At 40.3% G+C, this 144,179-nt stretch overlaps 3 protein-coding genes and 1 long non-coding RNA gene across 13 annotated transcripts in view; 2 read left to right on the forward strand and 2 right to left on the reverse strand.

Moving 5' to 3' along the window:
- Window positions 1-13,160, reverse strand: part of EPC1 (enhancer of polycomb 1) — a 73,754-nt gene extending 60,594 nt beyond the window's left edge. The window contains exons 1-2 of one of the 2 annotated variants that reach the window (XM_087778250.1): window positions 8,747-13,160; window positions 7,868-7,971 (exon numbers count right to left, since the gene is read on the reverse strand). The gene's annotated coding sequence lies outside the window, so the exon portion shown is untranslated. Of the gene's footprint in view, window positions 1-7,867; window positions 8,052-8,746 lie in introns of those variants that run through there. The other variant, XM_087778255.1, reaches the window with a different exon arrangement.
- Window positions 1-26,968, forward strand: part of LOC148057670 (uncharacterized) — a 35,035-nt gene extending 8,067 nt beyond the window's left edge. The window contains exons 2-7 of one of the 7 annotated variants that reach the window (XR_015709143.1): window positions 2,935-4,021; window positions 4,724-4,841; window positions 13,507-13,608; window positions 14,343-14,472; window positions 19,999-20,136; window positions 24,890-26,959. This is a non-coding gene — a long non-coding RNA (uncharacterized LOC148057670). Of the gene's footprint in view, window positions 1-2,934; window positions 4,022-4,723; window positions 4,842-4,954; window positions 5,980-13,506; window positions 13,609-14,342; window positions 14,473-19,998 lie in introns of those variants that run through there. The other 6 variants (XR_015709147.1, XR_015709141.1, XR_015709144.1 and 3 more) reach the window with 6 other exon arrangements.
- Window positions 26,969-41,747: 14,779 nt separating this feature from the next.
- Window positions 41,748-65,753, forward strand: LOC148057671 (uncharacterized). Its single transcript, XM_087778337.1, has 6 exons — window positions 41,748-41,756; window positions 46,673-46,833; window positions 50,038-50,154; window positions 50,869-50,986; window positions 56,182-56,322; window positions 60,870-65,753. The coding sequence occupies exons 2-5, from the start codon at window positions 46,683-46,685 to the stop codon at window positions 56,198-56,200; spliced, it is 405 nt and encodes a 134-aa protein (XP_087634463.1). The 5' UTR covers window positions 41,748-41,756; window positions 46,673-46,682; the 3' UTR covers window positions 56,201-56,322; window positions 60,870-65,753.
- Window positions 58,415-104,623, reverse strand: ITGB1 (integrin subunit beta 1). 3 transcript variants are annotated; one of them, XM_087778324.1, is made up of 18 exons: window positions 104,353-104,476; window positions 102,893-103,088; window positions 83,920-83,989; window positions 83,587-83,672; window positions 81,793-82,015; window positions 79,754-79,924; window positions 79,213-79,451; window positions 77,695-77,850; window positions 76,620-76,715; window positions 75,605-75,694; window positions 74,726-74,866; window positions 74,390-74,592; window positions 72,184-72,422; window positions 70,484-70,706; window positions 69,018-69,250; window positions 66,704-66,870; window positions 65,771-65,851; window positions 58,415-59,643 (listed from the first exon to the last, which is right to left on the reverse strand). In XM_087778324.1, the coding sequence occupies exons 2-17, from the start codon at window positions 102,995-102,997 to the stop codon at window positions 65,777-65,779; spliced, it is 2,517 nt and encodes an 838-aa protein (XP_087634450.1). In that variant the 5' UTR covers window positions 102,998-103,088; window positions 104,353-104,476; the 3' UTR covers window positions 58,415-59,643; window positions 65,771-65,776. The 3 variants fall into 3 exon arrangements, with proteins under 3 accessions (XP_087634450.1, XP_087634431.1, XP_087634441.1); XM_087778305.1 differs by lacking the exon at window positions 102,893-103,088 and having other exon boundaries at window positions 104,353-104,623; XM_087778315.1 differs by lacking the exons at window positions 65,771-65,851; window positions 102,893-103,088 and having other exon boundaries at window positions 104,353-104,622.
- Between the last annotated feature and the right edge of the window lie 39,556 nt (window positions 104,624-144,179).

A 144,179-nucleotide genomic window follows, 5' to 3' on the forward strand; every position in this document is an offset into this window, starting at 1 on the left:
AGTATTTGCAGAACTTCAGAATTACATTGCTGGTGTTCAGTAATGTGGAGTTATAGTCTGATATCTACTCTATAATGTCAAATGCTTTAAACTGCAGTTCCTGAATCAGGATGAAAGTAGTATATCTGCTTGCCTCAGACAATTCAGGAAAACATTGATTTATACCTAGATAGGAATTAGCTAGGCTTCAGAAGTCTTTTGGTGCAGGAAAGTATACTTGCATCTTGGAAAGGAGAGGCATTTCCTAATGCATACGTTTAGATTGGAGCGGAGGTGGGGGGTCACCAACCTTTTTTTTTTTTTAAAAAAACATTAGTGGGATCTACCTACGTACCTACAGTATGACTAAACCCTCATGACTTCCACATCAAATTAATAGGATTGTGTTATTAAGTACCCAATACAGGCTATACCATCTTTACTGAAGATAAATGCATTTCTCCAAAGAAAGGAAAAAAACACAAATAACTCAGCTTTTGGATTTCAAAAGTCTGACATTATCAGTTTGTAAGAACACAAAAATTCTTTCAACCTCAGATGTGGATTCCTTTACACTACAGTAGTTTGATTTATACTTCTAAATTAAGCATGAGAGAACATTATAATGATATTGTTTGTCTTCTGGGATACAAACTACTCATCATCATATATATAACCAAACACTTAATATACACACTTCAGAAAGCTCAAATTACTAACACTGTATTAGTGAGAAAAGCTAATGAACTGAGTTGGAATATATATATCCAGCAGAGGAGGCTAGATCTGAATACAAAACTGATCTGATAAGACCGTTTTGATATAGATATATATATATTTAAATGATAGCATCAGAGGCATAAAATTTAAAAAAACTCTGATAGGATTAACCTCAAGAAAATACATTTTCAGTGGTTTTTCAACATTGAGAGAATGCAGAAAACTTGTGGGAGTTGGGCAGATGTTAAAGGGGAGCGTTTTGGTTTAGATGGAAAGAAGTTGTTGCCCGGAGAAGACAGACAGAGAAATGAGTTTATTTTCTCTACGTTGCTGATGTAGGTGGACTCGGAAAAGCCAAGCTGATGTGATATCATTGGCATTTTCTTCTCCCCCTGCAGTGAAATCCCCAAGTCTGCTGTAAGGGCAACCTGAGAAACACAGCCAAAGGGAAAGCAGTTTTCTCAAATCATTTAGAGTACAAGCAGTTAAGGCTTTCACCTCCTCACCCCTCTCGGATACAGACACTCCATTCTCATTGTCCTATTAAATAATGTGTTAGCTGGACAGATCAGCAGTGTCAAACAACCCTAAAAGAGAAGACGACAGACCACCGTCGTTAACACAGGGGCCTATGCACAAGCCAGCTACTGGTCACAAGCGCCAAGTCTGCTGAACTTCATCTGATTTGTAAGCAACTCAAGAAGGGTCTTAGCACAAAAAGGACATGACCTAATTAAAAAAAAATAAAATCAGGGGAGAATATAGAAGATAGGAAGGAAAACAGTTTCTCACATGAAAGTAGCTCATCTGAAAGTCTGCCTGACTAGAGCTTCCAAGTCCCACAGATTCCTGCTATACCCAATTTTTTAGCTTGGAAGTTGATTCAGAGATGACAAAAGAAATCAGAATACTTTCTTACAGAATCTTCATTCATCGTGTGATTATAAATGGATATGGGCCAAACAGAATGTGTGTATGTGGAGTCATCAGACCTAAGTTTTTTCCCCTCTGTTATCCACCATGGCTTCTCCTTAAAAGATGCTGATTGTGGCACTTTTCTTGAATTGTGAATGCACAATCACATTGTCTAAAGGCATCAAGATATTCTGTCTTGTATGGATACCTTTAAGGCCATCAGAAATAACATAACTGCTCTGCATTATAACATTTGAAATTAAATTTTAAATTTTTTTTAAGAAAAAACTCTCTGAATCAACTCATACATATAACATGCCCTGTCTATGCCTGGCATTATAGTTGAAAAGCTGTCAGGTAAAAGGATCCTTTGAAGAAATTATCCTTTTAGTCATCAGGTTATGGCAGCACCAAGATTCCTAGTAAACAGATACAGGACCTAAGGGATGCTTGTAATCCTGAAAGGCCCAGATTTGAGTCACTTGGTTTTTTTTAGCCTGTTTGAACAAACATGGAAAACTCTTTCTTATTTGTGTTAATGAATGTTCAAGATGCACACATCCGTGAGGCCAAGGAGGCCTTGCTTCCATTTACCAAGTTTCTTAAAGCTCTGAAGGGCAGAGAGGATTAAGAGCTAACTTTTCATTACCTAAATCATGCACAAGTCAGTATAAGGAAACACTGGGGCATGGGATTTATCTGATTAAGTGAGGACATTCACATCTGAGCTAGTCATACTGGGCAGATGGAGATCTGATCAGGACACTCAGTGAAGTTTAAAATATGGTTCATATCACAGCAGAAATCCAAAATTTGTGATTTTTTTTTTTTAGGTCTTTTTGTTGTTTGTTTTTTAAAGATGTGATTTACTCGACCCGTTTCTTTTCAATGACTAGGATTACAGATTTAACAATACCCATCTAAAGGCAGGTGGAGCAAGTTCTACATTAAGTGTTTACGATGCAGTGATTCCAATTTACTCTGAAGCATAGCTTACTGTTAATCCATTGAAGCACGAGTTAACACCACCTCACAGGCTCGTTACCTAGATCTCTAACCATACACTTGTAAGCAGAGGTCTCAGAGAAAAAACAAAATGGAACCTGACAAAAAGAGGACTGCTCTGGGAGGAACAAGTCCTTGGTTCTGCTTGCTGTTCCTGGGGCTTCCTACATTTTACATTTAAACATTTACATCGAGTAAAATCCATGACGCAGCCTTGGGAGCAGGGATGAGATCCAGCCCACCTCTTTCCCTCTTCCTCTGGGAATCCCAGCACTCACCACATTGTAAAATCTAACTCCTTTTCTCTTTCTCTAGCAAAAGTGATCCGGATTGTCTTCAACAACAGAAGATGGAGAGTCAGCGTCCCACCATTTGAAACCATTTGCTCCAGGTTTGAATTCCCATGGACTGCAGAAGGCCCAGCATTTAGAGCTCTCGCTTTTTTTGCTGGTGCTCAAACCAATAGACATTGGCATCCGTAACTATTGTTTTCTGTTGTGTGCCTCTGAGCAACTTTGCATTTACCCTCCGGGACCTCCGTAACAGCATCTCAACCCCCTGCACAACTAGTGAAGAACTCTCAAGTTATTTGGCAGTTCCCATCTCTCTCTCTTGTTTATACAGGGAGATAAGCAGAAAGAATAATTTTTAGCAAATGTACTTACTTTTTAAGCACTGCAATACCTCCTTTAAGGGTCAAATTCTGACCACCAGTTTTAGGCTCTGGCTATTATCAGTAGGGAATTTATGAACAAAACTTCCTATTAAGGAAATTTGTAGTAGTGGTATTATGTTGCTGCTGGGGCCAAAGGACAGTCCAGTGGTAACACGGTATACTGGAAACATGACTTAACTAAGAATCTAAAGAAGTCCCTGGGAGCTGAAGCCACTGGTATGTGGTCATAGGTGTCCAAGGCATACTTTGTTGCTCACAAAAGCAAGCCAGAGAAATTCTGTTTCAAACCACTGATATTTTGCTCCCCCTTGCTGTATATTTACTAAAGCATTTAAAATCCAGGAGTGTCTTAAGGATTTGGACCTCTTCACTACAGCATGAATTCACTTCTTGAGCTATTTGATAAAAAAGGAAGAATATGAAGAATGCTAAAAGGTGGAAGGATACGCTAGCTGTGGCAGTTTCCTCTGGCATATAGGAGGTAGAGCAGATTATTTCATAACACTGAAAAGCCATGCAACTACCAGTCTGGAAGAGACGTGGAGGGACCTAACTTTCTAGAAGATGAGAGTCTGAAGCAAGCAAGAAATATATCATCCTTTGTTCACAGCTGGGAAACAGGTGACCCTTGAAGCAAGTTTTTAAAAAAATTATTCATTGCTGTAACTTGATGCTGACATGTATGATGTGGAGTACTACAGATAGCAAAGTCATGAAATAAGAAAGGTGAGAAACAAGACTATGTCACAAGGTTTAGAACATACAAATACCTTTTCCCCCACTCCTGAAACCTTGTTGAGTGTTGAATCAAGGAAACAATGAATTGTTCCAAACCCTCAAAGGAGAACAGCCAGGAGTCCCAGCCCCCAAGGCATGTTATCACCCATATGAAAATAGAGAACACTGATATATGAGTGAATGAAGAAGGAGTTAGGGTTGTTATTTGAACCGAGTCCCAAATGATGTTCTTTTATACCACTAGCACACATCTGGGGAACTGTCTTCACGTTATTATTGGCTAACTTCGGAAGCTGGTTAAATCTGCCTGGGATCTACACATCTGCACTTCTATGACAATTTTAGACAGACAGCCATCTTCACCCTGTGCCTCTTACTTGAGTGTATAATGCTAGTAATCTTGGTAGGAGGAATGTCATGAAGGCACGCAGAACATTTTGGTCAGTCAGGATGAGTTAAGATCTTGGAAAAGATTATTTGTTTTATAGTAGGACGCTGTACTTCAAATAGTTCTAAGCCAGGAGAGCCAGATATCTTTGAAATGTGTATGGAGTCTATATAGAGTTTCTAGGTAAAAGGGAAACTGTATCAGGAGAAAAACATATTAGTTTTGCCATCTTAGAAAGGAAGGAATGTATAGGGGACAAAATTAAGAAATCCATCGAGAAAATATAATCTCTTATGTTTTAGGTCCTGGTATTCCACAGACAGGCGTTTCAGAAGGAGCAGTATGGGGAAAACACACAATCACGACAGAGCCACCCCTCAGTAATGACTCTTCCAGGCATTTCTACAGAAGATGCAGGAGGTAAGTTAGTTGCTATTTAGCTTTGAGAGGATGCTAGATCTTAATCAATTCTTATTCCTTATTGACAACACATCTGATGGGAACTATTTCTTGTTCAACAATGGCTCAAAAAGGAAGCAGGAGAGAAGTGAGGAAACCACTGAATTGCAAAACATCAGCATTTCACTCCTCTCACCTTATGACTTCTTGGTAGGAGTGAGAAGAGACACTTTCACCAGATGCAGCACCGAAGTTGCAAAACCATAACCAATGTTACAGAGTAGCCCCAGCTGAATGGGAGAAAGAAGAGCAAGTGTGAAGCAAGTTTCTATTCAGCATTCATGTTCTTGCTGACTTCACTGAGCTAGAAGCTGCCTCTGAGCAGCAAGAGCACTAGCAATCAGTTCATTCATGGCCTGTGTGCACAGGCCGCAGTCACAAGAAATCACCACTTTCATAGTCCAGGATGACAAGAGGAGCAGAAGCATGAAGTTACCTTCAGTAGTTTATCATTTGCTCAGTACTGTTGTCCATGGATGAGCAAACTGAACACTGGTCTATACAATGTGAAGACGAAAATGAAAGTCATATCAGAATTACTCAGATGTAAATGATCCAGTCATTCTCTAAGATTTATAATTATTGTAATAGATTCAACAACAATTGGCTCTACTTCCATTGGCATAACCCAGAATGCCAACCTTGTGACCTAGTGATCAGATTTCAGAGATGGAAGACGTCCAAAATCCACACTTTCTAAGAGGGTCCATATCTTGATACTTGTCCTCAAGACCTAAGAGTTGTACCAGGACACTGAAGATGCAATGGTCATATTGCACTGTCATAGGCCAACAGGACTCTATGCTCCGGCCAAGGCTTCATAAAAGCAGATCTTGTCTGACAGAGGAGAGATGATGAAAGCTGACTGCTCTCTTGGATATAGATGTCTCTTACTGGAAGAAGGTTATAAGATGTATTTACCTAAGTCAGAAGTAAATTTTACCTTCCTTAAAAAAAAAAGACAGACTGACCATTACAGAGATCTACTTGAATTTGTGTATCAGTTTCCATAAAACTAAATAACTTAATGAGCAAACTTTCTTTAAAAACAAAATCTAAATGCATTTTTGAAGATTAAAATGTTCATGAGAAGTTCAGAGACTGTGTCAAGCAGTCCAGTATTTTTCAAATTTATTCTCTGAAAATAATGAAGGCATTGAGATGTAAAAATAGACGCAAACGTCTCTAAAATTGTCAGCTTCATATCACTCCAAAATAATAGGCACATTGATTCCTTAAAAATGTATTAAATTTAATGTTAAATTTATTCCTGAACCTGTTGAGTTTTCTAATATATGCTCTGATCACAGGCTTGACTATGTCTTCCCACCCATCTTCTTAGAACATTAATCACTCCTGTTTTCTTAAACGCCTAATATGGATGTTAGCAGAAAGCTCTAAAATATTTGCACTTAGAACCGAGGTGATCTGTAGGTTGTAACAAAAGAAAAACAACATGCATTAATATATATCTATTTTTATAAATACATGTAAAACGCATGCTCCAGTTAGCAACAGGAAAGAAAAAACCCACCCACCTCAGGTGAATCCTGTTACAATCTGAAGGACTAGGGTAGGTTTTTCCTTCTTTGCAATCCCACCTTCATACACAATCCAAACTCCTACAGACCTCAACAAGAAATTTGCATATGCAAGCACACAAGCAAGAGGGACCTCACGGTTTAATAACCGGCAGTGAACACAATTTAACTTCACAACAAGCGAACAATGGACTAGTTGCACAATAAGTGTGTACCAAAGCCTTCCATATTGTATGTAAAAATCATTTTAAAACCTTTCATCTGCAGCCACTGTAAAATCATTTTGGGGGTGGGGCCGAAAATCTCATTACTGAAGAAAACTGGTCTCTAGGTACAGGATTGAGAAAAAAAAAAAAAAAAATCCGCTTCATTACACAAACCAGCGAAAAGGGTGAGGTCATGCCTGTTCCGGGCCGTAGTTCATGCAACATCACAATTTTTCAGCGACACAATTTAATCATCCTTTTAACTAATCTGTGGTTACTTTTGATACAGAAAAAAGGGAAAGATACAATAGATCAAACCGTGCCCCACCTTTCTCTCCCCCCCCCCCCCCCGGCCCCCCCGCCGAGCCGGGGACACGGATGGCTTCGGAGTGCCACAGCGCCGCCGGCACAGGCCAGGGCAAAACAAAAAAGATCTCCCACCGTGTGGAAAAAAAAAATGCGCCTAGAAAAATGCTAAAAATTACAAAATGTCTCCCAAATGTACCTTCTTGGAGGAAAAAGAACAAACCAGCCAACCACTCATCCCCATCCCCCCCCAAAAAAAACCCAGCAAGATATCTAAATGAAGTGGGGTGAAATAAGAACCTTTATATAACTAATGCTTTAAGCTAATTGCCACAAGAGCGCTAATTTGTAAATAAAAAGGTCACTGTTTAGTAAGAGACATAACTTAATATAAACCCTCTTATGTCAATCTCCACCTTCACCATACCAAGGGCAGTTTTCCCCCGTACTTTAGACCAAAGTAATCCATCAAGAGCCATCACAAATGGCATTGTAAACTCTTCCAGCCACGACCAGACCACATAGCAGCAACATAATATGCTTCTTTATACATTAGAGCTGCATTATATTTATAAAGACGGTCACATATTTGCTCCTGGATCCGTTTATTACTCGGTAAAGAAACCCCCCCAAACAAAAAGCCAGATCAAAAAAAACCAAGTCCATCTGGAAAATATCCGAGTTCTTATACTCTTAAATTGCACTTAAATTGCTGTTAAGCTTCGCGTGTATAAAATTTTAAAGAGGAAACAAAACTGACTTCAGTAATTGTCGCTATTAAGGAGACATCGCTGGGTGGGATACACATGAGATCAAAGCTAAGAAAAATACAAGGCTACGTTTTGTTCATCAACACAACGAAAGCCCTCCACAGCACTAAAGCACGCCAAAAAAACGCAGCAACGAATATTTTTGGTTAAAATCAGAAACTTACCTTCGGAGAAAGCAGTCCTTGCAAAACGGCTGTAACAATATGGACTGCACACTCGCTCTCCTACAACCAGCCACCTCCATGCTGCAAAGGGCTCCCCGAACATCCTTAAAATATTTCGCAAATGCAAAAAGTGAGACTTTTTTTTTTTTTTTTTTTTTTCCTTCCCCTCTCTTCCTTCCACCCCCCCTCCTCACCCCCGCCAGGATCTCCGGGTGAGGAAGGAGGCGGCTTCCCCGAGGGTCTGCGGGCGATGCCGGCGGGCGGGCGGGCGGCCGGCAGCCGGGGCGGGGGAGCCCCGCCGCCGCCGCCGGGGTCACAACTTTGCCGGGGCCGGCGGCGGCTGGATGGGCTCCGCGGGCAGCGGCCCCGCCGCCCCCCCGCTCCCCCCGCCGCCGCCGCCGCCGCCGCCACCGCCGCCTGGAAAAATGCAGTGTGCCATTTTACACCCGCCTTCGAACCACACAGGACCAAAGTCTAGCGCTGGTTTTCGGTGACACTGCAAAACTACTGCTCGCTCCACGCAACCCCCCGCCTCATCCCTCCCTGCAATGAGAGCAGCCGCCTCGGGAGAACTAATAAAGAAAGACAGCTGGAGAAAATAATTCCGAGACTTTGCCGTTTTCCCTCCCTCCCTCCCTCCCCCCGCCCCAGCCCCCACTCCTAAGCCTGGAGCAAGTTTCTGCCGATAAGCGCATCCCTTCGCCTCTCGCCGCGGCATCGGGCCGCCCCGCAGCCGGCACCCCAGCCCTGCCGTACTTCAGCCACCTCGCAGCATCTGAAAAAGCCAGTCATGCCTGAAACAAAATCCGTGATTCCTGGAAAGTGGGGAGGCTGGAATCCCAACAAACGCTCCGTTTACTTACAAATAGAAATACCTACCTTTGAAAGAACTAAATTAACACTTAATTCAACAGATACATCCGTTATGGCAGGAATAGTTTTTCCATAAATACTGTTTTAAAAACCCCTCCTCATACTGACTGACAGAATTCTACCATGCTGCCCACAAACAAAATGGCTGTGGCACCGAGTTTTTTGGTTCCTCCCACCGTGCCTCCCCCTGGCCTCCAGGAAGTGGTAGAAATCCAAAGTAAAATCCGCACGAAAAGTACAATGCAGCGCCTAAACTCCGCACGGCACCGCCAGACATCGCGGCCAGCAAAGCGCATTCACCCACCTCGCACTTTCTCGAGGATTTTTATTGTTTTTAAAAGGGCATCAATCACTGGGAATTTACATCACTGTGTAATTTGAACTTCCTGCTTTACATATTTATAAGGTCTTTCACCTATCTTGGCAGGCTTTCAAATTTAAGTGGGTTGGGAAATTTGATGCTGTGGCTCTAGTTTGTGAGCTGAGTCAGGTACTCCCTGCTGTAGCTGGGCTGTGAAAAGGCAGGCGAATTCTAACCCTTTCAATGTTCAGTGCAAGATAAAATTACCCCCCCAACGTATTATGGTCTCGTAAGTGAGCGTGTAGGCACAGAGAGGACACTGGAATGAGGATTCTCAGCGGTAACTGAAATTTAGGCCTCTCGCACATAAATACGCATTTTGTAATATTTATATTTTCTCATTTGTGGTTCACAGTAGTCTGCCTGAATGATGGTTTCTGTGGAAATAATCTTGGATTTTCTCTTACTATAACCCTGTGCAGTGTTGCAGCCCTTTAACTTTTTTGACATTCACCTTAAAAAGAAAATAAATAGCAAAATATGGCATACTTAAATCAGAGTTGATCACAGAAATGTCAATATGTTGTCCTCTATCTGAGCCGCCGATCTCGCCAGGCAAGAGCATAGCTCCTCTTGCACGCTGCCTCACGGGCTCCGTGGGGCCTGATTCATTTCCCATGAGAGTCCCTTGACTGCCTTTAGTAGGAGTTACAATGGAGACAGGCTGTCAGACCTGCTAAGCCTGATCCAGCGCTATATTAAAAGACTGGAATTAATATTCCCATCCACTACTATTCTAAACCTTTTTCAGAGGCACAGAAAAAAACAGTGAATTGGTGATTTTTTCCTGAACCACCTTGTATTTCTAGGTCTTAGATTTAAAAAAAAAAAAAATCTGCAAAGAACTTAGAGCAAATTTTGTCATTATTATTATTTGTTTGTATTATCATGCTACCTAGCAGCCTTAATCCTGGACTATGTTTACGATGATACACCGTATAGAAATATAGGGCAAAAAGACAATTTCTGCCCTGAAGAGCTCAAAAGTATAAGACAAAAGACAGCAGATGGCTACAGACAGATGAGGGAAACAATGAGACTGTATTGATCAGCTGGGAAGGCACAGTTTGCAACACACCATCAGCCTAACTCTTGTTTCTGTGTATACATCATGGCGAAGAAGACATAAGGTGGGATTTGATGAAGAAAATTAATTGATTTTGTGGCTGTTGAAAGAAAAGTTCTTCAACAAGAAGGACAGCATGGAAGAAAGCACAAAGATGTTTGTTTGAAAAAGCAGCAGATGAACTACAGAAGTCTAATCAAATTGGCATTAATTTTTTTTATAATGACAGAAAATAGATAACGGGGGAAGTAGGCTGTGAGAGCATTGAAAACACAGATGCGAAGCTTATGTTTGATATAGGAGAGGCAGCAAAAGGATCCAAAAGGCAGGGTGACATGGAAAAATGATAAACCAGGCCTGCTAGCACTTCACAAGTCCTAGGAAAAAAGGTGTACAGTAGTTCCACTTACATGGGCCTGAAGAGATGTAGCATGCATTTTATGGGAATAAAAGTGTTGTTCTTAACCATTAGTTTGAGGACTATGTGTCGATTATCTGAACCTCCCTCCTAACTTGTATTTAGTGAATTCATAAGTACTGCTCCTGGTGGTAGTGTTTATTATACGAACACCTGCTTAACACTTACTTACGGTCACCTCAAACTTGTTAATACAAGTAGATAAGCACACAGGTGGTTTTGGGACCACAGTGACCACGCACACAGGGAAGGTTCTTCCTCCTGCTACCTTTTTTTTGGGAACCCCTCATCTCGCTGCAGTGTCCCAGAGATTAAATATTCATCTCTCTCTGCCCTAAACTAGCAGAGGTCTGACACAGCCCTCATCTGAACAGTGGGGGAGGCGGAAAGGGCCGCGCGGCTCTGTTTTAGGGCACGGCTACATCCAGGAGAGCAACCCTGCTTTGGAGGAGGGGTATGGCCTGTAGGCTCGTACCCCTCTCGCTACTTTCTTTGTTATGTTGCTGTAGGTTTTTAAACTTTTTACTTTCTTTCCCGCATTTAGTAGCAGCGTTGCAGTAGTAGCAGCTGCTTATTTGCAAATTCTTTGTAATTCTTTTGCATGAAATACCTTAGATAAGATTGTATTTACTACAGCAACAATGTGACAAGCTCTTAAGCATGTTGGCTAGCCATGATATAACTTGGGGCTAAACACTGCAAAGTAAATAACCTCCTGTGAGCTAGACCTTGGTGAACTCTGTGGAAATATTATGGTGTGGCAAATGTGAAAGAATTTGACTGGATTCTTTTGTTACAGACTAAACGAAACTGAACTATCCCAAATTTCCTTCTGATTTAAAGCTTACTAATTCTGTAGATGAGCTGATGTATGGTAACTGTTTAAGCCAGGGTCATTTTCTCTCATGTTTGATCTCTTCATCGGTTTTAACTGAAAATAGTGTATATCAAGTGCTAAATGTGGAGAATTGAGATAGCGATTGAAATGCACGTTGTGGCTTTTTTTATCTGAATAAGTGTTCCAAGAAAAGCTGAACAATATGTTCTCATGCTTTAAGAACAATCCTCGCTTGACTTGATGTCAAATTTCCCCAAATTTCTAACTGTTCAGAGTAACTCCAAAGAGCACCACCATCCATTCTGCATTGGTTTTTTTTTTTAAAAGCTTTGTCCACTGCTTGGTGTGAATGTTTGTCTTGAGATTTTACTCAAAAGCAGGGAAATAGAATATCTGTATGGGAGCAAAGAAACAAGTTAGCTATATTTTAGGGTTTAGACTAACTCAAAAAAGTGGCTAAAAACTGATAGCATTCAAATAACAACTTCTTACTCAAATTAGTGAAACCACTTTTTACATTCTGCTTGCAGCATAATTGCTCTTATTATTCTTTATCTTTCATTTTCATTAATCTTTATCTTACCCATAAAGATTTAACTCTACTGCCATATTTTCCAAGTAGGTCTCTGTCTCCACACTTGTAATAAACAAATTACACTGATCTTCTTTTGACAGTCTTTTCTTGATGTCTTTAGGAAGTAAATTATCAGTCCTGTTTAGTCAGTAAATCATTAGGTAGATAGCAATAGCTGAAGGATATCAAAGTGCTTTTGCAACTGGTATGTAAATGATCATTTGTTTTCTTTTCATAAAAATGGCATTGAATGTTTTTCAGTTGAAAGATCACCAAATGCATAAATATTTTGCATTTTTATTCAATAGATAATGTTCACATAGCTGCACAATTGCTCTTGAAGAATCTAAAAATCTGATTTGCTGTAATTTGGAAAATTCATAAATTATAGCATAAGAATGGATCATTGATGCCTGACTGTATTATAAAGGAGGACATAGACTTCCCTAGCTTAATTCTTGTTTGACCTAGGTCAGATATTTTTAAAAAGCATCCAGTCTTGACTGAGAATGTATAGCGATAAAAAAATCCACCAAAATCTTCACTAAATTGTTTCAGTGATTACTTGACTTGCTTGAAATTTAACTTTAAATCACCGGCTTTGTAACTTATTAAACCTCCTCTTCCCATCTTTCTGTCCGAGGTCTGGTTTTGTTTGAGTATATAAGACTCACAAAATGTTACTCTCTGTTATGGATATTATGTGATTGTAGTGCTTCTCCAGTTCATCAGCAATCTTCATGCTTCACGAGTCATGGACATCAGAAACAGGTGCAATATGCCAACAGCAGTCACACAACTTGCCACATACTAAAGTAACGTAACTCCTGATATTTTTTCTGTATATCTCAAAATTTCATTTGCTTTCTTGCTGCATTACCATTACAGGTACCCTGTTCAGCAAACCATCCCATTAATTTCTGTATCCTTTGCAGTAACCCTTTTTCAGTCATATCTTCTCACTTTTTCTGTCAATAGGACTTAGCATTGCTCTCAGAATTTTGCTTTTGCCTGTACACAGATATACATACTGCTGTAGTTGTGCCCACCTTAATAAGCTGACCCAAGTTGCCTTTTACCACCAATAACCCATTCACCACTATTTTCCTCTCATTCAAACTCTGCAGTACTGTGAGCATCAGTAAGGATTTCTTTCCTCATTAATCTTACTTCAAGCAGTGTTTTTCTTTGTTTCAGACAGTGACGTTGCACTGCTGAATTTCTTTCCTTGTGCTGGGACCTCATCTTCAAATACTTTATGATTAGATCAAGTAGATTTAAATTCCAGTATTGTCACAGGTTGATATGTCATTCACCCTTTGCACAACAGAAGTCCTGCCAGTGACAGTTCAAATGGTTTTAGGATGATGTTCAGCGGCACAAGCTGTGGAAAAAGAGCCAAGTCAATATAAGTGGAAAAGCAATTTGTTACAAAAATGCATGGGAGTCTTCTGAAAATAAAAAAACAGAAATAAACCTCCAAAACATCTGTTGTTGTTGGTTGCCAAGGTATGCTGCACATCTCTGAGGACAGCTTTTTTCCCCCGTGATTTCTGTTGTATCCTTGTATGATGGTCTGAAAGTATCTACTCAGATCCACTGTACAGATTGGTAAGCTCATAACCTACATCTTTTTATTCATTAACAATCTTCATGAGTTTTGGAAAGTATCTTCTGTTGAATTGTTGTAGGAATCAAAATGTGCCGTCCTTTCAGAATTAAATCTATGTCCATATGAAAAGTCCTATATGGTAGTATACTTATTAAAAGAATACTTTAGCCACACCATGTTGGCACAGATGTATTTAAAAAAATTCTGGTCTTCTAGTTGTCTGTATTTAATTGGTTGAAGCTGGTGGGGAAATACCGGGTGTGATTTCAGAACAAAGTCAGAAAAAAAATATGAAAAAAAAAGCTCACTGTGAAACCTTTCTTTTAACTTTGCCAACTGCTTGATTGGGATTGTTCTGCATACTTTCCCTGTTATGTGCTGATATTTGAAAGAGAACCACATCAGCTTTGGTCCAGGTCTTAGAATTTCAGGTGGAAGTTTATTCAGTGCTTTTGAATCCAAGCACTGGATCCTCATCCTTGTATTAAAACTGATGCTGAATAAATATTCACTGAGATGTTTGCAAGCAGAAGTAGTAACTGTTAAAGCATCTTTTTCACTTGCTTGCATTCCTCTTTTATGTCCACAATGGTTCTTGTGCGAGTATTGTTCCCAAACTGTAGGATACAGCTGTTGCTACTGCTGTTGAATTGTTTACAGTGTGTTGTGCCAAAACAAGGGAACATGCAACTGATGCGTCTGCTTTATTAAATACGTTCTGTTGTTTTCTCAGATTTTCATCTTCTGACAATTAAGGGGATCCCTTATGGATTTTATTCGATGAACTACTATTGGAGACCATTTTCCCATATGATTTATTATACCTAGGAAATTTCAGCAGAAATGCCATGGATTCAGATAAGGTGAATAATGGCTGCAGTCCATCTGTGTTCCGCTGACTTGCCTGTTGACTGGTTTATGTGTTCAGCAGATGTTATCTGTTCTTTTCTGAATTCACATTTGTCATTAAGAATAAAGGGCCACTGTTGAAAACATCTCAGAACTGTTCAGAGTCACTCATGGTGTTCACTTTTACTGCTGCTGCAAACAAATGCACCATCTGTATGGCAAAGGCAATGCTGTCACGATTCAGTTTTCTTTTTTGAAATGTTCTGATGCTGGTGACATACTGAATGGAAGCCAGTTTAGTCAGCAAAAGCTTGATGAGCATGGGAAGAGTATATCAAGGGGAATTTAAGAAAAGCCTACAGTTGCATACAACTTTGAGGATATGCAGGTCTGAGACGACTGAACCAAAGTCCTTTACAATTCCAGATTCAGCAAGACTGTGAATTGCAGTCATAAAAGTTTTAATTTCTTCTCCTTGTTTCTTAAACTTCAACTATTAAGTTTAGCCTTTTTATAGATAACACTGTTTCAATTTGGGTACCTTTCGCTGATAACTAGAATCAGGTAGCATAAACTTTGGTCAGCAACTAATGCACTAATTGGTCAGCTCATCTGAAATTCCAGGATGCAAATGATAAGGCATTAATTATTTTAAGATATCAGAATACAGTGTCTGTTTTTTCATACCATTATTAATTGCTGTTGGAAAACAAAGTAGTTCATGTACATCTTCTGGTATTATTACATCGTCCATCATATTCTCAAATATGAAATTGCCTATTTGACATATCTGTTTTTCTGCATTATTATTATCAGCTGTAATATTTCAAACCACTCGGGGACAAATACAATACTTACGACCTATTTTTTACCTAATTTTTCTTACATTCCTTCTTGCATCCCTAATTTTGCTGATCAACTATTCTTTGCTTTTTCACATCCTTGTCAATTTTCTAGCGATTCTGACTTATAGTATATATTTTTTGGCAGTTTCCCTATTTTTAAGTTTAAACAATGTGTTTACTATTAGTCTTTTTATTAATGTTAGAAAAAGCTCTGAAGACTAAGCTGACCAAACTTAATTAGCTTGTTGATTATAAATGTAATCAATCAGTAAGAGAAAGGCTATATTAATAGACATACCATGTTGCAGGGATGCAGCCTTTTCGTGTAATGTCTTTATATCTTATGTTACACTGGTCCCAATTTTGCCCTCCCTATGTGTGCTGCAGAGACAACAGTTAACACTCATTCCTGCGCTGCTCATGCACAGTAAGAAATGTGCTCCTTGCCCTGCTGCTTCCACTCACAGGGACCTGATGGTAGCAGCATCTCTTAGCAAGGGATAAGAAGAGTCTTTCTCTTCTGTCAAAAAAATGCTCCATAGTTTCCACAAAGATAAGATATCAGACCAAAAGAAAATATTCTACAGGCTATATCTAGTACACATATGGCCAGCTCGACCACAATACCTTATTTACACAGTAAATTCCCAAGAAGCGTTGCCAGAGCCCTTTTGTTCTGAGCAAAGATGGAGAACATGCACAGCATCCAAGGCTAAGGCTGTTGTTACACAAAAATCTTAATGCAAATGTTTCTCAGTGGTTTGTAAATGGCACATCTGCACGTGATGAGCTACACTTGTAACATTGCTCATTAAACCTTACAGAAACGTGCTTCACTGTCTGGTATACGGCAGAAAAAAAACTTTAGTTTTGCCTTACCCACATAGGCCAACTTAAAATAGGTATGATATCAGTCCACAAATGGAAGAAAGGGGAACTTAATAGGTTATGAATATATTCTTTATTTTCATAGCTGCTTATTTCATCTCAGGTTCCTCTTAATTTTTAAAACTAGCATGGAATTTCTTTTGTGATGACAGAAGTTTAGCTTTTACCTTATAAATAGCCACTAGCATCTATCCTGATGCAACTTTCCCTAAAATTATTTAGCTTATAATTGATTAATTTTTGAGGATCAAAATGTGTATTTTTAAGAATACATATTTTCTGAAAACAGAGGCTAATTAGTTGTGATTGAACGCTATTGAAACCTGGAAGAGCTAGTAGTTCAGTTTGAAAAATTCTGTATTAGTCTCAATTGTTTATAGTTCAAAAGTTATTTGCAGCTGTATTTGCTGCTTTATGACTAGATTTTTTAAGGGGAGCAAGTGACAAGATACTGACTGTCACCAAAGGTGTGTCTGTTCTAGTACATGTTCATCAGAAACTGAAGCTCCTTGTATTAAAAACATTCCTATTTTTGTTATTGAACTCTTAAACTAAAATACTGAAATGTAAAATTTAAGTAGGTCCTCACTGCACCTGAATCTTTTATAGATGAGGCCTGAGCATCTGCTGAAATATATACCATGAGAAGGTCATGCAGGTGACTACTTTTGGCCAGGCAAAACCTGTAAGAGTCTACCTGCAGTCTGTCTCTTCAGTGACTGAGGGCCTAGCAAGCCCCATCAACAAGGAACTGGACAGTGATTTAACATTTCCCCCAATTTAGCATTAGGAAATAGCTGTCCTTCACTGTTCAATGTACTTCTGGGCTATGATGTACTCCTAAATTTTTATTTCTGCTCCTTGACAGGTCTGTCTATCCTGACCTGACATGAGTTAGCAGTGAGCCACTGCAGCAAGAAAGGCAAATCGGATCCTGGGCTGCATCCACAGGGACATTACTGGCAGAGATAGATACGTGATCATCCCACACTACTCAGCGCTTGTCAGGCCGTACCTGGAATACTGTGGCCAGTTCTGGTCGCCACAATTCAAGAACCACGTGGACAGACTGGAGAGGGTCCAAAGGAGGGCCACAAAGATGATCAAAGGGCTGGAGAACCTGTCCTATGAGGAAAGAGGAGTTAGATATTTTCTCCCATTACAGTATTCCAGTATTTAAAGGGCAGCTACAAAGAGGACAGAGGCTGTCTCTTCACAAGGAGCCACATGGAGAAGACAAGGGGAAATGGGTACAAGTTGCACCAGGAGAAGTTTCATTGTGATATAAGAAAGGAATTTTTTACAGTGAGAACAATCATTCACTGGAAAAACCTCTCCAGGGACATGGTAGTGTCCCCATCACCAGAGGTTTTCAAGATGTGATTGGATGGGGTGCCAGATAATCTCATCTAGGCTCCCTTTCCCATGAAAGGCTGGACCAGATGATCTTTCGAGGTCCCTTCCCACCTGGGCTATTCTATGATTCTATGACATGTTTCACTGCTGTACTTTATGCTAGGGACCCCTTTCCTTCCTGACTTGGTCTTGCCATAGACCACATTCTTATCTTGCTCTTCAGACTGGTTCATCCACTGGTTTTTAATCCTGGGTTACCTTTACTGTGATCCCGTCTCCATTCCTAACTCTAGCCTGGCAAAATTACGTGAAACTGGCCTGCCTCAGTCTGCTCAGTGGACATGCAGAGGACTGATTACATCTCTCCAGTCCTCACTCAGCTGAGTTCCATATTTATTTATCTCAGGAATCTTCCAGATCTTTTCCCATGCCAATGTACCCAGGCTCTTTGGTACTTACTCCTCTATTTGTTATCCATCAGAGAATGCAGATGTCCCTTATCTCTCCAACAGTGCCTAACATCCTTCTGTTGCCAGCCAGATTCTCTTTGTGTTCTCAGTCCTTCTCAGGGCTGCTGTGTGCCCTGCCTGCTCTTGTGTGAAGCTTTGCTGTTCTTTTCATCTTTTGCATGACTCTTTATTTTACTTTTCCTGTCGTGACCTTCATTGCTCTTTTTCTCCCCATTCCACAGGCACTGTGGGTGTTCTCTTCTTTCCCCATAAGAGTTTTCTGTTTCTTGCCATTTGCAACACTACGCTTGTACGTTTTTTTGTCTTTTTCTTCTGTTGAAAAGATAAGACTTGTAGCCTACTAGAATTTTAAAACTGTATTTAGCACATCGGCAGACCTAAAGTGTAGGATAATGTAATGTTCAGAGCTTCAAGTTATGGGGTGGAGGGTGGTGGAAATAGTAATGTCCTATTTCAGTCTAACTCTGAAGGATTCTCATTTGTTCTTGAGTACGGAAATTACAGCTCCCAAACAGTAACTAATGATGTTCCCTAAATCGGCAACATATTTTTGGGCCAGTCTTGGTCCCATCTCCTTTGTGTAACGCAAGAGTAGGAGGAAGAAAAGCAGATGTGACTGCTGCCTAAAGTTATCCTTGAAATAAAAGTAGTTGAGGCTCATACAAAATAGAACCATGATTTTTCAGGCCTTGAATTTGTTGGAGCATGCCCCTGGATGTTGCACTCTCGTGATCCCTAGATGGCACAACAGCATAATAGCAACCTTCACCGAACAGCTAGAGCAGCCCTGAAGCTACTTTAACTTACTCCTTTGTCTGAATTGGGCCTTAGCGGTCGCATCCCCCCTTCAGCTTAAGTCTTGCTTTGAGAGCTCAGAAATAACTGAATTTTAACATCTTTAGTTTGGAACCTCTGTCTATTATTTTACATGTTGTAGGTTTCCTCTGAGCTTGTGTAAAAGGCCAAGTCTTGTAACTCTTTTAAGTGCTGTTTTTCCATAGCTGCACCAAAACTTGAAGGAAAATCAGTTTATCTAAGGGACAAAATTTTCTTTGTGATTACTAGGTTTAATGGAAAGAAAGAACAAACACCAAAATAAGCCTGATAAAGCTTTTTGTGCAACTCAGATCAAAGCGGTGAGGAATAATGCTGGCAATCTAAGGAAGGGCCAAAGAACAGCAGCTTCTAAAATATCAAGACAAAAATCAAAATCAAAGTTATTTTGCAGCACTATGTTTTGTGGTTTATTTTGTTTTAAAAAGTCTCCAACTAAAACTTGGTCATCTGATCACAGGAGACTGAAAAATAGCACTGAAAATGGATACGACATTATATATCTGTTCATTCTGCTACAGACTCTTTAAATCAATAGCCCTGGGAAAAATAAGCTAAAAATTCTTCCACGTCTGTAGGCATGCACAAATGTACAAAACAATCTCAAGAATCTACCCAGAGACTTTTTGCCAAAGTGTATCTCAGTAACCTTTGGATTTAACCCAATGATTCTTTTTAAACGATAAGTAAGGCGTTACATATGTTTTAGGCTATTTTGTTGCCTAATAGCTTTAAAGTCATTCTTCAGTTCTACATATGGTTTCACATTGTCAAGGACTGGCTCTAGATAGTGGAGTAGTATCTGGTACAAAGTCTTTTTAATATCTGTCTTGTAAAAAATTATGAAAAGCATATCTACTTTACTGTAATTATATCACGTCTTATTAACCCAAAATACCAATGAAACCTGCAATTGCTGAGGATCTTCTAACCTGTAATATAGTATTTTCTGGCCCCAATGCATCCTTGGTGTAATTAATAGATTTCACACAGTAAAACTCCTTTGACGAAATTATTAAAAATACCCTAATTTTCCAGTCTTTTCTTACAGCTAGCCATAACAAAAGGACCCTGTAAGCTCAAGAATAAGAACTCTGGCTTTAGGTTATGTCCCACTTTTTGTCACATTTCTTTTTTCCTCTTCTAGGTTCTTGCCCATCCATGCAGTACTGGCTTGGCACCAATACTAACTACAGCTGCTGAAGAACAGTTCGATGTCTAGGACAATTAGTGACTGAGAGAATGGCTGGAGCATTAGGACGTGGTCTTATTTCATAAGGAACTGGTATGCCATCAGTCACAAAAAACTGATTTCTGACTCAGATTGTAATGAAATCATATACCAGACCTTTTAATTCCAGCATTGACTGGTGAAATACTCTCTTCTGTGTTCATTTCTGTACTCTTCTGACATAGTAACTGTAGATTTACTGAAGGTGCTAGGAGTGCTGCAGCCCATCTCCTGTGCAAATATTGCCTGGTGCAATATGGGTGAAGCACACGTATTGATCATGGGTAACAGCTTTGAAACTTCCATTCCTCATCCCTGTTTCCACAGTGGTTGCTTTAATCCCTGCACCAAAGAACTGACCACTGAGTTGTAACTGGACTGGAGCTTTCTCATCCCCTCAGATTCTAATGTGAGCCCTGATGTCCACTCTCCTGTATTTAGCAGGACATAGTGGCACTATTTCAAATGTGAATGATAAAGAAAACTTTCATATGAGAGCCTTGCAGCTGTGTGGAAGTGGATGATGGTACCCAGGTGCATACCATAGTTACTTGGTTTGAAAACAAAACGTTAAAAAACAGTGAAGTATCTTCTGTGTATTTGCCACATGAGATACCTAGCACTAACTAATGCCAGAACACTTAGGTAGAGAGTGATAACTTCTGTGTGGTTAGGAGAAGTAGTGAGAATCAGCAGTAAGGCGTTAGCGACTACTGTTAGCCAACAAGTTATGTGAACTGATGCAAGTAGAGAGGCAGCAGTTTTTGTTTAGGCATGAAGCAATAATGATGATGAAGCTGTGCACAAAAATATTAGGTAGTTTCACCATCATTTATATCTCTTCAGACTTGTATCAAAGTGAACTATGAACTAAGTTCATATTGCTTGGAAGTACTTTACAAGACTGGTAGTAGTTTTATGCAAAGTACTTCACAAGCACTATGAACTCGCAACTGAGTTGAACTCAATTATTTTACACAAGATAGAGCTGAGCTCCCACATGCTCCTTTTGGCTGCTTTTTATAAAGCTTTAGCACAGACCTTTATTTCAGGTAGACTTAAGACATTCGCCAGAGAGGATAGTTATAAATGTTTCTGTCACAATGAAAAAAAAGCAGCTTAGCTGGGTTTACTTGGGTTTAGTCTCATTTACTTTTCTGAGCGAAAAGCCCTTCTCCCCACTGTTAACACATTTTTCTCATTACTTACTGGATATCATTTGATCAATCACTAGTTAACCTACTCACACTTCATTGAATTTCCTCATTTATCAAACAACACACCAAATAGGCTTGGGAGACTATTGAGCCAACATAAAATCAAATGGACTTTATTACTACAGTATTAATAGCTTAACATCTTGAAAAGAAAGGAAGAAAGTTTTTTAGCAATAATTCTCCTGGGGTTAAATAAAAAATGGAAGAAGAATCAGATGCTTTAAAAGTCTGTGAGTAAAGGGTTTGCTTTCTGGAAATCTTAAGAATATTCTTTTTTATGGGCCTTAAAACCCATATTAAACCTGTTAATGCTTCTTTGGAGGTATTAGATAAGATTAAATATTCTAAAAACCATGATAATTTCTGGTATAGTTTTACTATTGGGGCTCTATTGACTTGTGAATTTGCCTATAAACTGATTTGTTCCCCCTTCCTAACACTTCACATTAATAATGCTCAACAATTCATCAACACTTTTATTCTGTATACCAGCCTTAGAAGATTAGAGTCTTTTGTGTAAGTGTAATATTAGATCCTAGTAATATGTAAACGATATACTTATGTAATTCATGAAATATTACCTATATTTAAACTAAAAGTACTAATGAATTTTATACAGCATCCTAATTGTTTACGATTTCAATACCTTAAGTCAACCCTTCTTTTCAGCTCAAGTTCTTTGCAGCAACAAGTTCAGTGAATAGTTAAGAAAATCTGGGACCTGCAGATCAAATTGGCACAATCCTACATTCATATACTTACTTTATTGATATACTTGGATGTAAAATTGCAAAGAGTATGTTTTTTTCTTTAATGATACAATTTAAAAGAAAAAAGATAAATAAAATTTAGAAACAAAGAGCAATTTGTCAGCCCTTTTGCAGTCATCCAGACCAGTACAGGCATGAAGGACCTCATTTTCCAATAAACCTGTCAAGAAGATCAAAGCTTTCTTATATGTGCTTACAGAAGCCTTCTGTCTTGAAGCTGACTGATATTTGGACAGCATCTGATATGTACTTCAAACCATTGATTCATCATTGTACATGTTGCTTGCTAAATGAGCAACAGTATTCAATACTTCAGAATTTCAGAAATGTGTTATTTCAGCAAAATTTCCTTCCCATGCAGAGTAATGCCACGTTGAGATATCCCTTGGAGTTAATTGTTTCTTTAAATACTTCTGTGGCCTTTTTCTTTACTCAGTTAATACTGTCTTTTTATTCCCTTTACTTCAGCTCATCTCCATTATAGTAGGGTCCAGAATTCCTTTCCTTCTCTAAGGCTCTCCCCTTAAAGTTCTCACAGGGCTTTGTGGCAGGCTTCATGGGGAAATTGAGTTTGTACAGTCATGTATTGCAGTCCATCTCTAATAATTTTTGAACCTGCTGGCCAGTTTAAATCATATTTGACAGAGGAAGAAACTGTGTATATGCCAGTCTGCTTTTGCATGCATAATTCAAATGTCTAATCACAACCAGAGTTTTGCGAGCTCCTAGAGTGATATGCATGTATTTAAATATATTGACCTCTTACTAGCTTCATTAAAACAGAGAGACACCATATTAATATCCCTGCTGAAGAAAATCTTAAAAAAAATAAATGCACAAAGAAGTTCCACTGTGGAGACTCTGCTCCTGTCATTCCACTACATTCAGAATTTTAAGTTTTTCTTACTTACATTATTTTTCAACAAAGTGCCATCACTTTTGGGAGACATCTTTTTTTTGGCCCATCACCATGTTAACAGTTCATTTATCTGGTTAGGATCATACCCTGAGCTACCAAAGGGTATGCATAAAATGGATGCTTTCTCATATGCATTTCACCCCATTTGTGGAATTGGAGAAATCAGTAAGAAGCCTAGTTACATTACTTGAAGAAGTAAAATGTATTTTCTGACAAAGCTAATCTTATGATTTCAACTAATTATAATTTTAAATAACATAGAACAATAGACTAGAATTTAAACACATGTTGGAGAATAAGGTGCCTCCATAAATGGGTAGTTCTGGATGATTGGGAAAAGGAGGGTTTTCATGGTATCAGTGAAATATTTTCTTTGGTGTGAAAACAGAGCAAATATACAATTAGCAGAAACTGAAAAAAGCACAGGAATCTAGGCCACATGCAGATCGGTGAATGCTTTTGCTTGTTTATCTGGCATAGGCTTGCTGTGCTAATATCGCTTAGTAATGTCAGAAAGTGAGAACAGCCAGAGAGTGAAATGAAATGTCAGGCTGCTGCTGCTAACGATAGCAGATACCTAGGGAGGATTAGAGGAAACAGGTCAAGTATAGAGCGATCCTTGCATTGGTATACACGCTTAGCTTCTGGCCGGTGGTGAGTTAGGCATTTCTGAAGCTTGGTTTTGGATCTGGCTCGCAATGCTCATTAGCTACCAATGGACAGACACTCCATGAATTTGTGCAGTATTTTTAAAAGCCATTAATATTTTTAGCTTCTGTAACACCCAATGATTTCCATTTTGACTTAATTGGTAAATGGCTGATTGATTTTCTAACTTAGTGCCCCATTTCTTTCATTTTAGAAATGATGAATAATAATTTCCAACTCACATTCTCCAATCACTCCTAATTCTATACATTTATTGTATCTGTTGGATAAGAAGGATTCTGTTGTATTTTGGGGGAAACTACAAGCAAGTTCTTGACTTGAAGCAGTTCGATGCCTCTGGTTATCTTTGACACCTTTCTCTGCACCTTTCCTACTTTTTAATTCTTTCTGAAGTAGGACTGCCAGAGCTAGATGTAGTAGTCAAGGTGTGGGCATACCACCCACCCATACAGCAGGACAACGATGTTTTCTTTTGAATTTTAGTTTTCTTTGCTTATTATCCTCTGCTTATTTTTATTTTCATATTCCAGAAGTTTTTAACATTATTTACTTGGTACTAACTAAGGGCTAGTTCTCTTTGGAGAACTAACCACAATAACCTCCATTTTATCAGAAGAGGGAGGAGGAATTAACAGCAATTTAGAATCCATTTTTATATATATGTAATTGCATTTTATTTTCCCAATGTGCATTATTTTATACTTACAGAACTGATGGTGACCCCTCCCCAGGTATACCATATTTATCCACCTGTCCTTCAGTATTATATCTGTAATAGTTTCTACCAGTTTTCCCAATATGAAGGTCAGTCTTAGTGGTTTAGAGTTCCCAGGATCATCTTGGGAGCCCTTATGAAAGAATCGTGTTTCTCACATTTAATTTCCCTGGTACTGAGATTTTAGAACTATCGGGTCTAGTATTGCCGCATTTTGGAGCAGGGACTTGGAATTTGGCAGCAGAACCTCTCTGATATTAGTGATGTGAATTTGCTATTTTTATGACTGCCATCAAATTTTGGCCAAATAAGCCCCAGAAAAACAATTTCCATCTGTTCAGTAAATACCAATAGATTTCTCTTACCTATAAACTATCCAATTTTATTGTTTTAACTTCTACATGCAAATCTTGCATGGTTTATAATTTTCAGAAAGATTGTATTTATGTAGATGTAGAGTTCTCCATTGCCACACAGCTCCTATATATTTAGACTCTTATTCTGCTGCATCTTGCAGGTAGTGCGGTCATCGGATCCTTACAGCTGTTGCTATAGCTCTGCCTCCCTGCTGGCTAACAAAGAGGTCGCTTAGTCTGAGGACTCCAGAGCTCAGCAGAACGTCTAACGTTTCTGTTATGGTACGGAATGTTACTGTGGTGCTAAAACTAAGACTGTGGGTGATGTCTGAGATTCTCCTTGTTCAACCACTAATGTGTGGAGAACTTGCAGATGCAGTCTGACTGTTATACAAGTCTGCTGGGCAGCTGCATATTAAAGAACACAAAGAGAACTTGATTAGGAGGAGAAAACAAAAGTAGAATGGCTAAGGAAGAAGGAGGAACTCTGAGAGCCTGGAATTAATCCATAATTCTTGGAGTCAATGGGTGCATCTGCCATCATCAAATAGCTTTGAAAACAATGAAAAGGTATGTGACCTCTCCTCTGATTTCTCTGTGTAGCAGACAGCACAAAGTTACCAAGCAGTTGTCTGTGCTACCAATCTGAATGGTCCTAGTATTGTTCAGAGTCTGCGTGGGGTAAACGTATTTCCATATGATGAAATTTCTGGAGATGCAGAGCAGACAGAGTACATGCATATCGTCCTCTTTTTTTTTTTTTTAATGTTTGAGAAGTTATATTCATATTAAAGCAAAAGAAAAAGCAAGACACAAGGCCCAATTTTAAAGACATGCTAAAGTCGCAAGTTTCTTTTCTAGAAAGTGTTGTGTGTGCAGCCTTCATTTGGAGAACTTCGCAAGCGTGATGGAGTATGGGCCTTAAGTAGGTGGTCACTTAGTACTTTTTCTACAAGATCTGTGCAACCTTCAGTGCATGAAACACGATCCTCAGGGAATGAAGTTGTCTCTGATATTCCCAGATCATTTGTTTTCAGAATATGTAAACCGAATGTGCAGGGAATGAGGTAGAAAAATGCCTCAGAAAAAGAAAGGATTAAGGCAGCTGTATAGTCCCCCAATAGGACTGAATTTCTGTCTTCCTGTGTGACCCTGGCCCAGTTACTTCAATAAAATTTGGAAAAGTGGTGGAAGGTACAATTTGGAGATGTCACAACATGTAGTGGGACTTCCCACTCGTATGTGTAGGTGAAGGCAGTGGGAACCCTGATCAGAACACACAAAGTGCTAACACTGGAAAAATCGAAGCTCACCTTGGCCTTTCAAAATAGGTTGACACTACTGACTTTGCTCTCTCTATGCTCATGTATAAAATTACACCATCACCTCATCCATCATACAAAGTGTCTTTGAAAATGCATGAATGAATGTTTGTACAGGACTCACAGTGGTGACCGGCGTTGTAACGAAAGAGGAAAAAGCCATAAGGAAATAATAATCCATTTCCAAAGCATGATTTGAAAGTTGTGTCATGTATGTGAACAATTTGAAAAGAATGAAATTATCAATAGCTACTGGTTTAGGGATTCCCATTGTGTAAAGTGAAGATGTTTCAGGTACATGATAACTAATTAATTTTTCCACGAGACCTTAACACATGTAAAGCACAAAAAAGCAGGAATTAAAGTTATATGTGCAAACTTAGTTCTGGGATTTCCTAACCTGCAAGTATTTGACCATGCAAGAATAAATATTTAAATACAGTTTATATGCAAGTTCAATACTTACATTATAGTCTAGTCTAGTAATCTGCTCAGGATTATGCTCCTTGTTGTATTAATTACGAAATACGAATACATAGTCCATGTGTTTTTCAGCAGCTACCTTTTTTAAAGTGAGTCATCATATTCATCTATTTGCCTGGTTGTGTGATTTGTGTCTTAGAAAAGATACGGTATAATGAAGACAGAATGGATAAAATAAACATGCATTTGCAGAGTTTACATATTTTTGTATTTTAAAATCATTACATACTCTTATTTGCTCTTGCTTTACCCAATCTATTGTGTAAATGTTACTCTGATTTATTAAGGACATTATGACGGGATGGGGTTTCTCTTTGTTTATTCAGGGATGATTTCTCTGTCACTGGAGCTGGGCATTCTTAATGAAAATGATGTGCATGTCAAGGAGTGCTATTTAAATTTTCTGTTAATAAATTTATTGCACTATATTGTTGTGTCTTAAGCTTCGCCTTGAATTTATATTTGATCTAAGTAGGTTGGTTGTAATTGGAGAATTTTCTGTTAAAATACTTCCTCCCTTCCTCTCCTCCACATTTTAAGGCAGAATTCTCTTTGGGGCTTTATATATATATTAAGTCCGATTAATTGAAAAAAACCCTTTTTTTACAAGGTGAGAAGGAGGTTCCCTTTCCCCTGCCTGAGAGGACCACTTCTGGTTCTTCTTTGTATGCAATGTTAATACACCGCCTGTTGCCTGTGTGAAAACTGGTAGTATTGATGTTAGAAGCAACATACAGTCACACTTTGATCGTGGATTATTTTAATTAAAGCCTGAAGCTCCAGTAACAATAAGAACTTTAAATTACTCAGTAACTTTTTGACATCCTACATTATTAATTTCTTAATTGCGTGGCCCCAGCTGGGGTGGTCTGAAGCACCCGCTCCTGCTGCCGCGTATGCCTACACACAGGGTGCTGCACCCCGGCCGAGCCCTACGCCCTAGTGCCTGGGCTTCCTGTGCCTTGTCACACCACACAAACTAAACACACAGCGCAACGCACATCAAGTATCACTATTTTAGCCTTGCCTTGTTGAAAGCTGTTTCGTTGTACTAAATAAAGAGGCACATCCTCCGGAAAGGAACCCCCTTTTTCAGGTTCACTTGCCGTCCTAATTAGCACTGTAGTTATTTTTGCAGTGAGGGTTTGTAACCGTCACACGCGACGAGCCAGGCCGGGCTGAGGCGCGGCCCGCCTTCCCGCCCCGCCTGGCGGCGGCCGCTGAAGGGAGGCGGCGGACCGCGGTGAGGGAGGGCCGCCGGCTTCCCCCGCCCGCCCCGGCCCACAGCCGGGCGCAGCGGCGGGGCCGGCGGGGGCGAGGGCCCGCGGCCCCGCGGCTCGGCGGCCCCGCGGCTCGGCAGCCCCGCTCCGAGACCCCCGGTCAGGGCTGCCGCGCTTCACGGGAGGCTCCGGGCGCTGTCAGCGCCCCTCCGCCGCCCCCCTTCCTCTCCCCGCCTTCCTCTGGCAGTCCCGCACAGCCAGAAGTGTCCTGCTGGCCTACCTGGTCGTGTCTTCAGACCTGGAAGAGATTTCTCAACACTAATCATTAACTATTGTGCAGATTATATAGTAATTAGACTCCCTCAGACTCATGATGGAGGGCTTTGGGCCTCTCGGTGCTGTCCAGATGTTGGGACAATACAGTCCCTGCCAGCAAATTACAAAAACAGATGTGGGCTTCTCTGACAGGGAGAATTGGGATGGAAATTGCTGAAAGGCTGGTGGCTGCACCTGTGGCCGTCATATCATCCATGCCCAGAACCTGTCCCCTGTCAGGAGCCCCAGACAAAACGCCTTCTGCAGATCTGCGCTTCTTGGCCTTTTGGGTCTGGATCAGCTACGGCCTGAGAAGGCACCCAAACGCTCCAGACACTTCCCCGATGGAGGTGCTGCTGAGAGAGGGAGCAGGAACCTCTCGGCGTCCCGACCTGCTCCTTGAAATGGGGAAGCCAGAGCAGTTAGGAGGCATGTTGTTAATTACCCAGGGAATAGAATTCCCTGGATAGGTAAGTGTTGGGTCTCAGGTCTGGAACCTGCTTTGTGAAAGATCAGAGAACAGTTGCTTTTTATCTTGCTCGCCCCTAAAAATAGGAAAAGAGGCCTTTTCAAGTGAGGGGGGCATCAATATTGTTTTTACTGACTTCTGATTGTATTACTAATACAATGTTGTATTACTAATACAATGTTGTCATGGTTTAACCCCAGCGGGCAACTAAGCCCCACACAGCCGCTCGCTCGCTCCCACCCAGTGGGATGGGGGGAGAATGGAAGGGTAAAAGTGAAAAAACTCCTGGGTTGAGATAAAGGCAATTTAATAGGTAAAGCAAAAGCCACGCACGCAAGCAAAGCAAAGCAAGGAATTTATTCGCTACTTCCCATCGGCAGGCAGGTGTTCAGCCATCTCCAGGAAAGCAGGGCTCCATTATGCCTAACAGTTCCTTGGGAAGATAAACGCCATCGCTCCGAACGTCCCCCCCTTCCTTCTCCCCCCAGCTTTTATGCTTTTTATGCTGAGCATGACATCATAAGGTGTGGGATAGCCCTTTGGTCAGTTGGGGTCAGCTGTCCCGGCCGTGTCCCCTCCCTACTCACTGGTGGGGTGGGGTGAGGAGCAGAAAAGGCCTTGACTGGGTGTAAGCACTGCTCAGCAGTATCTAAAACGCCCCTGTGTTATCAACACTGTTTCCAGCCCAAATCCAGAACAGAGCCCCATACTAGCTACTATGGAGAAAATTAACTCTATCCCAGCCAAAACCAGCACAGAAGTGAAACGGGATAATTTTTATAGTGGTGTGGTAAATTAGATAAGGGAGTTTAGGCAGGCTGCAAATAGATATTGATTTACTTAAGTTGACCATTATCTATCTTTACTTAAAGCTCAAATGTACTTGTTACTTGGATATTTTGGTTTTATTTTTTTTAAAGTAGGAAAGAGTTTCCATCTGCTGAGAAAGGGGAAAGTCTTAGAATATTAGGGTTTTTTAGTAGGTATTTGTTGTATTGTAATGTCAAGGTGTCTCTAACTTTCCATTAATAGAATCATGTTTTAAAATTCATGAATGCTTGTAACTATAGGGAGGTTTTCTGCAAGTACAGAAATGGTGAATGCAATAGTGGCAATTATAATTCACACTAAAGACCTTGATTCATGCTGATAAAATAGAAAAGGATTATGACCAACCCCTTCTTTCCTATTGTATTGCTCTGGCTTCTTTAAGATAAATTGTGATTTTTAGTTTAAAAATCAATATACACATAAAATTAGAAAATAAAATAGGAATAAAACTTAAGTAGAATATAAAAAAAAAATCTTATCTACTTAAGAAGAAAAATAATAGGGATAGGAAACTTAAATACTCTCTGGTTTGCATGCTGAACACGAGACAGAAGCCCAAAGGTGTTTTTATGCTGTGGTTTGTATGGCGCTCAGAGGCAGCTGAAGCCAGTGTTGTCCAACTGAATTAGCAAAGCCTGAGAGCTCTTTCAGGTTTACCACTTCAGGAAATGTGGTCATCCTGCAGCATTTTGTCTCTGATCATTGTGGAACTGTGTATTGGCTTCTATTTTTTGACTTGGCTATGTAGCAGATTTGTATGTATGCTGAAATGTACCAAACACTTTTTATTATTGTGGTAGCATTACTTTTTTATCTAGTGCTGTGGAAGATTTTGCTTTTCAGCATGCTAAAAGTTATTTTGAACCTACATAAAAGTACATAATATTCTGTATTCTGTGCTTTTTAATATGTATCAAAATGTTTCATGTTTCATTTTGTCTTCTGTATTAAATTATTGCAGATACATTGTTACTACAAATACAATAATACACGCTCTTAAAAGTAAACACTACATTTAAAAGTAAATGTACTTAAAACATTAAGTACTCTTAAAAGTAAACACTACTACGAGGATACTGAGGGAGCTGGCAGAGGAGCTGGCCAAGCCACTCTCCATCATCTATCAGCAGTCCTGGTCAACCGGGGAGGTCCTGGATGACTGGAAACTAGCAGACGTGACGCCCCTCTACAAGAAGGGTTGGAAGGAGGATCCAGGGAACTACAGGCCTGTCAGCCTGACCTCGGTGCCGGTCATGGAGCAGATCATCTTGAGTGCCATCACACAGCACGTACGGGACAACCATGGGATCAATCCCAGTCAGCATGGGTTTATGAAAGGGAGATCCTGTTTCACTAACCTGGTCTCCTATGACAAGGTGACCCGCTTAGTGGATGAGGGGAAGGCTGTGGATGTTGTCTACTTGGACTTTAGTAAGGCCTTTGACACTGTCTCCCACAGCATTCTCCTGGAGAAGCTGGCTGCTCACGGCTTGGATGGGTGCACTCTCTGCTGGGTTAAAAACTGGCTGGACGGTCAAGCCCAGAGAGTGGTGGTGAATGGAGTCAAATCCAGTTGGCGGCCGGTCACGAGTGGTGTTCCCCAGGGCTCAGTACTGGGGCCGGTCCTGTTCAACATCTTCATTGATGATCTGGATGAGGGGATCAAGTGCACCCTCAGTAAGTTTGCAGATGACACCAAGTTGGGTGGAAGTGTCAATCTGCTGGAGGGCAGGAAGGCCCTACAGAGGGACCTGCACAGGCTGGATCTATGGCCCGGGGCCAACTGCATGAGGTTCCACAAGGCTCAGTGCCGGGTCCTGCACTTGGGTCACAACAACGCCATGCAACGCTACAGGCTGGGGGAGGAGTGGCTGGAGACCTGCCTGGCAGAAAAGGACCTAGGGGTGTTGTTTGACAGCTGCCTGAACATGAGCCAGCAGTGTGCTCAGGTGGCCAAGAGGGACAATGGCATCCTGGCCTGTATCAGGAATAGTGTGGCCAGCAGGACCAGGGAGGTGACAGTGCCCCTGTACTCGGCACTGGTGAGGCCGCACCTCGAGTACTGTGTTCAGTTTTGGGCCCCTCACTACAAGAAGGACATCGAGGTGCTGGAGCGTGTCCAGAGAAGGGCAACGAAGCTGGTGAAGGGTCTAGAGCACAAGTCTTATGAGGAGCGGCTGAGGGAACTGGGGTTGTTTAGTCTGGAGAAGAGGAGGCTGAGGGGAGACCTTATTGCTCTCTACAACTACCTGAAAGGAGGTTGTAGCGAGGTGGGGGTCGGTCTCTTCTCCCTAGTAACGAGCGATAGGATGAGAGGAAACGGCCTCAAGCTGCGCCAGGGGAAGTTTAGGTTGGATATTAGGAAAAACTTCTTCACCGAGAGGGTGGTCAAGCATTGGAACAGGCTGCCCAGGGAAGTGGTTGAGTGTCCATCCCTGGAGGTATTTAAAGAACAGATAGATACGGTGCTTGAAGACATGGTATAGATGGACTCAGCAGTGATAGGTTAACGGTTGGACTCGATGATCTTAAGGGTCTTTTCCAACCTTGATGATTCTATGATTCTATGATTCTATGATTTTCTTGTTTATCTATTTTCTTTGTATTTTTGTGTGGGTTAAAAATAATACTACAATGTCACATTGCTGACAATGATTTGATTTTTTTAATACTGTATTAGAGAGCTGGTTTTAACTTTTCCGCAGCATAAATCTGACCAGGCGGTGGTGGGAAAGATAAAAAAGAGAGAGTTTGTATTGTGTACATCATGAAATATTATCCTTTCATTAGATTTTCCCCATTTAATCTCTGATTAAAGTTCCCTTACAAATCAGACTAAAAATGTGCCAGCTAACTGTAAGGATATGTACCAAACATATCTCTTTCCATTAATTTTATAGGGACCCTTGAAAGGTAATTCCTATGACTAAACGTAGGCGCCTTTTCTAGTGGAGGCCGACTTCTGTGCACTGACTGAATTTCTGTTGACCGAAAAGGAAGCCCGGTGTCGCTCAGGCTGGAGTGTAGGCAGGTGTAGCTCAGGTGTAGGCACTCGCCGTGTGGACACCCACACTTAGTCAGCCTGGTGTAGGTGTTTATATGGGGTATCAGTAGCTGGATGGGGTTGCACTTGTTGGAGGACAGGTCTATGAGTTGCTGTTGAACACAGCGGTCTTGGTATAATTTTTTGTTTAGGTTTGCTAGGAGGTAGAGATCTGAGCCAGAATAAATTCTATATGTACCAGTTTTGTACTCTTCCTCAGTTGTTTGCTGCTAGCCGTAATTGAAGACCTAGCATAGCAGTGATTACGTGCAGTATAGCAGTTAGTTAAAATCTCATTTTGGCCAGCTCAGCTGATGTGAAATTTTCTATTTAGGTTGGTTCTAACCTCTTCGATTCCTATCTAAATTCCTACCCTGTTCTCACTGATATTTGCTGTATTGGCCATTTGTTGTCCAGGCAAATTGCAAATAAGGAGCAGTTTTTAATGGTAATGGCCTATAGCTTTTCACAGGTGGTTTTATTCAGGTGAGAAACTACACAGTGGGGGTAATGTTATCCTCCATCTTAGCCAGCCAGGAAAAGCTTTGGAAAATGCAATCAGTTATTTTGCCTGTCTTCCTCATACTGGGAGTGACCTAGAAGGGAAGGGGATATCAGCTGCCTCTGCGTTCTTCAGGGAGGCCTAAGGCAAGAGGAGAACATGCTGAGAGTTGCTAAGAAAAATGAGCTTGGAAGAATTTGGGTTTCCTCATTTGTGGGCAGTACGTGCATTTACCTGACAATAATTGTCAATGTTTAAGCACTACTTTTATATTGGACTGATGTCCTGATATTAACTAGGACTACTAGTCCAGCCTCATGCTGTTGTTACTCATGTTTGTTACCAGAAATAGGCAATATCGCATTGACACTTTGGGCGAATAAGAGAATTTATATAATTAGCTCTCTCTCCCAGCCTTAATAGTGTGTGTGGAGATGAAAGTTTCTTAGTTTTCCACAGCCCTCAGGCACATCTGAGAATATATACATCCCTGGACAGGTTTCAATGAAAGCAAAATAAAAATGAAGAGATTTGTCTGTGACCAAACCAACAAAACCTGCATTTTATTCTAATGGCATGGATTAGAAATAGTTTTACTGCATTTTCCTATGGGACTTTTTGTGGTGCATTAAGCATTTCAGCCAGTCGCAGCACTTACCCTCCTACACCTGTGGTGCACCTTGGTGATGGCAGGGAACAGCCGCTGTTACTGCAGGAAAGGTGACTGTGGTCACAGCTTTCCATCCCTGGTTCTCCTTCCTTTTCTACATAGTTTTCATTAACTGCTGTGAGGGGGTGAGGTTTTGTTTGTTTGTTTAGTTTAAGCATTTGCTTTGGACAATTCTTGACAGCACAGAATGAAAATGTTACTGGCTGTGTGACTCTGCTTTACCAAAGCACTTTTGGCTTTTGTACTCTTCCAGGAACTGCTTAGACACTGAAAATATTAGGAAAATTACTGTCCTTATTGTGTCCTTAGCTTTCCTCAGGTGTTTCTGTCTTCTCACAAATCAATACTACTAAGTTATAATTTCATTGTAATCTTGTTTGTTTACAGAAATATGTGCTCTTGTCTCCCTAAACAAAACAGAAACACATTTCTTTGTTCACTTACACTAATGGGCTTTGTCTTTTTCTTGTTATCTGGCTTTCTACCTTCAACACAAACTCTAAAATAACTACCCCAGCCCTTGCATTTTCAGTGAAGAAAAAGAACCTTCTCCATGTAGGATGATTAACGCATCTGAATCCTGACCATCTGCTTTTTAATCGCTTTGGTGGTAGCTGAGAACTGTCTAAAGTTGTTTCAGGATATAGAGGCCTAATTATTTCATGACTTGAACCTGAAAGACTGTAGTTGGCACACCTGTAATTTAAACTAGATCTGTTGTAATTGTCTTGGATCAAAGGCAGCTGAGAATGGATATTGGCTGCTTTCAGGGTAATGCTTCACTTGCCAATAGTGAAAAATGCCACCTTTACAATTCTCAGTCAATTTTTTCCTGTGTTTTTTCTTCTACCATTGAAAAACTTCTTATCTTTTTATTGCAAGATAACAAAAATTGCTTTCTCATTTATATTTTTTAGTTTGAGATAAAAGGCTCCTTTCATTTTGTTTGTGCAAATGCAAGGAGCTAGGAAAGGCTTTTTTGTTAATAGCAGAACACTGGATGATCGTACCATAATGATGTCAATTAAAGAAAATATGTGTCTTTAAATTATATTTGAAATACAAAAAATGAATTTGATTTAGACAATAATCATGTTATACTTGGGAAAATTCCCTAAAGTTCATCAGAATTTGAGGAGTCTGTTTGTTGACCCAATTAAAATAGGATGACGCAGATTACGCAAGCCTTTGATTGACAATCAGTTTTGACCAGTGTTTTGCCAGAACGATTTATCATAATTGCTCTGAAAGCAATTATTGTGTCTTGTTCAATGTATCATTTTAGAGTTCTTCAGTAACAGCTTCAGGTTCTTGTCCTTGTAGCTTTTTACTAGAACAGCAAATGATACAGTAGAGTGTAATTACATGTGTTTTGCTACATCAACAATCAGATATGTTGAATGTCGTGGGTGGGTTGGTTGTGGAGCCGGCTGGAACTGACTGTGTCCGGCACAGAGCATCCTCTGATCTCCTTCCACAGAGCCTCCTGTGTCCCCTCCACCCCGACCAAAACCTTGCAATCTACACACAATACAAAGAGATTTTTCTCTTTACATAGTTACTAATAATATTAATTTTCTTACAGATTATAAACAGAATGTAAAATATTTATTAAAAAAAAAGTTGAAGTGAAAGAAGAGGCACATGAAGACGCAAGTGTATATATAGTAACCTTTTGATAAGTAGAAATTTTAAAATGCATATTACTTAGAACTTTAATATCACTTTAAATGATAGTTCTGATACTGTACTTAGCTCACAAGAGTATTCTATTTTTATTAATATAAATATTTTTTTGATAAAATTACAAGCATGAGTGTAAGTGATTTAGATCCTGAATAAGCCGTAGGGCTGTAAACTGCAAATTAGAAATAATAAATTACTATCTACTGTATTGGTAATTAAGTTGGACTAGAACCTAGAAAAACATTGATTGTTAATAGCTGAGGCTGGTGTTGGTATGAAGCATATTTAGGTTTTTTGCATTTGTAAATATTTAAGACCAGAAACCTCAGGCCCAGTAGGTTGGTAACTTTCCTTAAATGCAGATGTCATAGCTAGTTACTCCTTGGGAAAATGTCAGAACGTTGTTCATCTGGTGCCAGCCACAATGAATAAAATGACCAGGTAATATCACTTTCACACCACATTGCTTAAAAGGTGTCCATGACAGCAAAATTCATGTCCATTTTAACAAGGAAGAGTTTGTTATGGTTACAGTACAGCAGAATGAATGCCTGCAAAAATTCTTGCTTTGGGTTGTTGAAAATGATTGAAACTTTGTTTCAGTCAGTGAAACTGGTTGTTTTGAAAGAGTTTTGTTTGTAGTGAGCGTCACTGTCAATCCATTCATCTCGCTACACCTAGCCCTGGAGAAGTACTGACTTCACCTACATGGCTTTGACTGGGCAAACGTTGCTGCAAAACCAGGTGTCGTGGTAGGCAGAAGTGTGAGATGACTTTGCACTTTGGCAAGGCGTAAGTGTGATAACAGTAGTAAACTGTCCACATTAATTTATTTTTCCCATTGTATTGCAATATGTAATATTCATTATTGATATAGAACTGCTGGCTTTGTTCTGCTGACAGAGCTGATGTGTCTGGGGAAGCCCACGTTAATGAAATCTACAGTGACAGTATTATCTGTTACTTGCAGGCTGGTGGCACTTCTAGAGTTGCTCTTCTAGAGCTTCTCCTACAGCTATGAGAGTTGAAGATGGTAGTGGTCACTACCTATATTGTTTCACTGTCTGTCTTCTTGCTAACTCAATCTAATGGGCAGCAGGAGTAGCAATTACATATCATCGGCTTGTAAGTGATCATGGTGATTCTATTCTCAGTACGCTTCTGCCACCTTTGAAAACTCTTGTAACTTCTCTCAGGAAGTAAGGAGTAACCTCAGCACAAGTTTCTGGCAGTTTCTTATTTTGACATTGTCCTTTCACTGGCAATTCTTTCACATTTGTAATATGACCTTCTGCACCTAGTTTTTACTTGTCATGGGACATTTGTCAGGCCCTATGGCCTTTTTTGTAAAGAAGATTCAAAATAGACGTGTTTTTCCCCTGCTTCCAACCTCAGATACAGCCGTCTCTCTCCAGCCCAGTTCTCTCTCCACGTAGTCTGGCTGGTGGCAGATAAGTAGGCGATCTCTCTTGTTCCGTCCTGTGCGCACACACAGAGGAATGTCACAACCGGTCAGCTCACCAAAAGCAAACCCCCAAGCTTAGCAAAGGTTTGGGAATGCGTTGTGAGGCATGGTGAATTACTGCTCCCTTTGCTATGTTTCCTGTTTGGTAGATGTTATGTGCGTTGCTGCTGCCTCAGACATAGCATTGAGTGTTTGAGCATGGTGTGGGCTGCTCTCCCTGGCGTTTGCTATTCAGCTACCCCGTGTAACAGAGGTGTCCCTACATTCCCCAATGCCAAGTGTGCACGGCTGGTTGGCTGTGATCGGTCTTTCAGCAGACAGCAGACATCCTGGGCAACGCTAGCGGTGGCTAGTGGTATAATTGCTGATACCTACCTGTTCATGTTGCCCTGGTCTGGTTTTGCTCTGCTCATGCGGTGCCCCTGTGTGATCACTCAAATCGTGCCCAGCACACTTCCATGTCCTGCCAGATGCTCGGAATGCTTGTTTTGCCCATCCAGAGTGTCCTCCATGCAAACGACTACCAAAAGCTCAGTGACTCCTCTGTGGGTGACTGTAGGGAAATGAGAAATTTGGGTCGGTCAAAGCTCTACTCATAGAGATTTTTGACAGCCATAACGGAGGCCTGCAGAGAGCGAGCAGAATATTGCCATAAAGGCTCTCTGATGACATTTTCCCTGAGAATTTGAGCCCTTTCTGGTAACTTGCAGGTATTATGAAGGTGGTATTATCTGCGTATACAGTCATTTGCAGAAAACTAATGCTAGAAGCTTGTTGGATATGTTGTCCATATGTATGTAGACAGCCTTCATACTTTTCTTTCATGTAGTACTTTCTGTCAATATATAGTAGTGTTTTGCTCAAACAAGGGAATCCTGAGGTAGAAATAAACCAAAAATGTAGTGTACTCCCCATTATACTATAGGTATGACACACAGAATGAGGAAAAATGGATATCATCCGGTTCCTGCTATGGTTAGAATGTGTATGGGTTTTTTGGGGGGTTTTTTGGTTTTTGGTTTGTTTTTTTTTTTTTTTTTTTTGCTTAGGCATTCACTATTTTGTTGTAGATATAAGCAGTACAGCTTGAAGATTCTCCAGTTACTGTTAAGTTCTTTCCAGGATCACTTCCCTTCCATGAGAAAAGTATGTTCACACAGGTAGTGGATCATCTCTCACATATCTGTTGATGTTCTATATATTTTAAATATGCTTTTAATTTGTACATCATTTATGTTTGTCATTGTGATTTATGTGCACAGCAGTATGCTTGTATTATTTTTGTGTAATAGCATAGATGGCTTTGCATAGTGAGCTTGTAAAGATGTCATTCATGTTACTTGCTGTTTTTCTGTGAATGCGTTTTTCATTACCACCATCAGCTTAGGGACATTACAATGTTAGACTAGAATATAGTGTATTTCATTTATGGCTTATGTGGTATTTTAGCACCTTACAAATATTAATTGAATATTGCCGCATCTCTGTGAAGCAGGAGATTGTTATATTCATTTTACAGATGGGGAAACTGAGGCATAGGGAGCTTATGTGAATTACCTAAAGTCACTTAGCAGATCTGAGACAGCACAGGTCTTCAATATAGGATCACTTTTAATCTCTGCAACAGCACAGCTGTTATTTTGACATGAGGACAGGTATAGATTAGTGTCAGTGTATGTTCAGATATTAATCTCTACTGATCCATTTACCTACGAAACTATTTAAAGCCAAATTAAAATATGTCTCTACTTCAGGCAAAGCTGTCTGTTGCTTGTATTGCTGTAAAACCTAATCTAGATGTTTCAAAATACATTTGTTTCCCAGGGCGTTGCTGTAATTGGTACATCTACAGTACGATTTTCACTTACCAAAGAAGCATCATATCAGATTGAAATAAGGTTTTTCTTTTTCTTTTTTTTTTTTTTTTTTTTAAACTTACATTTTCTAACTCTGAAAGAATTAGAAGGTGGGTGGCTTAGATTCAAAAGATAAACATGAAAGAATCACCGTGTCTGATAGACTGTCTTCATATATCAAATGAATGTTTGCAAGCAAGAGAGAAAAATCCTCGAGGAAAAGCTGAAAGAGCATTACAAGTACAGATTTAGGAAATGTATTGCTTTGGAGAGATATAGATATATTTTTACTTTTCTATTATGTTGGGAAAATAATCAGTTGGTAATGTCAGTTTTAGAAGAAAAAATAAGTTATACATTTCTATCTAAAAAGCTCTTTTCTGTGCACTTCATTATCCTCAGTAGTATGAAATACAATTTATTTATTTAATTTTAAGAGCATTTGATAACAGATTCTAAAAGAAACGTAACAACTGCCATTTTAGTTTAGATCACTCCCGTGTTAATCTGGTATCCTTAAAAAAATATAACAATACCAGATGTTTTCAGGAAAGAAAAAAGATTTTTTCCCAAAATATCCTGCAGTTGGATATGAGTGTGTCTGGAGTAAGGCAATGGAAGAAATATCTGGGTTTTGGGAAGAAGTAGTTGAGGAAGGGAGATTAACCTTCTTTATTTTCCCTTTAATTTGTCCTGCTTTTTGGTTTGGGTTTCTTTTTCGATGCCTTTCTTACAAGGAACAACATTTTTTAAAGTTGGGAAATGAAAAGGAAAAATTCCAAGAGGGTGGTAAATCACTGTAGTGGACTTCTTCAGTCCTCTTTCAAAGAAAAGGGAAACCTAGCATGAGATTAATTTCACTTAATGTTAGAGGTCTGTCACATAGACATTTGTATCTAAGCAGGTCTACTACACTCTTTTTATAATTAACAGAGATAATTGGGCATTTCTAATGAACAATTTATCTGAACTGTTTTAAGTGTTTGTTTTGGGATACGATTAGTTGTGTTCTAGAAGTACCCATTTCTTTCCACTCACTAGAAGGACAAACAAGTTTAATTAGAGACTAATTAATTCAAATGTGGACATGGAAGCTAGATGAGATGAATCTTAAGGATTCTCTGTAATCTTATACAAGATTACAACTTGTCTATATTTTTAATTAGAACATTGAAAATTACCTCCTATAGAATGAAAACATTGATGGAACACTAAAATATAGCAGCTTAAAAAAAGCAGGAAATGGAAGATTGATGAGTCTGTGTCCTCTGTACTAAGTGCTGTAAATTTAACAATATACAAATTTTAAAGGAATGGTAAAATTATGTATCTACTGGAACATTAATTTGTCTTTCCTAGCTTTTATTTGAAACTCCTATTTTGTAACTCATATGATTATTTTTAGGGAAGGTGTTATATTTTAATGTGTTAAACAAGTTTTAACTTAAAAGTTGGGGAACTTTAAACTCTTGGGGAAATTTTTCGGTAATTTCTTAAAAAAGCTTAATTCAACTCTTCTATTTTCAGTTCATTGCTATTTGAAAAGCTTTAAATAATGGTTTAACCACTTGTTATATATTGCTTTTATATTTAAATGTGCTTTCCTGTAGCTGTGCTACAGATATTATTTAAATGTATATTTGACTTGAAGCTTAAACAATTTTTAAATTTAAAGTATTTGAGAATATGCTTTGGTTGAAAAGGGCTTAAGGAAGTATTTAAATGCATTGAAGTGAACCCAAACGGCAACATAATTTTAACGCAAATATGTTTACAGTGTATACTTTAATAGGAAGCTGAAAATGCTAGCAAGCAACTTACAAACTTAGCAAAATCTATTCGTAATCAAGACACAAGTTGTTCAAGGTACACACATCTGTTACAAAAATGCAGAAGAGGATAATATTGATGTTTCTGACACTGCTATGAAAAAAATGCTGAAGATACGTCTAGGAAAGGCCAAAGAATAACTTAAAGTGAAGGCAACAGAGAAGACCACACAGCGTTACCATCCAAGTCCATTACTGAAGCTGATGAATTAGTACAGAAAATGGCAGTAGTGAATCAAGGGAAACAAGCAATAAGCAAAAAGAAAAGTCCTGCAGAAATGGAAGAAACAGAAGGAGTTGCAGCACCATTGCAAAAAAAAAAAACCAAAAAACATTAAACTACCAAAAAAAGGATTACCAGAGAGAAAGAAGTGTAACAATCATGGGGTTTCAGCAAGCAAGTTAAAAGAAAAAGATCATGTTCAGGAGTAAGGAGAGTTGGATGAACCTAAGGAGTTAGTGCTTATCATTGAAGAGACTCCAAGACTTGCAACTTATCCATCTGAACATGAAGACAGGCAGTATTCTTCTAACCATACTGATGAGGAGCCAACATCATTGTTATCTGGTAAAGCCCAGCAAAGGTCGACAGCAGCGAGAGCAAACAGAAAATCAGAGTTTGTGTGTGTTCCTTTTTGTTTACATTTATGGTGGTTTTTTTTTTAAAGGCAGGATGAATTGATGGAAAATCCAACTCCATTTACAGTTAAGGTTTATTTTTCAAGAATGATCATTATAAATTGCAGTATCAATATTAAGCATATTCATTATCCTTGGAGACCTGTCTGTTGTTTGTTGGGCAGAACTAGTCCTGAACTGGAGGAGGAGCACAGGAGACACCGTGCTTTTATCTGCTCGCACAGAAGCCTGGGGTGCTTGTAATAACAGCAGTACTGGACTGCGCATAGAGATCCTATGCTGAAAGTGTAGGTTCGCATTCTCCTGTATGAGGTGAGGCAGACTGAAGTGTTCCGCACTTGCATCCTGTTTACCTCTGTTTATCCTTGGTGATCTTTCTACTTTCCTGTCAGTTAATTAAATTCCAGCTGAGTCTGGACCCTAAGGAAATTCAGGATCCAAATGAACTGTGAGCATCCTTCTCAGTGGGAGGTGTGAATCAGACTTTAGGGAGGTCTGAATCTGTCTCTCTGTATTTGACCCAAGTCTCACTGAGAAGCGCCCATGCAACCTAACTGGTGCTGCTACTGAATGCAGATTTGGACATTCTGATGGTTTGGGGAATCCCCAGCTAGCCCACAGTGGCCTTGCCCCACGGAGCTGCCTGCTGGTGAAAGTCAAGGACTGTGGAAGCTCTGTGGGATTTTCCTTCTCTATGTGTAAGTGTTCTCTCTATCCAAATTACATTTGCTGCTGAGTCATTTGAGGTATAGTATGCTGTAATGTTGGCAAGGAGGTACTATTCTTCTGGGACTCAAAACCTTTTTGGAACAGAAGGAAGCTTACCATAGCATTCATGACTCAGCCTGATGCCAGAAACTCAGGGTGCTGGAACATGCCACTGATAAGTATCTATTCCTATTCCTGCAGTTTTGGTAGCACTGGTTCTTCCAGGGACACCCTTCTTCCAGGGTGTCCCCAACTGTCCAGGTAGTAATGGCTTAGATGGCCCTTTCTGGAGGATTAGTCTGGCCCATAGCAAGTGATGAACTAGGACGTACTCACAAGTGAGCACCAGTCACTGGGGACGTGTCAGACACAAACCCCTTGTGTTAAGAATACTGGCACATTCATGTGTTGTGCATGAGGCAAACGAATGGTGAATGTGGTGCACATTTACGTGTGGGGACAGGGTGTATTCCCTTTCCTAGGAAATATGAATACAGCCACTGTGCTCTGAAGGATTCTAGGCTTAAATGGAATCATAGAATCATTTAGGTTGGAAAAGACCCTTAAGATCATTGAGTCCAACCATAAACCTAACGCTGCCAAGTCCACCACTAAACCATGTCCCTAAGCACCACATCTCCCCGTCTTTTGAATACCTCCAGGGACGGGGACTCAACCACTTCCCTGGGCAGCCTGTTCCAGTGCTTGACAACCCTTTCAGTGAAGAATTTTTTCCTAATATCCAATCTAAACCTCCCTGGCACAACTTGAGGCCTTTTCCTTTTGTCCTAGAAATTCGTCTCAGTTGGCCTAGGGACCACAGTTTGTTCCTCACTGTGAATGATAAAGATAGTACCAAAATACTCTAAATAACTATGGCCATGGTCTTATTGACTCTTGCATTAGCTATGTAGCTTCATTTTGGGTAATACTCCAGCTTAAAAGTATTATTTCTTTCCAAACTGTTCAGTAATGCTAAAAACAGTTATACTGAAAGTAGACCTGATTTTTTTTCTCAACTTTGTCACATTTCTCCTTAAAACATCAAGAACAATTATTACCCAAGTCTTTAAATATACAAGAAGATTCACCCGAACTAATCTCAGAAAGACAAGAGAAAACTGCTCCATCTGCACTCCAGTTCTCTGGCTCTTACAGGACTGATTCATACAACAATTTTCATCTCAAGTTATTAAAATTATTTATAAAGATGGATAAACATTATTATCCACTTGCCGCAGATGAAATCTGTGATACAAAGAGGTAATGATTTTGCCAGGATCTCATAGGTAGTACTTTAGGTTCTGCCACGAAAGTACATTATGTCAGTGTAATTTACAGCAGCTCTAATGATAGTTCTGAGTTATGTCAGCATTCAGTGGCTGTTTTATTTCTTTCCTCTCTGTCTGAATAGAAAACCTTGTATTTCAGTCATGTAAATTCTGAATCCATCCAGCTTCCAGGCAGGTTTCCTTCATATTCTTGAAAAAAATAGTGCTTTTGAAGGAGGATGGGACAGGATACTTGTGCTTGTTTTTTTCCAAAGAAGAGTCATACATTTCTAGGACTCCCTTTTTTTTTTTTGGCTAATACAGTATCAAGAATCAACCATGGTAACTCCCTTTGTTTTACAGTAAATAGGTAGAAACTCAGTACAGGAAAAACTCATCAAATTAGTTAGTTCAGTCCAGCTACTGCAGGAAGGATGTATTTTTCTGGTGTTTTTTAGCCTGAAGGCGCTAGATGCTAGGGTTTTTCAGTGTGCCTTGGAGACTAGTCAGAGTTCAGTGCAGTAGTAAAAAGCAGAACCAGCAAACTTTTTTTTTTTTTAAATATAGGTCATTTCAGACTGCAGCCTTACAAGTCATTGCAGTAGTACAGCTGAGCAGGCAGTGAACGGTAGTGTGCTGGAGGGAATGCTGGCTGGGAGGGTGGTACGGTCGAAACTTTTGAAATCAGTTTTTAATGCCAAATAAAATGTACCATTGAAACTCAGTCCAAATAACAATAGATGATTTTTAGAAGAAATAACTTAAAACCCTTAAGTATTTTCCAAGATGTTGGTCACCATAGTCCCTTCAAATTTACACTGCATTTTGTCTGTTTCAATCTTCAAATCTGTTTTGTGAACTTAATATAGTAGTAAAATATTTGAGAATAAACAAGAGGCCAATGAGGACAGAGTTTATTCAATTTTCTTGTACACTGGACAGGTAAATTTAGTAATTTTTTGTTACTACAGTATTGCTGTGTCAGTGCTCTCTATATGTCAGCAATTGGCACTTAGCATTGCTTCATTCAGTGAGAAAACTCTCTTGTTTGTAACCTGAACTGCAGCTGTTTAAACTTGGAGAAATTGATTGCAGTAGAAGGGATTATTTTGTTTTCCTACCTGTCCTATTCTTTTTTCAGTTTGTGAAATTACCAGCATTGTCAAATGTTTCACTTCAATATTTCTCATTATTTTGGGGGATGAAAATACAAACATAAAGGAACTGAATCAAGATAAAAAGGTGAAACAAAGTGTTTCCTCTATTTCCAAAATAATCCACTGCCTCTCGGGTACTCTTAGTTCCCGTGTTTGAATGTATTAATTTTTGCTTCCTTAAACTATAGTGAAGCAGACAACCCTTTCATAAATTAATGTTCAGCAGCTGAACACAGCATGTTTGATTTTGGGGGACTTTTGCATGAAAAGATTTTCTATCTTGGACTTCAGCAGTTCTTCTACATGACAGAAGTAGCACAGAGACTGTAGTGGAATGTATTTGAGTGTTATAATATATTATGCTTACATTACAGTATTTTGATTTGAGAGCAGTCTATAAGAATCTCATGAGGTAAGGAGGTAAAAACCTGAAACAGAAATTGGAATATAGAAGATTATCCTGTAAAAGTGTCAAAATATAATCATGAACATATTCTGGAGTAAAAGACCTTAATGGTTGCTAGCCACATGGAAACGATGACTATGATTCTAAAGGGTTTTATGGCAGCAGTGGTAGTCTACAGCAAACCTCTAGCGTCTGGTTTTCTTTGTACGTTGGAGTATGACTCAGTCTCTCCAGCACTACTTTGTGAGAGAGTTCTCCTCTTTGTCCAGCACTGTTCCCATAGTTCAGCAGTTCAAAATACATACCTTCTAAGACCCCCCACAAAGATAGCATATATTCTGTAATTTTCCAAATATTGAAGAATTTATTTAAATTACCAACTGTCAGCATTTCATTGGTTTGATATTGGACTTTTCAGTCTTGAAAAAGTTGATGGAAAAAAGTGAAGATGGAACTCCATTTCTGTGTAAGGTTCTGTGAATTTGATGAGTAAATCAAAATGAGAAAAAAAGGGGAAATATTATTCCATTTATCTATTTAGAAATTAGTTTTAGTAAATTAACCAATTACTTCTGAGTTCTCATTAGTTTATAGCTTGAATGAGCCTATTCAGGACTTGGATATGTTAAAATAACATTTACCAGGTGACTACTGTTGTAATAATAGCAAACAATGTAATGTAATGCTATTATTTTTCATTATAGAATATAACTTTGGAAACCATCTTACTTGAAGAAGAAAATCCTCCATGGACTTTAAAAAGAAGTAGTAGATGTTGAAGATAAATCTCACCTTTTCTTTTGAAAGGAGTGTCTGATTGTAACTAGTGCCATCATGCCAAAGATTGCGAGAGACCTTGGAATAGGTTTCCCAAATCCAGTATTTTAACAGTTCTGAGAAGCATTTCTCTCTGATACACTGGGAATTTGTTATACCAATGAACCTATTTCTGACTGAGTTGATTATATATAAAACACATTCAGTCATGCTGACATGCAGAAAGTATGAATTTTAAATAACTGTAAAACATAATATATGATGGAAATTGTATGAAAATTTATGTGCATTAATGCGTTCTGCTATTAAAAAAATATTTTTGCTGCACAGGGAGTATTTACACAAGTAAAGCTTATATTTTTGTAATAGTTGTCAAATGAGGAGCCTATGCCACAAGTAGAAAATAACCATGATTTAATTAGATCCAGACAAACAATAATGTAGGATCCCTGTAACGACAATGATTATTTTCAAAGTGACTCCACAAATTATTATGTGTTATTTTCTGTGACAGTCAGTCTTCCTTGAATGACTAGATCATGTCTTCTTAATTGATCAATACTGCAACTTGCAGGGTTATCAGGAGAAATAAGACACACCAGGCCCCGCTAAGGTTTCTGATGCAATTCCTGCAATGACTGTCAGTCTTACATGCTCGTTGTTTATGTGTTAAAAAGTATGGCAACATAAACACATTTTTTAAATTCTACAAATTAATGAAATAATCTTGTTTGATATTTAGCCAAGAGAACTGGAGTTTGTCCATGTGTGTTTACAGTCTTTTTAGACAGGAACGGACATTGTTCAGATGCTGCACTGATATTTCCATACTGGCGATTAGTTTACTTCTTAACCTTTTGCAAACCTGTTCATCCCTGTCCCCTGAGCCTTCAGTTTTTGCTTCTGTAAAAAGAGAAAATGATTCTTATGTCTTCGGATACCTTTGCATGGTTGGGTACATATTGTCATCTTGCAAATAAGTTTGTTACAAAGTAATAAAACTTAAAGTCTTGGTTTTAGGTAAATACATAACAACAGAAGTATGATACGTACTAATCCTTTTTTGATCTTTAGATTAACAATAAACATAAGCCTGAATGTGTTTTATTCTAGTGGTGCTTCAGCTATTTTAAAGCTTCATTACATTAACAGGAGAGTATGCAGTGGCTTTAATATAAATGATAATCAAGGCTGTAATGTATTATGTGTATATATATAAGATACTATAGTCCAAAAAGATCGTAGTATTAAATATAGAACATGGTTTCAAAGTAAAATGTTACTCTGTGTCCTAGATTAAGACCTATGTGTTTTCCTAACGTCACTTTTTGCTTTTGTCACATTGCCAATGAGATGGAACTTCTGTTAAATGGCGAAAGACTTCCATTAATAAATCAAGTGAGTAAAGTGCAACAACCATCAACACTTTCACCAGCAGAAGCTGGCCTGAAAACTGGTAAGTGGAAAGCTAAGTGTGTAGGGATCTGGTAAGAGACCATTAAACATTTTCTGAAGATGTTGACAGTTTGCCCTCAGTGAAGTGCCTTTTTTTCTTCTTTTTCCCCCCCCCCCCCAACTGTTACTAAAACTTCACCAACTCCATAAAATCTTAAGTTTGTGCCAGTTTCTCATCTATCTGTATAAAATAGCCAATAAAGATGGTATAATAAAGGATGAGGTAAAGATATTCTACAGCAAAATCTAAAATCTTTAGGTGGGGATGAAACTACCTACATCTGTGCTTATGCACGTGCTTTCCAAAATGGGCCAAAATGCCTGTATCTGGGCTGGTACATACATTGCCTTCATCGCTGAATGAAACCGCATGGAATGCACGTGCCTGCAGCAAGAAATGCACTAAAGTCTAATTCGTAGAGTTACAGAAAGTTTACTTCACTCTTCTTAGAAAATACCGTGTGCCAGTTTCTAGAGGAAAAACTCGAGACGCTGTTTAGATGTTTTGTCTATTGAACATCTTTCTGAGTAGCTTTTATCTTTACGTGGGGAAGAAAACAGCTGAGCTTTTGCACAGTATGCTTGCTAAGCTGTCATCAGGTACAGAAGACCTGAAAGACAAAGAAGCTTTTGAAGACAGTGGAATAGACAGAAATACTGGTAAATGCAGAATAAATGTAGAGACCTGTATTCTATTATTGAGGTCCCTGTTTAGTTTACACTAACACCTCATATGCGCTTATTCGAGGGGTGTTGCTGCTCTGGCAACTCCCAGTCTCAAGATGAAGAAACAGACATTAGTGAAAGTTACTGGAGACACCAGGAAAAGTAGAATTATTTTAAGAGGAACTTAAATGCAAGTAAGCTAAAAGACTTTACATTATTTGATATATAGATGACAGACTGTCAAACAAATTAAACAAGACTGGGAGTAGTGGCAGAATGTACAAAATGTAAATATGCATAAAGCTTAATGAGAGAATATGTTATAAGGGAACTGTAGGGCTATACAGAAGAACAGGAAGAATATTTATCCACAAATGCATAAAGTTGTGCATGAGATAACCCATCCTGCCAAGAAGCTCAGTACCAGTCGTGCTGGTGGTATTTCACTAGTGCTAATCGACTTCTGTCAATACCTGGCTAATTTAAAACTAGCTCAGATGTTTCTTCAACTTGGTAAGTAGGTAGACTTTACCTAATACAGGGTTTAATTTATTTTTAAGATGTAGATTTATATGTCACATGGACACTTAAAAGCAATACTGAAAAATGTAAATTTGATGTCAAAGAGAACTGGGAGCTGGTGTAAGAATTCAGACAGGATGGTGTTGAGGCAAGGGTGCTACATGAACAAGTTGAAAGGGTTTGTTGTAAGGGTTTTTATAATATTTTATAAGGACTGAAAGGAGGCCACTTCTCTTTGGACAAACAGGGAAAGAGGACGTTGAGTAGAGCAGGATCCCAAAATGGAACGTGGGCGTTTTTTTATTAAGAGCAATGTGAGGGAAAACTTCGAAAGTATCCTGAGATTATGCACCTGAGTATCCAGAAAGTTAGTTTTGGAAAGTAAAGATATGGCAAGTTTTTGGAAAGAAAGATATTAACTCTTTTTCACGAGTTTAGTTAAAGCTAATGACATAATTTGAGAGAAGGATAGATGGAGAATATTACTAGAAGAACAATGAATGATGCTGAGCTTGATTTGTTAGTCATCAGCACGGAGATGATAACTGAAGATGTGTCAGCTGATGAAATTGCTTGGCGAGAGAACATAATGTAAGATGAGCAAAATCCTATAGACACTGCCCTGGGGAATAATGAGAGTGGGGAAAGAGTAAAAAGGCTCATCAAAAGATGAACTAAAAGAACAGTCTTGAACTGGAGAAAAAAAAACGATCTTCAGGCCTAGTGAGTGTAAAACACCAGGAAGGCAAGAATGATCAATGGCATCAAAAATAGAAAGAAGGCAAAGGAGAAAGAAAAGATGGGAGATGAAGGACAGTGAGATTGTGTATGTCTGGGAGCAGCAAGAGTAGGCTGCTCCCCAAGGGAAGGCCGTCTGGGAGATGACAAAGACAGCAAGACGGTCGGGGGCAGTATCTTCACTGACAAGGGCATAATCCCACAGTGGCTGGGCAAGGCAAGCAGAGTTGGTCTGGTTATGGCAATTAAGATCACCTGACAGTCCAGATCACAAGACACAATGATGAGACATAATCTGAAGTCGGGTCAGCATCAGGGCTGGTGGCAGCAGCTAAGATCACCTGACAGTCCAGATCACAAGACACAATGATGAGACATAATCTGAAGTCGGGTCAGCATCAGGGCTGGTGGCAGCAACCAGGTTCAGCCAACGCTCCAGTGACTGTCAGGCAAATCTATAATGACAAGGCAAGTCTAAAGTCAAGCCAGGAAATCAAGTCAGCAGGTCAAGATCAGTGAGGTTCGTGGCCAGGCGAAGGCACGCCTACAACATAGCTCAGGCAAGGGTGTGAAAGCTCACACAGCTCCCAAGCCAAGGCGAAGACACCCTCCTCTCACAACTTACAGCTCTTTTCACAGCAGTCTTCTCCCCAGGTTACCAAGCTGCATCACACCGGGGTTGTCCTTGACCACAGGTAGCTAAGCCCCTGCGAGGGGGGAACAGGCCCAGCTGATTCATACTATTTAATGACTTACAGTGGACTCTGCTGCAGTTAATGGCAATTTTGTGATTGGTTTAATTAGGGTCAGGAACTCATCCCCAGTTCTATGTCTGACCATAATGCCTTCTTGCTATTGTAATGTGTAAGGTGGGAAAAAAAGATCTTATGATCCAGAGACTGGAATGAGAATCACAGTTACATTGTGATACAAACAAGAAGATAATCTTTGTTTTGAAGGGCTTAAATCTAAAATATAACATGTTCAGGAGTGCAGGGTTAACAAGATAATAAAAATGCCATTGTTTTTCATTCCCCGTGCCCTTTTTAATTTTGGTATGATTTAAACGTGAGGAAATGACAATGCTTTCTTTTCAAGGCTTAGAAATTTCTTTTAAACCTCACTCACAGTATAGGCTAATAATTTATTATATCATGGATGTTATTTCCAACATAAAGTAAATTTTAAGCTCAAGATCCATCTGATAGGATTCAATTTTTAAAAGAAATATATAAACGTAGTTTTCCAACTAATGATTGGTATTTTGCACCTACTGCAGATAACAGACTAAATGAGCTACCAAACCAGAGAAAGCTTCTTGCAATTTTGGAATCAAAACTGAAAGACCTGCAGGGATCACTGGCTCTGGCAGCCAGCAAAACAGGCAGCACGAATGGTAAGTACACAGCTTGAGTCTGATACCATATTATTTATTCACTAACAGTTTTGTGTGTCTATAGAGTAGAATCACTGAGACATTAATATCTTCCAGGAGCAAGAGTACAGGACTGGATTTTTATAAACATGGAAATGATTTTAGCAAATTTTAATGTTTAGAATTCTTTGGTTGAGACTTACGTAAAAAAGTAAGAAGCTGAAGGGAACATCTATTTTCACATAGGTGAAAATGGTCATTGACTTTGGGGAGTGATATTTTAGGTTGACTGAGTGGTACTTAAGTATTTTTGAAAAAAATACATTTTAAGTGACTGATAACTTAGGAGCATAATAGTTGAATACGCATAAAAATATACTTCTGATCTATGTCTGCAATACTAGATTGTCACTATAATTGGAAAAATGTTATCAAAGGTGTAAGTTTCAGCAGGCAGGAATTACTTGCTTCTATTCTTTAAGCTGTACAGAGAGAGTGTTACACACCTGCATTATATCTTGTGTGATAGTCCATAACAGTTTATAGAACGGTTTTATTCTTCAATTTAAGTATTTTTAAAACACTTTGAGTAATTACTGTGTCTAATATTGAGTATACTGTATTCACTATGAGAATGCAAAGGCAACTTTTCAACAATAAACACGGTAGCTTAAAATCTTGTTACAAGAGCTTGTAAAACTTTAAATTGAATAATATGTCTGTCATTTTCTACAGAGAGGAGAGGCTATGAGCTAAAAAGGATTTTAGCTGCAAGCCTGGAAGCAAAATTGAAAGACCTGCCAGCAAGTGGAGACTTCTGTAGCAGATCAGCTAGGCATAGGTGGGCCAGAGGGTGAGACTCCATACCTACATTCATCTGTATGTACGGTCAGTAAAAATTCTGGCTTTGGTAGGCGGTCCTAGGACGGATGCTTAAATATCTGATTTTGTACTGAAAATATGTATTATTATCACTTGTGTCTGATTTGGAATATGTTAGACGATTATATTTCTTAGTCATAGAAGAAACGTGAACAAACATTCTGAACGGATCTATATACTATAAAAGATAATTAGCCTCAAGGGTCTTCTGCCCTATCAAGTTAGGCAAACAGATCAGAAGACCGTAAATTCTTTTTTTGATAGATCCCTCAATCTTTTTCTTCCCAATTCAGTACTTAATTAATAGAACTGAAAAAAATAGCTAATGATCCAAATACGTATTGAAGTGATTTTAACATTAATCAAATTTATGTTAAAGTTCTCAATAAGTTTTAAAATATGATTTTGTGATGTTGCAGCCAAGTTCCTTGAAGATCTACATTCTAAAGCACAGAAAGCAGAGCTAATCTATGTAGACTTTCCCTTTGTGTTCTTTTTGCTGCAGCCGTGGCTGTGTTATGCCCTTGTGGTTCTACTGAATCATAGAATCATTAAGGTTGGAAAAGACCCTTAAGATCATTGAAGCTGCAGAATACTTCTTACAGGCTTTCTTCACCTTCTCTATTCAGCTCTATTTTGTTTTTACAAGACTCTGAAAAACAGTATTATGGTTCTAGGCGTCAACTAGAATATGTTTTATATCTAAGTAGAAAACTTAATTTAATAACTATCTGCCATTGTTATGTGGGTAGTGAGATTTTAATATATAAACTTAATATGAAAGTTTAAGGATATAATGTTGTAGTTATAGGAAACCATTTTGGTATAAAATTGTTGATAGTGAGACTTTAAATTCTGAGAATATCTTTGGAAATTATTTAAACTTGGAAAGATTTTCTAAGAGCAGGAACAACTTGGTTCAGAAAAGTTTTTTGTGCTAATTTGTGTCAGATTTTCAGGTTTTATTCAACTGTAATGAAACTGATGAGGTATTTCAGAAAATGTACTGCATAAGGGGAAGAAATATTAAACTTGTTAGACTGAAAATTTTGTACTACAGGGACATAGGTAGTGTTCCAGTCTGCATATGCATTAACTGATGACATATTTGCAAGCTGAAGACTGTCTCATAAAGGTACTGAATAAATAGGCTGATGAAGGAGCTGCCTGGACATTTAATATTAATTTATAGTAATTCTTGAAACAGTGGAAAATTTCCAGAAAGCTGTAATAGAGCTATTCTTGTGCTGGTCTTTTAAAAGGGTATACGGGACAATATCAGCTTGACACTGATCTTGGACAGAATAAGTTAGAAGGACTGCATTAATAGAAAGCTGAGTGAAGGAAACATAACTGATGTCAATCATGGTTCTATGGAAGATAACATGAAAACAAGCTTAATTTTTTTTTGACCGGTGTTGAAGTTACCCTATTGATTAATAGCAGTTACAATGGTGGCATAGCTGTGATCCACAAGTCTAGAGTTTTGCAGAAGATACTTTTATTATGAAATTAGTGGCAGAAACATCTGGACAACTCTTCCATATTTTTTTTAACTCCCAGAAACCGTCTTAAAAATTGAGACTGTATGTTAGCTGTTTTCCATTCATATGGCAATGGGATCTGGCACTCATCCTTCAGTTCCTTAAGCCTTCTTAAATGATTAGCATTGGCTCTTGGCAGTTTGCTGCTATTCCTTGTGTTGATTTATCTCCAGAATATTTTGTTGACACTTCAATTTGAATAATTTCTCTAGTATTTGCCCCATGATGGGGAATTTTAGGGTGGCTGTCTCATGAAACTCCTCCACAGTAAATATAGAAGCAAAGAATGAGTTTACATATTCTGTTATTTCTCTATTCCAACTGTCCTTCTTATATCTCGGTGTCAGGCTTCTTGTTCCAGTGTATTTATTAGTTTTTATGCCTTCTGTGAGAAACTAAATCCTCTTTAGCATACTTTTAATGTTCAACTTTCCGTTCTTTTTTATTTTCTTCATTTAAATGCAATTCAGCTTTTTCAAGGACATCCTTCTTTGATCACCTTCTTTTACTGGCTGTTTAATCCGTCCTTCTCCTGCTTTTGTGATCTTTCTAAAGTCTTTCTTGAACAGGTTCTGTGATGCCCAAGAATAATTTGGTACCCCCCTCCAAACCTGTTTATCTACCCCTTTATTTTTAATACTTTCCCTTTTTGAAATTAGGCATTACTACTACATGGTTTGACTTCTGTCAGTCTTGTAATTACAATATCCTATCATCAATTATCATCCTTTCAGAGCTTCTGATATGCCTATTATGCTATGTAGGCATCCTTATTAAAAACCCAGGAATTCTACCCCTTACCCCATCTTACCCCTTCTTCTTACTTCGAAGCAAGATTAATTCTTAGACCACCACTTGTTTAGAAGAATGGATGCATTTGATCTGACTTACTGGTTTTTGATGCCTTTTTTTTATATGGGACTCTGAAGTAGGCTTTGATCCCGAGTCAGAAAAAAGCCGTGATGGTGTGACTGATTATTCTTAGGGCTGTGCTTTGGTTAGGAAATATTTCTAGAATAAGATCTAGGACACTTATTTTTCATTTTTTTACTTGTCTTTGCCCTGTGCTAACATAAAAGGTAAATAAAATAATAGATAAGAAAAAATAAATAGTTCATTCTTTCTCTATTTCTTTACAACACATGAATAATTACTTTAGCTAATGAAATGCAATGGTTTTATTAATCTATATTGACTGTTCTGTATTGCCATGATAGTGTTGTTGAGGAAATACAAACATTTCTTTTCCATGTTCTGTATCTCAGTTTTCATTTTCTAGAGCTGTAAAGTTTTTCTGAGGGACATGCACCAAAATCATCCACTTTCCGTAGGGGAACTCATGATGAACTCATCAGGAAAGGAGAAATTTTGGTAGCTGAAATAGAAGAAAAAGTGAAGAGCTTGCAAAAATTTGTGAATGTGTGCTAATAAGCCATTTAATCACAGACAGATTCATGGGTAATTGCAAAGTAAGTACCTCAGTAGAAGGGTATGAAAGCAAACACGTAGATGGAGGTGCGTGGGTGACGTAAGGAAAACAGGTGGATTTCCCTTTCCTTCACACGTGCTCCGGCTCCTCCTTGCCCTGCCCACCCTTCCTCCGTGCGCTTCCGTACCTCAGGCGTTCTCCTGCCCACTCGCATCCGTTCCTCGCTCTGAAACTTCGCTTCTTGACGTTCACCCCGTTACAAACAGTGGCCGGCATACCTTGCTGCCGGCAGCGCCGCGTACTAGCTCCATCCTCTCCTTTGGGACACCGTGTCCTCGGGAAGCCGAGAGAGCGAAGGACAAAAGCAGGCTGCGATCAACCGCTGCATTAGAGGCTGATCCACCTGACCTAGTATATATGGAGAATAAGCTACGCTTTCAGCCGCAGCGTTGGCTCATTCTTTGCAGGGAGATATCTTTAGCTGGTAATGAATATCTTGATAAGAAGATGCAGCTTGGAAATAGCAAGAAAAAATACCACATATGTAAAAGAATATCCAACAGTGTGCAGTGCAGGACATTGATAACAGAAGTCTTGCTCTTTAAATCACTTAAAAGTGGGATTAAATTTTAAGTGTGTATTAACGTCTGCTTCGGCAGCCCTAATTGTGTATGTAAAATTAGGCATGGAACCAAGAGTCTGAAATTTCACATAGCAGAGAATCTACAATATAGCACTTTTAAATCTCTTGTGGATAGAAATACTTGCTTTATGTAATGCAGTGTCGAAGCAAGGTGAGACAGTTCGTATGAAGAATAAACAAATACAGTATTTCTGACCATTTTCCATTGACAGAGTATTTGAGACTCTTATTTCTGTGTATTTTAGAAGCTATTTCTTATATTGATCTGTAAGAAACTCTTCAGTTTACTGTTAATGTTCTTTTTAAAAAAACTGCCTTCAAAATCAGAGGAGGTCTGTATTTATCAGTCTCGAATTCCTCGTCTACCGGTGCTCCAGGCCGCTACGGGGCTGGTTCAGCCTGGGCTCCAGACTCGCCTTCAGTCAGCCTAGAGGCAGTTTAAGGCAAGAGGCTCCACATACTGTGGCAAAGTTATTTCATGGATGTTACTTCATAAATTACGTGATTACAGAGAATTATTTTCTTTAGCTGACTTGTATTTTTGCAGTTATAGTTGCAATCCAGGATAAGAAACTTTATTAACAACTGTCATAAAGCAACTCTAGCTTACCTCTTTGGTTACTGGACAGGAATCAGGGAAATGGGTGGATTAATGATAGCTAGACTGAGGTGATACTAACTGTAATTCTTTTAGAACAGATATACTGCTGGAATCTTATATCTGGCTTGTGTGGGATCAGAGTCTTTTGAGTCTCTGCATCTGTTAGTATTTTAGTCAGAGTTCACTGCTTCGCCAGCTTGCAGAATTTGGGGTAAGTGGCTGAGGTCAGTACTTACAAGCCAGGAAGGATTCACAGCTACTTCTGTTTTCCAGCACTTGAATTTTATCATATTTGAACTACACCATCTCTCTTAGCTCGAACATCCAATCCTGCTTTAAAGCAAATCATACGTTCTGTGACACTTATAGTATCTTGAATCCGATACTGTAGGATGGCAGCTGTTCTCTCTCATTTAAGCAACTGTTCTCTCATTTAAGCAACTGTTCACTTGGAGATATTAAGCAGCTTCCATCTGGCTGGAAGTGGCTACTAGAAACCCAGTTTAAACAAGGATTTAAAAACAGCTCTCCTTAACGGGCCACTTGAATTCAAAGCCTTCAGGAGCAACTCTGTGAAAAAGCCGTCTACCAATCCACAAAAGCATTTTGAAACCAGGCTCATGAAGGAAACTGCAGAACATGTAACAGATGAGTGGACAGAACCAGGTTCATGCACACATAATTAAAAATTTGCCTGATTTAGGCAGGCTGGTAATGCTGTCTGGGGATCCGAGTTCCTAGAGGTCAGCATCCCGCTCTCCGTGTGACGCGGATTCTGCTCAGTTCAGGATTCCACTGCTCTGGGCAGCCTGGGGAAGACTGAGGCGTAAAAGGAGAGATCTGAAAGGGCTTTGATAGACTCTGAAGCAGCAGTTTGGGATTAATCTTTGTGGAACATTGAAAAAACAACAGCCATAAAGGTCAGAAATTATCCTTTCTTTCTTTTTAGGCTGACTTGTCTCCAGTGAAGACAGTTTTTATGGACAAGTAGTACAGAATGTGTTCAGGAGGAATTTCTGCATCTTTTCTTATGGAGCTATTGAAAATCCTCAGTGTTGCTGGGGAAGTGACCAAAGCAGCAGGAAGGGAGGTAAGTACTCAAATACCCCAAATAAAACCTCATCTATCATGGCCACAGCCGAGTCGCAATTCTGTGAAGTCGGTATCAAGAGGAACAGGTAACAGGAGCTGTACATACAGGCACAGCTCCCACTGGTTTCTTATCTTGTGGTCAGGGTAGATGGTATTTGTAGGCTTTTTTGGTTCCCTGAGTTGGAAGGGCAATAGAAGAGCGAGCATGCATGGTGTAAGAACTAATCCAGAGCAGCACTGTGGACTCTGTTATGAAGGACAGCAGGCTAAATTATTGCACAGCTTCTTCCCATCTGTGAGTTTGCTCTCATTTGCACCAACCAGCAGAAAATGTACCTGTTGCCAAATCCGGCAGCCCAAGAGAAGCAAGGCTGCAGCAGCTCCATGTCCCCCGGTCCAACCCGTAGTGAGCCTAAGCATGTATCCCTACTAAGCACGTGCACGCATGCAAAGCATATACAGTACGTACATACACATACACAGAGCTTCACAGACAGAAAACAGCACTTGTGGAAATATGAACAGGACCAACAGCCTCCTCCCTGTCATGGTTCAACCCCAGCCGGCAACTAAGCCCCACACAGCCGCTCGCTCGCTCACCACTGGTGGGATGGGGGAGAGAATCAGAAGGGTAAAAGTGAGAAAACTCCTGGGTTGAGGTAAGAACAGTTTAATAGGTAAAGCAAAAGCTGCGCACACAAGCAAAGCAAAGCAAGGAATTCATTCCCTCCTTCCCATGGGCAGGCAGGTGTTCAGCCATCTCCAGGAAAGCAGAGCTCCATCACGCGTAACGGTTACTTGGGAAGACAAACGCCATCACGCCGAATGTCCCCCCCTTCTTCTTCCCCCAGAGCTTTATATGCTGAGCATGACGTCGTAAGGTGTGGGATAGCCCTTTGGTCAGTTGGGGTCAGCTGTCCCGGCCGTGTCCCCTCCCAGCTTCTTGTCCCCCCCTAGCCTGCTCGCTGGTGGGGTGGGTGAGGAGCAGAAAAGGCCTTGACTGGATGTAAGCACTGCTCAGCAGTATCTAAAACGCCCCTGTGTTATCAACACTGTTTCCAGCCCAAATCCAGAACAGAGCCCCATGCTAGCTACTATAAAGAGAATTAACTCTATCCCAGCCAAAACCAGCACGCTCCCCTTCGCCTTTCCAGCGGATCAGAATGAAGGCCCAGTAGTGGGAAATACAGACCTATCTGTAACGCCCATCCCTCCCACGGCTCAGCTTAGACACTCTGTCTACCCAGCAGCTGCCTGCGCGATCTCTGCTCTCCCCTGCTGCTGCCACCCCTGCCCCAGTGGTCGCTGCAAACCTCCCCCCTTGCACCACCCACCCACACCCACCCGCCCACCCCACGGCAGATCCCTCCAGTAACCGGCCTTGGACAACCAAGTCCACCTCATAACTGGCCCTTGGATCCGCTTGTCTCCAGCCGCTTCCCTCATAGGGAGGTGGAGATGGACACATGCGCACCCCAACCTCTCCGTCGATGCCCCCCTCCCACTTGATGGAAACCAGGCTCCTCTGCCCTCGGAGGGAGGCCAAAAGGGACTTTTAGAACAGATCCCCATAGCTTCTCGGGATAACCTGAAGAACCAACAGTTAAAAAACCCCAAGCATCATACAGATTCCATGAATATAGTTTAGGAATGTATTTAATTACAAAGAGGTTTTGATAATCTATCTAGAACATTATATCCTTAAAAATTTGAAAGACTTTCTTTTCCTGCAAAATGCAGTCATTTTTCTCATTTGTTGTGTGTTGTGAAACAGCATGAACCGAACAGTCCATTTGATGGAACAGTTATTAAGCTACAGAACTTCTTTAGCAGAGATGCAAACACAAGCCTGGGGCTGTAGCTCAGTGGCCGCTGCACGCAAGGCGACGCACTGCGCTGCGCCCTGGCCTTCGTGCATCTCACACCACAGCTAACGGCTCTTCCCCAAGATCACTTCTGCTCTCCTTGTCTCAGATTTGATCTAAAGGATGTATTTGGTGTTATTACATTGTCTATTACCTCTTGCCCAAACAGACCCAGCTCCCAGGTTTTCTGAATAGTATCAACTTCTACAAGATAAAGAGACGGGATTTAAGTATTTTAAGGTATTTTTATTTAATAAATAACTCCAGTAATAGCACTGTAAAAAGTGAACATCTGTTAAAATAAAAAGGCACTTAAAACAAGAATATGACTATGATGCAGTTTGAATGGTCAAAGGCAAATATACATGGCACATGTCAAGAATGAGGTGTGACTCATGTCACACGACAAACTACGCAATCTTAGCTACAGGGTAAAGGCAAATTTACAGCTAAGACTGCCCAAAAAAAGGAAAAGAAAAAAAAAAAAGCTTGTGTTGATACAAAAATATTACAAAAAGAATTGCAACAAAGATGTTAAAAAGATTAGAAGGGTGACAAAGCACCAGGCTTTAAACCAAGGAAACATTACAGAACAAAGACACAGTATGACGTAAGGCCCTTTTGTGTTTTGAGGATGTCTTGGTAAGGTACTTCATGATACTGCCACCCAGGGCTTGAATTTACAAAGAAAAACTAAGCAAGTTACCAGTAAGCAACTTTTTCAGTAATGGCACGTGTTTTAAAGCTATTTTTTCCTTCTTGACATTCTTCTCAAACCCTTTCACTTTAACCATAACCTGGCAATAAGCAACTTAAAAATTAAAAATAAGTATGCACGCACTTTTCAGTCGTTTACACTGCTCATTTCCAACTTACTCAACTTACCACATACTTAATCATACGTCTAGCAAGTAGAAGACCAATTAACCACCAGCTCCATGCTACATGAGTTTAATTATATCTGCAGACTCAAGCCCTGATTTCCCTGTAAAGCTAAAAAAAAATTAATACTAAATGGCTAGGCAGAGCCCTCCCGCTGATTGCTTTAACCCCTTCCCTCCCTGTCGTGCCATAGCAGTATCGCACCCTGCAGAAGACCTGGATTCACAGCACGGGAGGGGCGAAGGTCAAAAAGGCACCGTGTGACCTTAGCTGACTAGGCTACACAGTCTCAAGTTTTTGTTGTCAGACCCCTGGCACTGATCACTTTTATTTGCAAATAAAAAAAAAAAAAAAAATTACATATGGTACATTTTCAAAACCTGCACAGGAAAACAAACCTATATGTAATGAATTAGTAAAATCACTGCAGTTTGCCCTAATCTATCTTACTGTGACTACAAAATTGCTACGCTGCGTACAGTGTTGTGAAGTTATACAAGCAGTGTTCATTTTCCCTCGTATTTAGGATTGACCACAGTTGTCACTGCACTCTTGTAAATAGGATTTTCACCCTAGAAAAAGAAAAATATTTATTTTAACATTTAAAGAGATGAAAAAAGTACTGCATTTTTGAGAAGTGTAAGAATTAGCCTAAGAAATTAGCTTAAGAAATTACCCATTAATGTTTTGTTTGTACACACAAACAGCTTAAGTCAAACTAGTTTTCCCTCTAGCAACTTAAACAAAGGCATGCTCAGCTAATAAAGCAAAGGGTTAGGGCATGGTCCTGTTCAGTTTACATCATTTTATTTCCTTCAAAGCTGCTGAACCTCATATGCTCATCCCAGGGCCGAGCCATCAACTCAGGGGTCTGCAGCCCACGATGTTTTTTTAAAGAACAGAATTGTAAACAACATTGTTTGAAACCATGACTGACCACAGACCACACTCTGCCATAATAAACGTTTAAATAGCTTATGTTCTATTATAGTTAATCCTAGAAACAAAGTGGAAAAGGCTTGTACTGCTTTGATAATACAGATTATATATATATATATATATATATATATTGAACATTTAGTACTTGTCACTCTCATTTTATTCCTGCAGGCCCCCCAAGCCCCCATATGCACAAAATGCCGAGTTAAAACTAAAACTTCTGTACTGGTGCAAATGCTGTAATAAAAACATTATTTCTACTGATAGGAGAAATGCCTACAGAACAACCACGTACATCTCTCTTGCCGAGATTTGAAAACCTCTAAATTAAGCTTATTTCAAGCTTCCTTTGTTCCCAGGTTTCCTTTCATCTCAGGAAATCTTACTCCATTTATGGCATCCTCGCACACCTGAGATGAACAGCTTGAACTCAGTATTAATAGATAAATCTTAGTGGAAGAAAGGGCTACCGCCAGGACGCTACTGACACAGCCTGGATCTGCAGCACTGCGCTCTTACCACAACCTGAACTGCAGCCTACACAAACACTGTTTACCAGTATGAAGCTCCTCTGTGCATACACAAATAATTCCCGAGGAAATTCGGTACAGTGCAGATGTCCGCCCGAGCGCAGTCCTGGCCAGAACCGCATCTGGCCTTCACCAGCAGTAAGGGAACCTCTCTGCCTTTGAAGTTCCCCCCAGTCTGAGATGGCCTGCATAACCATATTAATTCAATTCTACTCTATTAAATTACAGAGTGTTTAAAATATTTCAGGTTAAAACAATTTTTCCAACAGTTAGTTAAAGGAAATCCTCCCCCTAGACACACAAACACCAGGTGTGTCTGTTTTTTTCAGGGTCATAAACCTGGAAAGTCAACTGGGAATACCACTGGATGTGCCAAAAGGTGACAAGGCAAGCAAGAAACCAGCTTGGTGTGGAATTTTCATATCACAATTCTTGGGAAGTTTGTTGCCTTCTATTTGCAAGATGTGGTATGGGGCAAGTAACTGGTCCACCCCAACAGCAGTAGCTGCTGCTGAGGAAGACCATTCAGCTGGTGTACTGCCTTTCTCCCGTGGTTCCTTTCACAGAGAAAGGGTGTTTCTCCTTAAAGCCGGCTTCTCTACATGCAAAGAGCAATGAGGCACATCCAATCCCACCTAGACCTGAGAGACTCCAGCTTAGTCTCTCAAGTCCAGCCAGAACCTGGACTGCTGGACAATGGAAGTCAAGCTTCTCCGTTTGCCCTTCTCAAGATCTGAGTCAATCTCAACTGGCTTGAGGTGAAGGAGGAACTAGGTGTCCGGTGCTGGCTACACTTCATGAATACGTAGGAACAGCAGAAGACCCTTCCATCAGTTCCCAGGCCAACTCTGTCTTGATTAAAAGTATATCAGCTACTGGTTTGGAAAGGAAGGGGGAGTTAAGAGAGAGAGATTTTTTTTTTTTTTTTTTGGTCATGGAAATACAGCATTGTGGCTAGGTCTCAGGCAGACAAATTAACCCATGCAAAATCACCCCCCTCTCAATATTTTTTTATTAAAAAGTTTTGCAATAGTAAGATGTAAGTGAAACTGGAAAAACATCCAAGGATAAGGGATTTAACCTGTAACTGAAGTATCTCATTATGCCTCAAAGTTCTTGGCAATGTACGTTGTTTGCTTCCTAGATAAGTTTTAATGGAGAATTCTTAAAAATATAAATATAAATCAGTAAAGTTTCTAATGCAGAGAAAGTCTGTAAGCTTAATAGGCCGTATCACGTGCAGACTAGAAGATATTGCGCAGGTTTCCAACAGCAAGGTATTCCATAATACTTGCTATACTGTGACTGCAACCTTCAGCATTTTACAAAACAGACTACCCCCAGCACGTACGGGGAGGTGTATGTTTACATTTTCCTGTTTGTAAAAGAGAGAATTTCTATCAGCGTAGGAATCGGTCTAAAGGTTAGGACTAAAACTTGGAAATTTGCAGGGTGCTGCTCATACAATTAACTTGAATTTGGAATCAGGTTTAAAATGCAATTTGCATAATAAGATTGTAAATTTTTTACTATAATGCTTTTTCAAGAGAAATCAGAATTTGAAATTTACATGCTCTTTATTTAGCATAAGCCCTATTTACAAAGAAATTGAAACGCTGTACTGTCTTCCCGTTTACTTGCATTTTAAGATCCCAAGAACTCTCAGAAGCACACCGAGACTTAAGTCACGGAATAAGGCACTTAACCAGGCGTCCCCCGTATCAGTTGAGTGTCTCAGTTCCGTGTCTCAGTTCCCGTTACAAATAATGGAGATTTAATCAGCACACAGAGAACTATTCAGCTTAACCCAACCTTCTGTTTGATCAGCTAAACGGCTCATGAGGCTCTACTGCCTGTAACGAAGACACAGGCGCCCGAGGGATTTGCAAGTCCTTCCCTGCTCTCTTCTGCTAGACAGGCAGCAGCAGCCCTGGCCTTTCCAGCCATACTCCATCACCGTGTCTCAGCCCTGGCTTGGCGAGGCCTTCTACAGATAGCTTATCATTAAAACTAACACGGCAGTAGTAAATAAACGTCCACTAGTCCAACACAACTCTCACCGCGCTTAGGGACCCTCACAGCTGGCACATGCTACAGATGTTCAGAGATTAGCAGCATTCCAGATTTTTAACTGGCCATTACAACATGGTATTCCAAACTTGCTGTCTTGGACAAATACCACCATTTTTAAATAAACCCGTTTTCTTTATGCCACTGCAGAGAGTACACTGGTTTAGGCATGCAAAATTAGGGAAAACACTTTTGACACATGCCCCTATAAATGAAAACACCATGCACACTTAAACCAAAATAAAAATTAACCAACAATAATTATATACAAGATCAAATGAAATACATTAAAATAAAGACGGAAGTATTTTAAAAAGTACCTTCAGCAGAGAATAAAGAGCTATGCTCTTGCAACAGTATTTTCAACTAGACTGGGCTGCTCAGAGGATAACAGTTCAGTCTAGTGTTGCATAAAGATGAACCTATTATATAGTACGTTTGATTAACCTTCTTATTCCTTTTTCCTCCATGGACTTACTGTTTCAACAGTCACTTAAACTACCTTTATAGTGGGTTTAAGTCCTACGTCACTGCAAGAAACTGCACTCTAGAATATTTAAACTCATCCACATATGTTATTCAATAGCTGGTTCCGTTTTCAGCTCTCATTAATATCCATCGTTATTTTACAGTAATATAAAACAAGTCATCTGTCATCCTGTAAATACGGCAATTGCACCAGAGGATGAAGCAAAGGCCAAGGTTAAGGGCAATACGGACGACAGAGGGCGTCATCTACCACGACTGGAAGGCTAGCGGAGAGCAGCTAGCCTGCTATTCAGCAAATACTCTCTTAATGGCACAAATCTAAACCAGACAGGCAGTGAAGACAGTAAGGCCCGACAGCGGTGAAAGGACACTAAGGCAGTAGCTATGCTGCAGGCCAAGGACAAATTGACCTTGGTTCAACCTAGCTGGCTTGAGCATCAACTGCAAGGATGCTGTGGCGACAAGGCATTCACATCACGGACCAGGACTGGTGAAGCATTCGGGCACTTGGTCCGTGACAAGCTTCGTGGTGCTGCAGATTACTCGCTGCAGTAACCAAGCCATGTGTGTGTACGACCGCTGTGGAAGAGGGGAAGGGTCACACAAACTTTTATTGGATATGTATACACCTGGAGGGAACCTACTGCAGTGTAAATTTCTTGTAATGGGATTTCAGATGACTTTCTTGCCTTGGCAATACAAGACAACCGTTTCTTCACCTAAACGAAAGGTTACTTCAACAATCTAAAAACCCCAGAAAATCTTAGTTGTAGGGGAAAGGCGGATCTTCTTTTACTGCCTGTGGCTCACCTATTCTGCCAATACTGATCTCCTTTTCGGTGGGAAATAAAGCTAAACCCACCTCTCTCTCTCCCCAACGTTCTGGTTTCCATGAATACCAAAAAGCATTAAGTCATGTTTAAAAACCCATACTCTTTCATAGTTTTAATCTTTGCAGTGAGTGAAACAATAGGCCAGAAGTCAATCCCTCCATTTACACAAGAGGAAAGCTTTCTGCAAGTAGTATGTTTTGAGGAGAAATGGCAGCACTGAGGACACAAGATCCTGAAAGAGTCAGGGGGTAGAGAACGAGAGCACAGAATGGAAGTTACACACCGTATGGTTTGTTAGATGCTTGTCCTGCATGCAACAGAAAGTACACAATTAAGTGAATTGCAGAAGAGAAGATAACAGAGACTTAACCAGATGATTTATGTGAAATGTTAGAAAGGAACAAGAACTCCATTTCCTCCCCAGAACGATCACCTCTGAGAAGAAAAAAGGAAAGGAGGTGAATGTGGTCGGTGTGGCAAGCAAAATGAGTGTTTTTACAATCGATTTTGGACACACTACAAAGTGAAATGATTGCAGAGAGAAAAGGGAAGTATATTTCATCAAGGAAGGGCTCCGAATGCTAGACAAAGTATTTGAAATCGTTGTCACAGTGAGGGCAGATAAGAGCTTAAATACTCTTAATTCCCACTTTCTCCCCTCATTTTTCCTTTACAAAAATCTTCTGAGTGCAACACTGGAAAAGGGAGACAGCAGACAGAATAAAATTAGAGATACAGATCCTTCCCTTCCACTGCCTCCTGAAAAAAGCCCTTGGATATTTAAAGGGATGTGCTGGCTTCCCGACTTCTTCATTCCCCTCCCTCTAATCTCATCCTTATACTTCTTATCTCTCAGCGCTCTTCTGACATCCATTCCCCGTCTCATCCTATCTTCCTCACTCCTTCCCCAGCAGCTGGGGATCCCAGGGAAGGAGGAGAACACCTAAAGCATTCAAAAAAGTGCAACCTCAAAGTCTACAGAAGATATCCATCACTTCTGGTTTACCGACTTGCGCTTCTGCATACTGGTTTCTGAAGTCAGCATTTCCAAACAGAAAGGAGGTGTTCAGGAACAGTTTAGGTGGGAATAAGAAACTGGGGGAAAATGCATCTGGAGGGGACAAGAACATTTCCTCCTCTCTTTATTAATGTTTTTTCTGTGGAAACCCCAAGCTGGCTGGGCTACAAGGACTGTGATATTGCCAGTTTCAATAGAAACAGGGATGGAAAAAAATAAGATGCATATTTAATTATCAAGTCAGTAGACTATATGCATTTCACACTTTAAATACAGGCTAGTTCTATACTAGGTTAATAAGCCAAAGAAGTGGGAAAAAAAAACAACTGTAAGGCTACTCTGAATGTTCCCAGAGTTATCCTAATAAAAACAGTGATATTTATAGGCTGGGATATCTGAGGAATATCTAAACTAGTTTGCAAACATATCAACTTTAAGCAAACTGACTGCTGATTTGAGGAAATGGAAGACAAACCCTCCCCTGAACCCTGTGTCTCTCCACAATCCAAAGAGCTTCTTCAATTCGAACAGCTGTTCTATTCTATATCCACATATTTATACCTCTACCCAACGCCCCCCCCCCAACCCCACTTGTAAAATAGTTTAAGCCAGTACTGGTGGTATTAGTAAGTAAGCAATCTTGCTGTCAAAACAAGTTAAAAATTTTCAAGCTGCATTCTTTAAAACCCCAGAATCAAAGCAGCAGTAGATAAACTGAGCAAGACTCAAAACTGTGATTAACTGACTGTGACAAACAGTGAGTTTGAAGTGACATGCAAAGGAAAAAAAAAAAGGCAAGAAAATGAAAGAAGATACAAACTGAGACTTAGAGACCAGCTTTACGTCCATAGTTTGGATTCTTGAAATTGTTAATAGGGCTCTTGTATATTGGATTTTCTTGCTGAAGTAAAAGAAATGGTCAATGTCGAATAAATCAACAGGAAAAAAAGAAAAGTAACAATCTCAACTATCGCTGAAAAAATCATGCTATATGTAAAGAAAAGTGTTAGTAATATTTTTCCAGCATAGAATGAATTAATTTTCTTAAATGAAAACAAAAGACTTCCTAGGAGATTTTTAAAAATTATTCTCTCATCAAGCTTACGTGGGTGTTGACTTCTACAGAAATGTAGAGAAGGGTTTTTGATTAGCAGATTCCTAAAATTTCCCAGAGGCAGCAACCCTGTAGCCTATGTAAGCCTACGGACCATAGGCTTGGTTTTCTTGCGTGCTTTTCCACTGACAATGGGTTGGGAAGATTTCAACAAACCAGTACCAGCCATGATTTTGTGACCAGTTATTGCAATCTCCAAACTAAAGCTCTATGAGTATTTACAAGATCTCTTTCATAAGCATAAAATTTTCTTCTTCATTTTATACAAAAGTGACTCTCATCTTCTAATAAACATTTTAATAACATGTTGTGAAGTGTGGTAGAACTGCACAGCTGAACTAGTCTGTCACCATCATGTTTTCTCTCTGAAATTTTATTTCAACTGAAGTTACTACTCACTTTTCTAACCCAAGAGATAGTTCTCAAAGAGGGCTGGGGTTTGTTTGTTTGTTTGTTTGTTTGTTTGCTAGTGGTCACACATAACATGTTTTAAAGTCGGCTTAAAACAAGGATATTTCTGTTCCTCCATAGGCCAAAAGGCCGGAGTACAATCTGAAACATTTAAGACACATGAACAAAAACCTTCTATTCTTCCTCAACTACCGCAGCTTTTATACAGATAAAAGCCTTTTGACTTACCGTATCCCACTTAGCATTCATCTTCTCCTTTTCAAATTTAGCAAATTCTCTTCTGTCATGAATGATCATTAGTAGTTTCCAAATCAATAATAATGCAAGTCCAATAAGAACAATTCCAGCAACCACACCAGCTACAATGGGAATGATGTCAGGGCCGCTGGGGCATTCTAGGGAACAAAATGAGGGAAGCGTGATTTTACAAAATGGTACAGGTAATGCATATCCAGATGCTTTTAAAACTGTATTTTGTACTGAAGCCAGTATTATGAATATCAGAGATATGTCCATACTATTTTCCTTTCAAATAATGGAATTTTTGGAATGTGTACATCCTGTAACATTCCAGCTTATTTTTATCCTTCTAATTTGTGTTTAATCTTAGCAATAGAACAGTTCATGTTCTGACGATAAAGTCTACAGACTGCTAACCCCTTAAGCTGTTCAGGTAGAGTATTAGCGTAAAATAACTAGCAATTGTATTTTAAACATGCAAGAGCTCCGAGTCAAAGGTGGTGCTGGAGGGATAAACCAGCTAGAGTACAAATGGGGAACAGTGAAACAGTCCCCACATACTCTTATCAACAGCGTTACAGAAAAAGGGTGTCCCTCATTTTACCTCGGACGGCTGCTATTGTTAGTAGCTAATATGTAGAGATAAGTAATAACTTCCCTTCTGGGACAGATTTTTTTTTTTTTTTTTTAGGGTGATTCCTAAAATTCTGCCTTGGGAATCAGTCTCTGCTGAAATAATTTTTTTTAAAAAAGGCACATCATCTTTGGGTAAAAATATCACTTCCTTTCAAAAATAAGTGAATTATGTGTTTGAGAAGAGTAATACAGATGCAAAATGATTTAAGGTGACTGACATATAAATAATAATCCTCCAAAATAAAACTCAACTCTTCTCTCAATATAAAAGTCTCAATAATCACAAGCTGAACAAGGGCTTTTGCAGAGCTCAATGCACAGACTGAAGGAGTCAGAAGCAAATGAATGCAACTCCTGTGCTGTCAACAGGAACACTGCTTCCTCCCGAACTGCAGACTCCTAATCTTGGTAGCTGCCTCTGCAGGAGTGACAGAAGCGGGAAGGGACACAGCAGGAATTCATTGGGAACCAGTGAGGAAGTGTCCGCTCCACCAAATACAGCTCTACCAAACACAGCTTGTTCCTTCAGCACTTGTATGGTACAAAATTAAGGTGCCTCCTGGTGCATGAAGGCTTGATTCAGATCTTAACTAAGGCAACAGTAGTTTATCCATGAAGAAAAGGTCGGACCCCAAAAGTGTAGGGCATGTGTTGACTTGTCCTAAAAGAATACAGGCCTCAAGGTCCTCCTCTATACTTTGGACTACATTTTTAGAGAACTTAAAACATTCTGAATTTAAGTGGTATTTATTTCTAAGAGCCACTAACCACTGATCTGTATTAAGTAATGATCACCCAAATGATCAATCCTGAAAATTCCTTGAGTAGAACACAGCACTAAACCTTTCAACACACATGGAAGGTGTGTATTTTGTATCAGGCTTATAAAAATCAGGAGACCACACACTGCTAATGTACAAAACCAGAATTTTTGCACTGTTAGATGCAACATCCAGTGATTCAAACTAACAATACTCTTGGTAAATAAACAGTAAATTACTGATCAAACTATAGCATTGTTCTCTCATTTTTGTATCAGAAGATTGAACAAAATCAAGAATGGTTGACTATTAAGGATTAACTAAGCAAAAGGCTTTTCAGATCTATTCTTGAAGGTACCTCAGTTAAGTAAAAGCAAAGGCTCACAGCGTGAAATAATTTAAGCAGTTTGCAGCACAGTACACAATTTCCTGTTGTATTTTTTGTGTAAGACCGGTCCCATATTATTAGGGAAAGAAAAAGGCAACAAAACCCCACAGACACCATTGTTTCTAACCTGTAGCACAAGCCTGGTAAAAAAAAAAAAAAAAAATCAAGATTAGGTATCTAGGACTTGCTACAGGACAGGTAAAACAAGCCTGCAAAATAGGTCAAGTGGAAACATGAAATGCTTTAACAAATATACATATCTGATTGACTTTTTGTTTTTGAAAAATAAAACCTGTTTCTGTCAGCCTAAAGGTTTGAAAAAACTACATCTAGAGAGATTTGTGTTCTTCTAAAGCCACTCAAGTTCCAGACATCCACAGCTCTCACTCAGGGAATAGGTACCTATTTCCAAATGCATTTAGCTCACGCAAATCAACCACAGCTACTTTGTAGTACAAAAGAACTGGATGAATGAACAACAAAGATGAAGGGAGAGTAGGCAACATCAAGTTCATACCTGGGGTCTCCACCACGTGGACATTGGCTTCACCATTTGAGTTGACAGAATATGTGAAGTAGAACCAGCAGTCATCAACATCCTTCTCTTTGCAATGAGACAATGGATCGGGCTGTCCGGGCTGCGGCAACTTGTCTCGACTTTCTACCCGTGTCATGTTGAAATGCATACATTCCTGAGAACATGTTTCCTTCTTTTCTCCCTTATCGAAAGCTCTACATTGAACGCAGTCCCTGTGGAAGTACAAATCAGAAGCAATGCTTTTTAATATGTTCACAAAAGATTTCTAGCATTTAATCTAAAGAACTGTAATGGAGAAAACGTGGAAAAAACACCAACAAAACCAACTTTTTTGCCATAAAGGCCAGGAAAAAATAAAGCAAGTCACAGCTTTTTACCAGCCAGAACATTTATGTACCTTGTGACAAAAGCCCCCTTTAGTAAATTCCTCTTTCCCTGGATGACCCACAAGCTTCAAGGACAGAAAAAAAAAATTGCCTAAATCTCTAAAAGGAAGTCAGGCTAAAACTTTTTCAACACCTCCACCTAGAAAATGAATACTCTCAGAGAAGGCAGTGTAGGAACAGAATATTTACCGTGAAACAGTATCTGAGACACAGGTTAAAAAGAACAAACTGAGTGACAAGCTTTACTGTAAGATATCACTCTGAATAACTCACTGAAAAAAGCAGACTGACTGAGCAGGATTTTTATACTAAAAAGACTGGGCTGAGAGAAGACCTTGAAGTCAGCTGCACAAAGCCAGGAATCAGCCCAGCCACTAATCATAAACTTATTTCAAAGTTTCCGTGCAGAAAATGCTTGGTTTCCAAAAAGCTTTGCTTTTGATTTGATTTGATTCAAATTCCATTGGCCCACACAAATCTAGGTTTAGTTTTTGACTGTCAGGATAGTTTGGCTTTTTCAATAGTGTTTCAGAATAAAAGTTGTAAGGAAAAAGCTTAGCTGAAGTTTTAAGTATTCTGGAAATTGCACAGTATATGCATACTTTTGTTACATTAATTTCAAGAGGTCAAGATGATGGGACTTTACAGCCTGTCACATTATAGACCTATGTTCCCTCCAGCTCTGCAGAAAGTTGGCTGTTGATAATCACACATAAAATAGGGAAAGCTGTAACCTGCCCAAGTCAATCTGAATGGTTAAAACTGATTTAACATAATGTACACATTTCTGTGCCCAACAAAAAATGGCAGGGAAAGAATTTAAGAAATAATTAGCCTACGTGGAAGCAATCAAAATACTGTATTAATAATGTTTTGTTTGTAATTATTGATTCTCACCCAACAACTTTTACTGTCTAAAGGGATGATATGATACAATGTCCCTACATTTCAGGGTAGAATAAAGCACAGTATCACAAGCCTCATTTTAGAAGTTCTGCACATGTAAATATCACAAACTGAAATGCATAGAAGCTTGGACTTGGTTTTCTAGGTACTTACTTGTGCTCTGCACAGACACCGAGGCAAGTCTGACACATTTCACATGTGGGGCCTTGGAATTTGGGATCTGTACAATTACAGGTCCCACATTCGCAGGTTCCTCTTCCATTGCAAATCTGCCCATTAGATGCCATACACGGTGAAGTATCCAAAGAACAATCGCACGCGCTGCCAGTGAAGTTGGGGAAACACTCGCACACTCTGCATTTGCAGATACCGTTTCCTGTGCATTGAAAAGATATTTCAGCGAAATGAAGTCTAACATAAAACATAAAATTTGTGACAGTAAGAAATAAATGTTCACCACCTCAGGATAGATACAGGGAAAATAAAACCCTGGTGTAGAGATAACGAAGACATTAATGAATTAAGAGCTACAAAATAAGTTTTAGTTCCTTGAAAAACTGCTTACAGGAGTTTCTCCCCTTTTCCCATTCTCCTACATTTCGATTTCCTTTCATAAACAAAATAACAAGACTAGGGAAAGCTGATCAAGAACAGTATAATGTGATGGCCATATCTCCTGATGCACTACAGCACTGCTTCAGTTCACAATTTTATATGTATACAGATGCACTGATCACTACTGTCTTCGCACCCGTCACTATGTAAATTTATAAAGCAACACCTAAAAAGATGAGGAATGGACTAACTTAGACTTCACAACACAGAAAAATGAAACACCTTTGGCTCCCTAGAACACCACCATTCAGCTGCTGTACTCCTGACCTCATCCACCCAACCAAACTTCATGCTCCTTACACAGGAAACAAGATACCTGTATCTCCAGAAGGGTGATTTGGATGAAATGGAGAGATCTTTGGCTACACCCCTCCTCCTCCGTTGAGAAGAAAGTGTTTAGGTCAATACTTATCTGTCACCATATATTTTGGAACACCACCACCACTGCTCCTATCCTTTGTGGAGCTGGTGAGCAATAGGTGTGTTCTGAGCAAATCAGACAGATGAGGTATTCCCATAATTCAGTTAAAGCTTAGTGGCTTCTCTGCTTTATTTTCGTATCACAGTCAAAACTGAGGCAGTAATTACACTCCTACCAGGTACTTCCACGTGCAAAGCAGCCTCAGGAAGTTATAGGACAAAAATATATGCGGCAAAATAATTTAGACACTGGCTAAAGAATTTTCTAAATTGCTTTTGATTTTGGGAATTAACTGCCATCAGAACCTTGTTTCAAGCACTTAAGGTGTTTTTCTGCATCTTGCATGTTCTAATCTTCACTTACCTTCCAGAATAGTCTCAAGATAGCATCTCACTGGTATCTTGTCAAGCACTCGCTATTACAAGTAAGCTGAGGTCATTATCTCTTTTTATTGACGCAGTGGTTACACTGAGCCAGTATAACATTATAATCTCAGGCCAGTTGTCTCAGCACTCTTTACTATAATACCTGAGGGTAATTCTGTAATAAACAGCAGAAGTCAAGTTCACTTTACATCCTTCTTGGAGCTGTGATTCAAGGAAGGTGAAATGTGTATTAACACGCTACATGTTCATGATCACAGAGAGCTGTTTTATTAACAGACATTTTCAGTTACTAGATCTGTGGATATTCTCATCTCTGTTATGAAATAGCTATGATCTATAAGCTAAGTATCGCTACTCTACAGCATAGATTTGATAGACTTGTAAGCTGTTGGCCAGTTTTGCCTGCAGAAAACTCTGAAGTAGTTTCTCACCTCCACAAATCAAACCATTTGATCGATCACAGTTGAAGTTATCACATTCACAGTATTTGCCAGAATACACTTCATTGGTGTTTTCTCTTTTCTTGCATACACATTGTCCACAAATGCATTCTCCATTGTTACTGCATATTTCTGTACTGTTCTCCCTCCTGCAGTAAGCATCCATATCCTCGCTATTTACTTCATCTGTACTACATTCACATAGTCTTCCAATACGTCCTTCATTGCACCTGCAAGGTAAAAACACGACTGAAAATATAAACTTAATTAAAAGTAATACAATAAGATGACTGCAAAAATAGCACAAAGAACAGGAGTAAAAGTAACTATTCTCTCAAGGGATACTCCCAGTCAAACTTCAAATGAGATTTCCAGCTGACATCTATGTAGCTGTTCTTGGAGCCGCTGGAGCGAACTGGACTAAGTTGCTCCTATGCTGATTACTTGTTCCAGGTGAGAAACTATGCATCACCACCTCTAACTAAAGTGCCACATAACCACTATTCATCCCTTTCTGATGTGACAGAACAATAATTATTTTTAAGTGACAGTGACTGCTCACTGTAGCTGCTGTCATCTTTCAATGAAAAGATTTCCCGTGAACAGCAATTAGGCAGGACAGTAGATGATCTTCAGAGCCAAGATCTTCAGGGATCAGCACTTCTCATTATCAAGGTTAAAATATTGATGAACAAATGGCGGTTGTTCTTGTTCCCAGCAGTGACTGACGCACTGCTGTGGGGCATCAATCACAGACAACGCTTCCATCGGGAAACTGCTACTGTCGCAAAAGGAAAAGGCTGTTCTTACCCATGGGTCTGTTCTGCCCTGTGTGAAAGCATGCGGACACCAGTGACAGCAACACCAAGTTTAAGAAGTCTTTCTACACAAAGATGGGAAAAATCTGCTTTCCTTATTTAAAGGGAATATCGAAAACTGACTGCAAAATGAAGCAATGCATCCAGTATTTATGGCTTAAAGTGGCTTATTCCTCAACTTACAGAACACTAAGCAGTTAAGGGGCCGCACCTCAGTCTTTCAAACACCCCATTAACTGCCACCAACAAATTCACCAGGCAGGTGTTCTGTCAGTCCTACACCAAAAGTCCTCTAAGATTGAACTCAGTATCTCTTGCTTTATTTTTAGTAATAGATACATATTAAACAATGAGGAATAAGACTTGCAAATTTTATTTCAGTTACAGTTCATTGAGCAGGAACCAATAGTGTTTTCCAAAGTCCTGGATCTTGTTTTCCTAGGGAAGTACTTCAATTCATTCTGTTCTTATCCCAAGTGTTTCCAAGAAGAAGTTTTCATTTTTGCTGTAGGTTTCTTGGAGGGGAAAAAAGGCTAAAACCCTGACTTACTCGGTTGATCTTCAACCAGCCTCCACTGAAACTCTAAGATTTTGCTCCGCTTTCATTGTGTGTAATTCCAGAAAATCCAGTACCATTTTACTTAGTTTTCAAATGTGTAATAAGGAATACATGTCTAATCTAATCCCTGTGAGGGGCAATAACGGACATTTCAAAGGCATATGTATACAAAAAAAAGTTATATATAGTCTGAAAGATTTATAGATATATGCAATTAGAAGAAACATTGTAGTAAGACCTCAAAAGGTTCAAAATAAAGTAGGGAAAAGAGATTGGGGATGTCATCCAAAATAAAAGGTTGTTCTCTTATCTTCCCTGCTATGAAACAATTGATGCCAATCTGGGTAGGGGCTCCTACAAAAAACTAGGAAGCCTTCAAATTTCTCAAAATCAGCAGACCTCACATTAGAAGGATATAATTAGATCACTATGAAAAATACCACAGATTAATCCCATTCATTTTGTTTCATAAATCCATAATTTTGCCATATTACATGGACCTCGAAATTAAATAAAGAAACAGAAAAAGCAGTAAGACATACATCATTTAAAGGACTGACTCAAGGCCAAATTCGAATTCTGACTTGTACAGTAGTACCAATCTAATGATCAATACTATGAACTCCAGCATATAGATTATTTGCAGAGATAAGACAGCATGTCAAAATATCCTAAAAGAAACAGGTCTGTAACAGTAATTCTTGTCCATTCACGGGGCGGGGGGAGGAGGAGTAAACCCAAATAAACCCTAATTAAGGAAACAAAGGTCTTGTTCGTATTTTCCCTTTTGCAAAAATAAATACAATGCCTATTTATTTACCTGCATGCACCACATTCAAATGTTCCATTTCCTTCGTGGCAGGCTGGACTGTTAGGTTCTCCTTCACTTTGACACTGACATTCACAGATGAACTGGAGATTAATTTCCACTTCTTCAGTGAATCCCAGTGGTTTAATTTTAATTGTTTCATTTTGTCCTTTCTTTGGACATTCATTAGCTGTTACATTAATCTCAAATCTAACCTGCAAAGAAAAACAAATGGAGTGTGACATTACTAAAAGGAGTTTTGTCTCTACTAGTAAAAAAAAAATACTGAGTGTTGGACATTTTAAATGAATTTTATATTTGAGTAGCAGTACATATACTCTAAGTTACCTCATCTCCGATTGAAATGTTAGAACATTTCCTTCCATCTTCTTGTGTGTCATTCACTCCATTCTTGCAGAAAGACTTATAACTGATTGTCACTCCTTTTGGTAGCTTACTGTTTTCCAGGATAACCTCTGAAGAAAGGGACTAAAACAATAGTTATTAGCTAACTTCTAATTGAGTCGCATAAGCATTTTGCTGAAAAAAAGACATTATACAACTATGCACAGTCTAAGCACCAGTCCCACAGGCACACTGGAATTATGTAAATTCCAATGTGCCGAGAAACACCAGGCCAGGGCTGCCCACAGTCACGACATGGTGACCCCTTCTCATGGCTGAGCCCTGTTACGCAGGGTCAGGGCAGATCTCCACAGGCGCTGGAGGCACTTGTTTGCCCCATGTACTCCAAAGGAGAAATGGGTCTCATTTACACAACAGAGATATGAAGAAAATACTTCGGGGCCAAACCCAGAAGTCCCTGAGGTTGATGGAGACATTTTCTTTGGGGTCGAGAGGTTGCAAAATGGCCCATTTCACTTCCAAATGGAAGGAAGGCAAGAACTGAAGGTGCTAAAGAAACAGTGTGGTTTTTGGTTGCGGATTTTATTTTTAAAAGATAAAACACGGATGATAACTTTTTCTTTGTAATATTGTTTTAAGTGGCTTTAAGAGTGTATGTTTCGAGTCATCTAAGCTCTTATTGCCGTAGTGTCTGAACGTTTAATGTGGGTTTACTGCAATGGCAGTATATTTATAGTTTCGTATACTCATTTCCTATTTTGCAGAAAAAAGTAAAATCCACCTTGGAGTATCTGCCTGAAAAACTCATAATAACTTTGAAGCAAGAAAAATTACTACAACCCGAATAAAATCTGAACTTACATTGTATGCATCAATGATCAGCTGAATCACATTGCTGGAGTTTGAAGACAATGTTCCCACTGCTGATTTTGGTATCAGATTTTTCAATTCCTTTCAATATTTACAAAAGTAAAAGGAAAATTACAGTCTTACTAACAAACAAAGTATAATTTGTACTATAAATATCTGTATGGTGATACAATGCTTTAGTGGATTAGTTAGTCAAGATCAAGTACTTCAAAAACAAGGCTACAGTGTTGCCAGTGATCCTCAACTATTTTTGAGGTTATGCATAGCACTACTAATACAAACCAATAGCCAGCCTTTTCTTCTCCTTTGCATTTTCATGTTAAATTCGGTAACAGAATATTAAGACCTTCTCTTGTACAAGTTGACCACATATAATATATCTTCAAGATCTTAATGAAGAACCACACATCTCATGCATTAAAGACAGGCAGATAAAAGATGATTTCCAACAAAAAAGAAGAAACTTACAATTTGAATATAGTTTAAAAAAACCAAAACAAACCCAAACCCCACCTTGTTAGGTTAAAATGTAGAAAAATATGCATCTCCTTTACACAGTCATTTCCTATTTCACAAGCACATCCAGCAGTTTAGTTAATTTTAAACATCAGGAATACAAATAGGCCACAAAGGACAAAATATGTTCTTTCGTAAGTGTGTGTCTTGATTCAGTGTCCACACCCCCCTCAGCTATTTTTCTGTAAAAATGTTTATAAAAATTAGCACTGCAAATATGTTCTCCACTCCCTCCTTCTTATAAAGAGGGGCAAGTGAGGGGCACTTTCTCCTTGGAAATTACACACGCACTCAGTATCAATTTGAACAGGCAAAAAAGGCTTAATAATAAAAACGTGAGTAGCAAAACATTGCTTCTACAATCACTTACTTCCATAATTATTTTAATTTCAAATCAAGCAATTTTAATAACTTCAGAGCAAATCTGAGTCAGTCTTAGTGCCTGAGGGGAAAAAAGTAGAGACTAGAAATATGCGTTATTTATCTTTACCTTATAAACTGCCTGAAACTCTTCAGTAACAGCAAAGATTGTCTGAATATTGTTCTCACTAAGCTTCTGTACCAGATGAGCAATAGAAGGATAATCCTGTAAAAATCAAGCATAAAATGCAATTCAAATTTGGGACACATTGCTAGAAAACAATCAGAAAGACTTTGACATCATAAATACAAATCATCTTTAGAAATATACGTAAGACTTCTAACTAGCCAGCTCATGTCACAGTTCTAAAGCAAAACAACCTCTGAAAACAAACATGCATTAAAAAGATTCCATATACGCCCCATGAAGATAGGTGGTTTTTCACAGTAACATTATTGTATTCCCTGACACTTAGTCTCCAGGTTAAATCCCTAATCTCATTGTTCTCAGAAAATCACCTTTGGTAGTTTTCCATATGACTTATCTCAGTGAAAACCACTACCTTTTGCACTGTTTCATACAGATGAAATAAAACTGAATTAATTTTAGGTTTTCATTGAACACTACTCACTTAACTTTAGGAGTATATGAATAAACAAACTTTGTAAAGCTTATTGTTTTTACCCCATCCAGTAAATGTTTTTCTTTTCACCTTTTGTCTGATATACCTATTAATAAACCATGAAGGCAATGTTGTTAAGCATACTTTTACCATAAACTTTGTACCATAAGATTTCAAGTAGTCTTAAAAAAAACTGGCCAAGGAGCTCTCTATTTTACAGTATTTTTTACAGTAATAAAATACTTCTGAACACAAAGACTAGCAAAATGATAAAATAATGGGACAGAGCCACCACAGTTTGCCAGTGGACATGCAGGATGAGAAATTATTAAAAAGGTTAAAATCCAACAACACAAATCATAGTGTGAAAGTTGCCATTTCTTGAAATTTTCTAATTAAGACTGGATTAATTCTTGCACATTTGCTTCAGTTACGCTAAAGTCACTTGATGTAAGACACAGGTAAATGGGTAAAGTTCAAAAGATGTAGCAGCCTGAAACTATACCAGATGACCTAATGAGTTTTTTTGAGCTTAAGCACCACAAAATATTAATTTCCCTAGAAGATGATGTAAAGACTTACATAATAGTGGCTCATTGTGTACATATTATTTTCCAGATGACATTTCCCATCATTTGGTAAAACAATTCCACCAAGTTTACCATCTCCTGCAAAGTGAAATCCAGCATCCGTGGAAAACACTAATAGTCTTGTAACATTTCTCCAGCCAATTTGTTCCTTGGGAAACAAACAAATGGATTTCTGGTATTTTGCACCAACTTATTTTATAGCATTGGGGACCAACACTTGAGAGATAAATGCATGAAAAAGTAGACAGACTTAGGAGAAGCCATACTGCAAAAGTGTCACCCTGGAAATCATATAATTCACCCAAACTTTAAAAGCACTTGCATTTAATTGTCTGCTCCAAAGCATCTGCTCCAGGTTTTTCACCAAAGGCAAGAAACATTCTTTTTAAGATGTACTTTGGTCTGTTCAGTTCTCACTAGAGTATCTGAAGAACGACAGAGTTCTAGAAATCGGGCACATCAGTCCAGCTCTTTACAGCCAGGTCCACTTCTATGTCACTACCACGCAGCCCGAGTACAGAGGACAACGTTAGCGTGTAGAGCACTGCTGCAATCTTGAATTGGAAGATTACGGCTTGCCCAGCGTTAGGCTCTGAAGAATCACCAGGCTTTGCCAATCTATTCCAGATTTGTACCCAGCACAGTGCTTGCCAGAGGACTGCCCTTTTTCACCGCCCCACGAGCATCCTGGCCTACAACTGCAGGGCCTAATTCTGTAACCTGCCTTTTCCTATTTTTTTTTTTAAATTCTTCCATCAAGTTGAAGCCCTAGTTAATTTAAGGAGAGAAGACCACATAAAAGTGTCACACCAGTTACCACCAAAAATAAAAACCAGGAAAAAAACCCTAGAAGGCTTATGATTAACACTGTACTTTTAAAATAAGACTCCAAATTGTTTCAGAGAGTCCTGACTCCATTGATCAACAGCAAAAATAATATGATAACAAAGCAATAAACTTGGATATCACTTTTTGGGAGTCCCTGTTGTACAGGTGCACAGAATGGTCTGTCAAACTATGGAAACATCAAAGAGGAATGCCGTCATCTAGATCAGATCTTCAAAAACAAAAAAAAAAAAAATCAAGTTTCCATCTACTTCTGTCTGAGAAGCTAGTAGAAGTTACAAAACTAAACTATTCCGAAAAAACAACTATAAGAAGCGTATAAAACTTCAAAATAATTTGAGAACAGTTGCTTACTCAGGATTTCATACACTTTTGAGCAGAATTTGACTCTTCTTTTACAGCAAACTTTAAAAACTTTGTCTTTGGAATGCATCTATCTGCTGTGAACATGATTTCTAATCGACACTTTCACATTTCCCAGTTTCATTCGCTCACTAGAGGTCTCTACAAAAGATAACATGCATGTACCCATGCAGTCTGCCTAGTCTATCTTGTCTTGCTAGCACAAGATGACATGTTCAAACGTCAGCCACCATAAAACACTAAGGCTGTATTCAGACAACTTCATTTAATAGAGCAGTAAAGAAAACTAATACACACTTACCCCACAAACTGCAACCTGCATTATTGCATCAAATCCACCTTCAGGAGAATCTAAATTCCCAGAAATGTGCTGTTTGCCTACAAGTTCATTGAATTTATTTCCTTCGCTGGTAAGGCTGAGCACATTTTTATAGCTAAATGGACTTGTACAGTTCTGGTCACCTGTACAAGGATTCCTGAGTTTGGCTGGTGTTGTGCTTATATATGGCATTACAGTTTTCTCCACAAAAGAGCCAAAGCCTAAGACAGAACAATAAAAACCCTGTAAGTTGAAGAATGGAAGTCTCGTATTTATATTATGAAGCAACAGAATGCAAATGCATTATAGCTGAACTGACATCAGAAATAGCTCTCATACTTGTTTATGTTCCACTTTCTCCATCAACACCAAGTACTCTTATGTTCCTCAACAGGTTCTATTATTAGAATATCTGCCATAATACTGTTAATTTAAAAAAAATTGCTCTTCATACGTAATCATGTGAAAAACATCAGGAAGGAAACTTTTTTTTTTTTTTTAAGAATAGGCAAATCTTTCTTACCAATTCGAAAGTCTGAAGTTATTTTTTCCATTTCTAACATCAGAGCCGTTCCGAGACTCTTCACATTCTCTAAATCGTCTTTCATAGAATAGGAGAGGTCCATAAGATAATAAAGGTCAATGGGGTAGTCTTCGGCCCTCTTAAATTTTAATGAAAATGTTTGCGGTTCCCCTGTTTCAGAGATTAAACAACAAATAGAAACCATTAAAAATTCCACAACTGCACTGGCAAGAAAAATGCCTTTTTAAGTAAAGTCTTTGAAATACCGATGAAAGTTTTGAACTAGAGGTGAGTGATTTTTTTCTTCTTCTGTTAATTGAAATGCTTAACATCAAATAAGGATGAAAAAAATTTCAAGAAGTATTTCTTTCAAATGTCCGACTTCATATTTCCAAGGTATTTTATCTCCCCACAGAAAATACCAGCCTGCCAAAAATCAAGCCTCTCTTAGTTGCTGCCATTTCAAACCTTCATACTTGCAGTAATTTTAACAAGGTTCCTATAAGATCTAATAGCACAAGTTTTCAGTATCTATTTGCATCCGAGATGACTCCAAAAATTCTCAGGGTTTAGTTTAAAACACACACGCTGTTTAAATTGGTTTATAAAAGAAAAATCAGTTTTGGGTGGAATATTTCAAGTTACTTTGCATCAAATACAGACTGAGAGCACAGAAACGGCAGTGAGATGACGGCAGGTTACTATTTGTTGCAACTCTAAGCCTAGACCCTGAGTTTTGCCAACAGAAGCATGTATGATGTTGAAAGACACTGCAGAAGAATTACACACCCCTGCCTCCCCACCCCGGGAAAATGGAAAAGTATTCTTTTACCTATTATATATGAAATAAGGAATAGAATTAGAAGCTTTCTCCCCCACCCGCCTCAGTCACTGAAGTTAAATGGCGATATTGCTGCTGCTTAAGTCTGCTTAATAATTAGCAAACGTTTGCTTAATATGAGTAAAATTAGCAAACTGGGGAAACCATTAGATGGGCAAATAGCATATGGATCACACAGCTATGAAGCATAGTTTTCACAAACAAAAAAAACCTCCAAACCAAAAATACCCCCAAACAAACAACAAAAAAACCACCAAACAGAAAACCAAACAGAAACAAACAAACCCTAAACACAAAAAAAACCCAACCAAAACCTAAAAACTTTAGATTTTCTTTAGCTACTGTTTAAAAGAGCGGGTCACATCAGAGATAAATAGGGACAATACCAAAATTGCAAAATAACTTTCATTCCTTTCTTCTCCTCACCATGCTAAGCTTTTTCAGATCATCTTGGATTTATTAAGGCAATCACCACCAAGCAGCTGACCGAGTACAGGCTCTTATTCCAGGTAAATACGAGGTAGCTGTTGAATGCGTCTGCAGTATCTAGGAACTCTCCTTATGGACAATCTCCTTTATGCTCAAGTACTGTATGAGCTACTAGCCCTGTTTTTATCCCCCCCCCATCTGAATGAAATAAAGTTCTCTTTAGGGGCTGGAAATGCCACACAACTACTTTGTTCTCATTACAGTAGTCCTGTGCTCACATCTTTAGCCTCTGGAAAGTATTCTACGTAGAAATCAAAAAATCTTGCTGCATAACTACAAAACCATTCAGTTCAGACATGCAGACGTTAGGCGACAGCAGTACTTCAAGGAAAAGTAAATGCTCTCATAACTTCTCTAAGTTTTTGCATACCCCTCTACTTTCATTCTAAGAAGCCACACTGTAGAAAATCACCTACAAAATACCGAGAACAAAAGAATTTTACCTTCCTGATATATGTATCAATCCATGCTGTATCTATTTTCTCCTAAATTCTATTGGGAATAAGTGATAATATGTAACCTTTCATAAAAATCAAACAGTATTTAGAGTATCTATATACCTGGGGCTGGCCCAAATGGCTCTGCTATCATTCAGGTTACCTGAACAATAGTAGTTTCTGTAACAAAATGGTTACACATTCAAAACAAAAAATGCAGATGTGGTGGTGACACAAAAATCATCTGAAGACTAGAATGAAACTGTGCTTACCGACTCTTAGTTTCAGTACTAATTTTTGTGGCTGGATCTGTGTAATGGCCTCTGGTTTCAGCTTCTCTGCAGCACCTATCTTACGATTAGTTACTTCTCTATCTTCAAGCACGTGTTTGCTACCTCTGGGATTTTCTATATCTTCCATAGGACAGCCTTTACTCTTTAGTGCTGCCAAGTCATCACATCGGGCAGATGTTGGTTCTCCTTCTTGCAAAAAGTCCTAGAAAACACAGGCAAAAGAGTATCAAAAGTTTACAGCTATCTGCAATTTGTTATACTCAACCCACAATAACACTTTTTACAATGACAGTTTTGGTTGTTTTTTTGTTTTTGTTTTTTTTTTTTAAAGCTCAGTAATAAAACACACAGTCCTGAAATACGTTAAATTATACTAAAGACATCAGTGACTACCATTTAGTCCAGGAGTTTGCATCTACTTATGCTTACCTGTGTATAAGATATAAGCAAGACGAAATAAAAAAATGCCCAATGTCACCTCTGACAGAAGGACATCCTTTTTAATCGGCTACTCTAAGAGGGACAGGAGGTGGAAAAAACTCTCATCTTCATGTAGTCGTCAATAATGTGAACCTATTTGTACAGCCTACTTGGCAACTACCCTCCCTTTTAACCTTTTTTTTTTTTTCCTGAAAGGCTTTAATTAAAGATTATGTAAGTGTACCTTGGTACTCCACAACAAAATAATGGCAATATGCTGACAGAGCAGGGGAAAGACAGATGACAACTCTTTTATTTTGGGGAAATTCCATCCGAAAGTAAGATCCATAAGCAAAACCAATACATAACTTTGTTCTGAACAACAAATTACCATTACCTATAACCTAAAAAACCCTCTAACCTCAAATATGAATAAATAAGGCTTCTATTTAAGAGACTTGTCAATTCTGATGCCCCCCCCCCCAATGCATAAAAATAAATATATCTTAAAGCTTGTCAGTTCTTGATGACGAGAACCTACAACAAATCTGACAGCTCCAGGCCAAATTTTAAAGTTAGTCAGTTTAATTAAATACTTAAATTTTACACACTGGTTTGAGAGATAGTGAGTAGGTACTATATGGAAATAAATATACATTATCATCTTCTATCAAGAAACAGGAAAATTCCCTGGTTTTCATTAACAAACTGAAGAAGAGCTGTAGAAAACATTTTCTTCTGTTTCTAACCTGAAGATGACACTTCAGCATATACTGGTTAAGTCACACAATTTAAGATTATCTTACATTTTGCATTTTCCAAACTTAATTTTTAATTACATAAGAAAGCACTCTTTTTATGTTTCCTACTGAAACAAACAACCCACCCACATAAACCAATCTCCTACCCCCCCAAGTCTACCAACAACAGAAAACTAAAATTTGAACATCTTTCTTTTATGAAAGAAAACCTTCAATCTCTTCCCCTACTCCACCTATGTCTGTCTAAAATTATCTCTTACTCTAATGTCACTGGAAGAATATAATTAAGCATACCCAGACAGAGTCCATGCTGGAATGATTTTAAATAACTATGAGACAGCCTGTAGGGTCTGTATACACTTAAAGATTTAGAAAAGTAGAAGTAAACACATTGTGAAAAGTGATTCTACTCAAAACAGGACATGAGGAAAATCATAGTATCTGTATTTTTAAGTACAAATAAGTACCAAATTGAAGAGCTACAGGAAACTACTATTAATGAAAACAGACATTTATATACATTTAAAGTATTTACTAAAATTTGAAACCAAGGGAAAAAACCAAACCATAAAAGGAATTTTGCAACACTTACCGTTTTTTTACACCAGCCACAGTTTGGTCCTGCTTGTATACATTCACCACATGATTTTGCATTAGCTTTTATGCAGTCACTTCCACCTAGCAAAAAATACAAACCAGTCACTTCATTTATAAAAAGGTGCTAACAACAACAGAATTTTAGTTTGTTTCATTCTGGCTTTGTAAACTAAGTTCTAACTACAAACAGGTTATTAATATGAGATATGACTGACATATTGCCATTAGCACTTGTCTAATAATGATATCGTTATCTACATAAATAACTGCTAAATATATATAGTTTTAAAGCAACATTAAACTACTGCAATGAAACCAAGTGACTTACCTTGCTGAGCAAATCCATTCCATATCAAGCAACAGAGGATGCCAGCCCATGTGAGCCATTTCAAATTCGACTGAAATACATAATCAAAAGACCAAACTGTATTATTTATAGTAATGAGTAAGCAAAATAAAAAAACCCCAAAGATCACATGAAACTGCAGACAAGTAACTGTGTTTCAGAGGAGACAAGGAACATGGAGCAGATGCAAATCAAATGATCTTAGTTGTACCAGCTGGACAGTTTTGCTCTAATACAACCATGTTTGTGGGCTAAACTTTGCATTTAGAAGCTATCAAACAGGGTAGCTTCTTCTTAAATTACTTTGAAATACTCTTACGTTAGGTAAACCAGCAAGCTATAAGAAATTTGGAAATGCTGTTCAGTGGGCGGGGGGGGGAGGGGGCAGGGGGAAGAACCCAAACCAATCTATTAACATCTTAATAAATTAATAAAATATTTATGCTCTGAATGTTATCAGAGAGGCACTTCTAAATAAAGATACCACAGAAATACAAGATGGAACTAGAGCTTCTCCATTCAAGTCTCTGTTTTAAGATAAACTGCAAGGCCCTTTCCAAAATATTTTCCTTGGAATCTTCAAAGGGCATTTTACAGCCTAACTTTGCACTTTATAGTCCAAACTAAAAATTTCCTCTCACAATATGTAACATAAATCATCCTTGATATAAACTGAGCCCCTTTCTTCTTCTTTAGACAACAGAGAATTAATGGGTACATCCTTATTAAGGAAAAAACACTCTACCCTTTGTTCCGTGCTATAAATCTTAAAGAAAGCCTGGCAGAAAAAAAGAAATATATACAAACTATGTGAGACAAGATTTGAATGCTTATAAACCACAATTTAAGGTTACTGACTTGTCATTGTCCCTAATTATTGGTGAGACTTCACTTAGTACTCCAGAGTTAGGATTACGTTCTATAAATATGTTTCAAATAGACCATTTTTTCCTAAATTTTCTTCTACTCTAATAGCAGGTAGTCAGCCAGGGTCAGTTGTCACATCCTTCAAATTTTGGTACTGTTTTAAATTCCATTTCTCTTTTATTCATTATAAAAATTCTGAGAACTTGGACCCGGGATGCCAATTTCCTTGGTCATCCTAAAATGTTACTGCTAATTAAAGCCTTTCCAGTCATCCTGGAAACATCAATATTCTTAATACCTTTTTGTTCTAAAAAATATCTTGCAATACAGCCAAGGAAAAGTGAATTTGGCAGAGTCTTTTAAAATGAACCTGTCACTTTCTAGAAGATGTACTATTATTCATATAAATTAGCAGCAAAGTGAACAATGCTTAAATAAGCACCGCAGTTGGGTTTTGGTTTTCCCAGACTGATTTAGGGTCACTCATAATTGTTACTTTGCACATCCAGCCAGACCTAACGGAGAAGAGATAGCTGCTCTAAAATCTGGTGGAGAAGGTTTCAAACAGAAGCAGAAGCCAACCCTTTGCTAACAAACTATATCCAACAACACTATTACATGGTTCATATTTTTCTGATAAATCATTTTGGCCCAATCTTCAGTGGATGCTGTAGCCAGAGGGCAGGGGGAAGTTTAGACATAGAAGAATTAAGAGAACTTGCTTTGGAATGACTTTGCTAGATGTTACACATATGCACGTAAGAAATTACTGATTAAAAAACAAAACAAAAAAATTGAACTGTGAATTATACCTTACTTCACTTTTGAGCATTACTTATTGCACATATCTAACTCCGATGTTTCCCTCTGCCCATCGCTGCAGAGGTCATCGGTCCTGCATTCGCAAAAACTCTCTTTCATGAACACTCTTGAAGCCCCCTCTATAAGCAATCACCTAAATCAAACCTGCACAACCACAAACCTTGCTCAGAAGGGGAACTCTGACCCAACAAATGCGAGTAAGTGGAAGACAGACGAAGGTACTGAATCGAGGTTAGAGAAAGAGAGCGGCTACATGCTGTAGGAGCACACCTATCGGACTAGGACTCTGGAGGGTAAAGCCTTACGAGGTTGCTCAACTTTTAGGCTCCTTCTTTTCTCGTTTTATGGTAGGTATGTTCTGCATTTAACAAACCTTAGTTGCCACAAATTAAGGGATATTTTGTTACTCCAGAAGTTGTTTTGCTTTAAGTACAGCCCAGAACAGGGTGGGCTTTTCAGTAAGAAAAAACCCTAAGCTGCTGGCATCAGTTTAGTACTGTCTTGTCTGTTAGCCAAAACGAGAAAATTATTAACAGTTCACCTTTTTAGGGCAGACTAGCAGCGGATGCACAGCAAGCCCATGCAGGCTATATAAATAAGTCAGCAAAGATGTGACACAGTGCTAAAACTATGACTAAGACCATTTGGAAGAGAAACGTTCCTGTGGAAATGCATCCGCATGATGAATGTAGTTCTGGGCACAGATTCCCCATAAAGTTAACAAGGAAAATGTCCTCTTCCATATATGGCTAAGCCAATGCCTCTCCTAAGGCATTGGCCTGCCCTCCGACACGCTAGCTCCCTTCCTTTACCTCCACTGCTTAATAGCTTTTCCATCTGCTGAGTTTTGGAAAAACTCGAGTAAAGATTTGCCAATTTGGATTCAATTCCGATTGTTCTTTAAGGCAAGCAAAGCGATGCACATCCTCAACCTCCAAACCGCCTCCTAACACTGCAGCAGCCTGGTCACAACAGCGTCAAATACATTCTCCTGCAAGTCTGTCGTTAGTACTGCGGATTCCCCTGTTGCAGATTTTTCTGTTAAGGGAATAAACCAAAACAAATAACGCCTAACAACACTAGACAGCCAAAGGAAGCCTTTGGAAACCACTGGTGGAGCTGAAACTAAACCCCGCGCCAGTATTCAACCACAGATGATGGGAACAGAAAAGAACCCATTGTTACGAGAAATAAATGAAATTTTTTGTGCAACATTTACATATTTTCTATTATACTTGTTCTCCTCTTTCTAATTAAATCCTTGAAAAATATCCCAGAATCCTTGAGAAAGTGACTTCCCCCTCCTCGCCCCCCCCAAAAAGCAGCTCAAAGCTTGCAAAAGGTAAGCGTGCCAAGAATTGAAATCTCTAACAACTGTATCACCAGTTGGATCCTTTTTAAAAGGCTGCAAATGGCGTGCTGTTGAAAAACGGATTTTAAAATTACTTCTGCACATTTGTGAACCATACTCTATTTTTTGTTAAATATTTTAGGAAGACAAACACGGACATAACCTTGGACTCGTTGCTTTCCGAGTTATTTTGCTAACTGTCTCTACAAACAGTAATGCTTGAAGAGAATTTTTTCTTTATAAAGCCAGCTTTGATAGAAATCTCTGGAGCTTCTAATTTGAAATGAGAGACTCATTAAGTGACAACAGGAAAAAGGAAGGATGATTTCTCCATAGTGAGACTAATTTTGAATTTGCAAATCAAATATTTAGCACCTTTGTATTCTGCTACTCATCATGATATTTAGAAATTAAGTTTACTACTCCACAGCACTAAAGCCTTTTGCAGCTTTTTTAGTTTATTTATTAGAACAGCAATAGCATCTGTGCAGAAAATTAAACGGACAAATAGGATCAAGAAAAAAGGGGAAGAGTTATAGAAACATTAATTCCTTTGAAATGAAATATCGATGGCTATGCTGCTCTCTTCTCACCACTCTTCAGCTCAGCATGTCTCCCCACCTGACGCAGGCCACAGTTGATACTGATATTAAGGCAACATTAGCAACAAGCCGCTAGGCCACTGCTGTATTGATCCACTCAGGCGAGCAGCTCCTCGTCTGACCCAGTACTCCGGCACCCACCGAGCCAGGGCCAAGCAAAGGAAAACACTAGAAGGCATCTGCCTCTATTGCGTACTGAAGTATGCCTTGCTGCAAAGCTTTCTATCGAAATACATAACCACGCTTCAGACCACAGGGGAAACATCTAAATATCCGGTAACAGTTGAGCTGTTGTGCAGAAGCCACCTTTTTGAGGCAATAACCAGAGACAGCCTACTTATTCACGTCTCCACACACCACTCTAATTACACTTATAAACCTAGAAATGAATAAACAACTTACACTTTTGGACTAGCGTTTGTGCTTCCCGCAGACTGACGTCTCTTTACATCAGCTGCGTTTTCACAGGTTTAAAGTTTGGCTCGGAAATCACGTATGGAATTGATCCCTCCTAGAGCTGAGATTATGTTTGCACCCACTTTCATCTACCATAAGGATGGAAAGTCACTTAAGATGCCCCATCCTTCTTGTCGATTATTCATTCTTGTTAATCACCCTCCTGGTTGATTATTCTTACTGCTTTCCTTTCTGACCAGTGCTAGCATTAGCGCAGCCACCGAGGAGCGCTGGAGCAAGGAAAAGATCTGGCTGGAACACTAATCCAACGAAGAAAGTGGCTAGTTTCAGCCACGTGGGCACAGAAATGTTTGTCCATGGCAGAGGTGGTGAGATGGGGATGGAGAAAAAGAGAACTGGGGGCGGGGAGCAAAGGGTACTGCTTCTCAGCCACAGTCCGTGGCTGAATGCTGGACTACACTGGTCACGCAGTCAGCCCCCACCCCCAGTCACCAAGGCTCTGGTTATAAAAAGAGCAGGAAGAGACATGTTTCTAAAATAAGCAGAATTAAATAGTCTCTGGAGACTCCTGTTGCAGGACTTGATGGCTACCCTGCTAAAAACGTTCCTTCTTCCCTCACTCCGGAAGGTCTACTTGCTTTAGCTGAGGGCACACTTTTCAGTGTGAATTTTATGGACTGGCAAGAAGCAGCCCATTCATATTTCTGGGGAAAACAAAAAGGGGGGGGGGGGGGGGAAGACGTACACAATTATTTTCTTAACTGAATAAACCAAACCACCCCAGTGATGTAGGACAGCGATTACATGGACACTACAGACCTCTAGCAACAACCCACCCCTCCGTAAGCACTCCTGACAGCCAGAACTCCCACAACAGACATTGTCAATTACAAACCCAAATTTGCCTGGACACGCACCAGCTCTAAGCATGTCTGCTTGTACAACAATTCACTGCAAAGCAGCAATTCACTATAAAAGAAAGTGGTGAAATGGTATTTTGCTGCTCTGTCTTCAGAGAAGGATATTGCTCAGAAAGGCACAGGTACAGATATTAAAATGTTTCACACCAAGGAGCCACTTTCGATTAAAACTTTCAAGTTTGTGGTGTAGATTTTCCATTGAATCTTAAATAGGTAATTCTTAATTTGTGACCTTAACAGCTACCTTATTTACTTAATCAATGTAAATGGTACTGCAATACTGAGTTACAGCTGGAATATACTGCTTGCACAGTAGATTCCAGGACCACCAGACCAAGAAACTACGTGATGCCGCCTTCTTCACGGAAGCGGAGATTTGGGGTGAACACTGATGGTTGAAAAGCAATTCATTTTAATCAAAGAACTAAAATCTTCACTCACCCTGCAAAACTATTTGTTCCCTGGATGCGGACCAGCCCTGTGACGGCTGCCCTTCACAGGCAGGCCCAGCTCCTGATCTTGCACCATCAGAGATGAGCCAGCGGAGTAACCCCGTGTCGGGGAAGTGAACTCGGTGGAAACAGTCAAGATGTGCAGCCTCAAAAGCAGGACTTTGCAGCACCCCAACCCACATGGAAATGCTAGAAGTAAGCCTGCCTTCAACAGCCTATCTATCTACCAGCTTACCAACAGCATGGCTTATCAAGACTACAGTGTTCTTTCTCCCCCTGGCAACTTTGCAGACATTAAATGAGCAGGTTTTGAATGGCTTGCAGTAATATGGAAAGAATGGGACAGTAACCCAGATTAATGTGCAAAATAAGAAATTCTTTAGCACTGAAACAGCTTTTACACAAAAAATTCATCACATCAAGACTGTTTACTCAAATTGTGTCCTGAAAAAGCTTTAAGTCATAACCACTTCAGCTACCATGAAGCTACAGGATAAAAGAATCAGCAGTATTTCACATTGGACTTCATTTCTCTGTCCGTTATTATCTCTAAGTTAATGGAATAAAACAAGCATAGTCACCAAATACTCATGATAAGCACTTCCATAAGCACTCTGCTTTAGTGGGGCATCATATATTAAAATAATATACAATAAACCAGTTAGGACTTAAATTTTAATTACAAAGAATTAAAATCTACGGGAAACTAATTTTCTGCTTAGGTCAGGGAGACCAGCTCCACAGTATGGTTATCTGAGGTTATCTGCCACAATTAGTGTATGTCACTGGGTAGTTCAGAAGATTCCCCCCTGCAGGGCTGGGAGTCCAAGAAAAGATGAGAATACACATTTCTGCATGCCAGAACCACAGGGAAACATACCACAATTCTGCAGATTCTGCATGGAAACAACTGCACGCCCCTCCTATGCTTAGTAAGTCAGACAAACCTACACAGTAACACAACTGGTTTGCTAAGATTCTCAGTTACGCTGCATTACTACCCATCGTTTATTCACACTCACAGCTCTAAAAAATTTTTCAAGCAATCAAATAACTTAAAATTCATTGAAAAGGACTGGATTCAAGGGGGGGGGGGGGGGGAGGGGACGACAGGGAAATAACAGTAAGCGTTAGGTTCTAAAATAGACTTGTAGGTCTGAAACCACTACTGAAAACCCAGCATGGGCACCTGCATCACATCGCCTCTTCAGCTGAGTACATGAAAATGTTCATGTACAAGTACCAGCAGGCTGAGGCCACAGCTCATGAGAACAGACCTGGAAGGGTGTTCATGGTATCGGCTTGTGTCCCCAGAGTACGGGGTGATTGTTAGTTTACATAGGACACAGCTGCTTCAAGACAGAACTGCTGCCTTCACAAGCACTCACACGGTTTGACCATATTATTCCTTTTATACAGCATTTATTGGTATTTGTTCCTGGATTTCACAGGAGCGCTTGACTTACTAACAATTCTAAATAGTGGAACAAAAAGCAATTAGGTATTTTTCTGAAAAGTATTTTTCAGTCGTGATTTGAATTACTGAGTGGAAAATTCCTCTATCATCAGAAAAAAAAGAGGTACCAATTTCAGAACAACTGCAGATGATAAAGTTTTCTGATATTTGACTTCTCTCTACCTTGAGAAAGTTACCAAGAGGACGTGGTAGATCCAGTTGTGATACAGTTCACATGACAGAGGGTGGTAATGGTTCCCCGATGTTTTGCAGCACGGAGGCATACCCAAGAAGATAACTGGGCTCCAGTCCCTCCTCAGCCCCAAAGGGTCTGAATTCACATTTTCTGGGAATGCTCTATCAGCCTACAGGATATACTAGTAAGAGCACTCACCACCGCTCTTACTAAACCGAAGCTGCTATGCAACCAAGAATGAAAGGCACGGAGACGGAAAACGAGCTGATAAAGTTTTGATTCTTGTTTATCTACTGAAGCACTCAGATGGCGGGAGGTAGAAGAAAGATGTAAGTGGGCGTTCTAGATCCTGTTCCCTGTAATATGTATACAGATATTACAGCATATTGTCAATGGATAAAAGCAAAGAGAGTCTTGGGACCATGATTCGGAGTACGAACTTTATTTCTTTCTCACCAAATGTGCAAACCTTTAGGAAAGTGAAGTGAAACAGATGTATGTTCACACTCAGACACAGAAGAGACCCTAGACTGCAAACCTCCCCTATCATGCATGACTACTCTGACTAGTGCACACCGAACTGAAATCCCTCTCTAATTGCAGACCTGACCAATCTGAACTATGTGGACTTCTCTATGGACTTAAAGAAGTTAAAGCAAATACTTATCTTCCAACAAGCAACTAAAGGCAGCCAGGGAGCTTCTAGTAAGCAAGGAGAGACCTACTGAATTTAGACTTCTATGGAACATAGCAAACCTATTTAGGCAAGATAGATTACATACCATGTTTTATTTCATGGCACTGTATTTCTACACGTTTTCATTAGCAAAACCCATTGATAATTTTACTTAATGACAAACAAACCCCTGCAACCAGCTGCAAACCTAAATAATACTCATCACAAGGCAAACCAAGTTGCATAGTAAATTGTGAAGAATACTAGTGCTGCTAAAGCCTACTCAAATAGAGTTATATGTTACAAAAAGACGAATTCGGAAGTCACACAAGTCCAGATTTCATGCTGGCGACAGTGACAAGGTAAAAAAATGAGAAAAGATGTTCAGGGACAATGTGAAGATGCTGCCACTGACTAAGAGCCTTCAGCTGTCAAGTCAGCAAACCCCAAGTGCAACCCTGATCTCTTCCCTTTGTTCTAAGGCCTTTCGGAGAGCAGTGCGGCGCAGGCAGGACTAACATTGGTTAGTCAGCACCACTTTTGAAGTAGGAACCTTTTTTCAAATAGTATATGTACATACCGCCATGCACAGAAGGTTTGTAATTCATGACTACACCTCCTTAGTACTGTCGTAGTACCACCAATAATTATTAATTTAAGAACACCACTTTGCTGTATTAACCATCCTTGTCCCTAGCTTGGTCCTAACGTGGACAAAGATACTATTTGTATAATGTTTTCTTGGCCTGTTGAATCATTAATTTGAAGCCAAGATTCCACAGTTTAGGAGTTGCTTTGGAAAGCATCTTGATGCTTGAAAGGCAAGTAGTACTTTGACACAGCTCATGTGAACAAACAACCCGTGTATGATCACCACATACAGGAAACTGTTCAAGAGCCCAGTGAGGTGCTCTTTCTCATGAGAATATTATTTTTGCCTCATAGGTTTATGTAGATATTTTTACCAGGCAATTATCCACAGACTGCAATTTATAGGGTAAACTCTGACAACTGTATTTTGGAAAACTAGACTAACAAACAAGTGTATTGTGCTTAATGTTCAACATTAAATTAGGAGAGAAATACAACTCTGCATATTCTCAAGCAGAGCAGGCAGAGGCCTGCAGCTATGTCTAATTAAAATACCAGCAATATGCTTTTACTGTTTATTACCTATGGCTTATACCTAGTTTCAACTAAAACATTTGCATCTTTTTCTGAAAAGCCAGTTTGTAACTACTTTCTGCTCTATGTCTCTCAAACTGTTGTGCTTACTAAAGTACAGAATAAAAAAGCAGAACATCCCACCACCACACACCTGCACTCCATCTCTTTCGCTAAGAAATCCCATGTTGGTGCATCCTGCCCACAGAGAGCTAGGATTCCTACAAGGACATTGTAAAGCTCCTTGAATTTTAACCAAAGACAAAATAATAAAACCTATTCATACGTTGCTTATGCTAGCATGCACGCAAACCACAAAGATGGCACCTCTCTAAGGCTAAACAGCTAACACACCAAGCCCATGGGTATCGATACTGTGGTTGAAACTACTCTTTTCCGTATCTACAGCAGCTTCTATACATGTGCACCTTGAAAGCTTCCTCTTTAAGGATAAATATATAATGAGGACATGTAAGTGTTAAGAACCAAAACACCTAATTTTTTTCCCCTTAAAACTGTCACTGTCAAAAATATCCGTTTTCTATACTCTTGCCAACAGAAGTTTCTAGTTCAAGTCCATCACAGCCTTAATGACTCAAAGCACGTTGTCTCCATGAATTTGTAAGAATTCTCACTGTACCCAATCTCACTGTCATCAGTAGGCATTTTTCCATAACAAATATTTCAGGATTTTCATTATTAGAAGCACCTCTTTAAACAATTGTGATTAAAATAGAGAAAAAAAATGTCCTCTGTTGTTTCATCACTTTTCAAATGCTTCTAGACCCAGCAGTCATTTTTGCAATAATAATTTAACTTCTCTTGCTTAAATGTGACACTTTCTTTTGGCGGGGGAGAGTGTGAATTGAATCTTTAGCTTGTTTACATAGGTCTTGCTAGTCTACAAGTCTTCTTGGCTAAGTTTAGCATTTCCATCTCAGACAGATTACAATTAGGAATGCCACATAACGATTTAAGCCATTCTAGTAGAAAACACGGGTGTCTGTTCCTTGTGGTAGTATTAAATTCCCACACACTCTGCACCACTTACTACTCCCATAAAGAAACTATTTAATTTTGTGCAACTTAAACCTTGCATTCATCCACACAGGGGGAAACGAAAAGTTTAGTTAAACATATAAATATAGCTCTTACACAGCTGACTGTAACTGATGCTTCCGAGGCTGTACTGCCTTAGTAACATCCACGACTGTCACAACGTCTGGCTAAACTTACTTTAATCCAAGCTTTTCTTTTAAAGGAAAAGCAGAACAGAGACGTGTACATTCTTAAGTAAAAAAGCTAGAGAATTTCAGTTAATGCACTGTCTCGCTCATCTATTTCTTTAAGAGAAAAGAGTTGCAAACATCTTGCTGGCTATTGCTGCAGGTACTGCAGGAAGCCAGAAGCTGGCACACCGCAAAGGGCAAACTCAGCGGAAACTCCGTCGTTACATGGCAGTGTTCACCCACCAGTAGCTACCATTAACACTCAGGGTACAGTTTCAGCAACCAAAACCAAGATGAAAGCTAACTGCTGCCGAAAGGAACAGCAGTGCTACAGCATCCCCACCTCCAAAAAAGCAACCTCTGCTCCTGCGCTCCCACTCATGGACCTCCCCCATCGCCGTGCGGAGCCAGCTCCGCTTGCTGGGCTGGCAGAGCGATACCTTACCTTGAGTCATCCCTTTCCCTTCCACTTCAAAACCACTTTCTGTAAGCCTCAGCGAACTGAACCAGACCTCCATGGCCAGAGGAGTCCTGAGGAAACAACTCCTATAAAGTGGCAGGTGGCTGTCAGACTGATTGACCTCCAAAGCTACACCGTGCTCTTTGAGTGCTGCTAAACCAGCTGAAATCCGGGCTGTCACAGGCCCACCTTCCTTCTCTGCTGGCCTTGGGTGAATTGCTTATGAATGCCCTGTAACACAGCCAGCCAGTTTGGGGAGCTATTCTGATTTTATTTTTTCTAATAGGTTATTAGAATAAATTAGTTGGCCAAAAAAATTAAGCAAAGAACAAAATACTGAAGGTTTTTTGGCTTTTTGGGGCGTTCTTTTGCGTTGGGGCGTTGGTTTGGGGGGGGGCTGTAATTTTAATTCAGGATTTGAATGGCAAGCACATAGAATAATGCTTACAGATAGTATCCAAATATTTAATTGCAAGTTTTTTTAAAAGATTCACTAATCTAACACAATTTAGAATGAGACTTGTACTGAAACAACTCTTATCCTCAGCATACTTTCAACACTGGGTAAGTGGACAGGAAAAATGAACATGCAGAAATAATAAAAAAATGGTCATCCCACAGAACTACATACAGCCTTATAAATCTGTATCTATCAATGAGATTTTTTAAATATATATTTAATTCTCTATATATTTAATTTTACATATGTATGCTTTTTATATATATATATATAAACTAATGATGATTAGTAATTCAAAGGCAGTGATAGCTGGCTAGGTATAAGCATGCAGTGAAACAAACAGTGGACTTCATCCAGATTTTAATCCTGAAGTCTGAGCACTTGCAAAAAGCTCACCAATCTTGGGGAAAAAAAATGACTTCAACATTAAAAGACATCTTTTTTTGGTTGGTTTGTTTTTGTTTGTTTTTTGTTTGTTTTTTAAACAACAGACCCATCACAAAGTACTTTATAAAAAGCAGTACTTGCCTGAACAACCTGCCTAATACACTTCTGCTTTCCAGAGCAGGATTTTAAGGCCGGAGTTCACAGGCTGCTTCTAAGAGGACTGTGAAAGATAATAAAAGATGAGGTTTCTCAAAGTAGCCAAGTAGATCTATCCGTTTGCCACTATTGAACAGAGACGGCTCAACTTCTCCGGGCCCTAAAATTCCCCACTTTACACTCTTCATCTATCTGGTGCCAACAGTGGATGACACTTTCGCCTCTTAACTGAGACAGTGGCACAACCTGAAAAATAACTCCTTGCTGAGTTATTTCTCACCTGATCTAGCAAGCCGAGATGGATTACTCAAGTCAGAAGAGCACTGAAGCAAGCACGAGCAGATGCTGTGAGGTTCCACAGCAATTCATGCCAACTTATCTCTGGACTACCACAGTCCCACACTCCTCTCGCTATGAGCTGCACATTTTCCTACTCCTCCCCTTGGTCTGAAGCGTGTCACTAGTAACGCATGTGGTCACTCAGCTGAAACAGCTGATCTAGCTGAAAACTAATTTTTTTGCCACGCTATTTTTCAAACAGATCAGCTACTTCAATGACTTACTGTACAGCCTTATCACTTCCACTGTTGATGCAAGGAGGATGGCAAGAAAGACTGCACAGCTACAGGCAGGAGGGACAGTTAAGACATACATTGGTATAAATTGCCACAGAGCCATGTTCCTACAAAAATAAAACACATTTTTAGTTGAATTCATGGTTCAAGGGCCACTGGAACATTTTACAAAATGTGAAATTCAGGTAAACTTGAAAACCACTTGTCTACTGCAGGGTTTTGAGTTATCACTAATGCGTGAGCTCTTTTTTTTTTTTTTAAACTCTGCAGAGACATAGTATTAAAATTGCTTCCAGCTACAAGCAAATGTTAATCATATTAAATACAGACATTATTCATTCAGAAAGTGAAACTGCATTGTGAATTATGCACCAAAAAGAGCCAGTATCTGTGCAAGCTTTTTTATTACTATCTAAACACTCTCCAAATTGGTCAGCTGGCAGTGATAAAAATGCTGGCAGCAATCTTGCACACAATAAGTTACTCTTTAATGCTAAAGTTGAGTTTTGCACTGAAACTAGCGATATCAGCAACATGGTTATATAACATTTTAGTCCAGCCTTTGGAAAGTTATGTAAACAACATCGGTAGTGGAAGGAGGTAACAAATACACAGAAAAAAATATTGTTTATCACTGTTTATCAATTTTATAATGCATTTTAAACAACGTATAGCCAATATGTATAGTATGTTCTTCCGAAAAAGGAAATTTGCTGTTTCCTTTTTTATGCTCAAGTCCACACCCAGGAAAAATTACACTGAAATTCTTGATCACTGATTTCTCACACAGATTTGTATTTGCACAGGAATAACAAAAACAGCACAAAAAAATGATTCCCCATTTTTGAACTGTACAGTAAAAGCAAAGAACATGTTATCTCCTAAAATGTTACCCTTACAAATGTTTTCGAAATGCACATTCATGCACAACCGAAAGACAGATTTTTAATCTATTCTGACACAAAACTAGCAAACTGACATTTAAAAAATGGTCAAGCCTTGTATTTTAAGCAGAGGGACTACACTACTCCTTTCAGCATCGGGACAATCTTTAGCTAGCACCAGAAAGTAAGCACATGAACATGTACTAAATACAACCTTGCAAAAACACAAAAGGAACCTCAGAGAAGGCAATTCCATGCCCACCAAAACTAATTTTCTAATACACGAGAAAACAAAACATCATTCTAATAAGAAAAAAACCCACCCAGAACACACCGGCAGCACATAATCAACCTTGCCTACCCTAGTCAATCCTGTGGATGATGCTAACAAAGATTTCCTTACTTCTCCTTTTTATTATCAGAAGAGGGAGCATTGCACTTGCTGACTGGACAAGCACAAGTCTTCAGCCACTCCACTATCAAAGATGCGGTAATAATATGTGAAGTCATCCCGATGCAAAATTTAATCCCAATTTAATGATAACCAACTAGTAAAATGTGTCATCTTTTGATCCCTGGGAGAATGCTTTTTATTTAACATCAAAAAGATTACGTGCTTTTGTATTTATCTCCGCTTCCGAAATAGGCTTTTGTTTTAGCTGTACTCATCTTCACACAAAACCCTTTTACCTAAGATCTGGAAAACCAGACAGCTGAGGGTTTAGGCAGAGCTTGCACGTTGCCCAATTTCATACTTGAGCAACTGACTCTGCAGAGGATGCCGGCCAAGCTACTAGAATGCCAGGTCCTTCAAATGACCTCCTGTGGTCCCCAGTACACTCCTGACACTCAAGTTACCCCACAACTCACTGGGAAAGCATCCTGCGATCTTCTGCTTTATGGCAGCGCAAGGCCATAGATCACTCCCCGTGCATCCTGCCAGCCTACAAAGACACAGAGCAGATGAGGACAGATCAAACAGCTTCGTACAGTAGCTAGCTGCACGAGAGGCAGACACGACTCTCTGTGCCAATGCCCAAGGTGAGCACCGCGTTAAGGCACACTAAACTACAATTCCACCAAAGAAAATCGAAAAACCCTAGAATGACAGCTTATCCTCCTTTTTCCTTTGCAAAAGGGAACGGCCCCCGCATCCTTATCTCAATACTTACTTCAGGTTCAAGGTTATGCCAAACCAGACATCCCAGTCTCAGGTTTGTTTTTCAAAACCACAACCTCAGGGACGAAGTACACATTAACATCCAAGATACTACCTTTGACTCACAATATCACCATTTCCTAAGTGAAATACTGACTCTTTCTAAATTAATCTAATACTTTTAAAGAGCCACGAATCAGTCATCTCTGCATGAGGGTAAGTTCAGTGTTTCAGTTCAACCCAATATGTAATTATTGTTTTTCATTCTACCACAAAGGCCGAGAAAAGAAGAACAAAGTTTTCACTTTTTCATTTCAGCTTCCACATCAAAAGTGCTTTTACTTGCACAGCTCTACAGGTAAAAAATTTATTTGTTAATAGCCACAACAGAAAATTAACTACATGTGAGTACTTGTATGTAGTATGTATAGTGTACAGAAATTTATAGTATAATACAATAAGAATCCATATAAACAATGGCTCTCCTCTCCTTCCTGCTTATACACTAGAATGTACCAAGTGAGAAGTTAAAACTAAGCTAAGTCAAAACTAGGACTAAGTTAAGTGTAAATGATCTTGTCCAAAACACGAATCAGAAATAAATGAACTGCAAATGTTATGTTGATCTTTTGGGGGAAGAAAATACTGGCACTAGATATTGTATATGTTCTAGTTTATGAGCATTTTAAGAAGAATCTGCACTTAAACATGGTCTTACAAATTAGAACTTTAGAGAAAACGACTATAAACAGAAAACTAGTGATTTGTTGGCAGAACATGAGAACTGCATTAATTTATCAAAGACACACAAGACGTTCTTCTGTGGGAGAAAGAAAAGAACGACAAGGATGTTGAGAAAACACCGGTATCTTCTTAGCTCTTACTAGCAATAACAAAGTAAAGATTCCAGCCTCAATTTTGTTACTCAAAACTTCCCCCTTTAATAAAAACCACAAGAATACTAATGATATTTTGCTGCTGCTGTTGGAAAAGAAAGAAAGCACATGAAACTGCTTTTAAGACAGAAAGCATATTTCATAACCCTTTTTGCAGCTGACTGTAAAGAGAAATTGAGTAAGACATAGACAAAAATATCACTTGAATATATTAAAGAGCCTTCACTTAGTGACACCCCAAAGAGGACTACAGGTCAGGCAGGAATCCTATTACCTTTCCCAGAAGAAAACATTAATATTATAATCTCATCAGGCTACTTTCCCTACCACGTGCTTGATTATGTGCCAATTTTGTACTAAATTAGTGACTTCACCATCTCTGTGAACATCTTCAATCTGTTAATGGGAGAATACGATAGCCTAGGAAGTCTGATTAGTCTAAGAATAGAAAAGTAAAAGAAAGTGGTTATTACAAAAATACAGCATATTTAATAACAACATTCTGCTAGAGAGAGCACCCTTGGTACTGAAAAAGACAACTGTACTATTTAGTGATGCATAACAAGGTGCCCACTGTCTCATTTTTCATTCACAGAAGTCAGAATTTTCATTTTCTCTGCGTGACACTCCCAATACAAGCTATACGGCAAGCCTACACATGTCTTAAATTAGGCTAGAAACTCATACAGCCCGTTATGAACACAGCTAAAGCACACAACAATTTCTTACAATGAAGCTGTGTATACTTTTTACTGGTACTTACACTACTAATCCACATAGTGGGAGAGAAGAAAGTTTAGAGAAAGGTCTTGTCATAAATTTATCCTGACTTACAGTTTTAACAGTTTAGGTTACTGGGCCATGCCTATGCAGTACAAATTAGGGGGGAAAAAAAATAAAAGAAAAAAAAAAGAAAAAAGTAGAATTTGTCTTCCCATTTGTGGGTAAACACAAAAATGACTTTGTAGGCCACCCAAGAAACTCCATAACCACGACAACTGACAGATACTGGTCAATACTGTGGTCCGCCGCGGTTACTGCATGGCAAGTAACATCATCCTTTTCAGAAAGTTGGCAACAGAATACACAACAGAACAGAACAACACAGAGAGGAGGAATTACACAGAAAAAAGGAGATGGTATTGGCCACCATAAAGGACAACATTATTCAGCATTAGAACTAACCAATAAATTTCAATTTTTTGACAAAAAAGGAGCCTTAAATCAGACTGAGATATTGCCAGTGTCTGTCCAGGAGACCAAGCCGCAGAATTTGTTCCTCTGTTCATGATTCTGTGACACTCCCTCTTGAAAAACAAACAAACACCCTCTTCAGAAACAACACCTAACTCTCCCTTACACCAAAACATAATTTTCCTGTAAAGCTTTGAGATGCACGTGTTTGTATAAAAAACACCCATGCACACAAACACCAGAACAGAGGCCTGAAAAATCTCGAGTCATCTAACCAGCAATGTTAAAACTGCTAATGAGAATGCTACTACTAGTAAGTGCCTTCAAAGCAAGGCAAGTAGAGCAAGTGGGAACAATTTGTAAAGTCAGCAATATAGAGACAGATGGGAGATGAGAGGTAGGAAAACACAGACTTAACTCCGAGTTTTCTGCTGCTGGGAGACAGGAAATTTTCTACAGGGCACAGAATGTAGCAGATGACTTAAAAATCTAGTCATAGGGGAATAGTACACATACTAGCAAGTACTTTTTAATGACACTTCCAAAATAAATCTAACTACATATTTCGTTAATTACATTTTTAAGAATTATTTAATTTATGTAATTGCTTTATGAGCTCTACCAATAGATCCCGAGAAGCTTAAAAGAAAAAAAAAAAAAAAAAAAAAAAAGGCACTCCCAACAAGGATTCCCTCTCAGAGGACTGACTGCAGCTCCTAAGAATTAAAAGGATGCCAAAGGGATTGGCCATCCTAAAAAAAAAGTTGGAAAAACTAAATCACTTGAAGTTCTAGAAAAGCAAATCAGGGCAGAATAGGCTCTGCTACTGCCAAGCCTGGATTCCCTCTTTTCTGGATCTGTCTAACCAATATCTCTTCCAAGTGCCATGTGAGGAGGCACAAGCAATCAATCTTAAAGCTAGCTAGCTTGCCACAATTAATACTGATTAGGAAAAACCCTGCCTGTTTTAACTTCAGTTTTGCAACATCTCACTGATTATAATAGTCTCTCTCACATGGAAGGGGTACAAAATGCATTTGGAAAGGAGAGGGGAGGAAGAGGAGGTCGGGTATACCAATTGCCAGCAAAGCTCCATCCAGCCCCTACTCTTTCCCCCCAAAACCCACTCCCCACACCACGCAGCGGGTGCAACTAACAGGGAACAGAAGGTAGCACAGCTCACGCATCCACTCCCTACACGAGCAAAGGACGCGCCAGGCATCACAAGCAGGTCTGCACTGAAGAAGCTCAGGCCCCCTGGCCCGCAGGCAGGGACTCTGAGGGTCTGTCCCCTAGAAGGAAAGGGAGCAGGGATGGAGCCTGTTCCAGAACTACAGCCTTTGATGATGGCTTACAAAAAGGGTGCCACTAAGAGGAGGTACTTCAACAGCCTGTTTAACAGCAGTCCTGTCGCCATCGCAGTCAGAACCGTTTCTGAAGACCATGTTACCAAGAGCCACAGACGGCCAGGAAGCCTGTAGCAGGCTGATCAGAGGGCTGGGAGAACCACGAGCTAAGCGTGCACCCCATCACTCGACTACATCAAGACTGGGTGGAAAGGTAGGCATGATAACTATTTACAAACAACTGAAAAGCATCCCTATCAGTGGCAGTGAGGGAATTCTGCTCAGGGCAATGGAGAACATCGCACATGTCCGCCCCGTGTTTGCATCACTCTCCCCAACCCTGCCTTTCTGCTACCCGAGTTATCTACTTCCTGAGCCGCCTGCGATAGCAAACAAGCTCTTTTCAAAAATGCACCATAGCAGAGCTACCCTAAGAGAGGTATAGGGAGGATGGTTAAGAGCAGAGGAATGTAATCATGAATCAGGAAGAAAAAACAGCAGGAAAAGTTTCCGGACAGTTTGTTTTCAGCTGTGGGAATCACTTCCCAAAGGAAGTGGTAGAAAATTAACCACTTGAGGCACTCAAAACTCAAGACAAAACACTAAAATTCTGCACTCACATCAGAAATTCATGCATATTCTAGAGAAACTCGCATCCCTCCGAATCAGTCTTTCACAAGGGTGGGCATAACTAGGAACATGATGCAGATCAGATGACCGCATGTACAGAGCAGAGTGAGCTCCAAGGCTGCACACACCAAGAACACCAGATTTTTAACTGCTGACATTTCATTTTGAAATAAGCCTGGTTCATTTATCATGTGGCTGGCAAACAGATACAGCACTTACCAGCTCCAGCTCTGATTAAGGTAAGATTGCATTCTGCATGCCTGTCAGGTTTGCACCTTTCAGCTGAAACATCTTTGAAAAGGACAAAAGTTGATGGTGTTCACATCCTAGACTTGCCTCGGCTTGCCTACCTATTGCCAATGGCTCACTGTTTTTGCAACCCTTATAGCCCTAGGCGGGCTTACAAAATGCTACTTAATCTTTTGCCAGAGGGAAGTAATATTTTTTGTGACAGGAGAATGAATCATCAGTTTCATCACTGGGATGGATATGGACAATGAATGTCTTCACTACTTTTAAAGTCTGGTTTAATTTAGTCTAATTTACATCTTTCTAGTAGTATAATACTTCTTAAAAAAAAAAAAGAAAAAAGCTGCTACCAAGTCACCTCATTTCATAACAGAAAACTTTTTTCTCACCCTACCACCATCACCTACCGAATTATTAATGTGCCAGGAGTACAGATTACCTCGATCCGCTTTCACATACATAAAGTCCTGCTCCATTTCAATGCTTAAGCACACACGTGCAGCATTAGCCATGAGCGGTTCCACGAATCTCAATGGAGACGATCCTTTCTCCTAAAGGTTTGTGTGTCTGGGCGTGAACAGGACCGCAGCACCAATGGCAAATCTATCAGAAAAATCAACGTTTTCACCCAACAGGTATGTGCACGTGTTGGCATGAATGGACTGTCGCATTATACCAACAAATGCAGAAGGAACCAAGAACACTGTTCATCATTTTTTCATAAAGAAAAATAGTCACGAAGACTACCTAATGAGTCTAACAGGCAGTCAGACACTTTTCCATAAGATAGAGACATCTGACATAGGCTAAACAGTGAGTCAGAAAGAATTCCCCATCACTTCATGTTTCCTTCCAAGCATCGGTATAGGAAGGTAGTAACACGAGACAAAACATCGCGCTCCTATTGCTGCAAGGTATTTCAGAAATCTCCACGTGAAACAGATCACACAGAGAGGCCTCACATTCCCACTTCCACCCCGACACAAGCTTATAGCAAGCTATAAAGGCTCAGAGCCAGCTTAGAGCAAAAAAACCGCACAAATTGGAACGCATCGAGCAGTCAAAACGCTGCTGTGCTACGATCGTGCCGTCATTCAAACGCTGCACATACCCCGCTCCTCACGGTTACTTTTAGCAGACGCGTGCAGGACAAAAATCTAGATATATTCAAGTTCCTACGCTGCCTCGCTCCTTACGGTCTCATTCCTGTAACTCGCTTCTCCCCAGCGCCTGCTGCCCGCGGAAGGCAAGCCTTCCCCCTCCCGCTCTGCCGCCGCCCGAAACTTCACCCAGCCCGGCGCTGCCCCTTCCCCGGGCACCGCCGGGCGGGAGGCCGCGGACGGCACCGGGCAGCTCTGAGCGGGGCACCGGTGCAGGCTCCCGCCTTCCTGGAGAGGGAAGGGTCGGGGCGGCCCGGCCGCGGGCGCTGCCGGGGCAGGGCCGGGCCCCCGGCGGACAAAGGCCTGGCGGGCCCCCATCGGCACGGGAGGCCCGAGGCCGCCGTCCCGCCGCCACAGGAAGCCGCAGGCTGGGCCCGCCGCCTTCCCGCCCGCCCGCCCGCCGCGCCGGCCCGGGATGAGCACACCGCACCGGCGCCGGGGCGGGCGCGACGGGAGGAGAGGCGCCCCCCGCTCCCCCCCGCCCGGGCGCTGAGGGACCCGCGCCCCGGGGCGGCGGCGGCTCCCGGGTGCTGCCGGCGGCCCCCCGCGCGGGCGGGCGGCGGGAAGCCGCGCTCGCTGCCCCGCACGACCCGCCGGAGCCCGCCCGGATACCGGCGGACGCGCCCGCGACGAGGCGCCCCGGGCCGGGCGGGCACCGCTCAGCCCGCTCCCGACCGGCTCCATCCCCCGCCCCGTCCTCCCGCTACCTCGGCCATGGCCGCGCCGCGGCTGGCTCCTGGCAGGGGGCGCGCTCCGGCCCGCCTGACTGACTGACGGACGGACTGACTGACTGACGCTCTCCCTCTGTCCCGGGAGCGGGCTGGGCTGGGCACGGCACGGCACGGCACGGCACGGCACGGCACGGCACGGCACGGCGGGACGCCCGGCCTCGCTCCTGGCTCCCCGTCCGCCCGGCTGCCCGCCGCCCCCTCCGAGCTGCTGCGGGGGAGGGGAGGGGAGGGGAGGGGAGGGAAGGGAAGGTCCGTGCTCGGCCGCGCTTTCCCCGCCCCGGAAACACATTCCTCCCCGTCTGCCGTCAAGCCCCGGCGGGGGGGGGAAGGAGGGAAGGGCTCTCCCTGCCCGAGGCGGGGGCTCGTCCCCTGCCGGTCCCCCACCGCCCTTCGCGGCGACCGCCAGCGCCTTATTTGGTGGGGTTTCGTTAGCGCCCCGGCTGCCCGTGCCCCCGCTCCGCAGCCCCCGTGCGCCCGCGGGTCGGGCAGCGGGGACGGGGCTGCCCGGCGGCTGGCGGCGTTTCCCTGGGCGCTGCGGGGTGGACGGGCGGCTCGACCCCGGCGCTTCTCTCTCCGGGCTGCTCCCCTCGCCGCCTGCTCCCTGCCGGCTCGCCCCGGCGCGGAGGCAGAGGGGTGGCTGGGGGAAGCGGGGCCGCCCGTCCCCCCTGCTCGCAACTGTTTGTAAAAGCGGTGGAATGCACTAAGGGGTCGATGAGCTTGGCGTGACGCTGGTAACGCTGTCCGAGCCGAAAAGTGGAGCTCCCCAAGTCCCTTGGCCGGAGCCTGCTGCTGTTCGGCGCATGCCCTTAGCGTTTTTAAGTGCTCCTTAGAGTAGGATCTTGGAGGGTCTTGGAAATGATAGACTGCTGCTCCGAGCAGCTTCATCAAAAGCAAGCACTGGACAAATGAAGTGGAAGAGAAATAACTTTGACAATCAGAGATAAGGAAGCCAGAGACCATATGTTCCAGCAGGTAAATTTTATATAATATTGATACTGCCAGGAACAGGGAAAGAAGCTGCCAAACCCCCAAAGTTTTAAAATGGTAGAAATGTATGCCATGCAAAATAAAAGCAAATGTTGGAGGGATAGTGATCTGCCAAAAATGTAAGAAATTTAAGTGCAGGGAGAGAAAAATTACTTTTAGCCAAGGTATTATTCTCTGCTTCCTTGTTGCGGGGAGAAAAGGACGTTTTGCCAGAATATGCAAATGGTCAGCAGAAGTCCACTATGGTGTACCGCAAAGAAGCGGTGGCAAAAATGTGCCTCAGATTGCTGGGTCTATGAGGAGTAAATAAAACTGCTTAATAAACTGGGACTTCGAGTACTACCCAGCGCTCAGCTCAGACATTTGTGTCAAGTTGCCAGTGGCTGGCTGTGCCGTGCGATAGGAAATTGGCAGGAAAAAATCTCCCAAATGGCTGAAAAAATCGCTAAATTATTTGGCTGGTTTCTGGACTCCTTTGGAGAGTACAGATGCGTATGAGCGCCATTTGTTATTTTCCAACACTTCTGAAGTACGAAAGATGTCAGAAAAAAGTGCTGGAGGTGTCTGAGCCAGCAGACACAATTGTGGATGATGTCAAAATGTTTAATGTAGCATTTCCATATTGCAGTATACGTGATGTGGGAGAGTGAGTGAGTATTTTTGCATGGAAGGGCTCAAGAAAAGAAAGGTTTTCATGGCTTGAGTGGGCAGCTAGGAAGTGTGTGGGTCACTGGTAGGCTTGGGTACCATTTCTGGGAATCCACATCCCTGCATCTTACAGAAAGTAGGTGAGAAAATGTGACACTGGAGACAAAAGCGTGAATGATGTATATACACTTAGTATGTATACTGATTTGCTTGATACTACTGGATTTGCTGTTGTGTTCGCTGTTGTTTCTTTCTGTGATTTTGAGAGATTGTGGTTCGTTGTTATAGGATTTGGATATAAGTTTTCAACTCTTCCTTCTCCAAGTACTTGCATGTGTCAAACCCATATAGTAACTGGAAAATATCAGAATTGTGATACTTCGGTTAGTTTAACTTAGTTCTATTTAATTGGCTTAATTACATTAAATTAACACACCCATTTTTCCTGATTTTTTATGTGTATTTAATACTTGGGTTATATTTAGAAGACGATAAGGACCGTTATTTAGTAATGAGGCCTTTTGTTTTATGTGTAACATACGTTCATTTTCTGTGGACAATGTAAAAAGTAAATTTCTGTGCTGTAGAATATAGTCACAGGACAGCTGGCAAAATAATGTCTGCTGATATTATCAGGAATAGTAAAATACTTTCTTTTGTGATTATCTGCATATCATATTATTGAAAAATTCACACAAGTAATCAGAAAATTAAATATTTTATTATTTTAGTTATTGCTTTCAAAGTATTTACAGTATATTTGCCAAATATTATTACTTAGTAGGTACAGCTCATTTAATTACATGGTGCTATCTTTTATACATACTAGAGTTTTGCTTTAAAAGCCCATTGAAGAATATATTTTCTTTCTGTCTAGCTATCTTTTAATCTAAGCCATTGGCAACAGAGGGCCCCGGTATTGCAGAAGAGACGTGGTTGGTGGAGCACGAGAGGTGTAGGTCACAGTCTGAGAACCTTTGTCCTATCGTCAGTGACTCATTTTATATATATAATGTAAATATATATTATCAGCATGACCAGGTTGTGTGGTGGCGGAATCAATCTGTAGCTGCAGCTTGCCTTGCAGATACAGGTTTTCTTATAAGTTTTACAGAAACACCCCAGAATCCCAAAGCAGTGTCCAGTGTTGCACGTGTAAAGAGGCCAACCGTGTAAACGGGGGGTGCTCAGCTGCAGCTCGAGGGCTGGGGGTGAGCGTCCCCGCACCAGGCAGCCGCACTGCGCTCCCTCTCAATGCCTGGCTGGTAACCTCAGGGGTGAGCGGTCATTTGTGTGCCTCGGGGACCGCTGCCTCCCGGGAAGCAGGAGCTGGTTGGTAGGAGAAGCTGCAGCAGCTCCTACCCCGTTATCAGGGCGTTTCCTTGGCTGCAGTTTCCCAGTGGCCGCATGTTGCTGCCAAGCCACTGAGCTCTGAGTAACTAAAGCCCACACAGCCAGGGGGCTGTCACCCTGTTCCCCACCATCCCCTATTCCACTCCTGAAGCTTGCAAAGGGTTTAAAGAGAGATACTTTGCCACTGGGGCCACAGTGAGGAGTGCCATGGTTTGCACATTAGCTCCTGAATGCTTCCCATCAGAGCACCCCACTGGGCAGTTTTGTAATTTCACCACCCACTAACACAGGTCTTTTCCCCTTTACTTCTTCATACTGTACTAGATATTTCACCCCCCTCTGCCTCAGGGAGTGTTAATTTATCTGTACTGTTTCTCTTTCCCAACACACTTTGTTACTGAGAGCAAAGTACTGTCTTTCTCTTTCTGCCCCTCTTCTCCTCCCGCTTCAAAATGCTCCTACCCGACCTAAGAAAATTTTTCTTTCCAAACTAAAGAAAACCAAATCATAAACTCGAGGTGAAAAATCATAGTCCAAATACAAAAGACAGATAAAGGCTGGGAGAGAAAACAGAAAGCCAAAGTCATTTTCCCAAGGTTAGCAATGGAGCCGGAAACCGAAGGCAGGTCTCCTGGGACCGCACCAGGCTGCGGCCACCTGGGCTGCGCCGGCTGCGGGAGCACTGGGTTTTCCTGGCCGGGCCTTGGAGCAGGGCAGCGGCAGCTGCTGCCACTGTTTTATTCCAGCAGCATCTGTGCAGTCGCCGAGGGGCACAGCGAGCGCTGAGGCCTTGCTGGCAGCTTGTCAGCTCTGGGCTATGCCTTCCACTGTAGAGGGTGAAGGAGATGTTAGACATGGACACAAGATTAATACAGAAAGTATTATTAGAAGAGAGGGTCACTCCGTACAGCAAGTGATGGTGCTAAACGGTTGTGGTAATTGCTTTTGATAACAGCCTCTATTTGTCTCCTCACGAATGATGAGGAATGCTTCTCTGGAGGCAGGCAGTGAGCAAACCTGGCAGCTTGTCAGCCACGTACAATGTGCCCATTATACGGAGTGGTACGTTTACGTTGGCGTGAGGTTCTCCTGCCCCACACAAGGGCTGGAGTGAAGTAAGTCACAGATATGTACAGCTGGAAGATTGTGGTAGATTGTAGTCTGTGGGCAAAGGTTTGCTCTCCAAGATTGTCTACCTGCAAGACACTGAATGACCTGCTGGGCTTGCCTCCTGTTCACGGAAGCAACGTTCGGGACTTAGCTGCAATCAGCCTGATACATTAACACCAGGTTCATGATCAACGCTTAGATCTCTACTTTGTTCAATCAACAGTCATGTGTCTAGCATGAGCCTAACAAGGTCAGAGTCCAACAAGCCCTTCCTTCAGCTCTCCAGTGTTTAAAAAGCAACTTGTCCCCTTTTGGCTGTCAGGCACGGAGAAAGGAGAGGTCAGCCAGAGCTCATGGCCCTTCTGGTGGCACTGGCCCATGCCATCCATTGCACGGGCCCGGCGCAGGCTGTTAGGGTGGAGGGGCTGAAGGGCATCTTTCGTTACAGCTGCACTGTGCCTTGTGGTCCTTCTGTCTTCCTCTGACTCTTTCCGCATTTACTTCACCTGCAAAGCTGCTCTCTCCTCTTTTTGTGCATGTTTGGGTAAGCTAAGCTCTTGCTGTTACAGTCCCATGTTTTCCCTGCTGCCGTTAGCATACACATTGCTTCTTGTTTGTCACATGGATGTATTTCTTCCAAAGCTGTTTTGTGGGACTCCTGTGTCATTGTGAAGATCGTTTGTCTTATGCAGAAATTCTGTAAGATATTTTGACTCTCAGTAAGTAAGGTAGGAATCCTTTTTCGTCCTTAGGCATGAAGCACAGGTTCCTCCTGTGTTCCAAAGTAAGGAAGTGAGCGGCAGTTAAGTGAGGAGAATAAAGTCCTTGAGATTTATGTTCAAAGGAAACACTTATGGTCATGATAACACAGGGCAGAGAACTTCTGCACCAGCTCCTTATGTTGCTTGAACAAAAGCATGTTTTCTAGAGAACTTGATTTAAAAACTTCAGGCTTGAAGATATTTTAGTGTTTAATTACCCAAGAAAAAGATGCCTATGGGAGATTAGAAATATCCCCAAAGGATGATAATAACTTTCTGAGATTCAGCAGTTAGTTAATTCTTACCATGTGCTACTTTTATGCTGTGAGGCTCTGAGATCACGCGCCTACGTATTCCATTCCCTCCTCCTCAGGGGATTCCCACTGCTGAGATAAGCAGCTCATGCTCATTTGGGGAAAAAAATGAATTCCACTGCCCCCAAAGAAGTGTGCCAGGAGGGTTGTGAGAGCTTTCCTTTGCAGAATTATTCTGCCTCAATTTTGCTGTGAGGGATGTGCTGCAACATTTTAAGCTCAATACAGTAGTTATTACTGCGTTAAATTACTGAAATTTAGACTTTTGTAGGGGAGAGGAGGGATAGGAATGAGAGAGGAGGATTTTGGTATCATCTGCTGCAGAAAAAGTAGGAGAGGGGAACAACCTACTAGCAGTGAGAATCTGTGTTGTGAGAGCAGGAGTAAGGACGGATTTTATGTTCATTGGTATACAGGGGAAAGAGGAGCTGTGTGGAAAACAGCAGATTTTAAGCAAGACTAGAAGGCAAGAAACAGGACAAATAAAGTCTGAAGGAAATAAATAGAAATGTTGCCTCCGGGAAAGGAGATTTGGGCAAATAGAATCACTATTGTATAAGATGATTGGCAGTTCTAATAGAAAACAATGGCAAAAAAGGCAGAACATAATATTTTTATAGCACTGTTCCTGTCAAGTAGAAGATAGTCCTATATGGAGATTGTTCTGAAACCCCCAATTTATCCTCCCCATTCCTACACACCTGGACGTATGCTCATGATTGTGTTTCTTAAAATCATTTGTTTCACTGACTCACTTTTTTTTTAATTTCCTAGACTCATATCTAAAACGCTTTGGCAGTAATGATGTTTGGATGAAGATGCCAGTGATTTACAGCCAAAATCTCTCGCTTGCGCACTCTCAGCAATCCCCACATATTGTCCTCTTCCTAGCACAGGTGTCATAAATTTTCTTATTCTTAAGAGGTTAGGTCTGGATGTTAATAGCAGTTTTACTTGAGTATTGATTTATCCCACTACCTTCTCATCTAAGCAGAGGCTAATACAAAGCAATTCCGACTTTCTGTTGTGCTATTCACCCAGGACTCATCAAGAGAAGAATTCAGTTTCTCAGTCTGCAGGTTCAGGCTCTTAAATGAAATACATAATTAATTAAATCCTAGGTGTGAAACTACAGTAAGAAGTATTGTAGTTCCCTAGCGTCCTTGGCGGTAGGATATTCTGGCCACAGCTGACATTATAAATGTTACAAAGTTCCATTCTGATTTCAGCTGGGTGTGATGAACGAGCAAGGAATGAAAGTGAAAAGATAGTTGTTGATTAACTAATATATAATGGAAAGATTCACAAGCAAGTTTTAGAAAAGCTCAAAAAGAACGAGGTAGAACATCACAAGGAGGTGAATTTAGCAGTCTAGTTCATGTTAAAAAAATGTATTTTAAAGTTATTATGAGGATAATGCACACATAGGCCATGCTGGATGTCCCATTGCTCGGGTGGTGGAAAGGCATTTGGCTTTCAGCCTTTTGCCTCACAGCTTACTCAAGATCTGTGGTATTTTCTGTAACCACATACTTGAATATGTGGCATTGCCTTTCTGCTGTAGCTGCGGTTTAGCTAAAATTAAACTGTTTTCAAACTAGTAAATGTGAATCTTTATTCTTTTTGCTTGGCTAGTACCTATATCAGAGAAAAACTTGTTCCATATATGATCCGTCTTCCATCTTACCCTGTCCTTCCTTTTCATCCTCCCCGTTTTCATCTGTGACCCTCTAGGTTTCCTCATCTGCTCTGAATTGTCCCCCCGTTCTGGCCAGTGGTGTGGACTCTGCGCTGTCCCTTGCACCAATGGCACCTACGCCTTCGTGCTTACGCGTTCTAGCTGCATTGACCTGTTCCCAATTCCCCTTCAGGAAAGACGAATTTCAAGGGCAGTTGAGTCACGCAATGTCCTCTGAAGATGGACCTGCAGGTTCCAAGAAAACTGTGCCCAGCCTCTGCCTTTCCAGATTGGAGTGTGCTTGCTATAGACAAAGCTTTGGAAAATGTCAAATGCTAATAAGTTTCTATCAAATATATGTGAACTGAGGTAGTCCAGTCTCTTAAAAGTAGCCTGATTTACTAAGCTGTCATGAGAAAGGCCAAGGATACCTCTGGTGGCTCAAAGGCCTTTGCCCCAAGGATGGGAGGTTGCAGGAATTATTTTACCTTTATTGAAAACGGCAGGTCCATTTTTGCTTTCCACAGGAAAACATACAACTTCAGGACGATGATTTTCTTAGATGCCTTCAGCCTGATGCATAAATATAGCAAAGCTGTATAATAGATAAAAGGGGGTTATAAACAGAAATTTGGCCTTGACTGAAGGTAGTAATACTTAGACATTAGTTTTGTAGGTTTACAGGGACATTGCTGAGGTGACATTAATAAATTTCCTAGTACCTTAAAATAAAGTACTGCAGTGCTAACATTGTAAAAAGCTGTAAACCAAAAAGAAGATGCTATTCAATTTAAATAATTCTCTCAGATGCCATAGCACTGAGATAACATGAACCCTAAATTAAAATTGGCCTGTGTCATTTCATTGTCTAAGCAGATCCAACATAGTAAGTTCAAAAGCCATGATCAATAGTAAATATTAAACTAGATTTGAAACATATCCATTTTGATAATTTAACATCTTCTGACATTACTGGCAACACAGGTCTTTTAAAAATACAGTGTAGCCTTTTCGTTCAAAAAACCCCTCCTTTTAAGCTTTTCTTTATGAAAACATCCTAAAAGGCTAGCACTTTATTTTAAATTTAATCACTTTCTTTTATTATTTTTCAGATGTCAAAGGAGAAATATTTTACTAGTGTAAATATTTATTTGTGCACTATAAAACTATTCTGCAAGGAGTCCTCAAGAGCAGATCTGTTGTGCTCAGGCCACTGGATTGTAAACTTGGCAAAGATGTAGGAGCAGATCTTCGCCTCTGCTGGTTTCCATGGCTCCACTGGACCCATAGCTATTGACAGTTTGACAAAGAACATCAGCTCATGATCCATCCTACAAGCGGACGGCACCAAGGTTTCGGTGGGATCTGTCTCACCCAGATACAGCTAATTAGGTTCTAGGCTGACACCACAGTCAGTGGACAGAGTGATTCATGCTGCCTGAAGATAAGTGCCTGAAAAGTCTCGTATCTCTCTCTGTTGACTGTAATAATCAGTTTGTACTTGACAGCTAACTTTTCATCAGCAAAGTTAAGTGTGACGAACCCTCCCTACCTTTTAGGTTCTGTAATTATGAATACTGGGACTCTTTTGAGTACTGGAAGAACTGTGTTTGTGCCCAGTTTGAGTGGTTACAGGAAGTTGCATGTTGTCTGCTAAGTAGATTAGAGGCTGTTGGCCACGTCCTGAACTTCTATAAACTTTTTACTCAGTTCTTATTCGGCAGTGCTCACTGTGAAGCATTTCCACTTAGTCACTGGCTATTCAGCACAAATGATTGATCAGAAACATTCCTCTAATATAAATCAGTCTTATCATGTTTAAACACAAATATAACTTCTACCAGCCAGGATGTTATGCATACTGGGAGTGGGAGGGATGCAAACAGCTGGAAGTATTCCCTGTTTACTGAATCCATATTGCCATAGTGCTGCTTTGCACAGTTGGAGAATTGCTGTGCAGAAGAAACAGTTCACAAAGAGTTTCAAATTGTTTGGCCTTAAGAGCATGTGATTTGCCTTTCATTTTATGCCTTGATGTCAGTCCCCTGTTTGGGCTAAAAATAAAGAGACAGAAATGTTAAGTATGCTGGCATTTTATTTATTCCACTAATTATTTCATTGCCAGCTTATAGTAGAGAATGCCTTCCCACCAAATACTTGTTCCGTATTTCAGAGAATTCTTTTGGGCTGCCAAGAGTTGTATTTTCTGACTATGATAGTACCATAAAAGTACACTGAACTGACTCAAGCTGACTCATGGTTGGGGCAGACGATGCCTACAGCTCAGCTGATTCTGGATAGCATCATGGGTTATTTATAAAAAATGTTTAAGGCTTTCAAGTGAGTTGTTTATTCTCCCTTATTTAAAATTTAATTTTATACCAGTCAGCCGTTGGGTGTTTCTGTAACTATTTAATCTGTTACACCTTGTCCTTTTTAGTGGAGGTAAACTGAACACAAGTGTTATATTGTTTGTGTGCAGACTTTGTATTTTTTGTTGGGAAAGGACTGAAGTGAAAATGAAGGTTGTCATTCTTGTTATCTAGACACTTTTGTTTCAGTCATAATCTTAGGAACAGCCTTGGCTTCCAAGTGGAAACAGGAACTTGATTCACCTGCGGGAAAAGGTCCAGACTTGCTTGTGACACTTTATCTGCCACAGAAGGTTGGTCCTTTGCTCTGATTCAGTTGTTGGGATAAAAGCAAATGACACAGCACTGATAAATCCATATACTGAGCTTGTTGTATCACCTTACTCTCTTTGTCTTACTGGACTTACTACCTTAAGAGCACTGTGGTATTTCTGGAAATAAGTTTTTTCCTGGAATACAGAAAAATGAGATAATTTAACAGATTTTTTTTCACTAGGTAATTTTTATAATTTTTATCTTTTTGCAGAGATTATTGAATCACCTAGTAAAAGAAATGCTCAGTTATGAGATACTTGTGTATTTTTGGCGCTCAAAAATAGTTATTTGTTACAGCTTGACTCTGCAGTACTTTGAAATTTGGTTTAGTCTTTTGATCACTGGAGGAGGAAGTATGATGGATAGACTGGTGCAAGAAGCAAAATAGTGCTTACGCACCTATTTAGACATAATTTATGCTATTAAAAGGAAATCCCAGGACAGTGGTATTAAATGATCTGCTACACGACAGAGAAGGTCTCATCCACCACACTATATATGTGTGTATACACATGCAGTTAATTTCATGTAGGAGTCCATTGACTGGCTTCTCACAGCATGTGGTATTTAAAGTTTAACTTCCCAAGCTTATATCCAGTGACAGAGTGTCCCCTCAATGGCACAGAGCACTGTCCTGGCTGAGGAAGGAATGTCAATTCTTGTGCCTGGCTTCTTATATTTTAGATGTCACCTCGTGTCAGCTTCCTTTCTTTCCAGTACTGGTAAATAAAAGACAAAATTTTCTGGTTTTACATTTCTTGAAGTGAGGAAAAAGAGGTAGATTAATTAGTGTGTGAATGGAACCTAAACCCTGATCTGTTCATGTCTGCACATATACATACATGTGTCTAGAAACATATATATATATATATGAAATGTATCTAGACACAAATATATGATTTTACATGGTCCCCCACAATATCCTCCTCTCTAAATTGGAAGGATATGGATTTGATGGGCAGACTGTTCAGTGGATAGCAAACTGGCTGGCTGGTCGCATCCAGAGGGTAGTGGTAAATGGTTCAATGTCCAGATGGAGATCAGTGACAAGCGGTGTCCCTCAGGGGTCCGTACTGGGGCCAGTGCTGTTTAATATCTTCAGCAGTGACATAGACAGTGGGATCGAGTGCACCCTCAGCAAGTTTGCAGATGACACCAAGCTGAGCAGTGCAGTTGACACACCTGAGGGACGGGAGGCCATTCAGAGGGACCGGGACGCCATTCAGAGGGACCGGGACAAGCTTTGAGAACTGGGCCTGTGTGAACCTCATGAGGTTCAACAAGGCCAAGTGCAAGGTCCTGCACCTGGGTCGGAGCAATCCCTGGTGTCAATGCAGGCTGGGGGATGAAGGGATTTGGAGCAGCCCTGAGGAGGACTTGGGCGTACCGGTGGATGAAAAGCTGGACATGAACCGGCAATGTGCTCTCGCAGCCCAGAAAGCCAACCGTATCCTGGACTGCATGAAAAGAAGCGTGGCCAGCAGGTTGAGGGAGGTGATTCTGCCCCTCTACTCTGCTCTGGTGAGACCCCACCTGCAGTACTGCGTCCAGCTCTGGGGTCCTCAGCACAGCAAAGACATGAACCTGTTGGAGCGGGTCCAGAGGAGGGCCACAAAAATGGTCAGAGGGATGGAACACCTCTGCTATGAGGAAAGGCTGAGAGAGTTGGGGTTGTTCAGGCTGGAGAAGAGAAGACTCCAGGGAGACCTTATTGCAGCCTTTCCATACTGAAAGGGGGCCTACAAGAAGGATGGGAATAGTCTTTTTAGCAAGGCCTGCTGCAACAGGACAAGGGGTAATGGTTTTAAACTAAAGGAGGGTAGATTCAGACTAGATATAAGGAAGAAATTTTTTACGATGAGGGTGCTGAAATACTGGAACAGGTTGCCCAGAGAGGTGGTAGATGCCCCATCCTTGGAAACATTCAAGGCCAGGCTGGATGGGATTCTGAGCAACCTGATCTAGTTGAAGATGTCCCTGCCTATTGCAGGGGGGATGGACTAGATGACCTTTAGAAGTCCCTTCCATCCCAAAACATGCTATGATTCTATGATTCTATGATTCTGCTCTCATCCTCTTCTAGGAAGCAACGAGTTTCTGTTTTGCATTAAAAAAACTTCTTTTTAAAACTGTATCAGAGTGGTAACTGTCTATATTATCTGGTTTTAGTATTGATTCAGAACATTTAAATAACTCATCCAAATGAAGTAGCTATTTAATGATTTCTTAAAGCTTTATAGACTATTTATGGGCTAAATTTATGGGCTAAATTCAGGACAAAAATAGTTCTCCTTTTGATTTCTTTAGCAGTGTTACAATATTCTCTAAGAAGAAAGATGTGTCTCATATCAGCATTTGAATTCTCATGTATCATACCCTTCTGGTGTTCCTATTAGTTCTAGAAATAAGGAAGATTTGTCACACTGGATTTTGGATAGATTATTGCTCTAACTGATGCTACCGTACGGCCCTTGGATGCCATGGCTACTCATGATTTTTCTAGAGAAAACGTGAACCTTAGTGAGCACATGAGTTCATGAGAAACTAGCGAAGCCTGTTCTGCTGAGTATTTGTATCCTTGTGGTTTCCTTGCTTTTTAAATGAGCTATGGTAACATTTCAATTTGATAACAACATATATTGTGCAACTAAATTGTTCTTCCCTTCTCCCATGGGGTGTTTGGGCAGCAGCATGCAGACTGCTATGTTTATGGTTGCAGCACCCTATTTCTGACAGCATGAAGGATGATGCTGTGCTACTGGCATAGTGCAGCAGTCCTGTGCTTACTCCGTTTTCCTCATATTAGCCCCCTGGTTTGAGTTAGCGAGGAAATCTCCCATGATGACTGCCAAAGCTTTTTGTTTCGCAGCCCTTCTTCTATTCCTAGTGCCCCATATCCCCGTGCCCAAACCTCTCCCTTCTCCAGGTCAGCCTCCACGTAAACCCTCGTCCCAGGCTGCTGGCTATCAGCCTCGATCCATCTCTGGCTGCCCAAAGCATCATGCCTCTGCTTGAGTGCTTTCCCAGCCACTCGGTTACCGCCCTCTTTTTGGCTACTGGTGCTGCTGGCCAAATCTCGTGTCTCCTGGATGTCTCCTCTTGTGCTGCCCCTTTCCCTGTTCAACCTCTTGGCTTTGGACAAGGCTTTTACAGTGCCAGACAGAAGCAGTTTTAACCAGAAATCCATCTGAGTAGATCTGAGGGCAGAGAAGGAAGAAGGACATCCCTTAAAAAGCAAAAGAAATGCCATTTGGTAGTTCAAGATACATTTTTCTGTAAAAAGTATTCCTCAGGCAACCAAAAATATTCATGTCTCTTTCCGCATTTTCTGGAAATCCACTAAAGGGTCCAAACACAGTGGGACACACATACATACACCTGTTTCTCGTGGTGGGATGAAAAAACTTTCATGTTTCCATATTAAACTGGGCTAAAAATTGAGCAAATAGTGTAGAAATATATTTTGGCCATACAAAGTAGAAATATTGCATATATACTACTTTTTAACAGACTATGACCAGCTTGAAATTATTCAAACATGCAAACTGGGTAACCCTAGCCACCTGATATCTGTGGTCTGCTTGTTCTGTTGTTCCACCATCCTTTGAAAATTATTTTCTTGAAAACACTTTTGCAGGCTGGCTGGCTGTTTTTCTGGAAAATAGCTTCTGAATAAATAACAGGGCTTGGTGGAAACTCCATGGAAACTGGGGAGGGGGGGTGGTGTCAGCTCTGTTTCCAGCTGTTGTCCTCATCCACATCTCTATTGTAACCACTGGATCTATTAAAGTGTAAATCCAGCGGTTTCCTCCCTGACAGACTTCCAGGTCTTTCCCTTCACATTTCTACTGTGCAGAGGATTTTTTTTTTAGGTCCTTTACAAGTCCATGAACTTTAACCAGAACGGATGACTATCAGAAATTGCCAGTTTGGTTGTAATAGTTGGGTAAACTCATTTAGTCTGGAATCCTTTGGCCTTGTAGACTGACTTAAATTGCAATACTAAAAAGAGAAATTAGTCAAAATCAAGCATGGTTTTGGTTTGTAAGATATCCTAGGCAGCTGTTTTTGCAAATGCTGGGCTTGCTGGGTTCATTTTCTTCTGAGCTCCTAAATCTAGAGTTCCCTGTGAGCTTTGGTATCTTAGCCAGAGTATATTTTTAATGTAATAGCAGTATAAAGAACAAAAATGGAAAATGCAGAGACTATAAAACAATTAATTTCACATGACAAACCCGATTTTTTTCCCAATACCTTAACTAACTATTTTGTGTTATATTTTGTTTTCATTTTCTATTTTAATAATACAGAATGAGTTTCTCATTTTTTGTTACTCACTTGTATAGACAGTGAAAGAAAACAGCACCCTAAAGGTCCTGGCAGAGGCTTCTGAAGATAGAAACTGTACAATAGGTGTGGTGTGCTTTTCCTTTGGGTAGTAATTCTTCAAGGCAGGGCACATATTGCTTCATGTGGGATTGTCTCATTTTAACACTGTTAAGTGAGTGGTTATGCTATGATTTTTTTTTCCACTATATGTTGCCAAAATAGTTTTAAAATTGGATTTCATTAAAACTAGTCAGAATTCTTCACAAACAACTAATTAGAAAAAAAGAGGTAGCAACTTTTTAAAGATAATTAAAAATACCTACGTTTAGTATACAGAGACACTAATCCTCTACTGGAGAGTAGGGAAAAGGCATGGGTGGCAGTAGGCTCTCTTCCTGTCTCTTGTTTTCTTGGGCAGGAAGAAAGGAAAAATGTTCCTCCCATAGTTTTCTGAAAACTGAAATAGTGGCAACAGACCTGAGACTCCAGTATTCTTCTTCATCACTGCACTAAATTGAGTCCAGAAGTGGAGAGATGTACATCAGTACTGAGGTAGCGTCAACTGAGTTTACTGCAACGGATTAAAAGGAAGACTTTCCATTTGCAGGACATTTATTTAAATAAAAGAACATTTTTTTTCCAGCTTAATCTGAAAACAGTTTGGTGAGCTAGAAGTTGCTGGACTTGCCTGTCTCCCAGCTCAGAGCCGTACCTGACAACAGGGCTCAAAGGCTCTGCTGCCTCTGGTGTTGTCCAGCCCATATCCACCGGGCCTTCTCAGAAACCTCGGCTTTGGCAAAGGCCTGCCAAATAAAAGCTGTTCCAGATAGACCATTTCACATTCAACAATGCAGGTTTTTTTTTTCCACAAAACTCAATTGCAGAAATAATCTTCTAATTAGCTTTAGCTTAAATTCCTTTGCTTTTGCTATGGCACCAAACACAGAGATAGGAGATACTATCTTTTAGTGTGACCTTGGGCTAATTATAGCTTAAATAACGATTTTAATAGAGCTTGTAAGCAGAGTTTTGCTTTTCTGGCCCTTCATAAAAATTGTGATGCAGGTATTGGCTCACTGGAGCTTCCAGCGTCCTTTCCCTGGTGGCAGTAAGAACAGGAACTGTGACCCTGGGCCACACGGCTCCGGAGCGAGACTTCTGGGGAGGTGGCAGCGTCTGCTTGCTCTCGTTCTTCTTGAGGCTATTGATCATTGCTGGAGACACGGCAATAGATTAAGTGGCTGTGGTGTAATCATTCTTCCATTTTTTGGTGTACAAGGACAAACCCTTGTTGAAGCCTCTTCTCCTGTTGAGCAATAATATATTCTCTGTTCCTGTAGATTTGCTTCCAAATACATTTTCTGTCGCCTACAAGGACATCAGCTGATCTTGCAGCCTTTGCCTCTGTGAGGAAATTTGACAGATTTCTCTCCTCTGGCTGTTTTCATAAAATTTGTAGGCACTTAATTTTCTGAAGAGATTTCTGTTCCTCTGCTGAGTTTTTGTTACAATCTATGTAAGAAAATTAAACAATCTAAATATACAGAATTTGACAAGAAAATGGAGGGAGGAGGATTAATGCCTCCAAGTATTCAAAGGGCACTGACATCAGGGAGGGAGAGGAATTTTCTAGGAGTATCCAAGAGCTTATACTAGAATCAAGAATAACTAAAATAGAGCAAAAATGTATTTTTGGACAAGTACAAGGAAAAAAATTCCCAGGTTTACTGCTTTGTAGAAGAGAGTCCAGAAATAAAACCTCATCAATTACAGGGTCCTCTGGAATACTCCGGATGAAAGCATGCAGTAGAATGATGGAAAAGATGACCCAAGAGTCATGACTGAAATTCTCTAGGAAGAAACAAATTTGTTATTGGTGTCATTTATGCAATGGCAGTCTACAGACAGAAAATAGACTAAAAGGAAGGCACCATCCATGCCCTGAGAGAATTACAGCCTAAGGCCCTGATCCTGCAGCTGTATCTGTAGGGACGGACCCTGGAGGCACAGCGTGATGGAAATCCAGAGCCTGAAGGGCTCTGCAGAGCTGCAGATCTGGCTGCTGAATAAGACATGCGTGAAGAGAGCCAGCTTCAGCTTGTATCCACTAAGTAAGGGTGTAGGTAGCACAGCCCTAAGTGTTCAGACGGGTTATCCGGAGCTCTGTGAGACTTAATTGCTGATGGAAAACACCCATCAGCTTCAACTGTCCCAGTCGATGCCTTTGTTCTCTTCTAAAAAGTGGGAGAGATATTACCTTGCACTTTTCTTTAAATACGGGTGAAAGAAAGAGTCACGGCACAGTTTCTATGAGTGCTTACCAGCCCAGGATTCGGTACACAGGTTGCTAGTGCATGCTCAGACATCCTTACGTTCTACTAGAATGGACTTGTCCACCTGACTAACCTGATCTGTGAGTAGAGGAGAAACTGCCCTTCCCCTTAATTTTTTTTAGTAACTTGCCTGAAAAGGGTTGACTCCTGAAAATGTTTGTGGCTTGGCCTCCTAGTCCCTTTCTAGGAAAATGAGAAGCCTTCGCAAACCGGATGATTACAGGACAGCGCAAAACAAGCCCTGAACCCATGTTTGCTGTCTTGTTATGGGAGTTATGTACAGAAGCTGTACAGAAAACTGCTTGGGGGCACATTATTTTAGTTTTGGACATCTACTTTCTCACGTACAGAAAGTCTGAGTTTTCTATTTTTAAAAAATGTAACTGGAATATCTCAACCCCATAACTTATTCAGGGAACATATTTGAAGCTATGTGAAGTCTTCACTGTTGAGATGAAGATGTGAGATCAGTAGCGATCTCTGTCCTGCTTTCTAAGACAGTCTTACATGAATTGCGGTACAAGTAACCATTCCATTTTTTTGTTGAGGGATCAGAAATGCACACAGTGTTGGAGATGCAGCCACATCATAAAGTTACCTATTTTTAAGACGTGAAATTGTATAGTATTAGGCTTTCTTAAGACCTGCGCTCACAGCTGTACTCCTTAGTTACTCATTAAATCCACCTTAGAACCTCTGCATGCAGAGGGACTGTTTTTCTTCTGTTTAGCTGCCAATGTAGCATCAGGGTTTGAAGGATTTGTCTGCATCATATGACACTACCAGCTCAGCTAGATTTTGGAGAAATTACCTGTTTAAATTTTCTTACTAATAATGGATATTAGAGTGTTTTATTTTTTTCATTCCATGGACCAGTGTTCAGAAATGATGGTAAGCAGTAGAGCCTCCCTTTTGATTCTACTTTGCTGTTCATCACTGCTCATTCTTTCATTTATTCATGTCCTTTCTTCCCATTTTCTTAATTTCATTTATACCTGCCCTTTCTGTTTCGATACCTTCTCCTCTCTTTCTCTCTTACTTCCTTTTCTATTTCTTTTTCCACGTTGTCTCCCCCACCATCTATTCAGTTCAATGCATTCTCCCAGTCTGAGTGGAAAAATACTTTGAAAATCCTGAAGGAGGCTTAAAGGATGGAAGCAGCAGGAAATGAGGGTGTAGAAACAAAGACGAAGCTCTTACTCATTAAATGGTGTGACACTGTCAGCAAGAGGGAAAAAAAAAAGTGGTGAAGAGAGAAAGAATGTGCATGCTTAAAATCCAGCTAGAACTAGGACCATTCCTCTTCTACTTCTCCCTAGCTTTTGCCTTGCTGAGCTGAGGACTTTGGCCTTTACCCCTAATGTTAATGAACAAGAGAAACATAAACACCCATAAAGCTAAGCTACACCAAGAAGGACGTATCTAATATGCTTATTTTTGAAGGACATGAAGAAGTAGCCTTTGAACTGAAGTTTACTCCAGTAAACAAGACAAGAATTTGGGTTTTGAGAATGAATTGTGAGAGCAAATATTTCTGCTTGAGATTTTTTTACATTCCAGAAATAACTGGTGAGTTATGTGAGCTGTAGATATGCAACCTGTTCTAAATGAGTATATTTTTCATTTCAAAATGTACTGTTTATCCCTCTTCTAAATCTTTAATAAATATTTTAAATAAGACTTTTAACAGTTTTCCTGGTGGACATGTACTCTTCTCTCTTCTGGCTCAGAATTATTTTGTTCGGAATTATTTTGTTCAGAATTATTTTGTATTTCATCCCCAGCCACTCTGAGTATGCCTGTGACTGCTGTAACTAGTGTTGAATGAAAAATGATCTGAGCTGGCTTCAAATGGAAATTAGCTTGGTTACTGATAGCTCTATAGAAATGGCCAAATGAAACTTAGAATGGTTTGCAGTACACACCTAGGAAGGCTCTGTGGTTAACTGAAGTTGAGCTCTGTGGTGTAATGGTTATGTTTCTTGTAATATCTGAAGTAGATGGGGAAGAGCTAGTTCATTCATATCTGTATATTAGCCAAAAATACTGCTGAAGCTACAGTCAAGACATACCTGGGGTTTCTTCAAGCCAACTTGCATTCACCATTTAAGATATCATAGCTACTGTTACAAGCACTTCCTAAAATCAATTTGTTGCAGATTACATCTATGAATTTGTTTTCATTTTTGTAATAAGAAACAAAGTGTCTTCATTTGTCAGATGTGATGTTTTTTTATAACCCAGCTCTTCTGTTGTCTAATACCCGTTAGCTTGTATTAGTGGAGCAATTTTTCTCTAATTTGGAATTCTGAGTGGACAACCTGTCAGTATTTCTCTTTTACCCTTTAAAAACCAAATCACTTTTCTGCTCAGCTTTTGAATCTGAAAGATTCTCCTGTAAACCAAGTTCAACTGTGTTCTGAATTCCCCTCTTTTCCCCCAAACAGTAATGATTACATGAAATGGCAAAACAGAAGACCTATATACCTCTCACCAATCTTGGAAGACCTCATGCTTGTGTAGCCATAATATCACATTTAATGGGTCCACGGGTATGTCAATGAAAGGGATTCATAATGTGGGGCTAAAACAAAGATACTGTAATTCTTTGCTCAGCACTGCTTTGTGCTCAAACAACTGACCTGATGGGGCACTGAAAGAACTTCTTTCACACACATGTCCCCCATTGTGTTCTGCAGGGGCCTTTGCAGCATTAGAAGTATCTGACACAATTCCTGCTTTGTAGCAGTCGGTCTAACGCCACGTTGGGTCCGAAGTAGCTGAAATACTTGAGTCTGTTACGGTGAAAGAGGCTCTTTATTCATAGACTGTAAAGCCACAAGGGATCCTTGAGATCATCTAGTTTATCTCCTGCATAACACAAGCCTTGCATAAATGCCCGTTTGAATGAAGCATATCTTTCAGAGAGCTTTTCACTCTTCGCTTGAAAGCCTCAGCTGATGGGGAATCCACCACAGCCCTTGCATGTTCTTTTAGTATTTGCAGTTTACAGCCTGAAGCCTGTTGCCAGTTTACAGCCTAGATCACACTGCTTCTGTTTCCAATCTGCTCTTGTTTCCTCTGGACTGTGACCAAGTCACGTTTTTTACTTTTCCTTGTACAGTAGATGGTACAACAAAATACAGAGTAGAATAATAGGATATGTTTAGAGAAAATGTTAGTAAAAATATTAACATTTAATTTCCCCGTACTTTTATTGAAATATATGTTACTAAGGTCCTAAGACCAATTTTGAAGAATTACCATAGAATGTAAGTGAAAAGTATTTAGGTGTGTATACCTTAAAGATGCAGGTAGACCCCAAGGGCATTTTCAGACAGGCTGGTAGGCATCTGACTCTGAGACCTCAATGCCTTTGTAACAATAACAAAGGAATGGCTCTTTGTTATTTCACTTATTTGCCATCAGTCCAGTACAATTGGAACAGGTCAACATCGGGTGGAGGTACTAGCGCAGCTCTGAAAGTGGTAGAGCTGGATTGGCATTCAACTGGTCCCAAGCACGGGATCCCAGCCCCTGAAGTTGCTTCTCCCTCTCTGTCGCTGTGCTTGGGACAGGTGTGTTCAATCATTCCCATACTGTTAGGAAGCTTGCAATCACTCTTCATTAATTTGCTGATATTAAATTCCCATGTGATGCCCTTAAAAATCTGTTTCTGAAGAACTGAGGATTTTATGAGATGAATTTGTAGCATGGTATGGAGGTGAAAGAAATACAGAAGAAGTGGATATGTAGATGGCTTAACTTTAGCTAATATCTTGCACAAAATCTTTTGGATAAATAACAAATCCAATAAAAATGCCATTCATTTCAAGCAACAAACATAGAATTAGCAACTACAGTTCCAAGTAATATAAAAATTTATGACTCTTTACAAAAGACAGGAGAACTGTTTACATAGGCTTAGCTCCTTTCCATCCCTTAATTATATGCAGCTGTTACAGCAAAGTGTCAACACACACTCACAGCTTTGCGATAGTATCTTTGGAAGTGTATTTCCTGTAAGCCAGAATATGGATTTACACAGTACTAAAAATTTTTCATCAGTTTTCTCACCACGACATCCTTGAAACAGATATTACTTAACTCAAACTGGCAGGAATGTTTGGTGTGAAAGGAGATTAGTTTAAAACTGAAAAATAAGATAGCAATAATTACTATTACATATCCCTTAAAAATCCCATGAATTTATCTGTGCTCCCTCCCCCTCTTTTTTACCTAATGCCAGAGAACATTCTAGGTTAATGATACTTGCAGGCATAAATTCTTTTCCCAAGACATCTACTTTTCCATCTCAGACTGGTCCCTGCAGATCTGTGGAAACATGCCTTATTATTTGAGGCAAAGAGGAGAAGCAGGGGAGAGATTTCCAGGACCCTGGTTTTTTAGGATTGCCATCCTGGAGGACTGGAATACCGTATGGTTCAGCCAGTTACTCAGAAGTTATTCTTGACACAAACCAGAGTAAGTTAAAAACAAATAAAACTACTTATTTACACAGTTGAAACCAGGTAACATGAAATGCAAACCATGCAAAAATACATGAACGGAAATGAAAGTTAAAAAAAAACCCAACACTCATCTCTGACAGGTACTCTGGTTAGCACCGAAGGTCCTTTCTCCCTGGATGAGTCATCTCTCGACCTGGTGGGTGCTTTGTGTTGGTCTTGACTCTACAGCTTGAGGTTGCTTTCACAGAAGAGTCCCCTCCTAGGGGCCACTAGGCCTCTCTCTAGCCCACTTCTGAGGAGGAGGGGAATTATTCGGAGTCAAGTGTCCCTTCCCCACCCCTCCATCAGCTAGTTTTTGTTAATACAGCAAGGAAGAATTTATACCTTTCTGCCAGTAAATTGGCGTTTGCAGCTTCCTGCTTAGGTGAGTTTAGAATTGGACGTCTACCAGGTAATCATGGACATGTTTTCCAAAGAAGCCGTACCGATTACTAGCAGCTCACAGGAAGTTGAAAGTTCACCTCTTTTCTGTTAAATCATAACCTCACCCATGCTCAGAAGTTGCACCACTTTATGCTGATGTGTCCTGTAAATGCTTTTCCTTGTTATATACTGTGTTTTTAGGAACAACAGAATGTAAAGGATTCTTTTGACCAAAAGAATGTTTATTGGGTGTTTTATTCTCCCAGAATTAAGGCAGACCCATGCTGAGCACTGATACAATAAAGCATAAGAAGCTGGAATAGCAACATGTATCTGTTTCCCCGGGCTTTTAGATCTCTTAGAACAAGGGAAAAATACTGGTATATAAAGAGTGGAAGTGAGTACTTGATATTACTTACAAACTGAAACACAGATCCTTTAACAGAATCCATGTGATAGCATATTATATCACTTGAATCTTTTTCCAGCAGTTGTCTTTTGAATTGTAGAGGTTGCTGAGCCAAGTGGGCTTTACTTTGTGTGCCGCTCTATTATTTTATATTGTACTGAAATGACAGTATTCCCTTGCTTCTCAATAAGCCACTAAATAAAATCTGTGTTTACTTTCTGAAGCTGCCAAGTTAGGCAGAGTTATAAATAGAAAAATAATAATTCTGATGGAGGAAGCGGGGTGAGGTTTTATTGCAAAGGTTATCTTCCCAGTGGGTTTTTATAGCGTACTTAGACTCATGTTTTGCGCTCAGTCCTTTATTCACATTCCAGGCTGATCCTTTGAAACCAATTTTTGGTTTCTGAACCAAAAAAGAAATAATACAGCGGTAGTTGTGTGCCATCTAGTGTTCCTCATATGAAGCAGACTTTCTGAGGAGGATTGCCTAAGTTCCCACGGGATGGATGTCCCACGTTCTGTGCTTAGAAGACCATTGCACGTCTTGCCTCCTACGCAAAACGCTGGCAAGGTGTAAGGCCGTGAAGCCTCGGTGCCCTCTCTATGCTGCTGGCACCAGGGCTGGGAAAGGGAAGGAAGAAAGGGAACAGCGGGAGAGGAGAGCGCTAAACCAGTTCTTAAGGATCACAGATAGCTATCACAGTTTAAATATCACCTGTGGGTTGCACTAGAACATAACAAGGATCACATCAATGCTGTGGCAGTCCCTGAACTTGAAGAACAGAAATGTGGCTTAAAGCAAATGAACTGAATGTTCTTGTGCTATAGCTGGATATAGTGTAAGTCTGAATATAGATTCAGGGTAGTTCAGATTCTGTTCCAGTACTGCATGGGCCTCGTGTCCAGGGGCCCTGCAGGAGATACCATCCTCACAACAAGAAGTGGCCTACATACTTCATCTTTCTAAACTATTCTGGTTTAGTTTGTCTCACTTCCAGTATGCTTGTTTTTATTGATCCAAAAATAACTAAACTGAATACCTTGAGATGGGTGTCACAGTTAGTAACAGGCTAATTTTAAATGGTGTAAACAAAATACAGCTGGAGAGCTGAGAAACTTGCAGGGAATGCAGTAACACCACGGTGGCTTGAACTTCACCGAGGTTATAAAGAAAAGTCTGCGAAAATTCAGAAAATTGAATCCACGTGGCCCAAGTCTCAGACAACTAAGCCTTGGAGATCGTCATTTAGCTCTGGCGTTGCTTATGTGAGTTTTGTGGATGACCACAGGGCAAACATTTGAAACCACACATTGTTCTGCGCATTAATGAGGAAGTGAAGGGTTGAGAAAGGGAGCATTAAATGGAACTGAAAATATTTGAATTAGAGAAAGAAAATACTGCTGGGTGTGGGGAGGGAAGGAAGCAGACCTGAGCAGCAAGTCTAAGTTCAAGTTGGATTTTGACAGGCCATATTTTCATCAGGCCCCTTTGTTCCAGTTTAGGTAAATGTAAATTATTTGGACACCTATTCTTTCCAAAGGAAGGTCAGCATAAGCAAATGTAGATAAAGAATGTAGAAGGAAGACTGAACTAGTAACTCATTTTGTGGGTATTCTGTGGTTGTAGGTAAAGTTCAGGGTGAAAAATGCTTGTTATTAGAATGTTTATTATTATTAAAATGGTTATTATTATTAAAATGCTTATTATTATTAGAAGTGGTTCAAGAACAACAATTGATAGAATCACTAAAAAATAATTGAGCTGCTTGACATTAAGAGTGTATGATAACCTTATTTTTGGGTTCCCGTAGAAATCCAGGGCAATTCACTGTGTGCATGCAATGAATCCATTGTATTTGATGAAAGCAGTAACTGAAAATAATAGTGGTGACTACCACATGTGAGAATGTTTCAGATTTAGAAGCTGTCCTCATGGGCAGCACACAGTCTAAACCAGGCAATTTTACACCTTCACAGCAATAACATCTTTTAATTCAGTTGCTTTTGGCCCCTACAACCTCTGCTGATCGTCTTTCTAATATTGTAGTACTTTTTTCTGCCAGTACTTACCTCTTTCAGTAGTTAAAGCAAAAAGGCTTTGCAAAAATTGATTAAAAAATCAATTCACTTGAACTAGCCCAGGAGATACCTTGTAGACAAAAGAATAAGTATCTGCCTCCTTTTCCTAACCACTTGTGCATTCTTTGGATTTAAATCAAAATCCTATCGGAAATTCAGGATTCTTTTTCTCTTAAACATAGCTTCTCTAAATCATGGACTATGTCTCTGACTTTTCCAATTAGTTTGTTATTGACCAGAATAGCTAGTCAAAGATTCATGTGTAACCCCTGGTCCCCTTTGCTGCCTTCATGATCCATCGGGTGAGTCACTGCTTAATAATTTCTCCCCTGGAATTCAAACAAAGCAAAACTTAAGGAGGAGTTATTTCTTTCTAAGAGGACTCCAGATGAATAGGTGATCATCATTAGCTCTGTGCAAAGGGCAGGAGTTTTCCTTGTCACATTCTGTGGATTTTGATTGAAATATGGAAGTAAAAGACAGCAGAGAATACCAGCAAACTCCACAGACAAGATAGTGTGTGAAGGACATAGCTATACATTCACACTGTTACCCAGAAAATGTCCCCAGTATCAAAGGGAATTTGTAAACTGTGTGTGTAGATTTCCCCCAACTATTACACTATGTGTTCCTTTTTTTTTTTTTTTTTTTTTGTGTGTACGTGTGTGTGGTATGCACAATACATCTAACAGCTGATGGGGCTGGGCACATCCTCCTATACAATGCTAATAATGGGGAAAAAATAAACATTGCACACAGCAGCATAAAATGATAAAGCAGCCAGTTTCCTAAATGAAAGATGAGATAAAGCTTGGGTCTGTAACTCAGGAAACACATCAGCATTTTCATCACACACAGCCTGGAATGCTGGCTATAAACAATAGGCTGGCAACACAAGGGGAGGAAAGGAGAGAATTACTTAGTCTAAACAATTTATTTAAGAAAAGTTTAATGAGCTACTTCCACGTTTCAGTACAAACACAGGGTTTTAGCTCAGATGAGCAGGTTCTTTAAGGCAGCATCTAGGCAGCAGTGGTGGAAGGGAGAATGCTGAGTGGGTTGTGCAGAGGAGTTTTGTCATCACTTTGAAGAGAGGGGCTGCTCCATCCTGGGACAGGAGGGGAAGGGTAAATGTCTACAAGGTTATTTACCCTTTCCTCTGACCTTCCACATTGTTCAGTCCCAGCGATCCTTCGTTTCCTATTTTATTCTGTTCAGCTCTGAAGATGCTTCCACAGAAGAGAATGCAGGATGTTAAAATGGAGAACATTTCCAAGGAAAAGAGCACTAAACCTCTCAGGATGAGTTATCATGGCCAGTCACATTTGCGTGAGAAGTTTCTCTCGGGGACAAACATACATAGAAGAAACCACATGATAAAGATCTTCTGAGCTCTGTAAGCAGGACAAAGGCTTCCCAGAGTCTCATTTATTTGTCTTTATTATGTTAGAGCTTAGCAGCCACCGTCTTGGAGCAGAACCCCATCCTAGCAACGCCCAGCAGTACAAAATGGCAGGCCCTGCCCCAAAGTCTGCAGAATCAGACTGTAGAAGCAGTGGTGGGACACAGCAAAGGGATATACAACCAACCAGTGAGTAGAGCACATCAGCTGAGATGACAACTGGTGCCCTTGGCTCATCAGCAGTGTTCTGCTGGGATGGTGGAGCTGGCAGCAAAGAGGTGTTTGAAAGAAAGGATTTAGTTTGAAGAGAGGTAACAGGCCTGGAGCAGACAGGTAGATCTACAAAGTCATGGTGTAATAGATTAGTTGGGGCTTGCAGGGGAATCCTTCAAGGATAACCACCATTTCTTGGGCTTCCATCTTCCTGAAATTGAGCCTTCACAGGGAGGACCAGAAGGCAGAAACCCACAGTAAACACAGTATAATTGCTATGGCAATCTTGCAGACGTATCAGAGAAACCCTGACAAACCTCGTTGTTGCAAAAGCTGGGTCTACAAGGCACCCGTCCATCTGATTCAATAGGAGCCTGCCTCCTCCAGGCAGCAGAGAGTGGAGGGAGGTACTTATTCTGTGGTGTGAAGTGGGGGCACTCACATGCCCAAGCCAAAGCCAGGTACATTTCTTTGCTTTGAAAGTTTTCAGGACATATAAATGGAGATGTCTTGATTCCAGCTGTCTTTCCTCCTCAGAAGGCTGGTCTCACTTCTGTGTGCCTATCAGGGGAGCTGGAGAAAAATCAGAACTATGACAATATTTGAATAGCTGGCAACCTTCCCCTGCTTTCAAATGGCTTTTAAAACATGATGCTTTTGATGCACATATTGCTAGGTAACACTGAGGCTGAAACTTTAATTTCAAGTTAATTAAGTTATCTGTTCCTCACCATCAGGATTTCACTGACGAGGGCTAAGGGCCCCTGAGAACCAGAGATCACAGTAGAACAACTGAATTGTAATTTTGGAAATTTCTGGAGTTCTGTGCATATTTATACATCGCTGCTTACGCTCACCAACTATTTGTTTTAAGGAAGTGCAGTCTGAAATGGAAACAATGGGTCTGAAGTCCTCACTAAATTGCCAGCCAGTCAGTGGTGTCATGCCAATTCACAGGAGAAAGCCAGGTAGTTTGAAAAATATCAGGAAACTGTGAGGAAGCTGAAGGAGTAAAGAGCTTTCCACTTGGCCTTTCATGGACCCTTGCAAAGCTGCCCTGTGCCTCCATGGGCGGCAGCCCCTTGCCTGTAGGAGAACTGAGTGCAGCTGTCCTCATCCCACCTGGAGGCTTTATACAGACTCTGCTGGCTTCTCTGGGGGGCATACGCAGGTTGCACATATGCCCTTAAACTGACTTACTGGAGGCTTCAAGCCTTTTCTTTAAGTAAGTTTAGGGGAGATTGGAGGAAAAAAATATAGTTCTTTAGAGATGAAGTAATGGCAAATATCTTGGAGGTGGAAAAGGGAGGCCAAGATTTAGACCTCAGCAAGCTTGCCAGTGGAATAAGCTCCACTATGTAGGATATGAATAAAGATCCTCTCAATGCATAACACTGTTTTATGATCCCTCGAAAGAGGAAAGCCATCTTGCCAGTACAAGAATTCTCATATCAACAATACTGAATGTTTCAACAGAAAATCCTTCATGAACTGAAAGCCAAGAGCATTAAGGGTGCTGAGGCCTATTTTTCCCTGCTTTTAGAAGCAGCATGAATTGGTAAAAAGAGACACTTTGTACCAAAGTTTTTCTGGCTCTAAATATCTTAGGAAATATTTTCTAGCTTGTAAGGAGAATTCATATTTTGGGACAAAAGCTTTGCCAAGGAAACAAACCAAGATAGTATAGAATTATGTTCTAATTTGGAAGGTTGTGATTGTTCTGCCAGATGGCAGGACTTTCTCCTGTAAGACAGGCTAAACAGCAAATACAGGAATAGCGGAATATGGTTTACAAATTAAGTGTTGTGGAAATCGAACAGCTAAAAACTGCTTAAAAGTTTTAATAAAAGTATGATTATCATCTCAAGAAGTAACTGATGACCTGATTTAGATTTTAGTGCATGCTGAATGTGTAATTCTGACCAGATGACATAAAAGATGGAAGTGCTTTTAGCATATGTGGCATACAGAAATATTTCACCAAGATTCTTATCCTTAAAAACCCCAAAGAATGGTTCTGCCTTCTCCCGCCTCTCCATCAGCCCTCCCCAGGCCTCGTTCCCACCACACGCACTCCCACATAAGAATTTGTAGCAAGATGTCACAACCACTCCGTTACTGTGCTCCAGTGTGAGAGTTTTCTATGAAAAAATAATTAAAGCCATATATTGTCAGTGTGGTCTAATGGAGCTTGCGATTGTTCTCAGTTGAGCTTAATGAGATAGTAAACAATATTTTTGCCTAAATGCAAAGAGGGAAAAAGCAATAGAAAGACTTAAGAAAAAAAGATTAAGACAAAACATACTGGAGAAGAAACAAGTAAAATGTATAGCTTGCATCAACTTCACTCCACAAAGGATCAACATCATGAGCAAAGTTGTTTCTCCTACCATGTAATTAAGCTGAATACATTTTTGGGGATGATTCAGCTACAGGGGTTTTTATGTGGTATTAGACCAGATTCTGATCACCTGCCATCATTATTTAGGCAGTGAAAAACCTTGTGAGTGAGTGTTTAGTCTTGGCAGGGGGAATTCAGACTGCTGAAATTAGGTGCATAGGCTTCTGCAATTACTGCAGAGACAGAGTACCCTTGAAGACCTATGTAGAGCATATGAATGAAATGCTTTTCCCATTGTTTAAATAGGGAGCTTAATAGCTTATGTAGGTTGATGTAAGGCTCCTGCATGTGGTACAAAGTTCTCTGACACCAGGCAACATCAAACACTAAGTCTTAGGATGTATCTAATGGCGAAGAGGAGCCTGACACATGGCTCCATTTGGAGTTGGAGTCTTGATGATTTGGAATTAAGTACATTGGGTGTTCTTTCAGGGTAGGTGCCCAGTTGCTGAGGATGTGGTGTCATTTGCCTACCTTGGAGCTACTCAGGACACTGCTCAGAAGGAGGGCATTTGCTCAGAAACATCTACCACTTCCCAGGCTGGTGCCTTTACCACCGATCTCCAGGATGGTCTGAGTGAGGCAGTGTTCTGCCTCCTTCCTACCTATGCAGAGCCACTGTACAGTGGGAAACACAAGACACAGGGGAGAAAGAGCTTTGGGACCTGCCCCCAGTCCTGACTGCATGTTGCGCCCAGTGACTCTTGGGGGGAAACACAAATGGTGTCTAGCTCTGAACACAATATGGTCCGAAGAAGTTGTTCTCCCTCCAGTGTGTTTTCAGCAGAGGGAACTTCTGGGCTTGGGCAGTTCCAACATGCCGAGGAACACCAGCCCAGGGCTTCCCACAGTCACACCATGGTGACCCCTTCTCATGGCTGAGCCCTGTTACGCAGGATCAGGGCAGATCTCCACAGGCGTTGGAGGCACTTGTTTGCCCCATGTACTCCAAATGGGTCTCATTTACACAACACAGCTATGAAGAAAATATTTTGGGGCCAAACCCAGGAGTCCCTGAGGTTGATGGAGACATTTTCTTTGGGGTCAAGAGATTGCAAAATGGCCCATTTCTCTTCCACATGGAAGGAAGGCAAAGAACTGAAGGTGCTGAAGAAACAGTGCTTTTTTTTTTTTTAAAAAGGGGAAAACACAGCTGATGATAGCATTGCCTTTGTAATTGTGTTTTAAGTGGCTTTAAGAGTGTCTTTCTACTCATCTAACCTCTTATTGCCATAACGTCTGAACGTCCAATGTGAATTTATTGCAATGGTTGTATATTTGTGGTTGAGTTTATTATTTAACGGCTCATTTTAAAAGGCCTTAGACTGTCATTAAGATGAGATGTGTGTGAATAAAGCCTGCAGGATTTGTCTAGTAATGGTGTGTGGTACTAAAGGGCTGAGAAAAAGAAAAATAACTGTAAGGATTTGTTTTCTGTGTGGTAACTTTAACAGAGAAAATTTGGGATGATTTGGGAGAAAGGACAAAGGAAATAACAATAAGTTAAAGCCAGTTTTCAACAGGTTAAATTTACATTGACCGTTTTGGAGATTTTTGTAATTTGTATTGTGAGGAGAAGGAGTCTGTTTCTGTGGCAGGCTCCTCCTACATCTCCACGATCTCTGCTCCTGTCTGTCTGCCTGTGGATACTTAATTGTATGTGAATATTTTAACAGGAAAACACAATGCACGGCTAAACAAGGTCAAAGAAGATTTATGCAGCTCTGCCATATAATTTACAGGAAGAATCTGCGAAAAGAAATCCTTTCTTGCTTCTCCTGCTTCTAAGTGGCTGAAATGCATGTCTGTCTTGCCCTGTTTTATTCAGAATATTTATGGATATGTTTACTTATTAATGAAATTTCTTAGAAGCAGACATAAGACCTACTTCCATTCTTCAAACCACTTACAGTAACTATATCAACTTTCTGGATCTGTTGCTTACTTGGAGTCTATGAGTTCCAGGAAAAGATGTGTGAGTGTTAGCAGGGAGTGGGCAGGGAAAAGTATTTCTTTAATTTACAGAAGGCAATGCATTTTCCAAGAAGTTTTGGGTTCGAAAGATGGATACCACAGCTCTCCATGTGTTCCCGGGCCTCTCCAGGACCTGTTTCTGCAGAATGGGAGGTAGTGGTGTGTCAGACCGTGTGACATGGGACGTGTGTGGCACACGGAGCGGGGAGGACTAAGGCAGCTCTGCGTCAGCAGGGATCCTTGCGGCGTGGGGCTCTCCTGATCAGCCCATCACGTCCTATACAAATCCACAGCCAGCCACACATGGCACGTGTGGTCACGGGGCTGGAGAGGGAATATGAGATTGTCCTGAATGAACCGTGAAAAAAAATGTCTAAATGTAACATTTCTGCTTTGCTCTAGCAGAAGAGGTGAGCGTGCTGTGAAACTGAGGGTGTCGTGGGTGCTGGTTCAGAAGCTAGTGTATACGTTATGCCGTGCAATTATACAGACCTTGGTATTTGTGAATTAATACTAAGTTTTTCAGAATATTCTAGGGAATTTGAATAACTAGCCCCAAAGCACTCATGAGAGAGTGCTTTTCCTCCCAGAAAGAATAGAAAACGTTCTTTTCTGTGTTCTCATTATACACAGAAGTAAACTGCTTTAGAGCTGGTGAGTGCGGCGATGAGCTTTCCTTCCAGGGAAGCGTAAACTACAGATGAGCTCCTTTGGGGCACTAGGTAACTGAAACACATAAATAGTACACAGGCATACCTTGAGTGAAAACTAAGCTTCGTGGCTCAAATAATTTTCACAGGAATGAGCACAGGGGCTAGGGCTTTAGTGGGAGAGAAAACATCATGGAAACATGGAGAGGGGAAAAAGCCACAGAGGAAAAACAGATTATGGTGTAGGAAAAAAAGCTAATGGAGAGCTTTCCAAGCAGATAGTTGGCTGAAAGGAGGTTTGGAGCTGTGACAGAAGAACGTAATTCCTCTTTGACTCTTGCTCTGTTCAGGAAGACAGGCAGTTATATATTATTTCTAAATGAGGAGCTTTGCATCATAGGAATACTTCATTTTCTCCTCAGAAAAGAAAAAAAAATCCACATAAGGCTCCAGTGTGGCTCAAATAGTTTAGGTCAAATAGATAAAAAATATTTGTCAAGACTTTGCTACTTGTGTCTTTACAGTGTGCCCTTGCTGGGGTTTATCAATGCCAAGAGCATGTTATAATTCAAGAAGAAGGGAGGCAAGGGAGCCCTAATAAATAAGGTACAGGGAAATTTATGCTTCCAGCCACCTGCTACCCAGTCAACTGTGTTAATGCCTGGCAAAATCGAAGTCCCTGTGAGATTTCCTGTCTCCTGAATATTAGTTTCCCCTGTAGTAGGTAGATACCTCTCTAATGGGTTTCTGGCCACCTGCAGACCTGTCCAGCTGGGTAAATTGCATTGCATTGTAATGAACCTGCTTAAGCAACCAGGAGGAAAGTTGCTTCAAAATTATTTCCATAATGGGAGCCCCCTTCCCCCCTTAATTAAAATATTATGCTCTTAAGTAGCAAATAGAACAGTTAGAAAACTGAAAACACTGAATAGCAGCTTGCCTTTTTGTCCTATCTTAAATGGTAATGAATGTAGCTGATGATACCTATTGCAGGTCATATTACCAGGACGTACTAAGTTGTGTGATCTGCGTAGTGAGACATATGGGGACATTGCAGGCATTATCTGGACATGCTGTTTGGATATTTTATTAAAATACGTTTTCTGGACACTTTGTTATGCACCTGGAGCCTAATGTATTCATAGTTAATAAATTCTAATGGATATATAAATGTGCAAAGGAGGCAAGGTCAGTGAGAAGGTAGATGTGCCCCATAAATAGTGCGCTCCAGAGACTTTTGTCTATGGGAAGACAAATTTCACCCTCCTTTCCTTTTCACCCCCCACCCCTAAAAATAACCCTCATGGGAAAAGTAGCAGAGAGATCCAATGGATATGTGACTCATGGAAACATCAAGGAAGAATGGAAAGGATAATAACCTAGTTTTTCACATTGCCGTGTGACTTGTCACAGAGAGTGAAGTGGCAAACCCTGATAGAAAAGATTTTCCAGCATGGCAAAGGTGACGGGCAGGGACAGCCATCCCTAACCATAACAGCTGAGAAGGTGGTGTCCTTTCTGGAAAGCCCCTGCCCTCAGGGTAAGGAGGTGAATAGCCCAGCCTCACAAGCTAGCTCCTATGCACAGGGAACTGGGGAAATCTCGATTGATAGGTATAGCTTAGAAGGATATATTCCAGCTTTGTATTTTTCTATTGCAATTTTACTATTGCAGATCTGTTTAAATCTGTGTATTACAAAATGAAATGGTCTTTATCTTTTATCCCTATCTTGTATAGAAATAAATTGATTTACTATTACCAGGTAGACACGGGGTCCTGTAATTTCTATGATTACAATTGCTGGATTTCTCCCAGAGTACCACACAATGTAGACATGGTTACGAGTCCCCCCAGAGTCTGGAAGGTAGTGTCCATTTGTCTGCAAATGCATGCTGTAAACTGGTAGGTTTGACTGTCTAAACTGGAGAGGAGGAGAGTTTTCCAGGGTCTGGATCTGGACGTGACTTAATTTGCGTCATGATGCCTCAGTGGGGCTGGGATGCTCGCCTGCTCCAGTGGCTCTCCTAGCAGCCAAGCTTATGGGGTGACTCTGGGTAGCAGAGATGCCCTATGAGATAGAAAGGATGTTATGTTTGCAAAGAGGAAACTCTTTTGCAGCCTTTTCTGTAATCAGTAAGAAAGTGGGAAGAAAGGTTGGTATTCTGAGCTCTCCTGACTCTTCCATGTGGCAAAGTCTCCTTATGACCATGGTAAATACCTGCATCTTCTGTATGTTATGTCATTGCATTGGAGCTTTTGCTTTTAAATTTGGCTCTGGTTGAGTAAATATTGTGATTCTGTCTGGGCTTCCCCTCTTTCTAGCTTCCCTTGAGTTTCTCAATGAACCTCTGTGTTGAGGTGTTGCTCGCTGGGCACATACTCCTGAATGCCAGAATGAAACAGTCAGCATTTAGTGACAGCAATTACAAACAAAAATCCATGCCAATTCCTGCTTTGAAAGTTAAAATATAGCAGCTTTTACTACCATTTCTGACTCTCTGCTCCTTTTATGATCTTTCTACAGCTACATGAAATGTGGTTAATTAACCTGCCATCACCTTCTTTTCTGTGAATCAGTAGTCACACTATCTACTCAGTATGCTGAAATTTTTCAGTGATGTATGTTCCTCCCTGTGTTGACATTTTATTTAACCTCTTTGTAATCTACTAAGTTAATAAAGTTTTGCATGTTGGTTTTTTGGGGTTTTTTTGGTTGGTTTTTTTTTTTTTTCTTGTATGCTGATATTTCTAGTGCTCCTGGTCTTTCTGTTAATTTTGAAGTAGATAACCCACATTACTGTAAGGTGGCCTGGATGGTCATTCTTTCGGTTTGATTTTTAGCCCTAGTCTGGGTTTGGCCATGCTTTTGTGGAAGGTAAGGCTTCTCTGTCTTTGCAGAATATACCTTACAATGGGAGCTCACTAACTAGCATTTTTTTTCTCAGATAGTTTATTTGTCGTTTATCCTAAGTTTTCAATGCAAAGGAAAACTACAAAAGGAGAAAATTTGCATTTAATAAAGAAGCTATGAAAAACTGAAGCTTGAAAATGTCCTCCAGTTTAAGACAGCCTTAAGATAGTGAAATTAATAAGTAAAATTTAGATAAAATGGAGAAAGATAGCTACCACTGCAATGCAGTGAAATGGAATTAAGGAGTCTGAGTGATTCTTTCTTGTAAAGGTCAACATCATCGACTGAATTTTTGTGAACCTAATAAATTCTAAGATATGCTATAAATAGGAGCATCTCAAGGGCAATACTTAAGTCATTCAATTGAAAAATGGGACAAAATAAATAGTAAAATGATAATGAGAAATGGCAAATCAAGTTAAAATGGTACGTTTAGACCTGGCTTTCTTGATAATACAATTTTAAAATGTTACCAAATCAATTCTTATTTATAATGTGTTTTGGGAAGAGATTAACTGACTTTGGATACAAACCAGGTTTCTACACAGGTTTTCAATAATGCCAGGGCTATATGTATTTGACTATTTTTAAAGGCTGTCACAACAATGAAAATCTCTATTTACATATTTACAATTTGATATGAATTTTAACCTGTAAATTCAATGTTTTATGAGAAAAGGAAGCAATGTTTTACTGTGTTACATTAAATATAGAACTACAACATTTAATCTCAATTTTCACTGATAAAAGTACAATTTATTAGTAAGGAGGATAATTAGTCACAGGCTTGTAATAAATTTTGTCAACTTATTTTTTTAAATCAAGAATTCAGGGAATTCCAACAGTTAATGCCCTGTAGGAGATCAAATTAAATGATCACAATGGTCCATTCTAGCTTTAAACTATATTCATAGCTTCATAGCAAATACTCCCCATTGTATATTCATGTGTAATTTTTATTTTTATACAATGAATCAGACTTCAGACTGGTCTTTTCTCATGAAGAAGGTCTGTAGCCAATGCTCAGCATCCAAAAATGTTCTGTTCCCAGCTCCATCCTGACTCTAAAATCTCCTGTTGTGTGCTTTGACCTGACTGTAAAAATTTCCTTTCCCAAGAGCACGTCATGGTTCAGAGATCAAGTTTGTCTTTGATGTAGTTGGGGCTTGATCAAGTAATTATATCATCAGGAGATGAGCAGGAGCTGGAGAAGGGATTTGAGCTGGTGACTGGTCTCTGTATCATTGTAGAGGAGACAGCTACCTCCTGGCCTGGCTGGCTCAGCTCCTCTCCTCGTGTTCTGTCTCCCATCGAGGGTGCGCTAGCCTCACCAGCCATCCAGGTACACACTACCCTCCAGCAAAACAAAGGCTTTGAGCTGACGAGATGAAGAGTGAAAATTCAAACAAATGGTGACAGTCATAGGTCTGTAGATGAATATTTTCCAAAGTTGTCTCTAATGACAGTTTATGTAATATTTAGCCACTTTCCTGAGCTAATGCTCACTGAACAGAGTGGTGAAAGACAGCACCCAGATCTTCTCTGTAAGCTGAACTGTCACATTAAACTACATTAGAAAAAAAATGGGAACCTGTTGACATACTCTCTTATATCTAATACACTTTTTTGGTTTTGAGGTCTTTTTAATTCCCCTGTCCTTCAGATCGATATGCTATTCTTCCAAATTAATGCATTTTGACTACAGCTTCAGCCTTCTCCCACTTGTTTTTTGTCTGCTGGGAACACATGCAGCAGATCAAGGTAAAGCAATAACAGGAAAGCATCTGAGCATAGACACACAATAACCAGAGGCACTCACACAGAGCAAGTAGTAAGGTCATGGAGAAGTCACAGGGAGGGCAGAACCTAAAAGAAAAAGGGACCAAAACAGGATACATACACAGAAATAATGCTGATAGCATCTTCATCTTGTGTTCAAGGCACTCTGCCCCCTAACAAACAAGAGCAATGTGACTCGATGGGCAGGAACTAAAGGATAAAAGAATAGCGGGTAGCCCAGGACCACAGTCCTCTAATTCCTGCCTGGCAGAAGTCAGGGTGGTGATGGGTAGCTGCTCACCCAGGCCAAAAGGATGCAGGATCCCAGCAGGTTTGCAAGGTGTAGCAAAACGCCTGAGAGTGTTGGGGAGAACAGCTGGAGCAGCTGTGGGTGTTGCAGGGGCAGAGGACTAGGAGGAGCACCTGGAAAGCAGTGAGCCAGGTGAGGAGCAGTCCCTGCTGCAAATTACATGAGTTAAACTGGCCCTTTTTTCTCACACTGGAAACCTTTAGCCAAACAAATATCTTTGACCTAAGGTTATGAGTTTCTTTCTGTGTAGTGAAGGTCATACAAGGTGAACCAATGATCCTTTGGGATCTTAAACTCCATGAAATGAAGTCAAAGCTGACTAGGACAGCAAAAAAAAAAAAAAGAAATAGTTGTTACAGGTTAACTGTGGTAGGCATGGTAGGCAGCTGAGCCCTACACGAGCACTCACTCACTCCCCTGCAGCAGCATGGGGGAGAGCATCGGAAGGGCAAAAGTGAGAAAACTCATGGGTCAAGATAAAGTCAGTTTAACAGGCAAAGCAAAGCTGTGCACACAAGTAAAGCACAATGAGGAATTAATTCACTACTTCCCACCAGCTGGCAGGTGTTTAGCCATTTCCAGGAAAGCAGGGCTCCATCACGTGTATCAGTTACTCGGGAAGACACGGGCCATAACTGCAAATGTCCCCCACATCCTCTTTCTTTCCCCAGCTTTATATGCTGAGCATGATGTCATATGGTGTGGGATAGCCCTTTGGTCAGTTGGGGTCAGCTGTCCCGGCTGTGTCCCCTCCCAGCTTCTTGTGCATCCCCAGTCTACTTGCTGGTGGGCCAGGGCGAGAAACAGAGAAAGCCTTGATGCTGTGTAAGCACTGCTCAGCAATAGCTAAAACATTGGTCTGTTATCAAGGCTTTTTTGGTCAGAGATCCAAAACTTAGCACCATATGTGCTGCTATGAAAAAAAATTAACTCCATCCCAGCCAGAACCAGTATGCAAGTGCATCCTGCTGGTTCGATTTTATTCATTTTGGTTTTGTTTTTAGTTGTAGACATTTTCTTTTGAGAGATGATGCAGAAGTAGTGAATTTCCTGCTACTCTAATGACTCTAACGAAGCAGGCCAGGTTTGCTGCAGAAATTAGCACATAGGCAGTTGTTGTAGCTGTGTCATCCCAAGCTTGGGACCCATCAGCATCAATTGGCCCAGCACCTTCTGTGTCTCCTTTATTCGGTTCACCATAGTACCTCACAAGTGATTGCTACATCAGTGCAATAGACAGCAGATACCTCCAGACTCCAATAGAGCTTGCCTGTTATATATACCTTGGAGCAGAAAAAAATGACCAAGATATGGGCTTTTTTAGTTTTGTAAACCATTAGGAAAACTTGTGGATTTCTCTGAACATCTTTAGGGCAGTTTGCAATGAGATACTCCAAAAGAGACAATAAATACTCAAACTACTAGCTTTCAGCATGTATCAAGGAATCTAACAGCCAGAACTGTGCTCTATAATTATGGTATCCAAGACAGATGAACCTAAATAGTTTTTGTATAGATTTCTGAAAGATCAATACTGCTGCTTCTTTTTAAAGCCTGTCCTATGACATAGATAGATACACTGTTGGAAAAGTTGTGTATTTGGCTGCTGCAGATGTGGGAGAATTTCTGACAGGTTCCCTGAAGATACTGAAAGAAACAGTTAGAGCTTTCATTATATTCTCTGACATGTAGGAGTTTAAGATGTTACCTATAAATGTAGCATACTGGTTTCTTTTATAAAAGTGGTCTAGTTTTTGGAGGAAAAATAATCCTTTAAGTGTTAAGTCTTTGGATATCTAAACTTGTAATAAATAATTTGAAGGGGTATTGGTAATGGTGAATGATTTCTTTTCTCTCTCACAAACCCCAGGAACAATAGAAGTGAAGGTCATCATGGCTACAATCAAGACCCGCTCTTATTTCTGAGTCCTGCTATTACTTACGTATTTTCTTGGGTGCTGAATTTTAACAACAAGCTAAAATGCAGTTTGAATCCCACTGTTCTCTTTCCCTCATAAAGGGAGTACAGAAGACCAGAAAACAATGTCAGGAAACCCTTGCGTTTATTTTTAGACCTGTTCGTTAACGGTTTTTCCTCCTCCCCTCCAGACAAACTCCTGTTGAAGACGATGACTAAGGATTGCAAGACCTGTCCGTTTTTTGTCACATGTTTTGCTTTTGGCTGAACTGAAGGCCTGGCAAAGTTCAACACTTCAGTGAAGCAAATAGCAACCCCCCTCCCCAAAAGGGTAATGCACTGCCTGCATAAAATTGTGATTGTGATTAAAACAGAAAAGTGGTAACTGGAAAGAATCTAAATGCACATTTCTCCCTGTCACTGTGCAGTTTTTGCACTTACCAGGCAGCAGTTTCATGCGTGCTGTAATTCCATCTGTGTGCCCTGAGGCCAAAAGAGGCAGTCCTGCCTTTCTCCCTCTGCTCGTAGCCCTGCTGTCTCCCTTGGGCAGGTATTAACTGATCTGCCAGAAAATTTACCCTACAAAGAACTGAAAGAACAGTTGTGGTCTGGCTGACTGTGTGGTTACACCCATGGTAACGCCAGTGCCAGCCATGCAGTGGGAACATGCACCCCAGGACGCTGGGATGGCAGGATAACTCCTTCTTGGTGGCCACGTAGTCTTCAGGTGGCTTAAACCATTTGTGAAAGCACAGCCTGAAACGTAGTCAGGTAGGGAGACTTAGAAGTTGATGAGGCGAGTAGTGAAAGAGCATAGACCCACAGGAATTCAACAGTAGATGCCAATTAAAGGATCAAAGAGCAAAGATTCAAGTGCCAAAATTAGGTGATGATATTTGCAACAGAGAATGATTAGAATAGTGAGGTGTTAATATATGCAGCTGGAAGAGAACTTTAGAGAACTAATGGGTAGGGGTGAAGTAAAAATAATTAAAATTATATTTAATGAGGGAAGCAGGAAAGCAGGTTAGCACTGTTTGCTCTCTGAGGAAATGAGAAGGAAGATAAATGAGAGTGAATAGAGAAGATAAAAAAGCAAAAAAAAGTTAGTGGAGGAAAAATGAAAATCACTAATTTGTTTCCTTTGTCTAATGGTATTATAAAGAGAAAAAAAGAAAAATATAATTGTGACATTAGGGGAGTTTCATATTCCATCAGTCTCAGTTCCAGCAGTATTTGATCATCTGGATAGCTATCAGTAGGTAAATCCTTTGTCAAAATTAATCAGCTTTAAGAAAGCAAGATTTAAAAAGCAGTTCTGTAGAGGCTCATCTGTAGTGGAGGTAAAGTTTGCTTTCGCTGGCTCTATAGCACCATATTTCTGCCAATATGTAGTGGAAAAGCATCTGGCTCATTCTTACTCACAGGAAAGGACACAACAGTGCGTTGTATTCTACAGTGAAACTACTGACTTGAGCATCTGTTGCAGTTCGGGAGGAATTTATTGATATATTAATATCAATGCCATATGGCATATAGAGAGTTCCTTGCTCTTAAAATTCCTGGTATTTATGTGGGGCTGGTCAAATGTAACCAGCAAGTTCCTCCAATTGTGCAAATGTTACTGTAGGTATGGGGAGGGTGAGAGACGATGCTGATGGCATGGAGGGAGGCAGTGCCAGCACTGGGAACAGAAAGAAAAGCTCTTGACTTCCTGGCTATGGTGTTTTGTATCAACCAACTACCTTTCTTGGAAAAAAAAAAAAAGAAACAAAGATAACTGGGAGGTTCAAACAGCAAAATCAATGCACTATGGTAAATTTAAACTTATTAGCATGAGAAGCCAGTGGGAGAAATGTCAGGGTGGACTGAGTGCTCAGCTGTTTGCACAGCATTTCTTGTAGGTGAATAAAATTCTTCTTTGCAGACACACAAAGGTGGCCCGCATGGCTACAGACACTCTTCCATAGCTCATCCTTGTGCTGCCAATAGCTCTGCACACCCTGAAGCCTCACCTCTGGGTACTACAAGAAGAAGGTGTCTTATTCATCAGAGGAGACTGTGAGTTTCCAGTGCTGTCTGGCAATATCCTTGGCCACGGATAATACAGTCATTGATGTTTGCACGTGATTGCTCAGTATATATCCTTAGAACGTGCAGCTTGTTTTTACCACAAGCTCAGTAGCTGTCCTTATCTCCTAAGCACCAGAAGGCTCTGCAGCTCAGACTTCCAGCAACACAGGCTGCCAGTCAGCAAAGCAGGAGCATGGCAGCTTTTGCAAGGACTTCTTTCTGTTTTATTCCACAGGTTTCTTTGCAGGTGGCCTGTTGTCTTCTCCACACTCTTGTGGCAGCTGGCCCTGGTGCAGAGGCCTCTCTCAGGCTAAGTGATGTCTTCAGAGGAGATCTTTGGTGTTTCTAGGCAAACAACCTATGTGTACCTGAAACGTGGTCATCCACATTGGTCTGTTTGTCCATTAAGAACCGATGTGTGGGAGGTGGGAGAATAATTAACATGAAACTCATGAGGTGCTTTCCTTGAGCTCTGTGTATATATTTAGCTGGTGGTTTCCTGTCAGTGTGTTATCTCGTGTCTCTTAGGGAGGACAGAGACCAGCGCAACATACTCCTAACCCTCTTAGCTTCAATAGTGTTATATGG

The sequence above is a fragment of the Nipponia nippon genome, unplaced genomic scaffold (assembly GCF_047370975.1).
Source record: "Nipponia nippon isolate SJK-2023a ecotype South Korea unplaced genomic scaffold, ASM4737097v1 scaffold_1, whole genome shotgun sequence".
Classification (NCBI taxonomy): domain Eukaryota; kingdom Metazoa; phylum Chordata; class Aves; order Pelecaniformes; family Threskiornithidae; genus Nipponia; species Nipponia nippon.

Excerpts from the sequence above, each read along its gene's own strand:
- LOC148057671 (XM_087778337.1), top strand. The coding sequence starts at position 46,683 with ATGTGTTTTCCTAACGTCACTTTTTGCTTTTGTCACATTGCCAATGAG. Across the intron at positions 46,834-50,037 it reads AGAAGCTGGCCTGAAAACTG|ATAACAGACTAAATGAGCTA; the intron begins GTAAGTGGAAAG and ends CACCTACTGCAG. Across the intron at positions 50,155-50,868 it reads CAAAACAGGCAGCACGAATG|AGAGGAGAGGCTATGAGCTA; the intron begins GTAAGTACACAG and ends CATTTTCTACAG.
- ITGB1 (XM_087778324.1), bottom strand. The coding sequence starts at position 102,997 with ATGGCTAATGCTGCACGTGTGTGCTTAAGCATTGAAATGGAGCAGGAC. Across the intron at positions 83,990-102,892 it reads CCTGGCACATTAATAATTCG|TCGAATTTGAAATGGCTCAC; the intron begins GTAGGTGATGGT and ends TATGTATTTCAG. Across the intron at positions 66,871-69,017 it reads CCACGTGGTGGAGACCCCAG|AATGCCCCAGCGGCCCTGAC; the intron begins GTATGAACTTGA and ends TTTGTTCCCTAG.